At 42.1% G+C, this 144,179-nt stretch overlaps 4 protein-coding genes and 2 long non-coding RNA genes across 6 annotated transcripts in view; 2 read left to right on the top strand and 4 right to left on the bottom strand.

The window, feature by feature from the left end:
* Positions 1-2,729, top strand: part of LOC136302294 (interferon alpha-inducible protein 27-like protein 2) — a 4,228-nt gene extending 1,499 nt beyond the window's left edge. The window contains exons 2-3 of the mRNA XM_066205721.1: positions 1,521-1,667; positions 2,555-2,729. Of these exons, the coding sequence (XP_066061818.1) occupies positions 1,521-1,667; positions 2,555-2,583 (176 nt within the window). The 3' untranslated portion in view covers positions 2,584-2,729. The remainder of the gene's footprint in view (positions 1-1,520; positions 1,668-2,554) is intronic.
* A 12,849-nt stretch (positions 2,730-15,578) lies between these two features.
* LOC136302289 (uncharacterized) lies at positions 15,579-16,368 on the bottom strand. The gene is made up of 3 exons (XR_010724028.1): positions 16,328-16,368; positions 15,942-15,997; positions 15,579-15,842 (listed from the first exon to the last, which is right to left on the bottom strand). It is a non-coding gene; the product is annotated as an uncharacterized lncRNA (long non-coding RNA).
* Positions 16,369-25,222: 8,854 nt separating this feature from the next.
* Positions 25,223-49,513, bottom strand: GLIPR2 (GLI pathogenesis related 2). Its single transcript, XM_066184671.1, has 5 exons — positions 49,282-49,513; positions 37,215-37,323; positions 33,697-33,800; positions 26,717-26,794; positions 25,223-25,729 (listed from the first exon to the last, which is right to left on the bottom strand). The coding sequence occupies exons 1-5, from the start codon at positions 49,292-49,294 to the stop codon at positions 25,569-25,571; spliced, it is 465 nt and encodes a 154-aa protein (XP_066040768.1). The 5' UTR covers positions 49,295-49,513; the 3' UTR covers positions 25,223-25,568.
* An 11,465-nt stretch (positions 49,514-60,978) lies between these two features.
* BLOC1S4 (biogenesis of lysosomal organelles complex 1 subunit 4) lies at positions 60,979-67,993 on the bottom strand. The gene is made up of 5 exons (XM_066184669.1): positions 67,752-67,993; positions 67,358-67,429; positions 66,037-66,138; positions 65,223-65,357; positions 60,979-61,958 (listed from the first exon to the last, which is right to left on the bottom strand). The coding sequence occupies exons 1-5, from the start codon at positions 67,962-67,964 to the stop codon at positions 61,860-61,862; spliced, it is 621 nt and encodes a 206-aa protein (XP_066040766.1). The 5' UTR covers positions 67,965-67,993; the 3' UTR covers positions 60,979-61,859.
* A 983-nt stretch (positions 67,994-68,976) lies between these two features.
* PARD6G (par-6 family cell polarity regulator gamma) lies at positions 68,977-134,371 on the bottom strand. The gene is made up of 3 exons (XM_066184667.1): positions 134,268-134,371; positions 121,143-121,365; positions 68,977-71,712 (listed from the first exon to the last, which is right to left on the bottom strand). Exons 1-3 carry the CDS (start codon positions 134,337-134,339, stop codon positions 70,853-70,855), a joined length of 1,155 nt encoding a protein of 384 aa, XP_066040764.1. The 5' UTR covers positions 134,340-134,371; the 3' UTR covers positions 68,977-70,852.
* A 9,595-nt stretch (positions 134,372-143,966) lies between these two features.
* The window catches only part of LOC136302284 (uncharacterized), a 567-nt gene continuing 354 nt past the window's right edge, over positions 143,967-144,179 (top strand). The window contains exons 1-2 of the long non-coding RNA XR_010724027.1: positions 143,967-144,070; positions 144,173-144,179. The exon at positions 144,173-144,179 is cut by the window's right edge and continues 17 nt beyond it. This is a non-coding gene — a long non-coding RNA (uncharacterized lncRNA). The remainder of the gene's footprint in view (positions 144,071-144,172) is intronic.

Genomic DNA, 144,179 nt, shown 5'->3' with positions numbered 1-144,179 from the left:
TGCACTCCTGTGAGGCATTTTTTAAAATTTTCACTTTGTATGATTTGATCAGTGAGTTTAGGTTGCTGAATACAGTGTTTATTGAATATTCAGTAGGAAAGAGCTTAAGGGATAGTAGCATCCAAGGGACAGAATATGAGAGAAAGTCAGGAGAAGAGGGGGACAGAGTGAAAAGCAGAGAGGAGAGCTGCTCTCAGGCACCACACTGCCTTAGCAGCAGAAATCCTGGTATGCAGGAGATGCCAGTTGCTCACTTGTAGTCATATGTTAGTCAGCTGCACAAGCTGCCTTCTGTTACAGATCAGGGTGGTACAGCACACTCATAACCAGCGGCAAACTCTTCAGTGGAGATACCCTATAGAGAGCATGAAGCTGTCAGTTCTAAACTAAACACTGAAGATTTCTATCCCTCTGTGTGCTGAGAATTTTTCTAAGAAACAGAAGCAAAATGAGCATTTAACTACACCCAGTTTTATTCCTACAACCTCTGTGTTAACTAGGGATTTTTGTGAAAACCACCATTTTGGTGAAGTCTGCATGACTCAAGGAAACCTTTGCCATGCCGACAGGAGTTAGTCCAAAAGAGCTTTTATCCATGTGGAAAATGCTAGCTCTGTAACATTGCCAAGGCAGGTGTGAGCTTTGGCTCCCTGCAGCAGGAGAGCTTGCCACACATTCTTTGCCTGATTGAGAGCTAAAAGGGCCTGATTTCATTTCCGCAGGTGCTCACTGAAATCTCTCCAAACACATCTTCTTAACCTTTTCATTCAGACTGTAACCCTTCCTCCCCCCAGAACAAACATGCTCGAAGGAGCGGCTGATTCTGCAGTGGGGCATGAGTATTGTTCAGTGTCACTTTACAGAAGATGTTATAACAAGCTCATCACCAAAATATTTGAGCATCCTCCAGGAACGCTTTAAGCATTATCACTAACGTTTGTCGTCATTAATGTTTACTCTTCTCCCAGGAGAAGAAGAGTTTGCAGAAGAATGTTTTGCTTGGGGCTTATTTAGACTGAGTCCAAGATATGCATATAAATTTGCCACTGGCCACCACAACTTGTGGGACTTTATTTTACAGGTATCTATTACAGGTTTGTGTGAGAGAAAGTGAAGTGAAAGGAACACATTCACTACCTGGAACAGCAAATGCAACAATTCTAGTTTCTACAGAAGTTAGTTGCACAGTCCTCAGTCAGCTCCACAGAGAAGTGCAATTTCAGCGGAGGCAAATTGTGCTGAAACTATTTTGGAGATCCAGGTTTATTAAAAACAGTCTGTGCAAGAGCCATAGGATTACTTTGTGTTCTGAGAACTCCACAACATCACTGATAATATCCTTTCCCCAAGGTGGCAGCTAAAAAGCAGTACACTTACAGAACAAGTCAAGTAATCAGCAATCACCTTGTCTTTTGATACATTTGCTAGTCTTGAACTGTTTTAAAACACAGTAGTTTATAATTGTCCTGTAAGGTTCCTTCCTTTTTTTGTCAGTAACATATTCTTTGTAACTGTCCTAGGTGCCAGAGGCACAACCCACTCATCAGGTTATACCAGCAGTGGGATCTCTGGTGGATCCAGGGCCTCCAGCACGATGTCCCATGAGGCCACAGCTCACGGAGGTGGAGTTCCCAGAGGCGGCACCACTTCCACTGTCCAGTCCATTTGTAAGTGAGAATCCTCTCCATAAAGATGAATTAACAAATGACTTCTGAGCAGCCAGCAATATTTCAGCTTATTCTCTGTACATTTACTAGATGAAGGGATGCAAGTGACAGAAGTGGCTGCTTTGTACTTGAAGCAATCTTTCTACTGTTTGTTTCTTTAAACTTGGTGGGACGATGAAACTAGGGAATTAGTGGAAATAACTATGCCACAAACTTGCAAAGGTATAAGTGGACAGAAGAGGCAGGAATCTGAAACACAGTGACAGAAAAAAAAGCCTGATGGACTTTTAGATTATGCTTTCATCAGCACCACAGGGGCAGTTCAGTTGTTCTTTTTCAATTATAAATTTAGGATTAAACCACTCTTGAACATACAAGGCAGATATAGTGGGGAAAAAACAGTGAAACATGAGAATGGAGTTATCAGACTGACAGACAGGAATCTAGTCTACTTCTTGAGGCCTTTCAGAACAGTTTAGCTTTCTTTCTTTTAAAGGAAATTCATTGGGTCAAAACCACAGAAATCTGCCTGAATTTACCAGCTCAAAGCAGAGAACAACAGAAATCTGTCATCACTCTGCCAGGTTAATGCAACCCATACTCAGATAAAACAAATCAAATTATGAAAGAGCCTAGTCTATACTATTCATAGACTGAATGCATCAGTAAGGATGCTAATTGTGTTAGTAGGATCCTATGGGGTTAGGAGGAGCACTGGAGAGAGGATTGAAGTTCTTAATTTCAAAAAGTGTCTTTCAGATAGTAACAGAGACCTTTGATTTCTGACCTGGGAAGGCTTGTAGCCAATGCTTGTATAGTCTGTATATTTTCCTGTACTGCAACTCTGCTTTATATTGTCCTCACAATTTCTCTGTATTTCTCCTTAGCCATGGGTGGAAAGGGAGGAAGACGCTGAATAGAAGAAAAACATCCATCTAGAAATAAGCACTACAAGCACTTCACCCCTCACCATTGGCTTTGACAATTTCTCCCCTTCTATGATCTCCCTGTTATGAAAGGCAAAGCCTTCCACATGTACTAATAAAGTTTCTGTTGAAATTATGGATTCTTGCATTAAATTAATGGGGACAGAGATGAGGGGCGGTCCTTTCCTTGATTAAATATTCCCTGAAGCACAGACAAACACAAGCCAGTGGAAGTTAAGGTACTTGGGCTGCAAGGCTGTCTTAGAAAAATCCTGGGTTTAGCACCAGGCTTTTCAATTGCAAGTAGCTTGCTTTGTTTATTTTAAAAAAGTAATTACAGTGCTAAAGTCACCCTGTTGTAAGAGAGAAGCATAGAAACACTCAGTAAGGGGCAGCCAGCAGTTCCCTCTAGATGTACTTCTAATAGGCTATTAAATTAAATTCTACTTAATAAAGGAGACACATTAGCAAACCAAAACAGGTCCCAGGACTGATTGTTGTGTATGTGTAGAGTTTTTAAGGTCCCTTTCACGACAGTCCCTGTTCTAGTCCCCGTTTGCTTGCAGCAAGGTGTGAACTTTGTCCCAATCAGACTGAAATTTCTCCTGCAAACTTATGATAGGTGTGATTAGGTAAGGAAGAGAGCCCCTTTTCTCTGATACCAGTCTCACTGTTGAGGCTTTTTGCTGTTCCTTACATCTGACTACTTCATATATGCTCATACAATGGTATTTCCCCAAATACACATAACATTGTGCATTCCCAATGCAAAGTCCCACATACAAACTACACCACACTTTCATCTTCCTTTTGTTTTTCTGGATCCTCATCCTCCCTACTCTATCACCTACCTCCCTCTGTATTTCAAACAAAACCACACAGTACAGCTTCTTCCCTTTCTCCATTCCAAGATGGAGGGAGAGAATGTCACACCTTCAGGTCAAAAGTTAAGAGGTGCTGGATTTGGGAAGCTGCAGTCCAGGATCTTCTCCAGTGACTCCTGTCACCCTGCTCGAGCATTCCCATCTCAGCTGCATTTCTCCACAGCTGGGAGAAATGTGTTTGCTTTCATGCACTTCAAGCTGCCAGATACGGTCTTCTCCCTGCTGCCTGGGCACCTTCCAGAATGCACACGAGGAGTCAACGTTTACCTCCAGCTGAAGCAAAGTTGAATTATATGTTGAGTGGCAAAATGCTGGCATGGAGGAGAGGCTAATTAAGAGGAGAAGAAATGTATCTTCACTTGCTGTGCTATACAAAGCTTTAAAAGGCAGTTGAAAAACAAGGGCTTCATTTCATAGGCTAGAGCTGATGTCCTAACAAGGAGATATCTTGGGCAAATGTTTAAATGTAACCAGGACTTGAATTCATAAAATCATAGAAAGATTTAATTTCAAAGAGACCTTGGTGTGAGGAGAATGAGGGCAGTTGTCTAATCTAAACTTCTGTTAAAGAAGGGTTTACATTAAAGTTAGACTTGTTTGCTTAGGACTTTGTCCCATCAGATTTTGAAAATCTTCCAGGAGATCTTTCATAGAAGTCTTCCATACACTTTCCTTCCTGGGTCTAATACAGCAGCCTGGGACAACTAAAATACAGCTGTGATCTACTGACAGATCTTTTTTTCCCCTCTGTGCCCTTAGCAGCAGCATGATTTGAATCCAGAAGGTCTACCCTGGGTTTTTCCAATTCAGAAGTTTTTCTCCATTTGCAAATGGTCACAGAGAACAGCAAGGGCCTTGATCCCCACAAGCTGACATTCAAACAACTGCTTAGTACTGATGATGATGATGATGATGATGATATGATGATGAATGAGTCATAAGAATGAAAATAATGTAAGAATGACAAGAAATACTAGAAAAAGTCAAGTACATACGTAACTCATCAGACAAACTGAAGCTGCATTATCTGAGTAACAATATGTGATCATTTCATGGCAATTAAAGACCTTGTTTCTTATTCTTATTCAAAGGGGGGAGATTAAAAGTGGATTTCAACGTTAATGTTGTCATTACTTGACCTCAGGTAATTTTGTCTTCTTAAAAAATGACTCACATTAATGAGAGCTGAGAAAAGGTACTTATGCCTAAAAGAAGGAAACCAAAACAAGAATGTTTAATGACTTATCATTTCACTTTTCAGCTTTTGTGTAATTCTGGTCTTAAAAGTTTGAATTATTTTCCCATTTAGATCTTGTGTTGAGAACTAGCCTAGAAAGCTTTGCCAAAGCAGGGAGAATTCTCAGCTGCATTAGAAATCCCTTCACTGAGTCAGCTCTAATAGGTCCACGGGAGAACAAAGGTACAAGCATCCCCCTGGAAGCCTTCCTCACAGACGGCTTCAGCAAATTCATATGTACAGAACTGCAAATGAACTATTTACATATTTAACAGAATATAATTGGAAAGGTCAGGAAACAACAAATATTGCAATTTGAGTCCTTCATGTCTCTCAATCAATCTTTGCACAACAAATAGAAGGAAAGAGAGAGAAAGAAAAAGAGGCAGCAGCGTGTGATTACCAGAGCAATAGCGCTGGAGCAAGGCTTTGCAGAGAGCACATAGCTCTCTGCACAGAAATCAATTTCTCCCATGGGATGGGATCAATAGTCATCTGACAGGACACTATACAGGCAACTTAATAGCGTTTTATCTAAATGAATCTATTCCTCTCCCCAACTGGCCTCACAGTTCATAAGAAGTCTCTCTTAGTAAAATAGATTTATTTATTTTTTATAATACATCAGGAAAATATTTATCATTCTGAAGACACTGCCATTGTCTATTAAAAATCATTTATCCCTGTTAGTTACTAATTACCTACCACTCTATCCCAACATCTTTATTCTAATTAGCTAACTCATGGACACAGACCATAAAAATTACTTTCAGTTACTCTGGAAAAAATTTTCTTACCCCAAAACATTCTAAAGTATATATCAGCCTTTCAGGAAAGATAAGCCCACATAGCAGGTAAACTCAGTTAACTCTAAGGAGTATTGGTATCTGAAATGACATTTTTATGCAATAAAAAAGCTTATTTTTTGAGGAATTATTTATACACAGAAACTGATTGTCCAGTGTATCTATTTTAATAGTACTTAGTAAATAATAAATAATAAAGTCAATCTGATCTTATTAGTGGGTATCTGTGTGAAGTAAATGATAATGAATGAGAAACCCTAATAAGTATAATTCCAAGGATGGATCTTTGGCACTCTGGGAGTTTGGTATTGTGCCCCAAAGGCTCTTGTAAATCCAGCTGCAGTTCTTGCTCATCATTTAAAAGATTAGGGGCTGATAAGCAACAGTCAAGCCTTATTAGAACAGGCTAAGGCAACAGGAAACATTAATTGGGTAATTTAATGCACAAGGAGACATTAAATGCCTGCATTGTGGTTTAGATGCTGTTTCCTCTATTGATCTGTTCACATCTTGTTCTATGAAATCCTCACAAATTCTTGGTGGAGAGGGTGTAAGACAAAGCCTAAGTTTAAAAATACCAAAATACTTTTGTTATTCCCTAGGGCTTCCCTTGAGTCCTTGTGTTAATAAGGGGCTCATCAGCAGCCCTGCTCTTGCAAGCAAAAGAAAGAAGACTACTCCCTTGTCCAAGGGCTCTTGCAACAAAGGAAGGGAGAGATCCAAGGTGTAGTAGCTCTCTGCAATGAAATGCTGTCTCACCATCTCACTTGTTCCAGTTTTCTTCATGGTGTGTGCATAGAGCAGGAGCCCTGCAAATCTGGGAAGAAGCTCAGACACTCTTTTCCTCTAGAAATCCGGGAGCATTTAACAAAACCCTCTTCTCCTGCACTGTTCTGGAGGAGATGTAGAAATAGTTGCTAGACTGGTCTTCCTCTGGAAGTAAGGAAGACGAGAGGAAGGTCCTTACATAGATGTTTCTTCTCTGTCTAATGCCAGAATTAATTCACTTATGTGGGTGGATTTGCTCTGTTCCCTCAGTGGTGGATATTGGTGTCTGGAACACCAAAATCTCTCAGTGACATACTAGGTCCTGATTTGGGCCCCATTTTAAGACTTCCTTCCTGAGATATCTTTCCCACAGCTAAACAGAAATGATAAAAGGTAATCTGACAGAGTAAAAAATTCAAGATGAAAAGGGGACAGCCTTTCCTTTACCTCACTGACTCAGGCACTTTTTGTTTCTCATTTTCTAGTACTGCAGCTTGGGACATCAAGGGTGATAATTCATGGACACTGTATTTTAATAATTTACCTTTGCATCAATTTAAATATTAAAAAGCATTTTGAAGACAAGCAAGCCTCATTAATTTCAAATAAACATTGTACATTATGCTCTGTTTAACAGCATTCAATCCCATTTTTTGTAGCCACACTCTCCCTTTCACTGTGCAGCCTGGCACTGTTCCTGTGACCAGCAAGTTTCCCCATGTCCATGGCATGGCTGGGAGGCCACTGTGGGCACAGTACCCCTGCTCTTCCACCTTCCTCAGGCCTGTCACATTTGAAATTGGTGTCTTCTTCACACCTCCCCATGTTTTAAGGAAGAAAACAGCCTCTCTGACTTTATTTACCTTCCCTGAAGTCATGGAAACCATGGTAGAAGAGGCAGGGTTCACCTACAGCCTAGCACATCCCCTCCAGCACTGCATTATTTGGTGCTGTGGCTGTGCCCCTTGCATCTCCTCAAGGATTGACCCAAACACAGTGATCCAAGACGGAGCACTGGGCCAGAAACCTGGAACAAGACCAACACATTCCTTCCAAAGCAGCAATTGGGTACCCAGTGGCTGGGTTACACAGGTCAGTCCCTTTCCTCTTCAGGAGAGGAAGAGCCCCCAAAACTCTTTCTGTGGGCTCTCAGTCCACTGAAGTTTTTAGTGTTGTAACTGTTGTGAAAAGCAATAAAATTGTGCTGACTTCCCACAATGGTCTATTTCCTGAGAACCCCACGCATTAAAGAGACACAACTAATAATTCCCTCTTGATACACAATAATTTAAAAATCATCATTATTATTGTAGTAATTAACATTAAATCATTCCCAATCCTTCTCTGTATCTCTTTGGGATAATAGAGAGCATTGAAATATAACCTGGTTTAGCACTTATCTAATACAAGTAATATTTTATCCAAGTTATCTTCTTTTTATCCATTCTTCAGTGGGTTTTGGGTTTTGTTGTTTGTAGTGTTTTTTAAAGAATACCTGGATGTGAAAATAAATAAACACATGCATTTTCCTCAATGTAATAAAATTTCATAGAAAATTTGTTGCTAAAGAAATTATGTATGCCACAAAAACAGTTCTTAAAATTCAGATGTTGCTTTTTGCAGTCTTTTTCTATTGGAATTTCCACCCAGACAAGATTTTTACTGGCCAGTTTTAAGCTACCTCTGCAATTTATGTTTATACATAAACAGCTCTGATTTTAATTGCGATCAACTTCTTATACTTGATAGATGGTCTTAAACATTTTTTGCCTCCAGAGACTGCTTACTTTGCCAAGTATTGACACACTTTCAAGATTTATACTTCTCTTAGGAACAAAGTTTACAATAAAATGTAATGTATTCCGTGGCTGTGAATGGTAATGTTGCTAAACAGTCCAAAGATATTTCACAACTGATAGTTATTTTCCTCCCACATCCAATACTGCCTTCCTTTAATACTACTATAGATTTAGGCTTTTAAAGAAAAATCAGACCCCTAATTTGCCTAATTTAGTGTTTCAGAGATCCAATCTGACTGAATTTATGTTTCCTTCCACTAGAGCCATTATTAGACTAATGACTACACTTTCATTTTTTCCAATAATTATTTTAAGAGACTAACTCTTGTGGAAGGGATTCATTCACTTCTGGGATTGGAATAACCCCTTTCAGAGCTCAAATATCATACTGCAGCCAGAAAAGGGAGTGGTTACAGAACTGTAAATTACAATCTCAAACACACAAGTAGTTACTAATTATTGGGCAGAAAAAACTCAATAGATTATTGAAGTCACATCTAGATTTAAATATTTGGATTGGATCCAGTTTCCTGGTAGCAATCATGGGTCACAATGCCCAGAGAAACCCCAGAGGACAAGGAAGGGTTCTTAGAAATAATGCATCAATTTGTACCATCTCCATGAAACTGCTGTGACATTGCAGCAAAAGTAGCATCATCAAGCTCTAGCAGGAGCTCTTGTGAAATCAGCTGAAAAGATCTTCAGCACTGAAACAATTCACGGATGTTACTTTAGGACCAAGTGCACCTCTCAGCCTTCTAAGAGTACACTTTCAAGGGAGAAGGTTTCATTTTCTTGTTTTATTATTTTCCCTGCCATTGAATCTCCTTAAAGCAGTTCTTTTGTATTAATCCATTCTGTAAATAGGTCGCACAGCTCCTTTGCACAGGCAAGAGAAAGACATCTCTGAGTTGCTCGAAGGTGAGCAAATATCCTAGCCAGAAAAGGAAACACTCTCCAAGCCTTGCACCACCCAACATCCTCACTGACCAGGGAATGGAAAGGATGTGGTCCAAGAGGGTCTGTAATTTCCCTGAGATAAGTGATGATGCAGCTTGTACCAGATTAATGTCATGAAGTTTTGAATTTAAACATCCCAGGTCTGGGTGAAACACAATTCCACATGATTTGGCTTTTGTGCTCAAGATGAAGGAGAGATTCCCTACAATTTCTGTAAGAAATACTAAAAATTCTAGGAATAGTTATTTTTGTCAAAGTGACAATTTCTATAATTACACATTTCCTTGCCCTGGTTCTCCCCCTCCTACCCATCTTACAGGGATTTTTCTAGAGCAAAAAATAGTTTAAACTGCAGACAAAACAAAAACTGAGGAAAGTATAAGAATAGAAGTTTGCAGAGACAGAAACAAGCAGTTGCTTAAGTTTGTTAATAACCAGATCTAGCAACCATGAATGATAGTGATCAGAAAACAGAAGACACCAAAAAGGAAAATATTTTTTAAGATTTCAACCCTGTAAGAGAAAGCAATAGAAACAGAGACCAAATTTAGGATCTGATTCAAAAAGCATGTAAGTGCTGACTTACGCACTTATCATCTTACTTAAGCATTTATACACAAATGCTTAAGAAGTCCTTCATGTTCTGTCAGCAAGAAGTTAATTTTTACTTTGGCACAGTAGTCTGCGTTGCAAAGACTTTTTTGCAAAAGCATCAGTGAATTTTCAACAAAAAATTTATTAGAGTGTAAATTAACTCTAGAAACCTGTTTCAAGATATCAAACCAATAATTCTTCTGTAGTGCATTTTATTTACGCTTTTTAGTGCTAGGATATAAATCTGAGGGTAATTTTGTACCAGTCCAATAGAGGACTTATGAAAGACAGTGTATGAGATAATTCATTTCTGATTATTCACATTTATTTTGTCTTTAGCCTAAATAGATTATGAAAATAATCTTTTCCATGGCTGGTACTTTTTTGATGAATTTTAAATTATATGTGGAATATTCTTAAGTAGAAAGATACTGAAAATATAAATTTATTATTATTTTTACTCCTCTTGGCTCCTGTGCTTAAAAATTGTATATACACAAAGAGGTTAATGGCATTGTGATTTTCAGATAATCTGTTTTTAAACTCCTGACTTGGAAACTGTGAGATTAATAGCACTGAGAACATCTAAAGGTAATAGGATTACAATTTAATATTAACTAAGTGTTTCTTGAGGGTCTGCTGTAGCTGTGCCTCGTCTCTGGGATCCACTAGAGTAATTAGTCTGTAGTGGCATACAGTGGTGATGCACGATAACTGCAGCTTCTCCTGCTGCAGTTTGGATTTTCTGTTCACTGGCAAACAGTTTTTATTTGCAATATCTTCATAAACAGGCACAGAGCAAGCTTGCAATGCTTTTTCCCTAAGTTGATGCTGATTAGGGAGAGGACAGTTCTCAAAAAGTCGCACCTGAAGCACCAGTCACAGCTGAGCAGGGCAGTGAAGTGAGGGGTTTGGAGGCTTTCCTCTTGTTGCTAAAGGAGCAGGTTTTATCAGTAAACAGGGTAGCCAACGGTGGGCAAGCTTGTTAGCATTGAAGAAGGTGTTGTTTACATCAAGATCAGAAGTCTGATGCTTGAGTAAGGCTGAAGTGCAGCTGGGTTAGCTGAGGAGCTGCATGGAAGGATGGCAAAAAGGCACTCACTTTTTACCTGGGATCACTCTCCCTGCTCTCCCAACAGGAAGATGCGCCGTTATTGTAGGGATGCCCAAATCAGGAGACCAAAACAATGCACAGTAAACTAGTGCTTCTCATTTACAGGCTCAGAGGTTTAAACTAGAAATGCTCAGAAACAAAAGGTGATCTCACACTAATCCTTAGGAGCTCAGACAGACCCATTCAACAAAGTCCTCCATGACAACCAGGCCCTGCCAACCCCTAAAGTGCAGTGAGGACTCTGCAGCCAGAGCCCTTCATCCTCCAGGTCACACAGAGGGACCTCTGCCCACACTTTGAGGACATGTGCATCTCACTGCTTCTGTGCAGGTCTGAGTGAGCAAAATCTAGGAGAGCTTTGTATACTTGGTAGCAAAATGAAAACATTTAAGTTAGAAAAGTAGGCTAGCAAAAAACAAAAAAACCAAACAACAAACACCCACAACCATTTCAGGGGGGATATTTTAATGGTCTTAGTTTAAAGGATGTCCTCACAAATCATAAATCCTGAGAACTTTATGTACTTCAAGAGCTGCCTCCTGCAAAATGTTAGTAGAATTTAAATGCTGCTACTTGTGCATTTTAAAATCTGTTTCAGGTAATGAATAACCTTTGATTTTGATTACAAGGATCCATTCACCTAGAACATTCATATCTACAGAGGAGCTCATGTGCTGCTGCCTCCACATAAAAGTAATGTTATCAATCCCTCCCATACTTTCCTTCAGTTCAACTGTTTAGACTTCCGACTATTTTTACCAGTAATTTTTAATTCTCTTCCTGCTAGGGAATGTCTTTATACCAGTAGGAAAACTGTTAATCTTGGGAAAAATATAAAGAAATATAGATAGTGGAAACCAATAACAAACCCATCAATGTAATACACAGAGGATGAAATAAAAAAAAATAAAAAAAAAGAAAAAAAAAAAAAAAAAAAAAGAAAAAAACAAAACCAAAAAAACCCAGACAACCTCTAGTCATAATTTCTTTCAATTTCAAGACCTCTGAAGCTCGATGGATCCCATTAAGTTAGCAGATATGAACCTACCTTACACTCAAAAAACTCCTGCGAGGCAGAAAGTTTTATTTGGGAGGACCTGAGTACATGAGGAACCTGAAGAAACTCCACAGCTATTCAGCAGAGGAGGGACCTGGGATTTATCAGGTGGCACTAACAATTCACTCAAAGAATGTTTTCACAGAGGCTCAAAATTTAAAGTCATTAAGTCACATTCAAGTTAGTTAAAATGTCACCAAGATATGTTAAGTTGCTCACATGGCAAGAGCCACTAACTATCCCCACTTCTTGACCCTGTGCTCCCTCACTGATGTATCCCAGGGTTTGTAGGTGATCACTGCCAAAATCAGCTCAAACTGTTCTGCACTCACAGCACTTGAACAAGGCTTCCCTTGTTCGGAGTCCTTTGTTAGAAACTCAGTCCCACAGCATCAGAGACACCCAGAGGAAATGGAAAACAAATTGTACAATATCAGCGAAACATTCAGTAAAAATATGTGACCATCTGCCAAGAAACACCATCAGAGGTGAGAGGGAAGGTAAGATGTGTATTTACAAGAGAAAAAGCAATGGCATTGGACTTTTGGACTGAAGGGAAAATAATTCCTCAGCAAGGGGCAGTCAATAAGCATCTCCTTCTGAGAAAGTACAGCACCAGAGCACAGAGTTCTTGTAACCACATGTTAACCACACTGGGTCAGAGCAACGCTGGCCAGAAGGGACCTCTGAAGGTCATGTCTCACTCAAGGTGGAAGTTGATCATGTCAGTTTTCCCCAGTCAAGTCTTGAAAACTTCAAAGGACGGAGAGACCTCAAAATATTTTCATGTCATGGCCACTGATTTCAACGGAATTTAGAAATTCAGATGCATACAAAAATCTGTGTTTGAAACAGTAAGACTGAACAGTTCTTCCACTGTTGGTAAAAATAAATCACTGTTTTTTGAAGCTGTGATAAGTAAATCGGGGTAATCTGTATTACAGGATTATCACCACATCTTGTAGGGGCCAGTCAGCTCCTTCTGTCCTATGCCAGCCATAGAAGCTTCTGTAGGTGCACTTGTGCACCTTTCTTACCCCTTGAAAGCCGCAGCAGAGTAGTGACAGGGTGGCATCTATTACAGGACAAGGAGATGTACCTGCACTGCACAAAGAATGGTTTAATGGATCCCTTCTCATGATATTTACAAAAGCAGGCAGGCAGGCATTCTCTTCATGTGGAAGGAGAGCAGCATAGCCCACCCAGGAGTTGCTTTTGACCATTGCTAGTGATGGTTGCCTGCAGTGAGATAGCTAACAAAAGTATTAAACATTGATACATTTCAGTGTGCCAATTGACTGTGCATTTTTAATAGACTCTGGTATTCTCTCCTAGTGGAAAGATTTATTTTACTTTAAGAATATATAGGGCTGTGCTTTCAGTAATTTTTCTTTGTTTAACAAGCAGCTCTCTTGCTGAAAGCCCAGTAGACCACAAAACCAGTCAGGGGCTTTTATCCAGGATGTCTGACCCATCGCCTGACAATAATTAGTTCAGGTTAATTACAGCAAATCTGTAGATTTGCAGCCTGAAATCATCTCATCCCCTAAGCTGAACCCTCCAGAGGTTTCTTTTATGAGCTCTGCATCCTAAGGGTGGACTTAAAGTAATGAATTTGTCTCTAATAAGATTCATAGGTTTGTTCCCTAAGCAATGGTGTCAATTATAGAATCTAACTCTGATGGCTTATTTTGCTGAAAATAGAGAAATTGAGAGTTTTTAATGAAGCATGCAGGATTTTTAATGCTTTTGTTTAACTCTTTGCATTGTTGGAAAGTATAAAAATACAATTATGCGAAATACCGTACCACTTTCTAAGTATTTCTCTGTGTGCCAATAGCTAATTTCCTCCTGCTCTATAATGGAAAAGGTTAATGTAATGACTCTGAGATTTCATTTGGAGATGTTCCAGAGGAGTGTCTGAGTATTTGCTGCACTTAATGGCAGGAAGTAATAAGTGAGGTTATGTATTGGTGAAAAATATTTCATGTTCCGAGAAGATTAATACTGGAGAGAGGCACATGGGACACAAGCCTCAGGCTTCCTCCTCAATTCTGGCACAATATAATATGTCCATACTTGATACGTGCCCTTCTGTAGTTAGCTCTTAATCATTAACAAAGCAGACAGTAAATCTCTGGGGGATGTGGTATCAGGAGAAGAGAGGGAACCAGATGTAGGATTCTGCTCTCTCCTGCGGTGAGTGGCAGACACTTCCACCTGGGAATGCTGGACCAGATGGTACCGGTACCAGCAAGGTGTCTGCATGGCCAGATAATGCCATAAGAACCTTAAATGGTTTGACTCGATCCTGACTATTCCAATATCTACACAAATTTTTGGGCATCGCTATTGTGCTTGGGAAGATAAACCACCGTGTCACAGCTTCATTTCAGCATTTTATTTCACATGAGACTGCTTACTTATGAAAAATTTAACATCATTGCATATGAAAGATTTAGCCCTTTATGTCAAACTTTTAAAATTTACTTTTAATTGAGATCCTATTCCTGCTGTCTGAGTCAGTCCAAGTCACAAAACTAACATTTCAAGCTCATGAGAAACAGCTCCAGTCATTGATTTTACTAATTGTAATAATTAAATTATTATTTTGCTTTTAATTGTGACTTTTCAAAAGGGCATCTATTGATAGGACATGGGGGAATGGCTTTAAACTGAAAGAGGGTGGGTTAAGGTTAGAGTGATGAAACACTGGAACAGGCTGCTCAGAGAAGTTGTGGATTTCCCATCCCTGGAACTGTTCAGGTCCAGGCTGGATGGGGCTTTGAGCAAGCTGGTTTAGTTGAACATGGCCCTGCCCATGGCAGTGGAATTGGAACAATATATCTCTAAGGTCCCTTCCAACCCAAGCGATTTTGTGATTCTATTCCATGATTCTACGAAAGAACAAACAATGTTCAAGGGCTCTCTACACCACTGGAAAGATTTTTGAGGATGGAACTGGAAGGGGCTATACGTGGCAGCAGTCATCACTGGAAGGGTGGATATGTCTAAGAAACACAGTAACTGTTCACCTACAACAACTCCTAATACTTAAAGCACAATTTACTTCAGCAAGGTAAATTGCTGGAAAATTGAAGGTAACCCTCCACTGCTGGCAGACTGCCACGAGAGCTTGTTCTTCTTCCTTCCTGGTGTAACACCAGCAGGCCAATGCAAGCTACTTTTTCAGAAAGGCTTTTATATAAGCTGTGGTTTCTCTGCACTTTCAGCTGAGTTGGTCGAACTTAGAGACTGTTGGACCAGATAGGCTGCCATGGTCTTGCATCAGACTCCACAGGGAGTGGAGATTGAAGACTGTGTACCTCCTTGCCTTCCCCAAGTCCACAAGTCCACTGAATTCTCACATTTTGCCAAGTGCCATGCATAATGTTTCATTGATCTCCTCTCTGAAGGCTGCTTATCTAAAGAAGTCTATTTCAGTGCACATTTGAAGCAATAAAGGTATCCACTAGGAGGAATATAATTTAGAAAAGAAAAAAATGGCACTGGAGATAGAAGATTAGAAAGAAAGATTTCTCTAGGTTAAGCACTGATCAGATGCTTGCAGTGAAACACTTCTTTAGCTGGAAAAGGCTGGAGCACTGTATTGAATTTATATGTCAAGGTTCTGGATAGAATCATCTCTTCCTGTCCTTACCTTGACCTATAAGCTTTTTGTCCTATTTTCCCCTCTTTTTGTCCTATTTTCCCCTCACTGCCCTTCCTCAACAAGATCCTTGTCTTGCTGAGGAGGGGGAGCGAGAGAGCAGCTTGGTGGGCACCTGATATCCAGCCAAACTCAACCCACTGCAAGTACCCAGATCTAAACTTTTAATGGAAAAATTACTTGATCTCATCTTTTCCCAGCAAAGCCTGGGATGGTGTTTCTGGAGAAGGAAACTCTAGAAGAACAAACGGATTGATTGCTTGTCTCAAATGGCAATGCTTCAACATCAGCTGCTGTTCTCTGTTTCAGGGCAGGGATCTGAACCTACAGATCAGGTGTTGTGCATGGGTACCCACTCTGCTGGAGGGAAGAGAAGGTTTACATCAGCCTATCTGTAGACCATGCTGCCCTCTTATTCATGCATGCAAACAAATAAAGACAAGATATTGAAGGCTCTACCTGCAGCAAAAGTTCCAACGTTTGTCTTAAACACAGCTGGATCCTGGGACATATTACTGAGGGTGGGAGGATCATATTAGAAATTTTTCTTCTGATGCTGAATAAAATAAAATAACATACTGCAAACTCTCACAAGTGTCATAGAGCTAAAAAATTTGTTTTTCAGGTGGCCCTGTGGATTGACAAGTGGTATTAATTACTCAGAAGGCTGCTTTGGCCACCTCTGAAAACATTTTCATTACAAAGTTATCCAGCAGTGGTATAGGTAGGAGAAGCACAGAGTGTGCTCTCCTCTGTTAAACATGTTAACTCAACATCGCAATGTGTTTTGCCACGTAACAACCCTTCCCCTTAGAATGACCACAGGAAAGCTCAAGAGCACCGACTAGCCATTGTTAAATCCTGTGTTGCAGTCAGAACTCTCCTCACTTGGAACCTGTAACCTGTTAATTGCCTTACCCTCATTTATATGATAAGTGGTTCATTTCCTTTATTGTGATTGAATCCCCTCCCTATATTACAAGAAAACTGGAGCTGCAGAGAGTGCTTGATTGGATTTCGTTGCTGTAGGCCATTTCTTAAACAGGTTACAGGTTGACAAACATAGAAGAGGGATCAATATCCATCCTGTGCCTCATTGACAAGCTAATCTTTTCAGTAAACATTTCATCAGTACCTGCCATTTGTATACACACCTGCCTCATGAGGATGGAGAAAGCTCTGCTTTATAAGGTTTAGTTAACTAATAAATGAAAAGACAAGAATATAAATTGGGCAAATCATTAAGATAGAATTTTTAGGAAAATGGCCTTTCATTGCCTGCAGAATATAACCAAACACATTTCCAACCACTCTTAATTTTAATTAGGTTGCATTACACTCAGACCAGGTGTCAGCTCCTGTTTCTCTAACTCAGCTTGTACTGCTCTCTTGTAAAGGTCTGTCCCTCAGCCCAAAATCTCACACTTGCCAGAGCTGGAGATATTAAATGAGCTCAGGGGAACTAAACTGTCTCTTTTTCAGGCATGTGGCCTGCCCACTTTTTGTCTGCTTTTTCATTCCAGTGCAGATAAGAAGGGCTGCCACACTCAGTAAAGTGACATCCTCCTCTCTTTTCAGAGGTAACAGGGCTATTTTGAATGGGGATTGAAGTTGAGGCTCTACTAATCATTTAAAACACATGAGTCATACTCCAAAAGAAAGCAAGAGCGTTATGTTAAATGTGTTGGGAGACATTTTTTTTGTTTGCTTTTTTGTCACATGTTGAAGCCTCCTTCCCCCACAACGATGTGGGCTAGAAACTGGCATTGTCTCTGACATAAATAAGGGCCAAGAAAATCACTACATTTAGGCTTCTCTTAGAGTCCTGTGTATTAGAATTGCATGGCTGGATGACAAATGTTGCCAAAATTGGTGATGTTAGATTTCAGCCTAACCTAAGATGGAGCATGAACACATTCCCTGCAAGGTCTGGGGTGAAGGAAAACAGACAGCAAACATGAAACTTTGGCTTGACAAGAAAATTAAGTCACTCTGATGTGGATACTTTAGTAATAAGTTTATTATCTTCCTCCTGCCTTATTATTAACCAAAAAGTACATCTGCAAACAGGCTCTGAAGCATGGCAGGTAATTTAATTCTTTTACTAGCCCTTCCTCTGCTGCCAGGATCCAAAGCTGCTACTGGCTGTGCTAGAGGACTGCACTATTTCCTCTTGCACTTCTGAAGTACCACCAGCAGAAGGATGTACGCATGAAAAATTCTCCTTTCCAGCTAGAAAAGCCTCCCTTCACTGCTCACCAAGGCTAACAGAAGTGGGTCTGGTGCAACCTGGCCACTGGTGCATGTGCTGCTTTAGCTAAGCTGATTCTGATCACAGTTACAGAACTTGATGTTACTCCAGCTTTAGGTAGTGTTAAGGCTTCTGGGCCATCTCCACAGAGAACTGCCAGTGGATGCTAGGATGGGAGATACTGGTCCTCTGAAGTCATATAAATACAGGTAGGATACTGCACCAGCTCTGCTTATGGTGTTTGTTCCTCTGGACATTTCTAATTTGCCATCTCACAAAGCCCTGCAAACCAGAAAAAGTCCCCTGCAATAATTTCGGAGGCAAACTCTTTCTTCAGTTTCTCACTAACTTTCTTGTTTCCTTTCTTCTGTGACATAAAGAAACTCTACAAAGTCACACAATAACACTTTCCAGTCAAATACATTTTGCAGAGAGTAGAATCTATTAGAGGGGGAGATTTCCCCAGGTGTAACTTCACTGACACCACTTAAATAATACTAGAAATATTTGGTGCTGCATCTCGCTAGTGAAAAATGAGGTGATCACTACTCAGTGGCTGAGTCACTGAGTGTAAAGGCAGTGTAAAGGTCAGGGGAACACATACACAGTTCCTTTTCTCCCAAAAGGAGTATTTCAAGAAGTATTTTAAAACACATAGTAACTAAAAGCAACGCATCTTGGATGTCAGTTCTATCATCTACATAATATTAGGAACAACAAGCAGAAAGCAAGAGATCAGGTAATGTTCAGCACTCTGAGAAAGTATCCAATGTAACATTTTCCCAGCATACTGGATGCCCTCTTTTCTCATACCAAGCTGGTCCATGTCTGCCTGAGAACTTTTGTTTTCTAGACTCTTCAATTAGCAAAAGCAGTGTTAGGATGCATCTTTTATTTGATGTGAAGACTAGAACAGAAATGAAATAACAAAACAAAAAAAAAATCCCATACCCATAGGTTAATTGCTAGCAAATGTTGTTCAAGCGGTCCTGGGTATGTTGATTAATGGCCTCAGTGAGCAGCTGAAAAATAGCTGGGCTGCTGAAAAGATCATTAGCAATTTTAACTCCTCAGCTATTGTGATGGGCATAGAGAAACAATTGCTGACATATATAATACATTTTTCTGAGTACAGTGGCACACTGAAACCGGTTATAGCAAGGGAGAAACAATCACTGAGTTGTTATTGAAATCAATTTTATAGAAGTTTACAAGACAGAGAAAGAAAAGAATTTTTTCTTGTTTTTCTAAGCTTTTGGACACCTCCTTGATAAATGCATGGGAGGTTTTATGTGTAAACACAAATACTCAGTTCTGCTCATTAGATCCTATTATTTGAAGGAGGAGAGGGGCAGAGATCCTGTGTGAAAGGTATCATGGCAGCAAGCAGACCCTGTTTTCTCTTGTAAAGCATAGCAATATTAAGCAGAACTTCGTGACAGCACAAAGCTGTCAGTCCAGGGCCTGAGGAAAAGAATTATGATCTTTCAAGCTGCCTCTGATCTTTGAAAGCTCTGAATACCACTGACTCCAGGAGATGGTGATCCTTTTGGGAATTCATGACAGTACCTCTCCTTACCCAGAGTGGCTGCAGACCCTGAGGGTGCCACAGTGCACCCTCGGGGAGGAAATCTCTCAGCAATCAGAAGACGGGAATTCAATGCCCTTACAGACCACTCCTGGCCATTTACACCACATAAAACCAGGGCAAGGATCCCAACATCCTTCTTTGGATAGATGCCTAGCTCCACAAACACAGTCATAAATTGCCGTTTTCTACCTACATCCTCAGAAAAGAGGGAAACATCATCTTTAGGCTGACTCTTCCTACTGAGGCCTCTGCAGGCTAGAGCATGACCCCACAAAGACCTGAAGCACCGCATGCAGGAGGCTGAGAAAGCAGGCAGCTAAGAAGAAAGCTCATAGAAACACACAGTACTGCTTTGCTCAGGAATAAGGCCTCCAGAAATTATGATCAGGTTCCTTAAAAAGATGTACCTTTCAGCTGACTGTGTGGTAGGCAGGTTGTGTTGGTACACAGATCTGTCTAAACCAGCTCCGTGTTGCTGAATGGTCTTTCCAGCCCTAAGAGTCCTCGACTCACTTCAGACACAGCTGGGGCATCTCCTCTGTCTGCTCTGCTGCATGAACCAGACGTGCACAGAAGGAACCTCTGAAGTCCTGCTGACATTTCTGTCAATCCTCCCATATTCTTTGAGCCACCTGCCACCTTAGCCCCAGGAATTTCACAGTGACCTCTGCTCACCAGATCATGTCTTTACTGAAGAGTAGCATAAGGGTGATACACTCTCATGAACAGTCATTGCAGTCTCCTGGACTATCCTTTGGTAAGCCCTGGTCTAAGATATAGGCACCATATAAACCCTTTAATGAAGCATCCCTACTGCTCAGAGCCCTCTCTTCCTGACATTTTTCTGTGCTAACCCAGACAAACTTGTGACACCGACTGTCAGAGACTCCATGATCCATATTAGCACTCAAATCCCAGGAGGGGAAAATAAAACAATCCTGAACGACAAGAGAAAAAGGGTGGCAAGAAGCTGAAGGCTATAACTGGCTGATAATTAGACAAGTTCAATTGTAGCAGGCTCCTGGAAAGCTCATCAGGAGCAATCCCTCACATGGTTTCAAAAAATATGCAACAGGAAATTACAGCCTGAAGGCACTGTGTTCACTAGCAATTCCCAACCAAGGAAAAGAGAGACAACACAAACCAAAATAATTGCATAAGACTCTTTGAGCTTTACATGCAAGCTCTGCACTTGTCAAGGGAAGTGGGCAAGCAGCCAAAAGTTATTATCAAATATAGGAGAGAAATAGCCAGCCTGTTGGAGAAACAATTCATAGAAACAGAGAAACATACGATGTTTCCATATTTTATGATGGAAAAGACCTTTAAGACTATCAAATCCAGCCATGAATCCAGCACCGCCAATTCCAGCACTAAACCACGTCCCGAAACTCTTAATCTTTTAAATATCTCTAGGGATGGTGACTCGACATGTTTCCCACTATTTAACTCTGTCTGGAGCAAGGTATTTGGTAAGGTAACTGTGATGGAAGGGCAGAGGGAAATCCCTTCATGCTCCGTACAGTTGGCACAGCTTTTGTATTGAGGCTTCTAAGAGGAAACTGAGCTGGTGCACAGCATGGACACAAAGCATGCCAGGCACTCTAAGCTATTTGCTTTGGATAAGAAACATACGGGATAGGTATTTTGTGCGGGAGTTTCCCACTGTCATAAGTCAAACGAGCCCTCGGCAATCCCACAAAAAGCCAATTATCTGTTGCAGGGGGTTTCTTCTCTGTTTTGCAGAGAGACTAACTAAAGGGGGGGGGGGGGGGGGGGGGACGAAGAAAAGTGAGAAAAGCGGAGGCAGGAGGAGTAGGGAAGCCATCTACATCCCCTATTGCAGCCTGGGAGGACCTTGCTTTCCCTCAGATGGGAGGAAGCACTACAGGTCCAGCCAAGCTGCTCTGAAGCAGCATTCCCGGCAGTGATTCCCTCCTCTGTGTTCTGCCATTCCCAAGGCATCCACGGACTCCCATCAATACACAGTATCCAGCACCTCCTTCTCCCTGTGCCTGAGGCCAGAGACGACGTTTAGATACTGAGTCGGGACTACAAAACAACACTGAGAACTGTGTCAGCCAGCACACTTTAATAAACGCAAGCCTTTCGTGAATTTCTATATTGTTGTTTTGTTTTCTGGCAGCTTAACGTGAATTTTGGATGCGGGTGTGGGTGGACCTGCAGCCCCCGGGCCATAGCTACAGGTACAGACACCGGGCTCACCAAAACAGGACAGGATATAAATCCACTCCCCGTTCCCATCATTTTATCTCACTGCATATTTGGGCGGGCTCAGTTAAACCGCTTCCACCTCGCATTTTCAGTCAAATCCGTGCAGCAGAACCCCAAACCCCAGCCTGAGTTATTCCACCGGGTGCCCTGGGATTAAGGATCCTCGGCCGAGGCTGTAGCGCCGCCGGAGGGGCGGCGGGGCCGGGCGGGGCCGGGCGGGATGCGCGGGGCTCGGCTTCCCCCTGCGGGCCGCGCCGGGAACGGCGCTCCGGGAACCCGCCGGGACGCGGCCGGAGCGCCGGGCAAGGCTATGCTCCAGCGGGACCGGAGTGGTGGGGAGAGAAGGCAAGAGGTCAGAAACTGCAAACTACGTGCTAGACGAAGGGGATATCTGATCACAGAATCACAGAACGGGTCGGGCTGGGAGGAACCTTAGAAATCATCTAGTTACAATCCTTGCCAGCCCTATCCAGACTGGCTTTCAACACTTCCAGGTATGGGGGTATACAAAGTTTTTCTGGACAGCCTGTTCCAGTGCCTCACCACCCCCACACAGTGAGGAATCTCTTCCTAATATCTAATCTACACCTAGCTTCTTTAAAGTCAGTTTCAAGCCATTCCCCACATCAGTAAGTTTACTTGTAGGTAATCCCTCTCCAGCTCTCATGCAGGTCCCTTTTACACACTGGAAGAATGCTACAAAGTCTTCCAGGAACTTTCCCTTTTCCAGGCTGATCAGCCCCATCTCTCCTTCAGCCTGTCTTCATAGGAGGAGAGGTGCTCCAGCCCCTTGATCATCTTCATGACCTCCTCTGGACTCAGTCCAACAGGCCCATACCAGGGGCCCCAGATGCTCCAGGGTTGCAGCACTATGGCAGCAGGGAGAGGGTCCCACCAGAGTAGAGCAGAGGGGCAGAATCCCCTCCCTTGCCCTGCTGGCCGTGCTGCTTTTGAAGCAGACCAGGACACTGGTGGCTTTCTGGATTGCAAGTGCACATTGTCGGGTCACGATGAACTCCTAGTCAACCAGCAGCCTCATGTCTCCTCAGGAAAGGGTCATGTCCTCTTGGGAAGGTGAAGGAGGGAAGCTGGCAGTTGAAAATGCTTAATGCAGACTTCCTTTTACAGCAGCTTTAAAGATCAATCCTAGTTCTTCCCCAAATGCTCCATTATTATTTAACCCAGAGGACTAGAAATTAAGCCTCAGACCAACAAGTATTCCTACTCTTCCTCCTCCCCTTTCTCCTTCTCCTGCTTAGAAATCATCTGCAGGCCTCTAAAAATTGGCATTTTTCTCAGTTTAGCCTATTCTTTGTTTCCAGGGAAAATGTTTCTTCTACCTCTAAAACTCTGTCTGAGGAACATCTTGTTTTGCTCTAACCTGACAGGAAATAAGCTTTCTTTGCCACCTCCCAATCTCCACAACTCTCCAAGATGTGGTAGAGTTGGACAAATACACCAACACAGAGTACTGGTGTATTCAATACTGATGGCTGGCAAGTCAAGGTTCAGTGTACAGTTCCCAAAAATCATGTGGCTTTTGAGTGAGTCACATTGGCAACATTACCCTTCCCTTTGCATTTGGACTCCTACATACACCATGGTTTGCTGCACAGCCAGACTCCATTTGCAGAAGATTTAATCATCATAATCTTGGGTCAGGAAGAAGTAAATTAACAGTTTGGGGTTTTTTAATTGTTAGTCATACTTGCATGGACTCTCTGTGGAGTGCATGAAGCAAGCACTGAGGCAATCTGAGGGGCTTTGTGGTTCTTCCACGTCCAGTCACTTCTGATGCCCCTTCAAAATGGTCTGTCTAAACACCTCCAGAAGTTCACTTGCCATTATCAATTTAAATAAAGATAAGCAAGGCTTTGTTTTAGTTTGTCCTCTCTTTACCTACCTTCCCAGTTCTCTCTGAACTTAAAATAAAACCTAGGTGGCAACAGAGATAGATTCTGACTTGACTCACTCAACTACAATATGTACAGTTTTCATAAATCATAAATCATTCAAGGAAACATAGGGCCAATAGCATGAAAGTCATCAGGAAAAAAACAGAGTGTTTTAGTTCTGCCAATTTCTTTAACATCAGCTTTTAACTTTACGTCAGTTGCAGCAAGCCAGTTATTTATTTTAGAAAGTCCTCTTTCCATTACCATCTTTTTTGTCAGCTGAGGGCAGGAAGGCCCCAAGGCTGCAGTTCTTGAAACACACACACACACACACACACACACACACACACACACACCTGAGTGGGAGTCGAGTGGGTTTTCTTTACTGACAACACGTCAGCTGAGAGAGGGAGCAGCAGAATGAAACAAGGTACAGAGCAGGAGTTCAGGAGACAAAGAGGAGAGCCTCTTCAGCTTTGACTCTTTGCTCCGTCCTCGTGTGAAGTGAGGATTTATGATCTGCTGTATGATTTAGCCTCTCTCAAAAGGTCTCTTCTTTCTTTCCCGAACTAGAGCAGTTGCTGCTTTTATTTCCCCCCAATGTTACAAAAGTAATAATGTCATATGTTAATGTCCTGGAAATAAAATCTGAATATTATTCAATCAAGAATCAGGTAACAGCAAAGGCTTGAGTAGTTCATATTCAAAAATATTTATTTTTCAGTTGTTCATGACACATGTCAAATTCTTGGTTACAGCAAAAAATTGTAACAACCAGCATCACCGTGACATATAATCAAGCCATAAGAGTGCAGTTTATTACAACTGTGTAAACAAAAAGAAGTTTTTCTGTAATGGCACTGTCCATGTACCAGATTATGGCATACAGAATCTCAGCAAAAGTCAAGAGAAACTTTTACAAAGAAAACAAACCCCCAAATTGAAGCACAGTATATGAACGTGGCCAAAATGGCCCAATCCACATTTAATCAGAGAAAAAAGGGTCCCCAGAATTTTTGCTTGGCTTGCTCTTAAGGAAATTAAATCTTCATTGTTTTCAAGGCATCAATACAGCATGTGAAATAGTACTATTATTGAATAATATGAATAAAGAGCAAACATCCCTTAATTATGGCAATGTGAATACCCCTACTGTTATTATTAAAGGAGATGAGATGATTTGGGAATGTTATCACCTGTATAGTGACACCTTTATGACAACTTTAAAAGATATTCCTTAGGAAATAAAAATAAGTTACTGAGAATAAAATCAAAAGTGCACCGTCAAAGAAACTTTTTTGTGCATAAATACCAAAAAAGTAGAATCTTTATTTTCTGCAATGGAATTAAACAATTTGATTATAATACAAGGTACATGCTGTAAACTGTAGGATGCACTTTGAACTTAAAAGACACTCATTTCAAACACATTTTTTATATCAGCATCTAAAATGGGATTAAAAAATTTTAGGGGTTTTTTTAGAACATGCATCAGCTTGCTTGATGGCTACAGTTTTGCCAGCAGCCTTTTAGTGTTCTACAAGATCCTCTCAATAAAAACACACAGGTCTGAATTCCACTACATTTTACACATATACCTTTCATACAGGAAGCTTTGCATTTGTTCCATCTGCAGAGAGCAGGTCCCACAACAGCAGGGAGAGCAACAGAGGTACAGTTATTTAAAAGTACTGGACAGCTGGGAGTACATAATACACTTACAAGCTGGTATCTTCAGTTTACAGAAAGCTATACATTTGTTTGTTAAAAAAAAAAAAAAAAAAAAAAAAAAGATAGACATCCAACATGTGCTTACTCACATGCTGACACAGAGTTCACGCAAACAATTTAGAAAAAATCTTACCCATTTTATTCTTCAGAAATGCTGCATATAGTTCATCCTCAAATAAATCGAGGTCCCCTCAGAAACAACAGGGATTTTCCTGATGTGCAGATTGACTCTAGCAACATGTAATTGCTTCCTCCACACTGAGACATGAATAGCAGTATGAAACAGGAGATTTCATTGAATTGGGTTTCATTTCAAACATTGTTAGGTCCAAACCCTGGTTCACTTGTCATTAAGCAATAAGACTACCTTAAAAAAAATAAAGTTATTTTCTTGGAGGAAGTACATTTTCTTCATAGTAGCCTGGATTTACTACATTTCCAGCTGGATCATATCTAGCCACCACAAAGGTTGAGCCATCACTAGCAGATGCCTTTCCAACTCCCATCTTTTTTGTGTTCTTCCAAACCATTGCTGTAAAGTGACCTGAAGAAAAAGAGAGAAACATAAACATTCCCTTTAGATACTAAATCTGTAACGTCCCCTTTAACATGTGAGGTGCTGGGGGAAAAAAAGAACAATACACAGCTGCTTCTTTGTCTAACATGAGAACAAGCTAAGGACATGAAAACAAACCCTACCTCTAGTATTTTGCCTTGAAAACCCCTAATCTGATCTGTGGTCATACTGCTATTCCCATTTCCATGTCCTATATCCAAATGAGAATATGTAGCAGGAGAATCCTAAAAGTAGTTTGGTAAGTGATCTGACTTAAAATTTGACAAAGACATCACAGTCTTGACTCCCTGCAGGGTGAACAGCAGATCTGAGAGTGACTATTATTCATTTGCTTTAACCACCTCATACTCCCCCATGTGTTTGGATGTGCAGTTCTTCAAAAACCCCACTGTTTCTGTGGTTTCTTCTGTCTAGTTTAATAGCCACCCCTACATTGTTGTTCCCACTATGCATAGGCAAATCCCCAAATCAGGGAGAAAAGCGTGATTTTTTTTAACCTGAAACAAGGTTAAGAAATCCTCTTACTTGAGCATGATTTGAGGAACAATGTTCTCAAATTTATTTTGCACTAGATTGTCAATATGCAGCCAATGACCTGTTCCCAACCTCCAAATTTTAGCTGAAGTAATCTCTGTGAGTGGAGTGATATAATTCAGCAGAAGTCACATGTCAATGTAAACAACAGCACAGTATAATTAGTAAGACTCCTATATGATTCCAATTTAGTATTTCTTAAATATCTTAAGAAATACTATTTCTTAAGTATTTCTTATTTATCTTAAAAATAAGTTGCCTATTCAACACTTTGAAGTTGGAGGAAAAATGCAGTTCTAAAAAAACCTCTACAAACTTTACTTAGCTTCTGATTTCTCAGGCTTTTTTAGACTTTTGTCAGTTTTTAGCATAATAGTAGAAGTTTTGTTTTTGAAGAGACAGTTCCCAGTCTGAACTTACCTGTCCTGGAAGAAAACCCTGGATTTTGAAAGCTGTAATTTTTTATTTCACTGTACCATCTGTCAGCCACATCTTTTCCTGAAAGACAAAAGAAACGTGCTGCAGAATCATGGCATAAACACAAAAGTGTAGCTCACTTACAGCTTGGCCAGTAAGATCTTCTGTAACTTTCAGCTTTGCAGGTAATGAAGAAATATCTCCCTCATCTTGCATAAGTGCTCCTGTCATCAGGCTTATATGTACAGCTTTCACCAGCTTCTTCCTCTTGAAATGTGCTTGAAAATGTCTATGTGCCACATTTTCTAAACAAAAGGCCACACCTGTGGATGTTTACCCCTTCCAGCTCCAGGTAAACTAAAGAAAAATTAAATTTCTGATGTCTTTTATTTTCCCATTTTCTCGCCAGCATTGAATATTTCAGATTTCTAAGTGCGTTTATTTTTAGTGGTTTCCACAAAGCACTAAAGCCATTACAAAGGTGCATTTTGAGGCACTATAATCTGGGGTACTACAGAAACCTCAAATATTCATTCTTAGGAGCTGCTTCTGTGTGGAAGTCTGTGTGTCTGGCCCTGTCTTGTCCCATCCAAGGCTCTCCCTGACAACAGCTGCATAAGGACTATGACTATGGGCAGGGATGGAGCTCAGACCAGAATCTGCAGATGCTAAGCAGACAAATGCCAAATGTTTCTTGTTTTCCATTACTGGTTGTTAGGGAAATTCTTGTGTCAAACACCGGGGGGACGAGAGGGGTCAGGTTTTTCCCCGAGCAACCTCGATAGTGAAGTTTCTGCTTAGCATTCCAGGATGCATCACCAAGGCAAGGCCAGGAGATTTCAAAGCAAGCTGCCAAAGCTGTTAAGCCTGCCGTCATGAAGAATGCTGGTCCCTGGTGGACTGTTGGCTGCAGAAGAGCAATGACTCATGCTTTGCTATTTTGCAGCAAGAAGTCTTAAACTTGCGCACTTCTAGAAGTCAGACACTGCGTTTGTTTCTTTAAACTTCAGTTTGTTATGACTGAAGTCAGCTAAAAGGATGATGCTGTTAGCCTGGCAAGCTGGTTGTCAGAGCCCCAGCTGATAAGCAAATATTTAGTGAAATGCCATCCCTAGAGAGGCTTATGAAGTGGAAGTACTATGAACTTATGTGCCACACTGCTTGTTAAGAATAGCGCTTAGTAGAGGAAATTATTTTCTCTACATAAAAAGGTAACAAAACATCTCTTGCCTCCCAAAGTAAATGTTTCAGGAATACCAACTGGTTTCTTCTTTTCCTGCTCTCCTTATGCCAAAAAAACCAAACCCAGTAGACCTGTATTATGGTTGAAAAATGTAGCACATACTTGCTTGTTCGTTTCTTACGCACACTAAAGCTAAAATGAAGACTAAAAGAAAGTGGAAATAGTGACCTTTATGCAATACAAAGGGAAAAGAAAAAGCACATAGCAAAAACCACACAACAAACCATGCAGATCATCCTGTCCCACTCTAGATTTCACAGCTATGAAGGATTTAGATGGGTTTGTGGTAAGGTGGGTGTAACAGAAGTACAGAATGTGACTGCTGACATATCAGGCCTTATGAAGCCCATGTATTTTATGTGTACAAGTGCTGAAGTGACTATACTGCATAAGTAGGATTTTAGCAGATGTAGGACTACATTCACACTGCTGCCAGCTTTTTATTCCCTCTGTTAATGTATCAGTGTGATGTAGTATAAACAGTATTTAAAAAGAAAGTCACCCCCACTCTGTTTACTGTAGCACTGAGAAGTGTGCCTAGGCTGAACATGACAGAACTTAAAATCTCCATAATGCAAGTATTGCAGGGCACATGGAAGTTTTGACAAACACTATCTCTTCATAATTAATTTGCTTTTAATTTAAAGAATACTATCATTTGAAAATTTGTTTGCTTCCTAATTCAAGGGAGATAGCAATGGCATCAGGTAAGACTGCCCCAATCCTGTACCTGAAAGAAACTGAACATAGTTGGGAAGCACAGTCTATCATGTTTTAATTCCCAGATTTCAAGGATGAAAGCTTTTAACTGACTGAGGCCAGGCAGCTTAAGCCAAGAAGCTGATCACTATTCTCCACACATAGGAGAAGTTTTCTCACACACAGGATCAAGTTTTCATTACATAGCGTCGCTGTCATCATCCTTGAATTAAGAGTCATGGCCTCATAAGCTGTGAGAAAATAAAGACTGACTTTTTTCCAGCAAAAGAGAAGGTCACCAAAGGACTCGGCAACTTTTGACAAACTCTGTCTTGAAGTCATGTTAAAGAAGTGTCCTGTAAGTGAAGGGAATTAATTGTATCTGTCACATGGCACAGGAACTGAGGGGGAGTCCAATGTGGAAGTTATCACCACGTGAGAAGACAGGTAGGTACCTAGTGATAAAACAGTCTCTTTTTCCTCTGAAATACTTTTCTTCTGATTCTTTGCCCTTTGTGGAACAGTAAACAATGCCCTGGTGGGACACAAGCCAAACCAGTGTTGAAAGTGGCAGCTGGCACACAGGGGACTAAGGAAAACCCCAGTTTTGAACCCAATGACACCCAGGCTTGCAGAGAGAAAACAGCACAAGGGTCAGGAGTGCACTGAGCCTACCTGCTTTAGCAGCAACTTGCATCCTCAAACTTACTGGTTCAGAAAACTGACCACAGTATTTCCATTTAAATGTATTATGGAATAAATTATGCAGTCATATTTAGGGTCTGTTTTGATTGCTTTTCAATGTTTCATTGAAAATAGCTCCACCTGCTCCCAAAGCTCCCCCAAAACAGAGGAAGTTGGTTGCTGTTCCAAATGCTTTTGAGTCAGAAGGAAAAAAAAAACCCACAAAAAAGAAATTGCTCACATCCCTCATTCCTGATCAAAGCAGAAATGATAAAGTTAACTCCTTTCAAAAAGCACATGGATCTGCCCTGCAGTCAGAGCTGCAGTTTCTCTTCTGTTGCTCTGTTTGTGGAACTGATTCATAAACATTCTGCTGGGCTTTTTTATCACCCTTCTTTGCAACTCAGAAAGTTTCAACACTTTCACTATGGAAACACAGTTTGACTCCACCCTTCTCCCAGTGAGAGAGCTCACTGATGACCTGCTCAGCTAAGCTTACTAGATGTTCATTTCAGAACAGGCTGAATCTCACTCTAACGTGTGTCAAGCACGATGGACAATCTTCCTCACACGAAAACTTGGTGCCACAACCCTTGAACTAGTGTCCAAGTATAGTTTAGCCCAAGACTAGGACCAGAACCAGCATAGTGATTTGATTTCATTTACACAAGCTGCATGCTTGCAATGTGGCCACACTGACTGTGCCTCAAGCTTCCTCAGAGGGTCAGAGGAGTGACCATGTGGGCTCAGTCCATGTAGGACTAACAGTCTAAATTATGTCCCCCCCATTATCACGGGGCCACTGCATGCAAGCAGGTGCCATTACTCTTGCCTGGCCATGCTCTGCATCTCATCAATAGTGCTGTTATGCTTTTAAATGTCATTTCCAGCTATTCTCCTAGGTGAGGAGCTCCATTCTGTGTGGATGTTGAGGGTGTGAGTGCCAACAACTCACCAGACCAAGGCTTGCAGGGACCTCTGTGTCTGTGGTGCCAGCAGCTGCAGCACCAGCAAAGCACAAGAGGGACCTGCTGGTGAGCAGGTGAAGTGCTCTGGGAGGAGGTGCTACAGAAGTGTATGGCCACTGCAGGGTGGGTTCTGGTCAGCAGCCAGGGACCTGTGTGTGTGAGATGCACTGTACTGGCAACTGGAGTGGAACTCCAGCCTCAGGAATTGGTATGTCCACGTGCAAGCTACTGGTGAGATTGGGATCCAGGGACAGCTACTGGGCAGACTGACTGTCTGAGCTTAGTTACTGCTGAGATCCACACTGGAATTCTATTTTTATTATATATATATATATATATGTAATTTAACACTATGAAATATGCATTGTATCTACCTTTACATCATTTACTGAGAAATAGATATTTGTATTTTTATATCCTATATTAATTTACTTATGTATACTCTAGTAACATATATTGGAATCAGCTGGAAAAGAGAAGAGGAAGCAGCCACTGGTGCTGTTTATTTTAATACACACTGCATCTGTTTGTGGTGATCTGCACATAAACACATCCGTGCTACATGTGTGTTTGTGTGTGTAAGGCTGGAAACACATTCCCAGCCTCACCCTTGGGAACACTGGGAATGCTGTGGCAGCCCTATTCCTGTTTTCAGCTCCCCTTAACATTTAATTTCTCTGGGCCCAATCTTACTGTTTCTCCTCATACCAAAGAATGTTTAAATCCTTAAGTAATCCCATTAAGTTGATAAAAAACATTCTAATAGAATCACATAGACCATATTTCTCTGAAAATGGGCAGCACCTTGGTGATCTACTTAAAAACTAAGTTTTCACAACATTCCTTCCATTAGTCTTAGGGGGAAAAGGGTAGATTTAACATTGCCTTCGAAATAAAATATCTACCTAGACTGAAGTCATACCAATGGCTCTTGAAAGTATTTCTCTACTTTCAACGTCCCTCATGAAGGTCCTAATTTTATTTCACTTTATTTAACAGTATTGTATGAGCCTGATGTTAGACAGCAAGAGATGTATCAAGGCAGGCCTTCAGTCAGAGCACACTCCTCCAGGATTTTGACAGACAAGTGCTTGTGCTGTTCTGCACACTAGTCCCAACCTTAGGAGACCCAGATTCCTCCCATGACTTGGGATTTGGGGGATAGCTGACCTTGGATTTCTCTTATGAGCTCTCTAGAGAGTTCATAAGCCGCAGTGTTTCCACCAGCAACAGGGCATGTTCTTCTCAGCCACACCAGCCATCCCAAAGAGAATTCACACATCCAGTGCTTGCCTTCAGCCTCCCAACACACGAGAAATGAGATGAGGCTTCCTGAGAAGGCTGACATAGCACAGCTGCCAAGGCAGACTACAGTCTCTCGCATTAGTGGCAGATGACAGCTCACTTATTTGAACACAGACAAAGAAAAGTCTGCCACAGAGCAGTTCCTGCAGGACTGGAGGGAGGAAACAGCTGTCAACTATTTCTTGGATTACAGGGATAAACATATTTCTAGCAACAGCTTTAGGCTATGTAACTCTAAAATCCTGAATAGAATTCAAGGTATTCTCGTACCAGGACAGGAGTCATATTAGAAGGCTTTATAGTTGAAAGCTTAAATCTTCCCTGAAACAAGAAATGCATCTTCTGGCATTATTACAGAACTCAGTAAGGGCCAAAATAAACAACAGCATCACTTTTTGAGAGAGAATACAGAGTATGCTAGAGGTTTATTGAGTCTTGCTTTATCTGGGAAAGAAACCAGAAGACACTGCCTGCCTTTGTTAAGCCCCTGAATGGATGTCTTAATCCAGATTTCAGCCTCATTGAGCAGGGTACAAATTAACTATCCAGAGGGAACTATATGAGAAAAAGAGGAAGAATGAACCAACTTCACAGAGGTGAAGACTAAGCCTAGATAAGAAAATAGCTTCCTTTGAAGAACTAACTTTCTCATTCTGGTACTTTGGGTGATCCTGCTGCATTGGAAATGTAGAAATGTTTCTCAGAACAAAAGAGGATGTAGCTTAATTTTCTCATCATGGCATTTAATCCTGTGGAAAAAAACAGCAAAACTTCTCAAAATTGGAAAGTTATGTATGGAAATTGTAATGAAGAAAACAGACTGGATCCAGAGAAAAGACAGACATTATGTAGAAGGATTTGTGTGTCTTGTTTCCAGCTCTCTAAATGGGAATTCTGTGGCTTTAACCTCGAGGGAAGGAGCACAGGCCATTAACACAAACAAGAAGAAAGAACTAAGCTCAGTCAGTGAGTCATGGCCACTATGTAAACTCTGCCATATATCTGTGTTTTCCCATGCTGCTCCAAACCCTTTCCTCATACCCTTGCAGAGGACAGGATGCCAAATATGAGCAGATAAAATTGTATTTTTCCTCCATGGCTTTCTTTTTCAACATGAAAATGTACCCACTGGGGACTAGAGTTGGCACTTGAAGAGAAACCAAAGAGCATCCCTGGGACTAAAATTCACTGACATTTCCAGGTCCTTCAAACAGAGCCTCCAGCCTGCAGAAATGAGCTCCTCTTTCTTTGGGGCTGTGCTGGAAATTCCAGGGGTAGATTGGAATAAAGAAGGCAAGTGGTCACTTTTAATACATCCCACCTGCTGTCCCAGCAGGTTGAGGCATGAGCCCTGCTCTCTGGAAGGAGGCAAGAGCCTGCTGAATCTCTCATCAGCTGAGGCCTCACTGCAGGCTATCAGCCTGACCACAATTCAGCTCCTGGGGCATCCAAACCAAAAACTCCCAGTTACATATTACATTTACAATCAGAAAATACGTGGAGTAAAATAGTCTTCAAAAATGTAATAATGGAAAAGGGTTTGAAGCCCATTTGCTGACAGAGTGGGTGATATTAGTGGAAGAAAATAAGCCACTGTCACTTGCTTTTGCCCCCACAAACAGAAGCTGCTGTGCAGTGTGCAAGAGACATTTTTCCAGTTCCCTCACCACAACTGGGCTGTGGGCAGACCTCTCTTTGGCTGAGACAAACTAAGTACAAAGGTGAAGTAGGGGGCATTGTCAGCTTCCTTCTCTCCTGCCATGGACACACAAGTACCACCAAAGACATCTCTACAGCAGGGACATACAGAGCAGCCTAGCTGCCAAGTCCTGCCTCCAAAGGGACACAACACACCACCACAACCCCTTACTCCCTCTGTGCCCACATATGCTTCCTGCTCTCAGGACACATAGGTGACTACAAACCACCAGCCTGTCCCCAAGGAGCCTGAGCTGGGCTGTGCTGGACAGATTTTTGAAGTAAAGGAAACTCCAGCACTCTTGCTACCAGATACTCTGAGCCCAAAGTACTTGAGATAAGGCATTTACCAGGTGCCTGTGAGACAACAAGAGAAGAGAGCTCACCTGATTGGTCATAGGATGCCCATGCTAGGTTTTCTCCACAATTCCCATTAGCAGACTCAGAGCTGTGCTTGAGGACCCTCGTGGTAGCCAGTTCTTCTGCATACCTAGCAAAGGAATCCACACATTGGGTCAGGGACCACAGCTGCAATGAGCAGAAAGGAGGAGGAACAGGAGGAAGAGAAGGATATGCAAGCAAGGAATTGTGCTGTAAGATGACGGGTTTAAGTCAAGTTGCAAAGCCCTGAAGCCACAGATGCTTTAAGGTTACATAGGTCTATGAGTTAGGCAAAGGAAAACCACATCGTTCCATGTCTTTATGAGCATCTATATATACTCTGAGAAGGGCCTAGAAGAAATCAAAGAGCAGATCCCCTTGCACCACATTTTAACCAGCACCTGGAAATCCACTGGCCATCCTTAGCCACAGCTGCTGGTGGAAATGGAAGTACCTGCAGCAATTGCTACAGGTGTCACCTCCTGGTATTTCTAGGTCCCTCACAGGAGTAAATTAACAGTGAGACTAGAAAAAAAAAAAAAAAAAAAAAAAAAAAAAACAGAAGTGGGGATTCAGTCAAAGCAACTGTAAACCCCCTACATTTAAAAATGAAAGAAAAAGTCAAATGCAAAAAAAAGAGCAATGTACCCCAGGCAACAAGATGGAAGAGAAGGGGATCACATGAATACTCTGAGGCAACAACTGTGTAAACCAACACAGGGATAAGCAGCACTGTTTCTATAGAATTTGACATGTGTGCAAGTGTGGGATGTATTTTATTTTCTTAGAACAATAGGGTTAAGAATAACATAATGGGTAAAACAATTACTCTCTTTATTCAAAATTGGAAAGGCTTCAGTACAGAGACAGGGAAATTGGAAAGACAATTTGTTATTTCTTATAGTGGCAACACAGAGAGTCATAAGGTTGTAGGTTTAAAATTCAAGTGAGACAAAGCACTGCTTCCACACTGCAGCAGAAGTCATTGCCACAGGACAGTGCAGACACCAAAGCACATGTGAGTTTGAAAAAGAGAGAGAGGCAAATTCACAGTTTATGGATGTGGGGAGGAATCTTCAGAGCATATTAAACAACAGCAACAAATAAATAAGGATACAACTTACTGCTTAGGAAAACCATAATTTCCAGGATAAGTCTGTAATTTCCAGGAGAAGAGAATGGAGGAAGGATCACATTTGTTTTGTCCTCTTACTCCTTCCCTAATCATGAGTTTCTGGCATCTGCCTGAGACTTTAATTTTGTCCAGCTGAACATTTTGACCCAAGCTAGTACTCCAGTCATTAGGTTCAAATTTCCTTCTGCCCTAATCCTCCCACCAAAACAAACAAAAAAAAAAGAGTATTTAGCTACATCCATTAATTTAGAAATAATGAAAACTTGTCAGTTGTCAGTTCGCTAGATCCTAGATTAGAGGATCTTTAGATGCTATCTCTACAGTCCTGTAATTTTTCTCAGGATCCTCATATCTCAAGTTAGAGGCAGGACTGGGACAAAGTACTCATTGCAGATGGATCAAGCTGCCAGGGATTTGAGACAGAGGGTAATTAATCCACTCCAGCTCATGCAGTTGAAAGCATGAGATTTTCATCTGAGATCATCACCCTATGCTTCATTGCAGTCAGAGATAGACACCTGCTGAGGCTGACTCATCTCATGTTAAAGCAGGGATCCAATAGTCAGTTCACCTGCCACAATAACTGGACCTGAAAATAGTAGGAAACATTTTCAACACAGGTAGAGAAGCACAGAAAAGTACCCAGAGATACACTAAATACATAACAAAAAAGGTGTATATATATAGGATATACCCAAAGAAAAGGTGAAGTTCTTCTTTTGATTTAAGAATATGCAAAATCTGTCTTGACAAATATGAGATTTCTTAAATTTCATGTCTTTTATTCAGACCAAAACACTCATTGTTCTTGTTATCAACCAGTTTTAGCAGTCTCTGAACATGTATTTTAATTTTTACAAGTTAAGTTACAGACCTCAACCAAAGAGAGGTTTCCTATTGCTGTTCATCACAGCAGGGCATCAGCTGAGACCAAAGATGGCTGTGAGGAATTTCTGAAGGATCTAAAAATACTCAGGAAGGGCAACAGCACACTTAGAGATAAATGTGGAACAATGCATATTTGATAGAATAATCTGAACTATTCATACAAGCCGACTTGTTCAAACCAAGTGTTGCACTTGTGAGACCCAACAAGTGCTATTGACAAGTCAATGAAATCTCTTCCTCACTGTGAGCATGATAAACAGAAACAACAACAACAAAAAAATCCCTTAGAAGTACAGAAGGAAAGCCCCAGCAGATTACAAGGTTGGTGAATGAGTCATTGACATTCCATGTCTTAGGAATACTGTATCCAATTATAATAGTGTGTCAGGAGGGAAAGAAAAAAAAAAATAAAAAAAGAAAAAAAAAAGTGAAGACACCAAGATTTTTCTTGCTCTCAGAGGTCATAGCCACAAGCCATTTACATAGTGTGTTGTACAGCCCAACACCTGGGAGAAATCTAGGAGCCAGGAGCCATCTCATCTGCATGATATCTGTGTCCCATCATGCTCTGGAAAGACTGAAAGACTACAGCATCTCTGTCTCCCAGTCATCCAGCACAGAGAAATCTGCATGGTTATGGTAGAAAGCTAATGGGAGGAGATCTTATGTCTAGAGTAAGGATCAAACTGCCCACCATTTAGTATAATTTATCTTCTGAACAGTTTAATCAGCATTTACTCCTTCAGTTACCTGCTTTGTACTGTGAGGATCACATTAAATAATTGAAAATTTTTAAATCTACTTTTTGTAAAAGACTGCTGTAAAGAGAAGGGAATTAATCTGGTTACTGTAACTACAGTAAGGAAGATAAACAGTATTGGACTCAAATTTCTGTAAGACTCAAGTAAGAAAGCAGAAAGATGGATCCTTTGCATATTAGACTGAGAAGTTGTGCAGTCTTCAACACTGGGGAAGAGGCAAGATATTTCCTTCCTGACAGAAGAGAGAACATATAATACTTTTACTTTTGGGGCTGGGAGACAGATAATTTAATCTGAAATTACTTGCTCCTGATTCCACTGATCTTAGACCAGTCACCAATTCTCACCATGAAAAAATTCTTTTCTCACTATTTCAGCAAGAGTAGATATTCTCCTGCAGATGACAATTCCTCGTCTGACAGAAGTGGTGGTGAAGCAGGTTTTAGGCTACTGCCCTCTGCAGAGGACACCTACCAGTGCAGACAGATGAAGTCTACATCTGGAAAAGGATCCAAGAAAGATTTAAACACTTGTGACCACAAAAGTGTCCATGTGATCAGCTACTGCTATGTGAGGGAAAAAGAGGGGATAAAAGAGTTGAGTCTCTCACTTTCTACTCAGTAAATCTTCTCTGGTTATCAGCATGTCAAAAGGCAAATATCTTTGCAGTAAACACAGTCAAACCTAACAGACAAAAGTGTCACAAATCTCATTAGAGAAAAGAAAGGATTGAACTCACTGTTGAGCTCCTCTGTTTAACTTCTTGCAGAGTTTTAAGGGGGGGACTCCATGTTTCTTCCTGTAGTCATTGTGTACTTTCAAGACTTCTTCAGCAAATTGTTTGGAAGCTGAAATCACATTTTAAAAAATCAGAAAGGTCTGTCAAATACATACATTAGTGAAGACAGAAAAAGCATACTCTGTACTTAAGCCACTGGTGCAGGCTGGACAGGAGAACACAAGAGTACCACCCTCATTACCTGGCAGCAGGATGAAATGAACCACTAATGACTTCCATCCAGAAACAAACTCTAACAGACACTCCCATTGGGAAGCTACAAACTCACCAAAGGTTGAGGAAAATTGTGATCTTTACTGCTTTCCTCAATAGCAAGTTGATTTAAGGTTAGTCAATCAGTTTGTCAGTTTAAAACTGAAATCAGTGTGACTGACTTATATTTCCTTTGAGGAGATGCATTAAAAAGGCAAATGATTGTCCCCTCTATGCAAGAATTTTCTGTATTAGTCAGGGCACCAGGTAAAGAGAATGAAGACACTAAAATATTTAGATATCTGCAAGTACTTTGAAACATGCACCATTCTTCTAATTTATTTTATAGTACAAATTCATAGAAATCTCAAAATGCACCTTTATTTGGCTCAAAGACAAATGTTCACAAACAGCAAGTGGTAAGGAAAGAAACAACTCCTGTGGCATGGGTTTTTATATTTATTAATGACTCATCAGCTTCATTTCTGAATATCCCAATTAGCATGACTACCATAATTTTCCTCGTAAGGCACTTCAGAAACCCAAGCAGATCCTATGACTAGAAAGTGTTTCCTGTAATTAACCTTAAATTTCTCAACTTCCTCTCACTAGTTGATCCTAACAACTAAAATCAATCATTCTCTGCTGCATTAGCATTATGCTCTTCTGCTGTTTGTAATGATGCACTTTCCCCACAATAGAGCTGTCAGTTTGCACACACTGCTCTCAGAACATTTTCCTAAGGTGAATATCCAGCTCACTCTCATGCTTTAGGCTGTTCTTGGAGTTCTCTCCAGTTTCCTCAATAGCACTGGGATAATATAGCAGCCTAAAATAATCTCAGTACTCAATGCACAAAAGAAAGCCATTACAGTTCTCATGCAGTACTTTAAATCTTTTGAACTCTGTCTGAAGCTGGGTTGACTCTTTCCTGACCAAAGTGTCATTGTGGACATATATCTAATATATTCTCCCATAACATGCTTTCAGGCTCATTTTTTTGCTATTTTGTTGGTGTAGGTCAGCAGCCCTGTTGAGCAGGGTGACACCTTTCTCCTCTTCAGTTCTCCCTCAATTTTGTGTATCATAAGTTGTACATCATCAAAAAAACAGATAAATTTTTTTTTTTTTTTTTTTTTTTTTTTTTTTTTTTTTTTTTTTTTTTTTGTTCCTCCATTCTGGTACTCAAGCATACGAATTGCTTTTTGCTAATGAACTTGTCCCATCACTCTTGTTACCACTGCTCACAGCTCACTGATTCTATCAGGCCAAAGTCCTAAACCTCTCATCTGCTCTGTTATAGAGGTAGCCAATTTCTACAGCATCTGTCAGAAGTCACTGAGGAAACTAAGCCTACATCCAATTCATCCCCTTCCCTCATGCAGAGGGTCCAACTTTCCAGCAAGGAAATGTTAAAACAACCTACAAATTAAAGACATTGAAAACATAGCTATGAAAGTTGCATCACATACTCCAGACTAATTTTTTTGCTTGAGACCATGCTAAACTTGTGGCTGTTAACACCTAGACTTAACATCTCACTCACTCAGCACTGAATAGTAGATAAACAATCTGACCTGCAAGTACAGAAGTTTCTATCCAAATCATTTGGTCTCAATGACAACCTCAAACTGAAATTCTAATTAAAAAAATAAGTCAATTGAAATACAGATTTTGTCAGTGCTCAGTCCATACATTAACAGAAATAACTGCATAATGTAGCTCTGTACTAACTTTCTGACTCACAAAGAGTAACAAGTCATGGACAAAACTGAGTTGCTTCTAGCTACAGCAGGCACTTCTATGCTGTCCCTGGAGAACCTCCATCCTCCCCTTCCTCAAAGGTGGCTGCTATAGAAATGCTTATCTTCTGTGACTCAAGCTCATGTGCTAACCACCTCCCTCTGTACAGCTTCTCCCGTGCCTGATGATGTGTGGAGAGGGACGCCCAAGTGCCGGATATATTTCAGATTTGTTTCAGAATGCATGTTAAGTTTTTCCATTTCAACAGTGTTCCATACACTGAGAAGCCAGGCATTAAAAGTTAGAGTTAACGGGAGTTTTCAGGCTCCCACCCAAATGGGAACAGCTTCCCAAACATCTGCAGAGACATACTTCTTTCCCTTCATGTAAGCTGCTTGAAAAAAATCATTTTCTACTGCCAGAGAGTTAAGTTTGGTCGTGAATCATTACACAGTTTAATAAGTAAAACAACTGAAGGTATTAGATACAGTTGCTTGCTTCTCAATTTTCAATTATTTGCCCCTGTCTCTTATTCTTCTGGACCATTGGCTAAGATAATGGCAGCATGTGATGATGAATTTCTAGGTTATGATGTGGTACAGAGCATACCTTAGAACTGTTATGCTCTTGGACTTCCAGTTTCATTGATCAACTTAGTGTGACAGGGTAAAATACGCAGAGGAATTTAAGTTGCCTTTTCCCATCAGATTTGTTTTTCAGAGAATTGTATTTCTCTATTCTTACTGTCTCTAAACAGTGCCAATCTACTCAATCTTTCTTGCATGAAGAGCTCTTCATGCCTGAATCCATTTGGCCTCTTCTTAGAGACATCTTCTCCTGCCATTTCTGCCTTAGTTTGGGCATCAAAACAGAGGTGAGCTACCAAATGTGTTCCACAACACAAGCTGCCCTGCAACACTGTTATCACAAGTTGATAACAGTGAATTGTTCCACAGAGCACCAAATCCCTACACAGCAGGAATGCTGTGGGTAGCCTTTACCTCAGCACTCAGGACACACATTATAGCAGGCACACAGATGACTAGCAAAGCAGGCATATATTTTTACGCCTGAGTATCCACCCTGGTGACTCAAAAATGAGCCCTGTATCAATCTCTAGAGGTATTGTTTCTTCTCTGTGCTTTTTGTCCTATTGTTTATGGATTAACCTTCACTGGTAATGTTTTACTTTCTATAAATACTGATTTTTTCAATTTAGCCTTCAAATAATTAATATATAATGCTATCTGCAAGAGAGAGTTGGAACTCTTCAGTCTAGAGAGGACAAAGCTTTGGGGAGACCTTATTGTGGCCTCTGCTTAAAGGGGGCTTTTAAGAAAGACAGAGGCAGACAATTTATTAGGGCTTGTAGTGCTAGGACAAGGAGTAATAGGTTTAAAATAATAGAAAGCAGACTCAGGCTAGATGTATGGAAGAATTTTTTTATGATGAGGGTGATGAAACACTGGCACAGGTTGCCCAGAGAGGTGGTGAAGAACCCATCCCTGGAAACATTTGAGGTCAGGTTGGATGGGGCTCTGAGCAGCCTGATGTAGTTGAAGATATACCTGCTCTGGCGGTTGTATTAGGGGACCTTCAACAGTCTCTTACAACCCAAATTGCCCTATGTTACTATGAAACAAACCTCATTCAGAAACCTATACAGAAGGGTACCATTATGTCTGTCTCAATCTCTCTTTCAGCCATGACAGAGATCTCAAACTCTCCAATGTGTGCATTAGAGATAAATTGAGATAATGATCCCACTTCTCAATCTTCCCCAAAAAGTAAATAACTAGAAAAGTGCTCTTATTATAACAGGACACTGCATGTTACTTCAATGTTACCCTTTTGGGCCCAGAACCTGGACAGAAAGGAACTGTCCTGCCTCCAGCCAGGCCAGGGCTAATTTTTGCAGTAGCCAGGAGAGAGCACAGCTAGGACCTGGGGATTATTCTATACCACCTCTCATCATTTTCCAGGAATGGGGGAAGGGGTCTCTTCCATGTCAAGGTAGTGTGGCATGATCTGGTATTTTAGGCTCCGGGTGGTAGTGAGCATTTGCATCTGAATTCCTCAACTGTTTTGTACATTTTTCTACTAATATTGTTGCTGTTACTCTTTGTTTTCTTCCTGTTTCTAGTAAATTGTTTCTCAGTGCTGTTTCCAGTAAATTGTTCTTATCTCAACACATCTTTCCTTTTTGTTTCTCTAATTCTCCTCTCCAGACACCCATGGGTAGGGAGAGAGGGGATTGAGAGAGCAGTGCATCATTTGGGGTGGTTTCAGTGGGAACGCTAAATTGGAGAATACCATTCCTAAACCACAACAGAAGCCAAGTGTCAGAATACATGGAGAAGACACATGCAAAGTAGATAGAAAACACATAAAAGGTAATCAAGTAACTGTTTAAACACTGAGTTTAAAGCCCTGTGTTAAAACTGAAATACCTTCAGTTTCCCTTGATTCTGCAAAATTGCTCTACTCTACCCTAGAAGCAGAAGTGGGTTATGGAATAAGGATGCAGCAAATACAGCTATAAGTATGCCCAACAGGTTTGTGGAAAAAAAAAAATTAGAAGCTTTAGGGAACTGTAAAGTAATTACATTAAAAAGTCCTTTGTTCCTGTCCCAGGTAACTGATACTTTTATTATGACAAACTTCTCAAAGTATATTCACCGACTGGAAAAAAAAAATTCTCAAGTAAAACAGATCCCAGCTTCTAAAGACCACATTTGCATCTAGACTTTTCTAAGAGAACTGACATTTATTAATCTTTATCCACACTTGAAACGTAACTCTCTGGAAACTATCCCTAGCTGAATCTTCCACACTCTGAGAATAGCATTCCTTCTATGGAGAAGTGATGGATGTCTAACTGATATGAGAAATTTTATGAAGACAGTCATGTTCTACTACACTTTGACTCAGCTCTTTGGTTTGAAGCCACAAATGCTTCAGGGTGGTCTCATGCTGGCTGGTATCTGCAGCAACAAAGGGAGTGAATGTTCCTTTCTCCACGTATTTAACTACATTTTCTTGCCCCCCATCTGGGACTGTAACATCTTCCAAGACTGCCCCTTAATGCTATATGTCAGTTGGAAAAATGGATCTGACAATCCAATTCATAAATTATTTCCAGCCATAAAAACTGATCTCCTCCAGTGTAAAACTCTCTTTTTCTCTAGCATAACTGGCTGATTACCTGGAAATATACAGAAGAAGTGAAACCATGTATAAATCTCAGAGGAAATGAAAGATAAAATCATACTATGTTTAGAAAGTATTGTATCCTGGGTGGGGTTTCCTTGTCTCCTTTTACACAATCAAGAATTCAATACAGGGGCAAGGTCTCCATGCTATAAAATAGGCATTTATGAGAGATATTGTAATTGTAGTACATGATTTCCCTTCCAACCTGAATTATCCTGTAACCTTACTAAAAGCTAGAAGAGAAAGTATTGCTTATGGAAATGAAAGGATTTGGGAGTTATAATTAGATACTAGTTTAAATGGGAGTCGTTTCCTGGAACATTCTTATGTTTGCTGCTCAAAATAGCTTTCGCTTCAGCTCAGGAGATCCTTCTTCAGGGAGGAGTTTCTGTTATGTTTCTCAGCCTCCAGTTTTGCCTGAACTTTGCTCACACACCTGCTTATCACTACAGAGAGCTCCAGGACAACAGTGAGATGTCTGAGTTAAATGAATGTGATGGACAAGGACCCCACTTATTTTAGTATCTCGGCTTGCTTTAATAACCTTGCGTTATTACCTGTGCCACATGATGTAACAGTCTTTCCTCCCATACCCAATATGGGGCATGTGGCCTGAGAATATGAAGCTGCTGATGCAATAATGTTTCGATGACATTAGTCATGTCACTATTTGATTGAAAATCCTATTCTTGCTGTAATAGACAGTGCTGATTATTTCCTCACTTAAGGCCTTTTATAAACAGTAAGGCAATTGACTGCCCTGATTAAAAAGGAACACCTGGTAAACTGGAGGCTGCACAGCTCTGAGAGGCAGCAGAGCCTTCCTTGATAAGGGCATTTAAAAAACAAGCAGCACTTATCAGCAGTCTTGAGGCCTTGAGCACTCACAGAACCAAGTTTTCACTTTCACTGGAGGCAAGGGTGTGAGGAGAAGTCCTTGGCTTGTAGCCCCTGTCTCCTCCAAACTGACCAACAATCAGAACAGCAAGCAGTCACTTCCATGGAGTGTTCATCTTACATAAGTTTGGAACCGACTGTTCATCATCTCCAGAGTGACCATTCCTGGCTTTGCATGGAAGACAATCAAAAGCGTCGTTTTGATTACTATTCTGCCAGGAAAGACACCTGAATGTCTCCAGAGTTCCAACACCTGAATATTGTAATCATGCCACACACCCACAGAGACAATATTTGTAGGCAGCTAATTTGTATACTGCTGTCCCTTTTAAAAAAACTAAGAAGACCTTCCCATCAGAAAGACCTTCTATTCTTAAGTCCAACTGCCAAAGAATTCCTAGGGCACATGCACTTCCAAATACAAAGCCACAAGTGACCTGCATGTGTCAGAATCACACTATACAGAAGTAATTCATGTAATCTTCTCCATCTCTTCTTTCCCCAACACTTTTCCCCAACACTGTATCTGCTTAGATTTTATAATTACAGAAATTTATTAAAGAAAATAAGGCACAACTATATTCATTAATGAGTAACAACGGAAATCAGTTGTTCTGAGTAATTGAAAACAAGTAATTGAAGTGGAATATTTTTTTTTCTGGTCACTTATTCATATTTTGGATGCTGCATATTCTTATGCTCTGTGGATGGACAGCAACAGACAGAACCTGGTTTTTACCCAATGCCAAGTTCATTTTACATAGCACTGCTAGCTGTGTGGTGCCAACCAAAGTCTTTGGAAAGTGGAGAATTTTGCAAACAAGAACCAAAGAGAGATAGAACTATCCCATGTCTCCTGGGATATGCTCCTTCATTTTACACCTCTACCATTCATGTTCTAGCATGTTTTGGGGTAGGCATACCTGAACTAGCTTTAGTCTCACCAGTTCCAATATCCTCCCACCTTGCTTTTCTGCCAAGGACATCCAAGATAGCTGTGGCAATGCACAAAGTATGTTCACTAAAGCACTTCCCTGAGGCATGGAAATGTGACTATGCACATTTCTTCTAAGCATTGATGTGTGTGAACTCACCTATCCAGTAGCCAAAGTCAGGCAGAGAGGGACAGAAATCTTTATTTACTCACATTTAGTATCAATTACATCATTTACTATCAATTACATCACATATATTTTCATCCCTCTGCTCAACAGGTTTAGCTCCAGTTCTCACAATTCAAAATCTTTTGAAAAAGGTATTTATTTCATAGAATCACAGAATAATGGAATGGTTTGGATTGAAAAGGATGAAGGTCATCTAGTCCAATCCTCCTGCAATGAGCAGGGACACCCTCGACTACACCAGGTTGCTCAGAGCCTCACCTGACCTGACCTTGGACATTTCCAGGTATACATTAAATGATGTTTACAGAGGCCTAAACAGGCCCATACTGTTTTCCTACACAACACCCCAGACTCCTACCACCTCCTCGCATCTACTTGCATAGGAGCCAGTTCTGCACCAGGGAGATTGGGCATCCCCCTCTGCAGGGCCACTCAGCTCAGCTCTGGCTGCTATTCAGACCTTCGCAGACTGGGCAGAACTTGCCTACATCTGCCTGTAAAAACGGAACAGAGATAGGCTCCAACTTATCTTTCAGAGAACAGCACAGCCTCTACCTAAAGAGAGATCTGACATAGCCTTCTGGCCTGTTGAGATAAATAATAAACAACAAAACAGTTAAAATCAAAATACTTGTTTTCTCATACTTTTTGTTCCTGCACTTAGAGCAGCCACAGAAGTAAATTCAAACCCAGACAAGACAGATACACTGTACTGAGAGAAAATGCAGGGTTTGCATGTTTCCAGTAATAAAAGCTTTCTTCATGCTCAAGGGTTTGGGTTTTTTTGTTTGTTTGTTTTTAGTTTCTTTGTTTTTTAATGTACAACACAGTAGCATGGGAAGCCTTGGTAGGTATCTCAGTTACTACAGACCATCACATTCGATCTTATTCCTGAGTCCTTCTCACTTGTTTTGGTATTTATCTGCCTCGAACATGAGGAGCTAAGGGTATAATCTAACAGTTGACAGGAGCAACCACTGTTGCATGGGGTGGTTGCTGCATTCTCCACCCCCACCAAAACCCTGATGGTTCAACAAACAGGTAAAAATTGGGCCCAGAATACTGCCAAAGCCTGACACATTCCTGGAAGACTATTTTAATCTGCTATTTACTGAACTTGAACCCAGCAATCAATGTCCTCTGCACACAAAAACTGGAGATGCAGGGCTATGAATTGAATTAACTTTGGGTTTGACACATCATTTTCCCACCACACCTCCAGTTCAGTTCTGGTATTAAAAAAAAAAAAAAAAAAAAAAAAAAAAAAAAAAAAAAAAAGACAGTAACTTACGCTAGCAAGTTCTGCAAATGTCTCAATATTACCAAATGCAGAAATTCAAGTTTCTGGCAGCTCAGAACAATCCATCCTCCCTATTCCGATCAGTCCTGCAAAACCGGCCAGCACAACTCTTTGTCATTTTGGCAGCTTGGGAGCATTTCATTTCTCAGAAAGCAAACAGGTCACTTGTCTAGTATGCCCGTACTTTTGTCATGACCTGCCACAGCTGCCTCTTACCAAGATGCTGGAGTACAAGTCAGCATTTCAGCTGAAGATGTAACTCATTCTGCAGAACAGTCCTTTTTACTGTACTCTGAAGATGCATCTTAAGAGTTAAAAACTAGCACGTGCTTCTAAATGAGATTAAAACCAGCATGGAAAACTGCACTGAGTCTGGTTCCTGTCTCTTTTCCTTTAGTCAAAACTCTCTCAGCCCCTCTTTGTTTTTTTGTAGTGACTCAACACGCAGAGCAGTGTGTAAGTCCCAGCCCTTTCTCTGGAGTCCCACCCCATTTGCAAAAGGGGGAAAAAAAGGAAAAACAGCAGAAACATAAAAGCAAACTATAAAAAGAAAACAAAACACTATAAAATGATAGCAGTATTTACTGAGCCTGACCTTGACTTTGACACCTCTGCACCCACTTGCCAGAATAAAGAGGGCTATTCCCCTGTAGGGAGCAAGCAGGGCAAGATCCTTTTCCCCACCGGGGACAAGTGGGAGAAACAAGACTTTTAGCAGCCTTTCCTACCACCATCCCAGCCTTTTCAGAGACTCCCACTGCTCAGCAGAAATCCACGTGCTCCAGAGCGGAGGAGTGGAGCTTGCAGCCAGCTGCTTTCCTGAGCATCGCCTGCAGCTGCTGGCAGGGATGGATATCCCCTGTGGGGCGGGGGCTGCCCGCAGGACCCCAGCCTCCGGCACAGCTGCAGCGGGGTCACAGCCCTGCCAGCACGGCAGTCTCAGCAACAGGGCAACGAAGAGCTGCCAGCTCACCATCCCCTCCTTTCCTGCAGAAATACTTTTCCCCGTCTTTTTGGTTAGGGCTCCCTGGGATCTGTGGGGACGGCTGCCTGCACCCCCCAATTAACCCAAATGGTGTCTGAAAAGAGAAGACCTGGGGGAGGGCAGAGGGGGTCTCCGTGTTTGGTTTAAGTATTTGCAGGAGTTATGACCACGACAGGCATTTTTCTAACCCTGACAAGGAAGTTTCAGTATGAGTTTGGTTTCATCAGCCTGCATCTTCCAGGGAAGAAAGCTGAGTCAGAGGTGCCGATGCTTTCAAAACTCAGCTCTACCCAATGAAACTCGGCAATGCTAAGTCTCTGGCTCTGACACTTGGAATGAACATTGCTTCAAATGTAATCTAACAACCAGTAATACAACAACATTGGAGAGTTTTTATCAAATAACTGAGATTTCCAATGGCAGGTTATCTTTGCGCGGGGATACTTAGACGTCAAGACAGATTTACCAAAACCAAAAAGTTAAAGAAACTGCTCATTTATATTAAAGTAGTGGCCCTGCTTGCCATGAATTAGAGCATCCTTAAATTAAACCTTCAGATAATCTCTCCCTCAATCTTTCTGACCCAGGAGAGGAGCAAGGAGTCTGTTTTGAGGTCAGACAGAGCTGTCATGCAACCTGTTACATGTTCATGTACCCTAGTATAGAGAAATTTGTCTGCATCATACCGTAAGAGTATTAGAGCAGGAACTCATCCTGTATTTCACACAAAACACAGAGGAAGCAGTGCTCTGACAAACAGCTGCTCTCCCCATCCGAAGGCAAACCACACTGAATGATCTCAGACAGGAATTTGAAGACTTCAGTGAACTCTAAAGGGCAGATGGGATTTAATCAATGAACCAATTGTCAGGACAGGATCTCAGTTTTATGATTCATCTAAAAATATTGCACACCGCCCAAAGACAATAACCTGGACCCAGTTTAACATTGGTTTGAAAAGTGTGACACAAGTGACAAAACATTTTTAACATGTACCTAGATCTCAAGCTCTATTTGTATAACCACTTAGGGATGCAAACATTACCCAAGCCTTGGCAAAGGGAGTTTCTGGTCTGTCATTGTTCTTAAGTTTGTAAAAATCAACTAATGCACAGCAATAAATGTGCAGGAAAAAAAATGAAGATGGTTAATGCCTTGTGACTGTTTTAGCAATTTGCATGTATTAGAACAAAAGAAGATTTTTATTCCTTTGCGGATAAAAAAAATTATTTTTATTGGATTGGGAGGCGCACAGTGGAGTATCTCTACTGCTTTTGCCCAATGTGCTCTGCTAATGTAATGTACCGGCACTACACTGATTTGATACTTGTACTTCTTATTCTGTTAGCATGGGAAGTGCTGAACTTGATACTACACAGCAACTACACTTATTTAAGTTGTTTTATGGTTATTTATCCCAATCTAGCTGCCAGGATATGAGGCCAAACCCACATACTAGCAGCTGGACTTGCCAAAAAAAGGCAGGTGGTTTGTCTGGACTGGATGTCATACCAGTAAGCCCTCCATAGTCACATTTGCAGAAAGTTCTGATCTCATCTAGCAAGCTGACCTTTAAAAATAAAGGGAAAAAACCCTCAATACACCCATGCTGAGGCCCTTTAAAGTGTTACTCACACAAAGATTTTCCTTAAGTTTCTCTAAAGAGGCCTATAGTTTTGAGTTAATCGAGTACTAGGTTTTGCTGAGCATGTCCCCATATGTGCTGCTCACACATAGGACAGACAGACAACATGCCACCAGGCTCTGATTTGTCACAGAAACAATGCCCTAGGAACAAGAACAGAAAGTCCCATTCAGTTTCACAGCTGTTTTAGTAATTCAGGACAGTTTTTCACTCACAGCCTTAACAGGACAAACATGGAGAAAACCCAGGGCAGTGAGAACTCCCTTCTTAAAGTCTCTGTCTCCTTGGCAGCTTTGGAGAAGTCTCTTCCAGCCCAAACCGAGCAGGGCACACAGGCAGCCAGCAGCAGTGGGGAAAGAAACGACAGCACAGGGAGCAGCAGCAGCGGGGAAAGGCTTAAAGAATATTTGCACAGCTGGGGAGAGACTTAGGAGCTGAGCAAGGCTGTCCTCAGTTAAATGGTAATCAAATCTTACACTGAAATCCTTCCGAAAGGAAGGGTGATGAAACTTACCCCCCTCGAAGCATCCTGCTGTTTATCTGGAAGGCTAGTAAGTTTTGTCAGACAGCAAGACACAAAATAACTTTAAAGCTGCAGGATTCATAGTCATTTTTTATAGCAAAGCAAAAGCACTTTAGGTTACAAAATACAAACTCTATATGAAATACAACTACCTCTACACCGTGCAGGCTGGGGGGGGGGGGGGGGGGTGTCCCTTTTATTTTCGTTTTTTTTTCAATCCAACCCTTTGTCAGAGAGAAAGCTCCTCCCAGGCTGTACCATGCACAAATGAAAGCAGCCTTCTCCGAGGAAAGCCACTGAGAGCTTTAGCAACGCTTTCCAAGCACTAAACCAGGCACGGACTTTGTGCGAACACACAGCCAACTGCACGAAGGCGTTTGCTCACCTGATTTCCCCATGACCAAGTGGGTTTTTTGGTTTTTAGTTTGTTTTTTTAAAATTTCACCTGCTTCCTCCTCTCTTGACTGAGTTTTGCCGCTAAGTGCCGGATGAAGCGCTCGCAGTTTCAGCTCAACTTCTTCATTCGCCTGCGACCGCCGCTGGAAAAAAAAAACTCAGCAGCACGAACCCGCTACCGCCCCTTCTTGAGCGCTGGAATAAGCCTGCCCATGCCTTTATAAGGCATAGGGGCACTGCTCTTTTTTCGTGAAAAGATCCTGGTTAGGGTCAGGAGCTATTTATCCTCCACAGTAACCAAGCAGTTCCAAAACACCATATGTTTTCACATACCATTTTAGCTTAGTAATCGCATCTGTCTTCTGATAAGAGTAGGCTGTGAGAAGAAATTCTGCTGACAAATAGTTCTGCTGCCACAGTTGGCATAGCCCATGGGGTTAATTCATACATCTAAACGCTGTTGAAGTTTTACCCACTTGCTGTACATAAAGTTGAAGCAGAAAAGCGATAGAGCACTTTGAAGTATAACTACATTTGTATGTCTAAAATGAATCACTTCCTGCACTGTTACAACATAATCTGTAGAAGGTATTAGTAAAATAAGATTTTGCAGGTTAAAGAGGAACTGTGCTGATGGTGTGTTTCTGTGAAAAGCATTGGATGTGAGTATGTCTCATTTTATCTGTGTAAGCACGCTGTGCCACTGTTATCTTCACGTTACATCGAAATGCCTCAAGCTAATCTGACAAATATTAACTACTTTAACTACAGCAACATGATACTTTGATTTCATTTCAGAAGTGCTGCATATCTACAAACAATAATTCAGTTACGCGTTTCAAACTTTCATCTTCTCATCATCACAAAAATCATCTGAGGTTAATGCTTCCCAATTTTTTACAATGGCTTTCAATATTTCAAGGTTCTTCTTGGTTTTGTGCCAAGTCTGCTGGCTCAGCAGTATTTAATTATCCTTTGTCCACCTTTGTAGGCTTGTCTTCATGGTAAGAAAAGAAAGAAAAAAAAAAAAAAGATGCAAGGGTTGGGTTTTTTTCTTCTTGTGCAAGTAGCAGCAGCAGCTGGGGAAAGGCAACATCCCCTCACCAACACACTGCTCCTCCACTCCTTGTTTCACTGGAAGGGCTGAAACACAGGTTTAGGGAGTGTCACTGACACCTGATGGGCTCACTGAGGAGGGGCATGAGGGCAACTGATCACCACCCAGAGGAGGAAACCACAGGGTGTGAGACCACATTCATCTTCACAGCTGCCTTTTTTCTTCGCTGGCAGCAAGGCAGGCAGCAGAACAGGAGAAGGAAGTTCAGAGAAGGTACAGAAGGAAATATCTTCCCAGTCTCTCTGCTGCAAGTGGCAGTAGTTGGCTGAGGAGGAGGGTGGAGAGCTGGAGCTGGCACTATCAAAGCCTGATCAGGAAAAAGCTGCTGTTTCACTTGCTTGCAGGAGTGAACAAACCATGGACCAGTCTGAATGAACGAGATCCCTAGGCTCTGAAAATGCTCTGCTAAACTTGAAATACTGGGCTGTACTACTCCAAAGACATAAATCAATGCTCAGCAACAGCCAGTGCCACCCTATGGCTGAGACAAGGAGTAAAAGAGATTATATACTTGTATAGTTGGGAGTCTCTGATATTTGAAATGTTCATTTATATTCTCATACTTGATTGTTATATTTTACACTGTTTATGTTTTAGATCTTTATAATATTCAGCTGAATTATAAAATAACATGTCTTCACGACCTGGACTGCTGTAGGAAACACCATCAAGCATTTTGTCATGCCATTGACACAACATCCTGTGAAATCACAACTTGGAAAAGACCGTTTCTCTGATCTGACAAAAATCCAGTGATACCTACAGGGAAAAAACTGTGCTTTTTCTGATCAGAAAACAAGGAAACCAAAATCAATGCTCTGGCCTGAAATGTAAAAGTATCAGTACAAAGTAAATGCAATGACTCATCAAAGACAGAAGAGCAGTGTAAGCTGAGACATACAAAAGCAAAGAGGAAGGAGGGACTGGACTTATTATTTCAACATCCCTTGCTGAAAGTTCCACACTAAAGAACATTACTGAAGAATATTATCAGATGGAAATTTAGAGGAGGTATATACACTAATAATTAAGAATGCAAACAAGCCTTTGAAAACAGTAAGAGTGATTAAATAAAAGCCACTGCTAGTGTTAATGTTCAAGCTGTAAGCCTTTAATATCCTTTTACCAGTTTCAGGCAGTATCAAACCAATGTGAATGGCAAACAAACAAATGTGAACAAACAGGATTTTCCTGTTTGTGAACAAACAGAATTTTCCATTTGCTTTATAGTGTGTCAAAGCACATCCAGAAGCATGATTCCTTTACACAGAGAAAATATTAGGCTGACAGTGGTATTATCTAATAGTGGACTTTGGAAACTACATTACAGCTACAGAAATGCCCTGTGCAGTTAGAGGAGTTCAGTATTCTGCCTCCTATGGCCACACCTACTAAATGTTTCTGGCAAAGGAGAAAAAAAGGTACAGTGTGGACTGACTAATTTTTAATTGTTTCATCTTCCTGTTAAAAGGAAAGCAGAACAGAAACAGCTGGCTAAGAAAAGTAACACTTACCTAGTAAAGACTGGTGCAATACATACTAGAAATGGGCTCTAGAGCACATGAGAAGGAAAAATGGAATTTGAAAGGAAGTGCATGAATCATTACAATCAGGGAGTTATTACTAACTCATCCGCAATAGAGCTATTTCATCTGCATCCTGAAAATCTGTGGCTAAAATTTTGGTGTCAAACTGACTGGGCCATTCAGATGACAGAACATTCCTCCTTCTATCCTATCTCCCCTTTTCTCCTAACAAAGCAAATTCATTTCATCTGCTCACATCAGCCACTTCTCTTTACCTTGATGTGACTGACTCTAATGCATAGTCTGATAACCTCCTCTGGTGCCACCAGATACTTCTTTGTTTTCCTGTCTCTTCTGGAAGCTTCCTGAACCTCTCTCTCTTTCTCCTGTGTCCCAGCCTGCCCCATGTGACCTGCTACATGCATTGTGACCAGCCCTGGGTAGCCACAGGCATCCTGAGGTGCCCCATAGGTTGCCAGAGCTGTGGACCTGGCAAGGCCAGTGGTGGAAGTGGCAGTGTGGATTTCTGGGCTCAGATGGGATTATGCTGCAGCTGCTGCCTGTTGTCTCATCCAGCTCAGTCTTCAGAGCCGTGTACCATCAGCCTTCCATATTCCTCCAGAACCCTCCACCAGCCAGCCATATATGGCCAAATCTGTAAAAACTCAGGATTAAACAGATGGCTTTTGATAAAGCAAGAAGCCCCAGGCAGATCCCAATTTACCTGTTGTCTTCCCAGAGGTCTGCCTGCACACAGCAAAATAGTCCCTTCCATCTGGCAAGGGCACTCCCCTAAGCAGGGCTCCCCAGCAGCTGTGTGCCCGTTGCAAGGGCCCTGGTAGCATCATGGATTTCAGCCTGCACATTTCTGTTCCAGGAGCAGTGCAAGTAAGGAAGTAACAGCCAGCCAGCTGCTGTCTGTGCAGATCCCCAACTGCTGGCAGGCAGGTTCAGACAGATACAAGGAAGCCTGAGATGAACCTTTCCGCATATGCATACTCTGACAGGTCCAGTTGATGCGAATGCCTGTCATCATCAATGTTTTGAGTCATTAATTCATTCCATCAGTTGGCATCTATCAGGTACAATTAGGTGTCTACACAGACTGGGACAGACATATGACAACACTGTCACACACAGGCCCTGCCAGGGAGGTGTGAATGCATCCCATCCTGCTTTTAAATACAACACTGAGCAAGTGTTTGTCCACAAGTCAAACCAAGCAGACAACGGGTTTGTGAGCAATTCTAAATGTAACAAATCTTTATTTCCCAGACACCCTTAACAAGCAACACTAAGGACCAACAGTATTTAAAGAAAACCATCACACAGGAATAACATCACACACAGTTACAAGAACCATGAGTAAACTGTAAACTTATGAACAAAGCTATACCAGTCAACCAGAAAACTGCTTATTTTTAAAATGCAAAAGGAAAATGGAGCAAAAAATGATGGTAGAATATTTGAGAATATTCCTTCTCTTACAGTTATGCCAGGCTTTGTTTCTGGGCTCCATATAAACAAATCTAACACCCAAGATTGGTATTGCCATTTCACCTGTGAATTAAGACAGGTTGTGTAGCAGATCACAAAAAGTCAACTTGAACAGAGTTGGAGGTGTTAATTTTCCTTGCAAGACAAGATACTGCTTTTTAGAAACTGCTTTTCAGTTTGACCATAATGCTCAGTTGCTGAAGAAAATGAAAAGAATTGATCTGAAAAGAGGAAGAGTGCAAAAGCAAGGCTATACCTCTTTTCTCAGCACTGTGCTGTTATGAGATGGCTACATCCACAAAACCCTCACACAGAAAACAGCAGACTGTGATTGCAGAATAGTCATTGACTTCAACTTCTTCCTACACACAGCAAGATAAAAGCAGCGCGTGATTAATCATCATCATAGAATTACAGAACGCGTTGGGTTGGAAGGGACCTTAAAGATCATCTAGTTCCAATCCCCCTGCGATGGTGGAGGCTGGAACCAACAATGGTCTCAAGGACTGGGTTCCAAGCAAAGGTCTGGGGAACAAAATGTGTGAGTATTGCTGTCCAAAGGAGTGTAGCACAAGCACTGCTGTTCTCTCAAGAGGCCCAGCTGACATTCTTCAGGATCATCTAAATGTCTGAGAGTAACAGCGCACTAATCTCACCAGAGCAGGGCGGTGAAATGCCCACTTTGGACTTGGGATGTTCCTCAACATGGCTTGAACTACAGGGGTTCTTGCTTCACAAAAGAATCAGAGTAAAACTCTAGTTGCTCTCAACTAGCTCAAAGCAGGAGCCTCCATAGGAAATGCCACTTCCCATCTGTCCAGATGCTGAGTGCTTTCCCTCCACCCTACCAGGGAGAAAAGGGGCTCTGTTAGAGGCAGAGGAGAAGAAGGTACCCTGGACAGATTTGTGAGACAAAGAAGGATTTGAGAGCACTGAAAAGAAAGAGAGTTCTGCTGTTTCCTCAAGGTGTTACCTGTCTCCTCCAAGGCTGCAGTGAGCTAAACGGTATCTGGAGCATGTTTCATGGGCTCTCTGCTTCAGCACAGTACCTCAGGACCATTTTACCAGGACCACTGCTCTGTAGCTATTATAAGAAAAGGTTAATGACAGCCCAGGTGAGCACAAATACACAAAGGGGTCAGTCCAGTTGCTGACCTCTAGTAGTGGTGAATCCACATAAACACACTGACAAATGCAGCACCTGTATTTTACCACCTTCTGCATTGCCTCACAATCTACTACTATTTATATCTGATCCACATAACCTATGTTTTAGCAAAACCTCATCCTACTGATTGGAAGTAGCTCCTGCTTAACAGCCACAGATTTAGCTATTACATTAAAATATCCTTGTACATGAACCACATTATGAGTCAGAAAGTAAATTTGAGCAGTTACTCATAAATGAGATCACACAACTCTGGTAGGTCCTGGAAACCATCAGTTTAAACATTCAGAACACGACAAGAAAGCACATCTGATACAGGGGAATAACTAGAGAAGAAACAGGAAAAAGGCAGGTTGTTTAAACCTCTGATTTGCTTCTGCCTTAAATTACATGGCTAGTCCTAGTTTTCTGATCTCAAACAGGATACAGCAGAAATGGGAAAGGTTTTGAGAAAGGCAGCAAGGATATGTAAGCTTCATACACAAAATGACAGGGCTTTAAACAGCCTGTTCTAGAGGAGGGTATCCCTGCCCATGGTGAGGGGTGGAACCAGATGTTCTTTAAGGGCCCTTCAAATCCAGGCCATTCTATGATTCTTTAGCCAGCGGAAGAGATCATGGAAAAGGAAATAACAGACATTACTACAAGAGGATGAGCAACACAGATGGCTCATGACTGTTGACTGTGTCCTCCAATACAAGAATTAGGGGATATTAAAAGAAGTTTGTGGGAACTGGGTTCAAAAATATGAATGTGGGATGCAACAGCGAAGGTGCTTTGGCAAGGAGATTTTATTTTTGTGCACACTGCCTCTTGTCCTACCAGTGGGCACTGCTGAGAAGTTCTTATCTCCCTCTCCTCCACTCCCTCACTTCAGGTATTTATACAGATCAATGAGATCACCTTTGAGTCTTCTTCAGGATGAATCACCTCGGTTCTCTCAGAGACTTCTCACAGGACATGTTCCAGTCCCTTAATTGTCTTTGTGGACCTGAACTGAACTTACCTCAGTTGGAAGATCTGTATCTATCCCTCCATCATCTCCTCTCCAGCAGCAGCTTTCCTGACATTTATATCAGGCTTTTCACAATTCCCACAATGTCCATATTCAAGCACCATCACATCTGCATTCATCCCAGAACTTTGGTTCAGTCTTTTTACCCCTGCAGAGTGCTGTTTGCCACCCTGGGGCTATGACTGAGCTAGCAAGTACTTCAGCACAGTAGTTCAGGCAGATTTGTAGCTTAATATTTCATTGAGTTTCATCTTGGCCTAAAACTAGTGCATGGCCAGCGGCATGGAATGAATACCCAACAGCAGTTGCAGCAAGTCAGCTAAACCCCTGAGCAAGTCTCTGGCTGTATTCAATCCCAAAAGAATCCATTTTTTCACCCACAGGCGGTCCCTATAGTGCAAATTAATGAGACTCAGAATGGTATTCAAGATGGGCACTAGTATCTCATACAACCCTGCTTTCACTGACATCTTTCTATTATTGACTCTGTGTCCTCATAATTTCATCCAACTCACTTAGCAGAATCTTGACTTATCTCATGGTACGTGTAATGAGTTTGCAATGGCACTGCTCATCTACCTTGTTAGCTAGCATCACCATACTTGATTTTCCTTAGGCAAGATTCCTCTGGCATTACTGCTTTGTGTTGTCCTTCAACTACAGAAACACAATTAAATTCAGGAGAAGGCAAGCTAATAAATCCAGAAAGAAAATACAATTTTTGTTCAATTATATTGTTTAGTATTTTTTCTCCCAAATAGTTTTTTGCTTAATAATACACAGGATTTTAGATGCAACAGGCACGCACACTTCCGAGAAAGTTCCAGCAACCTCTGACACCAAGAATAAGGGCACTGCTTATCACTAGCAGATAAACCATCACATTTTAGTTGATAAAATGTTGCCGGAAGCAGGCATCTGAACACACAGACATCTCTAATGACAAGAAGAATGCTATTCCCAATACCTTGTTTCTTTCCTGTTCTTCTTTCCCTCTGTGTTTCCAAACAAATTGCAAAGCCATCCCTGTAGAGAAAAGGGCTAATCAAAGAAACATGAAGGAAACAGATGCTAATTCCATAGCAGCCATCTCCCCAGCTGTACATGGGGAGACACTGCCAGGGTAAGTGCTTTGCTTGCCTTCTCAGGGGGATGGCTGGGAGTAGAGGAGTGTCACCCCTCACCCTTGTGCCAGGACATCAGTGCTGGGGCTAGACTCTTTGGCTTGGCAGGACTGATTTTTAGCCAGAACAGTCCAATGACCTGCAAGTCCTACTGCTTTTGAGAAAGAGGCAGTAACCAGGGGCAGTAACAGCAGCCTGGTCCAGACACACACACTAGAACTGGTCCACAGTAGTAGTATGTTACAGCCCCTCCTAAAAAAATGTACTTGGGAATAGCACACACTGGAGGGGAAAAAAAAAAGCTCCTAAACTGTGAAAAAATAACATCACATATATATGTCATGTCTGTTGTGGATCTCCATTCATACCTCCCAGTTCAGGGATTTTGCCCTCGTCTGTTGATGCTACTCACAGCTCTGTCACCATGAGTTCACACCTCGGCATGTGCCCTGGCTTATCTCCTGGCTATGCTATTTTCTGCCTCTTCCATTCCTGCATTAGGCTCTTACCATTCCTTTTTTTTTTTTTTTTTTTTTTTTAATGAATCAATCAGAACCAGCTTTATTGCCAGTCTGCAGTTCTCAGGTGCTTCTGTCATATTTAGTGACAGCCCTCAGTTTTAACATCCTAGGATTATGGAAATTTCTGCTTTTGTTTTTCTTAAACATTGCTTTCTAGGCCTCTCATTTGTAAAGAAACTCCTGACAGTGTGACCTGTACGGAACAGATGGCAATTAATTTATTTTTAAATATTGTAGGCAATGAGCTATTCTCATGAAACCCACCGCTTCTGAAACAGTGGGAGATGAGAAATTGAATCATATATTTATCCTTTTCTCAATGACTGCACTCCCCCCCATGAATTCTGTCCCTTTGCCTTTTCACTCAGAACTCTCTGATTAAATCCTTGCTAACATTCAGTTAAATTTCTTAAGTCTGTCAGCACATTTATTTATCTCTTTTTTCAATATACCTTTTAAATATACTATTTAAGATCCCATATAGGTAGCACACTGGAATGATTATTAATGCAATTTTAATGTATTTTTTATTACTTTAATAGTCCACCAAAGAACGTACAGCTAATATTAAAGTCGACAAAAATGAAATATCATTTTGAGTCTTCCATGTAGATTTTTTACACAGGATATTTCAGTTTACCTACCATACCCTTTAGTCTGACATAATCCCAAAGGCATTATTGCAATTTTTCCTTTTCACACACTGTATCTATAGGTGATTGCATTCTGTCTCCCTGGCATTGCACTGTACTGCCCATGAGCAACACCTTCTGTCCCCCTTTTTTGCCTTTTCCTTAGCACTTTTAAGACATCATGCACCATTCACATACCCCTTACATTTTTTCAAAATCATAAAAAATGGCTAGCATTGAAAGAGATTGTGAGTAAATAATATCAAGCAAGAAAGTCAAGAAAACTTCCAAAATCTCTGGGAGGTTTTCTGGAGTCTGTACTACCATCTTTAGGTTATACCACCACCCATTGGCTTGAAGCAGAATCAACAAAAGCAGCTGAATGGACAAAGCCTCTGCTCTGCCGCTGCAGCACAGCCTGCCAGCAGCTCAGCTCCTACAGAAATGTGAATTCCCAGCAGCTGGAAACTCCTCATCCCTGATGGATTTAGCTGCAGTGGCTAGAAAGGTACCAACTCCTGTTATGGTCCTCTTTGACCATAGCTGTATCTGATAGGAATTTTGGCTTTTCAAGGATTTTCTTGGTAGCTGGTCCAAGACTAGATTTCTTTTCTACGAAATGAAGAAGTTTAAAAAAGTAATCGCTTGATTTTTTTTTTCTTTTTTATTTTTTTTTAAATGGGAACATTATTTACCAATTTCAAATATTAAGTTCTTTTCACAGACAAATGTGCAAGCTATCTTGCTCTTCTTTCTCATTCTGGGAGATCTTTCACACAGGATCACTCTTCACAGCTTAAGCTTGCTACTTAATTCTTAGTATTGCAGGTAAAACTACTTAATCTTGAAGGTTATTGTCAGCAGAAGTAATGAAATGCCACAGGTTTTGATGTCAATGTAATCCAGTGCATCTTTAAGTAATTTATCTTATTTGAACAGATAAACAATCAAACCTGTTTCTTTTCATTTCAGTCATCTGCACCCTTCTGTAATTTCTCTGGACTTTACTGCAGTTGCAGCAGCACTGCTTGATAGAACAAAATCTGCTGGTCCAAAAAATAATTAAATACAAATATCAATCTTTTTGCACCAACTTCAGGCATAGTTCACCATATATCTAAACATTTATGTAAGACAGATCATGCTGATTTTTGTCCAGGAGCTATGAAGAGTGGAGACCTCTAACATTCAGCCCAACCTGACTGTGATATAACCTCACTGTGAATATCTTGTGAATGCAGCTCCTGTGACATATTGACATACACTGTACAGCAAACAGGTAATTTTTAGAAAGCTGTAGCATTAGTTTCAATTAGCATTAGGCTAATGTTAATTAACACTGGCCTTAAATGTACATAACTCTAAGAATACAAAATCCTTTAGCATTACTTTTGCTAGAATTGCTTTAAAATGTTTGCTTAATGACATAGAAGTAAGATTTGTATGCAGACTCCTTTGTTGATATTAAGCATTAGCTCATTTCATGTGCCTGATACCCAACCTTTAGAGCCATTCTAGATGAAGAGCTCTTCATGTTAAAAACAGGTGATGTAGCCCCACAGTTGCTGGCTTGTATCTTGGAACTCAGGCAAGAGGACAAATGTTGTGTAGGGAAAAATAGAAGTACAGCCTTCTGGGGCTGTGAACATTGGTTTCAGCAGATTTTGAGATTCAAATTTTGTTTACAGCTTGCAAACCCAGGAAATATTGAACCTAATTCGTAATATAGTTATTACTGGTTTTACACTAATCCAAGGTAACAGCAGACAGAATAAAAGAATATTCTGAGTCTTTCTTTACCAAGGGTGAACATTTGGGATGTTTTCTACGCTATTCCTGTGTCATGAGACTGATCACGAATAAGGAGACAGCCAAAGTGCAAACAAACCAACAGCAGAGTCCATTTTGTCAGTATTATGAGATGGCCATTATTTCATAACCATGAGCTTAATTTCCTAACAGATGAACTGTGAGCTTGGTATTTTGTACCATGTATATTTAAAAGTGATAACTTATTTATTGTCTGTACTTTTATAGCATTTCCTAAAAAAAATTTCTGTGTATTGTCCATTATTTTCAGTAATAAAAATATTTTTGAGAATTTCCAACTATACTAATTACAGGAACTGTCTGATTTTTGTGGTGTGCCTTGAAGATACAGCTCTTTTTTTTTTCCATAGACCAGTTTAACAAAAATGCCCACTTCAGAATATATGAATTTTCACTCTTATTAATATGAACAATATTGTGTGAAAAATACTCAGCTGTATAAACTTGCTGAAATCTTTATTAATATCTCAAACAACATCTGATTAAAAGAAACGGCATTTTGGCTCCACACAGCAGAGGGCAAAGTTATTTGAGAAGGTGATACACTTAATTAGAATGTTCTTCTAAAGGTAACTTTTTTTTTCGGTACCAGTGTTATGTTTAAGAGTATTTGACTGTAGCCTTATGTTGCTACACTAAGTATGCAGTTTCATTAGATGTCACTGTGAAGGGATAAACCTTCAAGCACTATTCATGCATAGACTGAAAGGCACCACACCTTTCAGAAATGCAACTGTTGCTCCGGTGGAACATCTGAATAATGAATTATTTATGAAAACAAGGAAAATGGGAGGGGAGCCCTTCTTCAAAGTCATGTCTGTTACTTTCTGCCAGTTTATATGTGATTATTTTTCTAGAGACTTGATGTTAAACTTCAGGTAAGTTTTACATCATAACAACTTTTGAAGCCTACTAACTTTGACTCGAAAATTTTTGTTTTAATTTTTAATAAATATTGCTTCAGATACTGAAGATGTTTGGAACCCAATCCCTGCTGGTCTTTGGAGACAGGATCTATTAGTATACAATCTCTGCTCTGCTATTCCATACCTGTTTTGTGCATTCAACATGAAATCTAGAGAAATACTGTTTCTCTAAAGCATTCCTCCCAGACTTGAATTTTGAGTATTTCTAATGAGTTACACTGGCAATAGAGCAGCAGAGGGAAAACTTGTTCAGAGGAATACATCAATTTATGATTATCACCTGCTAGGTGGGTCAATACTGTCCGGGGAAATGCAAGACCACAACAGGGGTTAGCCAGCTATTAGTTTATTGATAACATAAATTGCAAACAGCATGGGAAGCCTCAGTAACCACAGAAAGTTGTGAAGGAAAAGCAATCTGGTCAGGTACCTGATCGAGGTTCAGTCCAGAGTCATCCCTCCCTCAACTTAGATACTTGTTCTTTTTGACAGCAGGTTTTTAAACATCCATCTCTCTCTATATATATGTATAAATCTATTTCATGCCCACCCGGTTACACATCAAACAATACAAAGATGCAATAATTAAAAGCTTGGGCCACTATGACCTGAGGATCACCAGTGGAGGCAGGATGTTTCCTTTGTGAACTGGGACTACATCACACGCATTGAGCCATGTCCTTGATGATCTTCCAAGTCCTGCTCCTGCAACAAGTACATCCCAATGTGGTGCATTTCTCTTTACAAACAGTAGGGACCAGGCTTAAAACCTTGGAATAGATGATTTTATGCATAGTTTTTCTTTCACCTCAATCAGCACATTATGAAAAAAGACAAATAAACCCCCATCCTTGTGGTATAGCTACTTACACTTGCAGCAGCACAGATATTTACGTGTTAAAAAACTTATATATACAATAGTATGTTTCCTATTATTTCCATATTAAAAAAAATGTAATGCAAAAATATTCTTAAATTCCTTCCCCAAAATAATCTGGAGACTTATATGGTGTTTTAGGAAGGCTTTTGAAATAATGTGCACGAACAAAGATTACCTGAAAATATTGCCAGAAGGAAGACAATGAGAATCAGAATGGCAATATGCCATCAACAGTGCTTAGAAAATGCAGCTGTTCTGAGGTTAGCATTCCTTTTGTTCACCTGGCTCTCTCTCTTCCAGCTGGTTCATATCAATCCCAAAGCAAAAATCATCAATAAGGTGCTTCATTGAGACATGGAAAATAGTCTTCAGTCTTGAAGACGACTGGAGGTTCATATAGGGTCTGCTGTTGTCGTGAGGAAGACGATTTCTGCAAATTAGATAAAGTTTATTTTTTGCCTTTTTCATAAAGCATTTTAAAACAAAGCCGGCAGAGCTAAAAGGCAAAACAAGGGAAGTTTCTAAGGGGTATCCCCTTAGTTGAATAAATTCTTAATCACAGCTCAGATGAGTCTGGCATATTCCTATGCCAGTCCTGGAACATGTATGACATGCCAGCACTGCAAGAGCCGAACTGTACCATCCAGCAGATGGGAGAGACATTGTAAACCTTCATCCTTTCCAAGCCACACACCTTTACCTTTGCTGCTCCAGCCTTCAAATTCTCCTCAGCTGCTTCTTTTGAGTCAACTCTGGGCCTGGCTTCCCATTTAGTTACCCAAAAAGTCCTCCTATGGAAACACACCTAGCAAATGATTCTTTCAAGAAGGTTGCTGCTCCTGCTGAGCCTCTTCATATGACACATTGTTAAAAATAATCTGCAGTGGACTGGAAAAGAGCTGTTACACTGTTTTTTCAGGAAATATGTACATGTTTCTTTTAAAAATTAACTGTACATTGTTTTGCTGTATCAAATGGTTCATTGAAAGAGACAACATCAAGGACCACTAGGGACTACTGTGTCAGCCTTGCTGCTGTGTAAATAATGCTGCAACACAACACTGACACAGGGTATGTTTTCAATACTTGACATTAAATAGAATGCTTAAAATCAAGATTTCATTCATTAGAAGTTCTTTTCAACCAATAAAAAGATTTTGATGATCTATTTTGTAGGGCCCTGTCAGTTTGGAATGAGGAAATTAGCCTTCCCCAATAATAAAGTTAAAAGTATACCAAGTATCATTGGTAGCCTTGGAGTTTAGAATGGTTTTACAGCACCAAAATAAAAATGTAAGTAACCATACCTACAAAACAAAGTGGAAATTTCTCAATATTCAGTTGAGCTGTATACTTGTATTCCATATGAAGTAAGGACATATTTTCCTCCTATATACAAAATCACTGATATGTTAATTTATGTCTTTAACTTTATAATGCCATTAATTTCTCTAAGTTTGTTTTGCCATTCAAGTTGCAATGAAATTAAAAAACATAAACAAAGATCTGATCTATAAACAGCGTATATTATGAGTGTTCTTTGTATCACAAATTTTGCCAAACGTAAAAGCAACCTTGAAAATCAAAGTTCTGGTTTTTAAAATAATTTCCTACCCGACACAGTCCTATCAGATAACAACCTGCAAGCATGGGAAACTAAGGTCACAGGTTTTCTGCAACTCCTGACATGGATTTAAGAGGATTTGTATTTGCCTCTGTGCAAGAAGGGGGTAATTTCAATCCAGTGAGGAAATTTATAAGCAGGCACAATACCCACAATTGCCTAAGCACACATTTATGGTTAGTTATTTTGCAGCTGCTTAGTAGACATTTTTACTTTTTGAGAGTATACATTCTTAGTGACATTAGAAGTCTCATAGTACTGTTCTTTACACAGCCTGATATTCAAAAGGGAAGAACTTTGGGCAAAATCTGAAAGGGAGATTATAAATACACAACTGGAGAAATAGAAAATACAGCCTTTATGAACAGAAACAGATACATTTAAATGGGAAGAGAATGAGGGGACCTGAGTAAATTAAAACTAGCAGTAAAATGTGAACTACAGTTAAAGTGAAAATCATGGCACCAGATTAACCTTCTTTTCCAAACCATGTATTTTACCACTGATGTATTGAGCTAGTTAAATATCAGGCATGTGGAGAAATCCCTATAGGCATTTTCATCCACATGATGCTTGCGTTTACTACTGAAAGCAGGTATTTCACTATGCAATACCAAGAACCACCGTGGAACAGTAACTTGCCTTTTAGTGAATCAAATAATGCCAGTAAGTTCTGAGTGTTATTTTATTGCTATCCATAATCAAACTAAGAAACCACTGGAGATGCCAGGTTCACCTTCATGACACTTTCAAAGATTTTATACCTTTTAAATTGTGGAAAAAGTGCTAATTTGGCAAAGTGTTCCCATACAACACTAAGCAAAGTACTTTCTTAGAACTATCAAACTTTTCAAGTGAAAATTGTAATTCCTTGGTTGATAACTGCTTATAGAAAAAAATTTGAAAATATTGTTGAATATTCTTCAAGGCAACTTGTGCAGTTTTTTGGTTTTGTAACTATGCCATAAAGTGCAGCTTTGTGTTGTTTTTAGGGGTTTTTTTAAGAAAAAATGTCAGAACTCTAAACTTAAACACCAAGGAAAATGAAGGAATAAGATGAGAAATTAACTAACTTAAAGACTGCACAGTGAATAACAAGTTCCTTGAACTGAGCCTCAACAAGACAACACATGTTCTTTTTATATGTATTTTTCTCTGCTGCCATACATGCTTGGAAGGTGTAGGAACAAAAATATCTTCAAGAGCCACAACCTTCTTCCTATCCTCCTCTACAAAGCTATTCTTTTTCATCATTCTTACCAGAATACAGAAACCTAAGTTAGTACAGGATGAATATATGAAAAGATAAAACAACCTGTGAGCTGACAAGATGCAAAAGAGTAGAACTTATAAATGGTGTACTGACAGGTGATGTCAAGAAGCATCAGGTATTCAGCTGATTTTGTTTGAACCAAAAGGTTATTTTAAACCCAAGGCATAATGACAGCTCAGTGTTAGATAAGGCATCTCTGAAAGATACCAGAGAGAGCACTTCAAGTGTTTTGTAAGGGAACAGTCCACAAGGAAAAACAGAGAAAACTGCATCCTTAGAAAGCTTACCAAGGTAGTAGGTAACATGATTATGAAACTGTGTGGATTGAATATAAACACGACTTTTATTTTAAAAGTACTGTGCCAATTAGCTTTCATTTTCTTTTTTGTTAATATTTGCACAGTGATGTTATCAATGTAGAAGGATCCTTTAACAGTGTTGCCTGTACAGGCTCTTCCTAATTGCTTTGCATACCACCAGAGATGAGGGGTGCTTTAGTATAAAGGCTTGTGTATTATGTGCTTGTTTGTGTCCTTCACATTCATTTCTTTGTGTGCTCAACCTTCTTTTACAACATTACACAAATCCTTGTAAGAAATTAATTTTTTAAGTTTGGTTGTTTCCTTTTTTTTTTTTTTTTAAGAAGCCTGAGAACTCTGTAAAAATCCTAATAAAGTATATAAAAAAATGTACAGCTACATTCAGATACATGTGTAATAAAATTATTATTATTTTAATCATCTGCTCTAGTATGCAGAGCAGCTAAGCTGGTCACATGGCAGCAAAACTTTACTTACATTAAGGAAGGATGGCATGCTGATTGTGTGCAAGATTTTCTTGAATGTGCTCGGGAAAGCTCCAAGGTCTGTTTCTGCCTTAGTGACCCGTTCTTCCAGTCCAGCCACGCTATTCGCAATCATTTTCACAAAAGCCTGGTGTGAAAAAAATCCCAACAAAATAAATATGACATTTTCACTAAAAAAATAAAACAGGATTATGTGTTGCAAAACAGTAGTGAAAGATTCACTGCTTAAATAAGGAGTCAAAAACTTCATGCTCTATTTCCCTTTTGCCTACAAGTCTGTTTTGATGCTAGAAATTACTTGAGATACTTAAAAGGCTGAAAACCAGGTTAAATCTAATAAAATAATCTTCCTTTTCCAGTTTACCTTTCAAATAACTAATTTGGAGTTTTCAGAACCCAGACTTCTACCTGCCTTTCTAAACCAAAAAGAAAAACCAAGGATCTGAACCACAGTTTTGAAGCTTTATTGGGGAACAAAACATCTCTCATTCTATTTGTTTCTGAAACTTTGAAAACTGACACAAAAAACTGCCTTGCTTCAAACAGTCAATTAACTTTTTTTTTTTTTTTAATATGTTAAAAAAAAAGATCTAAAATATGTCTGGAATTCCCACAGTCCCCAGAAATTCTTCATAAATGTAGTCCTCTTTATTAACCCTGAAGTACTGAACCCAGTGGAGACATGGAGAGCATAACTCACCTGAGCTCACTCCACATGTGTGCACACACACACACACAAACATGCAGACATTGGTTTTTCCCTCCGTTGGGAAACAAAATGCATCCAGAAGACAGCAAATACATACCTCTAGTTTGTCAATCTTCCTATATATCTGCCTCATTTCTGTAGCTTTTGTGTAAATTTGAGGTATACTTTCATTGACAACTTGAGAGGAATCACTTCGAATCTAAAGACGATACAAGGAAATAATACAAAAATCAATGAATGAAACAAAATGTTTGGTAGATTTTATTCTGGAAACTAGAACTGTGTTCCAATGAACAGACTATAATTTAGAGTTTAAAAATACCTGAAAAATTAGTATAGAAACACTAAATTGAAATAAATACACTATAGCTTTTTTGTGTAGTTTCTAAGTAACTTTGAAGAGAATGTATTTTGCAGAGACTAATGTTTACCTTTATACTTAAATTAAAAATAGGCTAATACAATCTCTTCTGAACTGAGATGGAACATTTTCTAAGACACACTAGAGAATTATATATATTTAGCTAAAATTTTGTCTTAAGTTTTACGACCTGTACTTTTCCTCAGGTTTGCTGAAAAAGTCCAAAATCTTGAAAAGCAAAAATCTTACTTTACTGGTATTAAAAAAACCCAACCCAAACCTACAATAGAATGATGCAGGAGAACCGTATGTGCTACACTTTAAAAAACAGCCTATCTACCAATGTCAGCTTACATGAACTTTCCATTCAGTTCCCCCATTTAACCCTATGAAAAAACTGAAAACAAAGTTGCCTTTCTGAAAAGAGGGTCCCCTAAAGACAAATCTAGCTTTGGTGGTTTGGAAACTCTGATGAGATACTTTCATTATGAAACCAACAAAGGATGTCTTTATGTATATTAAAGGATAAGCAAAATATCATACTGTTCTTTAAAACCTCTGTCACTGCACCATTCAAAATGGGATTCTGTGCATATACATAGACAAGAATACAAATACAACTACACAGATATGCAGCTAGGAAAAATTTCTTTACTGAAAGGGCTGTCAAGCATTGAAGTAGACTGCCCAGGGAAGTGGTTGAGTCACCATCCCTGGAGGTATTTAGAAGATGTGGAGCTCTGGGACATGGCTTAGGGGTGAATATGGTAGTGCCAGGTTAATGGTTGGATTTGATGATCTTAGAGGTCTTTTCCAACCTAAGTTCTATATGACTCTATAGCTATACAGACACATTTTGGTCTGACGTGAAAGCTTGGTAGTTTCCATCCATGAGTTACCCGATTACCAAAATAAGTCCTCTGATTATCAACTGTGTTTTCATAGTGGAACATGCCTAGACTAAAGGCTTCCTTCTCTCTGTGTCTTACTTACAAACACCGATTAAACTGTGTTTAATCTGACTCCGAAAACACAACCTCGTGCAAGTTATACGTACCATGTCCAGCATTCCCACGAATTCATCCACCCTGGTCAGTAAGTCCTCTAGACTCTTGTCTAAGCTTTCTATCTGCAAAACAGAGATCACTTAAAGTGCTTGAAAGCGCACACACACACACACACACACACACACACATTCACAAAACCCCAGCCGGTCGCACAAACACGACCACCGAGTACAGACACCGGTCAGACTACAGCCAGCCCCACAGGAATCCCACGGCTTTTCCCTCTCTCGGCTTCGTTCAGCGCAAGGGACGCGAGCCCCGGTAGGTCCTGTCCTGCACAGCCCCAGCCCGGGAGCGTGTCCGGCTCCAGGGGGCTGCGCTCCCAAGAGACCCCTTCCCTGTGCCGGGGGCTGTGCGGGAGCCCCGGCCCGGCCCCTCGCCCACCTGCTCGCTGAAGAGGCTGCGGTCGGCGAGCAGGTACGCGGAGTAGGCGGCGGCGGTGGCGCTGAGCGACGCCTCCGAGGCGTCCTCTTCGTCCGCCTCCCCGAGGCCGGAGGCTCTGCTTTGGCTCTGGGACACGTTCCCGCTGTCCGCGCCGGGGCCGGCGTCCGGCAGCTCGGCTGCAGCCCGACCTCCCCCACCGGCGGCCGCCGCCATGGCACAGCCCGCTCCGCCGGGACGAGCCGCCCCTCACATGACCGGGCGGGCCGGCGCAGCCGCGCTCCCGGCAGGCGGGGCGGGAGCGGGCGGAGCGCACGCCGGGGCAGGGAATGGCGCCTGGCTGGAGGAAACTCAGGCTCCGCCGCCTCCGAGCCGCCCCTGCTGTGCGCCGGGAAAGGAAGGCGGCTCCGTCTGCAGGAGGGTTTGTGGGGGATGTGGCCTTTAGCAAGGGTTGGCCTGCCGCTGCTCCCTCAGCCACGCACCCTCAGAGCCCCACAATTAAATGTGACAATCCCACTCCCGAAGGGGCCCCGGCGTGTGAAACCCGAGCGGCTCAGCCGCCTTTCCACGCTGATTCCTCCCGTTACGGCCTGAGTTGGGAAGAGAGCTCACTGTGAGTGGACACTGTACAGCATAGCTTCGCTTCTGGCTATGGGGCACTCAGAATAGAAGCTGGGTTGTGTGTGTGTGTGTTTATTTTCCCCGCGAAGATGCTGCACAAAATGTCTGCAAGCCTTAAAAGTTACTTCACGAAGTACTGGATCCAAGGCTGACACATCAACGGCTATCTGTTCTCAGCTTGTAATTTGTACATGTGTGTGAAACAACGTAGGCTTCCTTCTTCTTGCGATGAATGGGGTGGAAAAGTTTGGAGAGATTGTACTAGAATGCTTTCTATGGACAGCGAGAGCCAGCAGGCTCTGGGCAAAGGGTTGCAGAGTGGCCATCAGAGGTATCCAGATATATCCTATGTATTTTCACAGGATCCAGAATTACCCCTCAAAGGCCAAAGGTCTGCAGCAGGCCATGCTATGAGAAGGGTAGGAAGCGACTTGGTTCCCAAGGAAATCAGAATAACAGGAACCTTTAGTAAAAGCAGCACTGAGTAAAAACATGGCACTAAAATGGTTGCATAGTTGAAGAGCCACCCAAACCGGATACCTTGTTTTCATAGGGAGGGGAGATATTTCCACATAAAATGCTTGAGGCACTGGGAAGAAATACAGAGTAGAAGTAAGACAGTGAACATTTTATTGCAGACAAGGTCACATTTTCATCAGTTAACCAAGGTAAAATGAGTAACTTCAGCCAGACAAATCCACTTATTCATAAAAGTAGTCTTATTTAAGGTGTAACAAATTTTTCCAGATAAGGTGGTCTGATTGACTGAAGCATATCCAGCTATTCATTTATTTTACTGCACCAATAATCAGTTTGGGGTTTTTTTTAATGAAAACCTTTGGTAAAGTACAAACACAGTTTTAAGACGAATAGGATCAATGTTCTATTCTTACTGTGCTGGGAAAAGTAAGTACAGCTCTATAGCTGCTTTGATACCTAGAAAAGTTTTAATTAGAGTAAGTGAAAAACTTTTAAAATAATCTCTTAAAGCAAATCTAAAAGAAATAAACTAAGTTCAGTGTCCCAAAGATATTTAACCATGAGCAGAAGACTGGTTGTTCCACAGGTATTCTAAATTAGCGACAATTAATTAGTCCACACATCCTTTTTCCAGCCATTGCAGATTCCAAAACGGAATGTAATTTTTCCAAACCAAGACTCCTGAATTTTCATATTCATATTCATAAAATATTTAAGAAATGTCTATTCCGCCATATAAAAAAAGCTTTAATGTACTACAAAGTTAAAAACAAAGAGCAAATGACACAAGCTAAAAGTAGAAAAATACATTTTAAAACATTTATATTTTGTTCCTTACACTGATCAAGATATAACAAAATATTTTAGATTAGACCACTTTCATAAAACTCATGGTGTTTCCAGAAGCAGACAGGTACTGACTCAACAGTCACTGGTCACTCACTAGCCACCTGGCCACCCAGCAAAGGTGTCTGACCTTCACAAATATCCAGTATCTTTTAACTTTCTAGAAGTCCTGTGTAGACATTAAGCTTTATTACTGGAGGAGCCAAAAAATAACAGAACTATTCTAAGTTAGGCTTGAGAGTCAGTCAGCACCCCTCCCCTCCGTAGGGCAATCTCTTGTCACGGAAAGACCTTGGGTTGCCCCAAAGGTACAGCAAGGACCTGTGTCAGCTCTGAGGCTTGCACGCCTAAAACTCACACGAACAATGATTTTGAAAAAACAGAGATGATGCGGAGAGGGGAAAAACAACAAAAACAACAACAACGAAAAGGAGGTATTATCTAATAAATATGGTAAGAGAATACAAGGCGGCAGCGGCGCTGCCCCCGCCGGCCGGCAGGTGGCGCCCAAGGCCCGGGAAACACGCGGGTTTACGTGGATAGAGATTTCTATCGTTTCCTTTGGAAAATGTGTCTGCAGCGTCTCCCGAACGCTGTTACTACCGGAATAGGAAACGGCTGCTTTTACAGAGCTCGACTGGATTAGACATAACGCTGAGAAGATGGTGTAAACAAGTCGGCAGAAGGGCTGTATGTAACAGAAGAAGACGGGATGGCTTTTAAGAAGCACTCTCTCCCTAGCTGGTATTAGAAGAAAACCAGGTTCCACTTCAAATAGACACATCTGTTACTATTAAAATCTAATTCGTATACATGCATGTATAAATACATCTACCCATGCTTTCAAACCCGAGTATGTAACACTGCCATGGGTAGCCTGTAAGACTGCTTAGGTTTATTCCAACTAAAACAAATTTGTGTTCTCACTCCAGGGCTGGGACATAAACCAGGTTTTGCAGTCTGGCTTTCTCCTGACAAATTTTGCAGTGCATGACAGTTTTATGTCTAACTCCAGATGCCACGTTTCCTAGAAAGCAACAATTTTCTGCACCCGTGAGGTCTGTGAGAATATCAGCTTCCTGTTTTGTGCATGTGTTGCACGAGTCAATTGTCCCAATTGGCACTTAAGACTGTAAGAAGAATTGCAGAAATTGCTACTAAAGTGTAATGACTGTTCCGTCCTCCTCAATACCTCCTCTGGGGATAACCAGACTGTGTCGGGGATCAGTTTTTAAGGAACTGAGTAATTTGTGGATGTTGCCGTTGCTTTCTCGGCCAGAGTTGTTGTTGAGCACCAGGTCCCTTTGAAGTCTGTGGCTAAGGCTGCTGCCATTGATTCGAGAGAGGCTACTGGAAGTAAGGCTGTGCAGTTTAGGAATGTGTTGTGGCTCCAGACCACCCTCGATGACAATGTCAGCCTCTTCGTCGCTCTCCATTTCATCAGGATGGAAGTTCTGCAGCACGTGGGATGTAGACAAGCTATGGTGACTCGCAGTGCTGTCTGTAGACTGGCCTGAGCTACCAGACATCCTACTGCTCCGAATAATATTGTTCCTCTGGTTTGCTGGCTTGACCGTGATAATGAGATTATGGCTGTTGGCTATCATCATGTCTGTGACTTGGTCAAGAGTCTTTCCTGCTACTTCAATGCCATTAACTTCCAGGACTTCGTCATTCACAGCCAGCAAGCCTGTGCTCTCTGCCAAGCCACCAGGAACCATACGGGAGATGAAGATACCGGGTACTTTTTCCAGTCCGTGGGGAGTCACTCTTACGCTCGTGCCGTCGCGGATGTAAAACCCCAAGGGTTTCTCACAGCCGTGCCGATACAGCCTCACTCTGCGGTGTGTTTCGGGGAGAATGTCCACATCAATGATGGAAGACACTGGTCTGAAATCATGAGGCATACTGATGTTGATGTGGGGACGCCGGCGGAGGTTGTCATTGCGCAGTGTCACCAGAGCCTTCTTTTTCCTCGACAGCGTGTTGGTCCCGAAATTGCTGTAGTCCACTTCATCTGAAAGAGAAACAGTACCAATGTATCAAACAGAGTAATGCAATCTGCAGGGCATTTTCCTCCTCCAGTTGGTTCAGTGAAAGCAGTAATAGTAATACGGAAATAATAATAATATGAAAAAAGTAATACTAATATGGGAAAAATTGAATTAATTCTTCATCTACTCTAATCTTTGTTTCATTTTATGTCCAACAGCACAACATTCAGAATGAATTAATTGTTTACAATGACTCCCCATACATCTTCCATGTTTTGGAGAAAAGAGACTTCTGATTCTCAACTCTCATCAACTGTGCAGAAGGCAATCTCTTGCTGCAAGCGTGATGCACCATCTTGGATGTGAGACTGTATTTTCAGAGCTGGATTATAATTTTACACATTCCTTACCTAAAAGTCTGAATTGGGGAGTATTTTAATACCCAATACACTGCCTTAACCTTAGGTACAAACATGAAAGAAAGAGTGCAAGAGAGTAGTTTTTCAGCCTAGGCTTTTCTAGTAAGGGAGTTTTGTTAATAAGCATCTCTTGGTACATCACTTTTCTCTCTTGAGGATTTTACTTCAGTTCAGCTGAACTTGACAGCAATAAAAAGTGCTAAAAGTGACAGATAACGAAAGGTACTGTGTAAGCAAGCAGCCTGGTAAAAAGAGAAGCGGGTAGAAAGAAAATCCTCTGCTTAGTCTGTATGCTAAGGATCACAGAATGGACCTGGATTCACACATACACTCCTGCCTTTGAGAGCAAGATTCACAGGAAAATGCCTTTCTGGGGTCTGCAGCTAAAGGAATTGTTTAAATATTTCAATCTCTGTAGCAGTTATCTCAAGGGTATGTGAAAAGTGATCACCTTAAATTCATCCAAGTAAACTAAGTTATTCCACATAAGAAGTTTGTGTTGTGCTTTGCATAAAAAATGCTTAAGTCATGAAGCTGTTAGTGTTCAAATTGTGTCACTGCATCTCACAATAAAAATACTGTGCATATTTTACACATGGACCGTGCACTAGCTGGAAAGTTATTTCACCAGGAGTTTCAGCATGCTTTTCAGATAAACCAACAGACTTTCAGTTTATTCTCCTGTTGAAGACGAGCAATACCGTACAAAGTACAATTACAGAACTGCCACTAAGAAAATTACTTCTCTGACTAATTAACCTTGCATAGCAATGTTTGAGAGAGTAAGACAATAACTCTACCTGATAAAGGTTGGAGGGGCAAAAAGGGTGTTAGTAAAAAAAAGCTTATAATTGCATTTGTATTTCTTGCAAGGTTTAATTTTCAAGCCCACTTTCAAGACATATTATTGACAGACTTCAATTAAATGACATCAAGTTACACCAATTAAAGGACACTAAAAAAAGTGGTCAGTAGATCTGATCAGTGGTCAGATCAACCTGATCTGAGCCTCCTCGGAGCAGAGTGTTAGACTAGCTGATCCCCTCTGATCTAAGTTATACAGTGATCCTACATAGTCCTTTGGGCTGGAAGAAAATCGTTTTAAAACTTCAGAAAGATTATTTCTGCATTTTCCTTTTAACTTGTTTACACTGACTATAGTAACCCTGAGGAGACCACAAGACATCTGGAAGGTCATCCTGAAGAAAGTTTCTGTGAAATAAAGATATTCCTTGGATGAATCTGTTGTGTTTAACCTCACATTCACCTCTTCTCTCTCCCCCCAGGATGTTCAGAGCTGCACCAGCTGCACAGGCCCTATTGTGTTATTTATACCTGTGAGGCACAGGATTGGAAGTCCTTAAAATCACCCAAACACAAGAAGCTCTCAGCTGGTTTCTGGAAGGGTATTCACAGCCAAAACAGTGACTGTGGAGAGATTGGCATCTCCTCAAATCCACCTGGTGAACAGTCAGTGCAGTGACTACTCTTCTGAGTACAGCAGCCAATTACTGCAGCCAAAGCCAGGTATTATTCCTCTTCTTCCATCTACAGGATCACCATCTACATTCAGCTACTTTTGATGGATGATTTCCAAGGGTTCACAACAAATTTTTTTCCTTGTAAAATATGGGTGTGCAAGAGAGATCTTCCATCACCACAGTCTCTAACACTGTGCCCAGCTTACCCCCACAATTCACTAATAAATTTCTGTGACAGTCCTATGAAAACAACTTGGGGCTTCAGATCTAGAATCCAAATTCTTTCTTACTTGAAATACAGTTCTGCAGAACAGTAATGCTGTGCTTTAAGGTCCAAGAGAACCTTTATAACAAGTTTTCAGTTTAAGATGCCAATTAAAATTACACATAGGTTTATGCATTTAAGACAGTCTCTAGGAGTACTGTCAAAAAAGGTTAAAACAAAACCTGCATTCCTTAAAGACTCAGAAAATTAGGCAGGTCAGTACAGTTCATTGCACTGCAAGTAAAATGCAACACATGCCCTGGTTAGCCATCTATCCCCTGGAAGCATGCAGGTAGCTGTTATCTCCCTGTCTCTCTGTTAGTATATTAATACTTAATTACTTTAGGGCAAACTTGCAGAAGCTTTACCAGATAATTAATCTGCCAATATTTGTTGACAAAACTGTTTTCTTTCCCTTAAATTAGCAACAACTTAGAGTTAATTCTCACAAGATGCAAGTTTGTGACGATAAAGTAGCAAAGTCACAGAAGTATGATGGCCCTCCTAACACACATAAGTACTTTCTGAAGCACCTCCCTTGAGCGGAACCACCAGCAGGGCATTGGCACAAAAGAAGTGGTTGTTTTGTGCCTGTGACCTCCTCACCTGTGCTCAGACCACTAACCAGTCTCCCCAGATGATTGCCAGCATTCCTAACCTCTAAACAGCTTCAAAAACAACCACCTCCTTTAATAACAAAAAGCCCATCTCACCACAGAAATGCTAACTTTTTCCTCCAAACACAAACCAGGCATGAGCGGAGATCACATTACAAGTGATGCAGGTTTCCTTCAGCGTGGGACCACTGACTGTTCTAGGATTTAGTATTACGGGGCTGGACCGTGTTAAAAAATGAAGTCCATGTCCTGCTGATGACTGGAATTTTGTTTTTAAAACAGTGCCAAGCAGCATTCCCAACTCTGCCTATAAATGGGATCCTCTGTGAGGAAGATGAAATCTAATTGTAACAGGTAAAAACTGTTACAAGCTATTACAGGTTTGAGAAATGAGAGCTAATCTGAAGAGTTTTTTAAAAAAAATACTAACTTCATTTTCTAGAAAAGATCTGAAGTTCAGAATACATGCTCTTTGACAGTACAGGGATTATTACATTACTTGAATTCAAGATAACCCGCTCTTTAGCAGTTACATTCGCTTAAGAAATCACCTTAAAATAATTTTTTAAAATAGTAAAACAAAACAAAAAGCAAAAATCCTGTAGAACAAAACACCTACACCCTCAGTGTTATTTAGAACCACTGCTCTTGCTGAATGAATAAAGCAAAGTATCTCAACTGAAGTTTAACATCAGCTGTTGCTGTGGCAGCAGAAAGTCATCAATCTCCACCACAATGAAAACAAAATTTCCTTCTTCACAAGGGAACTGGGAGAAGTAAGCCAGCATCATTCACTTTTATCAACGACAGGGTGGTCACACAATGGTGCACTACCCCTTTCCAGTACTGCTCAGGTGGCATGTGTTAGGCTGAAATGAAACTGTATCAGTGCATAATTTATGATGACACACATTTAATGAAGGTCAGCAGCTTGTTAGGTTTTGAGTTTCTCACCATACAGGATTTCAAGCAGGAATGCCACTTCAGCTAAAGAAATGGGTTGTGCTTGATGCCAGGTCTCAGGCAAGAGCAGAATGTACCATATGGAACCAGACAGAGCTCATTTTTCATTTTTTATTTGTTGCAATATCAAATTCCCCTTTTGCTCTGCAAAAAGGGTATACAGAACTCTGCATGTACACCAGCATGAGAAGTGTCATCAAATGGCACATCTGAACAATGCTTAAAGCACTGAATCTTACAGGGTGTCATATTTTCTTATGTCTCAAAGGAGGCCAGAGTTAAATGTCACTTACGTACAGGTGAGAGAGGGAGAATTAGTCTTTTAGGCCTTGAATATGTCTCTCATTTCTCAGAATATGCCAGATTATACAGATCATTTTAATCTACAAGATACAGTGCTTTCAGATAAGATGTACTACGAACTGGATGGATAATCCTGGATAACAACTAAACTTTCAAAGACTTAAACTGAATTTTACTTGTGCCCATAATCTGCTTCTGACTGAAAATAGTGTTCCTGTGAAAAGAGACGAGGAAATTAATTTACCACAGTTGGAGAACTCCTGACCTTTTCAATTCTCTCTTACTTGAATCTGCAACCCAAAGCTACACAAAAATACTTCAAACTCTTCTGTAGGCACTAAATAGCCACTCTTTCCCCCAAAAGCTTCAGCTTTTGTATGTTTGAAGAAACATTTTCTCTATTAATGGGTTACACAAAACCTGAATTATTTTGGCTGAATCTTTTCCATTACTATGTGTTTGGTTGGTGGGGTGTTTTGGGTTTTGGGGGTTTTTCTAATACCATTGTCACTATCTACTTACCCATAGTGACCTTTCTGTTAGAGTAGATAACATGTACATATCTCTTCATGCAGAGATGGAGACTGTGCTCACTTTCTTGACAATGGTGATGATGGTTAAAAACACACCTGTATAATCTGCAAGTTTGAGGTGCTCTTCTAACAATTCTGTAGTCAGCCTGTGGACTTTACAGAACATCTTACACCTTCCTAGTGGGCATCACGAATCCCATCCCCAAGTCACACAGGACATAACAGCAGAGCATGCTAAAGGGCTATTTTTAAGGCTAAGAAAACTGCTTAGAGCATTTGGTTGTAGCCAAGAGAGTATTGTATTTCTGTAATTTACATGAAACAAAAAATTATAGACTTTCTGAAAAAACCACCAGGAGCACCACTCCCACTGCTTGGACAGCTGCTTTTCATAGGAACTGCCTGCCAGATAAAATACCAAAGCTTAGCCAGATAAGATTGTATAAACAAGCTGAATTCCACAGAGAAGCAGACTGCCAGGCTCCTATAAGAACAGATCGTTTCAGACTCTACATTTTCAGTGTACATGCACTCATGGCTTATTATTTCCTCTGGGAACTGTGGAACATTAGTTGACAGCTCTGGAAAGTACTTCAAAGACAAAATTACTTCCACTAGGGAGAGCGGCACTTCAGGCAGCTTGGGAAGGAGGCCAATGAGTCATTAATAGTGAAGGGTAACCCCTCCATCCAACAGATCTCTATTACTGAGCATTCAAATTAGCAGCAGTCATAAAGCCACTTCAAGGGAACGTGTCATGTTTAGCCCTTCTACCTTTCTGTGTCCTGGCTACAAAACACTGTCCATGTTTGACAGAAACTGCAATCACTTTCTATTTTCTCAGAAAGATCAACAGCAGAAGCATTTGTGAAAGCAATCAGACAGCAAACAAGCTGGCAGTCTCTCATTTATGACCTGTAAGGCTGACTGCATGCAAAGGGATTTAAGAGGAAACAGATATGAAATGAACTATGACTTGGGGGGAGGACCGGTGCCAATACTGCTCATCAAGGAGTATTTAATGGCGGGAAAAGGAAGGTTATCTGAATGCTAACATTGCATTGTATGTGTTGCAGGAATATTAAAAAAATCCAGCCATATAGCTGCCAGCAACCTCTGGGTGAACCAAACCAAAAAAACACGCTGTAGGTAAAGCAGTTGTAGCTGCTATTCTGTCAAAAATCAAGTAATGTATCCCACACATGCACAGACCCACACACAGATACCCACTCCTCTCTCTCCCTTCATATCGCTGTATCAGGAGAAACTGGACATGATCTCATCAACATTGAGAAGACCACCTAAATGTTATAGATTATCATTAACATTCAACAGGACTTTTGAAGCAGGAACTATGCCTAATAAACTGAAGCTTTGCAAATGGCAATCTTCTTTCTCCAGTGATTCAGTCAGTACTAGAGAGATAAATCTGCCTGCCTACTAAGGAAGTGTTCATTAGTAAGGCAGAATTAAAATCTAACACAGATGTATAATACAAATGTACCTCTACTTCCAACATGTTTATAAACTTGTAATATCCTACATTCTTTCAAGAAAGCAAAAGTTATTTTGTTTTTTGGTTTAGAACATTACAGCACTCAAAACTAGGATTGCATAAATGTCAGTCTCTTTACAGTGTCAAACATGTACCAAAAAACCCATTTTTAAGCTGATTGCCTTGAGGATGGAGACAATCAATTCCTTGGGACTTCAGCCTGTGCCACTGGTGTGGCCTCCTGCACTTCTCACTGCTTGTCATCAGAGGCCACTGTTCCCTTGCTGAATCTCTTCCCTTCCCAGCAGAAGGCCCTTGGTTTTGACTCCCAGCCCTGCTCCAATGGAGCAAAAGCACGCCCCGTGAAAGAAGTGAGGTCTTTGGAAGTGACAGGTGCTACCAAATATAAGTAAGCCCCCAGGCATGTACCTCCCAAAGTTATCCTTGTCCTCAGAAACATCAAAACCCAGCTCTCCAAACGGTCCCATAAGCCAACTCTAGGACTCTACATTTTACAGTGAAAGTGCAGATAGTGATTACTAGGATTGTCAGGGTTTTCTTCCTCTAAGTTTGGTATGTGACTTCTCTTCAATCCTAAAACATGCCAGAAACAACAGCCTTTCTCCCCTTGCTGCTTTCCACAAACCACATTATGCCAAGATTACGTTATTGCAGCACTAGAAAATTGTGGGGTTTGAGCTTTGGCTTCATTGCTGGGTTTTTTAAAATATTAATTAATCTTTCCCACTTCCTGCAGGGGGTCAGTCGGAAGTTGGGAGGAGTAATGTTTCTGCTGCACTTCTCAGACATCAATCATTATTATGTTCATCCCAGGTCACAGGTGCTGCCCGGGAGGTTTTGATGGTGAGATGGCTTCTCAGGACAGGCAGTGAGCACTTGATCGATGATGTATGCAGAGAGCAACAGCATCACCTGTAAACAGCTCTCCTGCTGGCCTGGCAAAAGAAGCCTATCACCGTGTGTCCAACAACTCCCAGCAACCATCGACAACTATATTCACTCAGCTGATGGTATCGAAATGGGAGGGCTGTCAAGCCTATTCAAAGATGTTTGGGGGGACAAAAAAAAAAATCACCCTCAAACCCACCCTCTCCAACTGATAATTTCACGCAATCTATTCAGCAAGTCATCATTATAAACTTCAAGATTTAAAGTTATTAAAAAGCAACCTTTAATTATTCCATTTCAACTACTCCGTTTTTCACCTGCAAACACTGTCCTATTCATTCAGATCAGGCAATTGAAGGGAGCACTATTTGCTCCCTTAAACACGCACTAAAGGAATCACTTTTTCCAACAGAAAATGTGTATGTGTTATGCAAAACAAAATGAGAGGTGAAACCGCAGTAACTCCTATTAGCCAGTGCAGATACTATTAAAGTCTCATTAATGACACAAAAAGTGGTAAATTCTATCAAGTGAATATTGAATATAACAGTTTCCCAGCTGGTAGTAGAAAATATTACTTCTTGCATAAGTCTGAAGTGTGGAAGGCACAAAATATTTACAGATTGAGCCAAAGAGCAAATTCAGGAGAATATAATTCTATTTTTCATAGCTGCAATATTTGGAGAAACCACAAGTGATAAAAAAAATTCACCTCAGGATCACATGAATTCAGAATACGAATTTTATATCTGAAAAGAAACAAAATTTTTGTCTCATTCTAGTCTCAGGAGAAGCTTCAAATGTAGCTTGGAAAGACAGCACAAAATAAAGGCGGTGTATTTGCATGACGAGACTATTTACACAGCCATAGGTGAAAGGAAACTATTTTTATGGGCTGCAATACTGAACCTGATCAGAACCATCATCCTGCAGACAAAAATATTAAAACACAGCCTTTTTCTCTTTTCAGAGGTAACTTGATCAGCATCAAAGATCATTTCAACAGCCAACAGAGGCGAGCCATGCCAGGAAGGCAAGATCTCTATTACCCAGCAGACACAGCTGGTGGCTCACCCGAGGGAACCCAAATCCAGAAGTTCACACTCTCTTCTGCTTCTGTCTGCCACTTATGCACGCCTTCTCTGCCAGGTGCTCTCTTCCTCCCCAGTCTAAGGTGATCCTCCCTCCGTAGCTAAAAGCAAAACTGATAGCGATCAAGGTTCTTTTATTACCCCGTGCTCAGCTAACTGCTGCTAATCACGTAGAATGCAAGCAGTTTTTCTTCTTGGAAGGAAAAGATATCCCAGAACTGGGAGCACTTATTCAGTAGTGGCAATAGAGACATTCAATTGCTGCAAACATTAAATCTGTGACATACTACTAAAAAGACTGTTTTCTGTTCTGAAGTAATTCTTTCTCACGCATTCTTTTGCTGAGTAACACCATATTCATCCCAAGCTAGTTCAGGCAGGCAAGCTAGGAGGTGCCTTTTCACTTATTCTTCTACATTCCCAGTAAAAATAATTTTTAAAAAACCCACCTGTGGAGAAGTTCATATTTAATGAAAATATAAGTCTCAAAGAAATAAAGGGCAATCTCTTTTCACACTCTTTATCCTGGAGTGTGCTGAAGTTGCTACCAGATTTTCTTACAGAAAGATGTGGTTTTATGCGTTTAGTTTTTTTTTTTTTAAGTTTGTGTTTTCTCTCTTCAAAAAAAAAGACACAATAATGCTTTTATAGCTTCACTGTTGTGGTGTGATAATACCACATACATCCTGCAAAGGAGGGAGGAAGAGAGAGAAAAACATTTGCAGTGCTTCACAAAGCACTTCTCTGGTTCCTGCCTCCAACCCAGGGAATTGTAAATGAAGTCCAGATTCTGCCTCTTATCGTGGAATTAAAAAGGCTTCAAAACAAGCGTGGCATAAGAAATTAATTACAACACTTGTCTTTCAAGTCACGACCTCTGGGAGTCTCCCAAACTTTGCTGGCTGGAGCCAGGTTAGTCACAAGATAAACACCGGTCGTGGCCAGCCCCGACAGCTGCGCTCTCCTCAGCCGCTGCCCCGGATGGCCCGGGCCCTAAGGGCGCTGGCAGGCTCCCGCCTCCACCTGTGACCGCCCGGATGCACCGGGACGCCCTCCTGGCTGCTGGGACTGTGGGAATCCCAGACAGCTTATCTCCTGTGTGCTGGTGGGGCAGGAACAGGCGGCACTGCCCCTGCAGAGACACGTTTTCCAGCCCCCTGTTCCCCAGGCTGGAGCAGGCCGGGGCAGGCAGGAGCGAGCCCGCGGGCAGCAGGAGAAGGAGCGGCACCGAGCCCTGGCAGAGGCAGGTCTGAGCCAGTCACCAGCCATGCCAAGGAGTCCGGCCACAGCAACCTGCGCGTCCCACACGGAGATGACGGCACTGAGAAGGAGCATCAGCAAGTGAAGCAAAATCATGGGCTCCTCAGGTGGTGGGGGACAAGGGAGGAGCAACTTCAAAGTCCTGCTGCTGCTGCAAAGCAGAAAAGTTGCAAATGCCTGCTATATAAATATATTTAATGTTCAGTTTTCTAATGCAGAGGAGAAGCAAGGTCAAGAGCCCAGTCTATTACAATTCAAACTGCACCTGTAACACTTCCCCAGGCTGCCGGCACTCTTCCCCCTTCAGAGGACAATAGCTGCTCCCCTCACAAATGGAAGTCATCTTCTTCCCGGTTATAAACAAAGCAAAAGCCAGGAAGCCTTCTTTCCTGATGACAGGTTGCAAAGGAGTAAAATGTGCCTGCAGCGTGCAAAGTCAGAATTTTCCTGAATGATCATGAGGGCAGAAGCAAAGGAGACCTTTCTCTAGAGCTCAGTCGCTCCTGCAGAGGCCCAGCCGTGTGCCAGCCGGTGCAGAGCCGATCTGCTCTACAGAGAGAGCCTGGGAAGAGCTCCCCACTTGGGAAACAACTGCCAACCCCGTCCCCAGTGCACAGCTCCCCCAGCTGAACACTGCTGCTGGTGTACCCTGTGCCCTTGCCCACAAGCTAAGGAAGGGATGAAAAAAAAGTCAGTCCGAGGAGGGCCACCTGTCTTTGCCCCATGTACAGCCTCTCTACAGAGCCAATGACTTCTTGGGGCCATCTTGGTGAAAGGAGAGGCTCCACAATAGTTTTCTTTTCCCCCAGTACAACAGTAGATACTTAAAGAAAAAAGCTTTATCTCATTGGTTCTCAGTCTGATATTTATCATAATCCCTGTGGTCTTCACACTCCTACACATATATGGCACCTTACTATGTGGCTCCCATAACCCCTGCTGCAATTGTGGCCCCTACCTGGCCTACAACCACATGTCACCTTCTTGTTTCCTTTGCTGCCTTAATTCCATGAAGAAAGAGGGTTACAGCAATGTCCCCACCCCTCTTCCTCAAAACAGAAATGAAGCCTTGCCTAACATACAAGAACCATGGCTTCCACTGCTTAAAACAAAATCAGCTTGTTACTTTTAATGTTACATTAGCAATAACCTTTCCTGGCCATCATCAGAAAGCGAGAGGCCCTTAATTCTCATCCCCAATTCTGTCAGTAAAAACTGCATGTTTTACTTAGAAGCAGCTTAAAGGATCATGGTGATTCAGGCAGAAGGATCAGCTGTGTAGAGTTATTGGCTAAGTGATTTCCGTGACATTTTCATAATGCTGTATTCCTTTCTCCATCACTGGCTACAGCTCCATATGCAATTATGTACACAAAATAATTAAAGTTGCAGCTTGGCCAAGCTTTGCACCTGAGGAGACTCCCCAAGATCTGCTGACACTCAGAGCACCTGCATATTAGAGGGGCTTAATCCCACAGATGACCACTAACTGGACTGTGAAGTTTCTCTTTTCCTAAAACATTAAGCACTGATCTGCAACAATACAGGAGAAAAAAAATCCCAAGTACACCACCTTTGTTTATACTGCTTAAAACCTGGCTTCTTTCTTCCAACTATGGAGATGCTCCATCATTATGAGTGTAGTAAGCTCGTGGCTGGTGCACTTTTTCCTTTAAAAATGTGCTTCTTCCTATGAGCACATGATACAAACAAGGGAGTGGCAGACAGGAAGCGATTATTCAGAAATTAAAGAATTAGATCAGGTTCCACGATATCAGAACAAAACATGACACATGGCAAGTGAAGCTGACATTTACTGGCTCAAACGTAAGAAAACTTTTCTTTATTTACTAAATATAATTCAGGCCTCATGCAAGCATTTTGCCTCCTTAATGAGTATCAGTGTTGGCAGCTGTGAGCATCGACATGTCTCCTAGGAGCGCCGGTTATTCCACGTATTTCACCAGCAAAGTTACACCAAACACAGAAATATAGACCTACAGCTTCTACCCAAACAAGTTGTTTTGAAAGAGAGCATAACTCTGCCAGTAGCAGCAGCAAGTGATGGCACTACTGCTCATGGTTTGACTGGCACGGCTGCTCCAGGTATGCTAAACAGACATTGTTCAAGTTCAGCCCTCATCTCTGTTGCTAACAATCTCCTGTCACAAAGAACGGAGGTTCCCAATGCCACGGGTACACCCAGTATTCATGCCACTGGGAATTCCCTTAATGATCTCAGTTTTCCTGTTACACAAGAGATAACAACACTGAGTCATCACCACGTTTGCCTGTTAATTGTTGGGGGGTAGGGGCAGACATCTACCCGACAGAACATGCAGCCTTCACAGCCTGATCCCTGCTCTAAGTGCACAAACTATGTTAGGACATGAATTTTACTGTAGCTGGAAAATTAAGTTGTGGCCAGACTATTGCTGTGCAGTTCCTCAGTGTGGAATCGCTCCTCCTGATTTACTACCATTTCAAGTTCCAGAAAAGACACCTTAAAGAAAAGCACCCCACACTAGAGAACTAATTACATAAAGTCCTTTTCATCTGTGAATCCTGAAGTGCTAAAAATAAAGGTTTACTGTTCACGGGAGACTAAGCTCCCATTAAAATGGTTAAACTAAAAACCCGGAGAATTCATCAAGAGGTTACGCAAAGCCCAGCAGCTTTAAAGGAAAGAGGAGGGATTTGCTGGGTTCAAAGGCAGGAAAGAACAGATGAGGTATGTTAGGACTTATTTTCACTACACTGCATAGTTTGTTTCCAAGAATGCTTTCAACAGCAGCATCCTCTCCATACAAGAGGCAAGTGCTTGTTAAGCTGACAAGCTTCGACACAAGCTGTGTCCCAGCCCAGAGACAGTGAGCTGCTACCAGTAACCTCGGCTCAGTACTTCTTGTGTCTGCTTGTGAGACCTTTCTCCACCTTCAGTCCCCCGGGGGCTCTACTGTGAGCAGCCAGATCACATCTTTGCCTCCCGTACGAAACAAGAATGAATTAAAAACACCTTCTGCTTTTCTTTAGACAAAAGCCCAGTGTCCCTTTTCTGTCTTTCCTCACCTCACTTAAATTGCTAGACAGCATCAGGAATTGGCAAGATCTTTAATAATAAGATCAGGCAGTATTACTAAATCCATACTAAATTCTCACAACAGGAGCCAAATGGTGACCAAGACAAGAATTTTTATTCAATGATGTGTTACATCTTCAGAAGAAAAATGTTCCAAAGACGTGAAAAGTGAAGACAAATAGCTATATAAAACAAAACAATGGCTCAGAGGTTGATGTGATTAAAATGCCTTCTTGCTAAGATGCTCTTGGGGGGGATACAAACGCTCACCACTAATCTGTGCCATATTTTAACGTGTACTCATTAACACACTAGCTAATGGAACATCTTATTTACAGTCCTACCAGCTTGACAAAGTTTTGCAGCTGCAGTGCAGAGATCAACATTAAGAACCAACAACTCACTCTCAGGGTTAAGGAAGTTTTCTTTGTGCTTAAGTTAAGTGTTATGGACATGTTTAAAGGTGGCCAAGAACCAAAGTGCGGCGCCTTTTTGTTCTGTACAAGCATCAGTGGAGGGCATCTCCTGCAGAAACTGGGGAGATCCAACAGCTTCCTCCCATGCTGAAGGACAGATAGAGAGCATCAAAGAGACAGGTTAAACAAGTTCCAAAGTTAACGACACCTGTCCTTAGCTTAGCAGCTAACACCATATTAATTCAGGGAGCTGCAGTGAGAAAAAAGTAAAACTAAACAGAGAAGTAATTTTTTTTTTCTGGGCTTCTTTTCCTTACCCAGGCAGATTGTATTTATCTGCTCCACTCCAGTTTTTCCTTCTGCATGGATGCAATTTAACAACCACATCACTATGCTAAAATTCTACACAAGACAGCTCATCTTGCCATTGTCTTTATCAACTCATTTCACACAAGTCAGGCCTTCAACCATGGCAAATCAAATGATATGTTAGTTGAAAGGAATCCACTTGAACTCTTAGTCTCCACTTTTTAATACACAGATACAGTCCTGAAAGTTTAAGAAAGAAAATTGGGAAACGGGCTGTGGCTATGAATTGCCTGTTTGTCTGCGGGAAAAAAAAAAATCTGGAAAATCCTGATACTAAGACTACCTGAAGTATAGTGAAAGAGTGGCAAGGCATTCAAGACCAGCTACGCATCATAGAGATCAAAAAACCAGTCAATAGAAGGGAGAATCTCATTTGTTACACATATTTCTCCTGGGAAAGCACCACTGTCCTGTTTGGTTTTATGCCTCTCATGTCAGATCAGTCAAAGGCCGATGTAAACTTAACATGCCAGATTTCACATTGCCCAAACAGCTGGGAAAAAACTGTTTTAGCTGAGCTCTGCTCTTTTGCTCGCTTCAGATTGTTGTGTTAATTAAAAAGTCTTGCTCTCGTGTTACACAGCCCACAGGAAGTGAGGAGGAGATGCCTAACTTCATAATCACGTTAGCCAATAGCTCCCAGCGCTCCTCTCCCCGCTGCTCCGCAGAGCGTTGTGCTCTCGGGCCGGCAGCCTGTGGGAGGATGCTGCGTAGGAGACTCCTCACGTTATGCAGCGTCAGCCCCAGCTCCTTCACAATGGGAGCTTTCTGCCAAAGAGCAACTAAAAATCCTCCCTAAAACTACAAGCCTGTCAGAGCAAATTTTCCAAACAGAAAGCCAGCCTCACAAAAACCCACTCAGTAGGCAAAAGTTGCTAGCTGGGGAGTTACTGGATATGGATGTGTCCCCTTTGGGCTCACCCCTAGCCTAACAAGTAAAAAATATTACTATTGTCACCTCCAGACTTAGACTTTAGAATTTCCATCTTGGAAACACTACAAGGAGTGAGTCACTCTATATACCTTGGCAGTGACTTGCAGGCCAACAGGGAATATCCAGAAGGAAATAATATCACCAGTTGGTGAGGCAGCAGCTATGTTTATCAGCCTAAACAAGCTCGTGTCTCAGTACTTTTAGGTGAGTGTCGCCAGCAGTGAATCTCCAATTCACAGGTCATAAAACTTCCAGTTCAGAAGTAATTTACAATTTAATATGTCTGAAAATTAGAGATCTTCAAAAGTTATCCCAATCACTGAAGAATACTAGATATTAGAGTCACACCAAGCGGTGAATTCTTTTGAATACCATATTGTCTGTTCTTGCCTGATCTCTGCAAGGCCTTTAGCAGAACAGGAGGTTTGGACACTGGAAATGCAGAATGTCCGAGTGGCTGCCACCTTGTCCTATCTCCAGGAAGCAGGAGGAAGCCTTCACCAACAGGAGCCAGGTGTGGTGGCACAGGGCACCCAGAGGGCAGCAACCACAGCAGCTCAGCACGGACAGGAGCGTGGTAGGGAGATGTCAACCTGATTGATTTTGACAGCCTGAGGAAGGTTTAGGCATTTCAGCAGCTGCAGTTAACCATCATCAAGAATTTGCAAGGTGTCACCAAGTTAGTTAGGAAAAAACACAAACAAGGCCCCCACCCCAAGCCATTCTGTACTGGTCAAACTGAGTTTTGAGGGAGATAACAATAACAAGGCACTGAATAATTAAGATAACTGCTTATGTGTCCAATGAGATGGCTAATACTGTACAAGGTAGCACTTATTTACTAGCTAAGGCTAAGAATAAACTGGGGAATTAAGGGCTCTCAACACCCCAGTTTACTCCATAAGCTCTAGCAATATACACCCGTGCTACCTGATGAGCAGTGCTAAGACACTCAGCAGTGCACTTAAGGAAGTGCTTTCTTTCGTACTTCATGAGAAATATACTCTGCACATGACTTACATCTTGAGCTAAAAGTTTACTTTTGAAAAGGGCTAATGGAGATGCATTGACTGCACCTTTGAAGCAGACAGTGAGAGAGCAGCACAGAGCCAAGTTTATGGCATGGTGAGAGTTAGGATGAATGTCACACCAAAGGCTGGCTAGGAAGCCGTGAGAATACCACTAAGCAGCCACTTGAGAGAAAGTGTATTAATGGAGCAAGACCCTTAAGCTGGTTTTTGTCGACTTCTAACAGATCTATTACCCTCAGAGGATTTATTCTTTCCAAAGCATACCAACTGCCTTCATTACCAGCAATGCTTTATAAAAAGCTGGACACTTGTATGAGCAAGTATCACATGCAACAACAATTGCACGTTTTCAAAATGGTCTGCAAAAAATGAGGATGCAAACCCCTTCCACTACACTGATTCAGAAATCAGGAGGCATATCTTGTCACGTTTGCCCCACCCTAAGAAGTTTTAAAACTGACTATTAATAGACTACATACACATCCTTTCAAGCCTTTTTATTTGTGTGTATTATTGCAAGTCCCTAGGATGCTTTTCCTTAAGGCCACAAATGGAAGAAAGTAACTATGAGTACAAACTCTTCCCTATTCCCCTCTTGAATTTATAGATGCCTTACGTAAGACTTAAAGTAAGACACAATAATTCGACCAAAATGCTTAAATCCCCACGTTTTATCTCCTTCACTGTGTATACTCTGTGCCCTATCAGCTGCCAACAGTTAACAGGCAGAAACAAAGGTGTCATAGGCTTTTAATACTGTAACCCCAAACCCACAAAATAAAGCCTTGCAAGGACCTCATTTTCTTTTAATAAAATACTAAGTTTTTGATGGCCACTTGTGAGGGCAGTTCAAACATCCTTATTTTCTAAGCTAACAGAAACTGTGTCTTAGCAAACTCAAGGAAGGTAGCCTTACAAGACCCGTGTTAATTTCTTCTCATGAGGAAACAGTTTTCTGAAATTCACTTTCAGATTTCCATTTTTGAGATATCAGCACATGAGGCAGCAGCACACTCGAAGTGTCCCTAATTGGCATTTGCAGTTATTGCAGGCTGAATGCTCATTAATTGCTCATGCAGATATTAATTGTCAGCACACACTTATCACCGACCATAATTATTTGCAGACTCTTCAAGAGAAAGCCTGCCTTTCTATAATAGTGTTCTCACTACACCCATTTCAAGAAATCACTCACATTACAACTCAGGTAAACAAATGAAAGTGACCATCTTGATAAAGCATTTACAATTGGAGTAGCATGTAAAGTCTGAGAATTCAGTTTAGGCAGAATGTTTGCACAGCAAGTTTTCTTTAGATGACTAAGCTGTCATTGAAACTGGCTGAAACTCTGAACCACAATTCCTCTCACAGGGGGCTTTGCCAGCTCTGCTGCCTACTGCCAGTTTTCATCAGTTCAGCAGCAGCCGGCACCGCCACCTGACAAAACTGCTTCCAAATTCAACTTTGCTATCAAGCCTTGCAGCCTAGGGGCAAGGTAAGGCAGCCAAGCACGGCAAGAAAATTCAGACTTCTTACACTGTGGCGCTTGATTCAGAATGAGGGAGAAGTTCTTTCATTTCTAGGAATTTACACAAGATCAATACTGATATATTTCTCTCTATTGCTCTAGGAGGGAAAGCCACATGAAAAAAAGAGAGACTACTGTATCAGACTTCTTCCCTCCTCCAATCTTTTTATTTTCCCCCTTCACATGTCTAATGAAGCATGAAAGCTGTTGCTCTGTCCCCTCTGCTGTCTCTCTCTACCAGCAATTCAGCCAAGAGATTCTACCTTTAAAACCGACAGACTATTATAACCAGTCGGCACCTCTAATATAAAAAAATATGCTAAATCACATCCTTCAGATTTCATCAGAAGAAGTCATGCTGTCAGTGGGGTGCAGAAAGTGGAGGAATTCCTGTTTACTGTTAGACTTGAAAATTTACTGGGAAAGGATTTCCAATTACAAGCTAATACCTGAAACACCACAGCAATTTCTGTGTCATTAGCACAGATGTTTATCTAGAAGACCAACCTAATGTTTGTGGATGAAGAATCATTGCAGAAGGGCGACCAGCAACTAACATGAGATGAATGGGACATGCAGAAAAACATTCCTCAATGCCTGTTAGGGTAGGAAGTGATACCAGAGGAGAGACGTGGCCCCGTCCTGAGGACAACCGTGCAAAAGGAGGTGTACTCTGTGTCATGGTACTGCACTCCCAAATGTCATTGTCAGGGCTCAGACTGCTGTATGGATTCTGACACTGAACTGCCAGGCATGCACAGACTTCAACTTCCAAAAGCTACGATTTGTCATTTCATTTTAGGACAGGCTTGACTTTGTGATGTTTTATTTTAGACGCTGTATTACTTTTACAGGTCCCTTAGAGGTTAAGCCATGAGCTGTTAGCTGGAGTTGGCTCGCTAAAAGGTACCTTAGACTTGAAACGCAAACCTGACCACAAAATGCAGACAAAGAGTCACTATTATCCAAATGTGAGAGTCAAATAAAGCTGGCACAGCTGGGACTGCCACTGCAAGGAGAACATACTAACATCCTGCAGCATGCACAAGTGGATGCCACCTGCTCCAGCCAGGGCTGAGCACGGCTCTGTCCTACTCTTACTCAGTTAATCACTGCAATATGGGGAGAAGAGAAGTAGACACACTGTGGGTCATCTCATGAAAGCTCACAACCCAAATAAAGGCCAGATTCCTGCCCCGTGTTGGGAAAGAACACACCTGCTCAGGATATCGCCACATCTCTCCTGAGTAAGGGCAGTGAGGCTCTCAGAACACAAGCTGGCTCATTACTGAGCTGTAGGCAGACAGATCTCATTTCTGCCTTTTCACAGGTGGCTGATTCCTACCAATAGTGCAGCTCTGCCAAACCCACCCAACAGGCCCAGTCTAAAACCTCCAGTGCTGCCAGCTTCCCATGGACAAACCTGATCTCTGCTAACTAAACTCCACCCTCAGCTCTTTCATCCTGACGAGAGACTAGGTTGTCCAGGATGCTCCTGGCAGATAAGCAAACTCTTTTTGATTACTGCTGGTTATACTAATACAGGCAACACTCTAGCAACTGGCTCTACACAACAGAAAGGTTGAGGAGACAAAAACCCAATCACCACACCAATAAAAAACAGGGCCATTGACAGATGAACCACTTGGAAAAGCAAATAATATGCTCGCCATTGGCCTGCTTCACTCTGACCATGCAGCAACTCTGTCTAGTCTCTCCTGACAGACTTCTTTCAGGGCAGGGACTGGGTCCACATTTTTGGTACACTGAGTCTTCAAATTCTAAACACAATACTGAAATCATTGAAGCCTGCTGTGGAAGAGAAAATGCAAGCAGACAAAGCACTGGTTTGTAAACAATCTACGAAATCTTCCTTTAAAAAGAATGCAATGTCTTTCTCATATATATATATATGAAAACTATGTTCATACATGCATATGAACAAGCATTTCACAATTTTCAATCACACATTTTCATTTGCTTTGGCCCACTGCTGTCTGGAAGACAGCCACACTGTATTGAACATTCCACAGCTTCCAAGTTTAGACAGAACAGGCCTGAAGACAATCTGGATTCAACACAAAAAGCAATTTTGCCTCAATTGAACTTTATTGGCAATTCTGCTTGTGAAGAGGCAACCTAAGAGAAGGGAAGGCTTATGTCAGTGTTCATTCCATTTCAGTCACAGAGACACTTTCAGTGTGAAAGTTTTTCTCTGTTTACACCATGAAAAGTAAAAAGCAATACAGAAAACACATTTGAAAGGCAGTAGGAAAAAAGTATTGATACTGTTAAGTTCTGAAGAAAGGCTATGAACAGACCTATGAGTAACAAGGACCACATCCAGCCTGTTGGTAGTTTTGCAGAAAGGACAGATTCAATCCATGAGCAATTCCAGCATGCCTCCATGGTTCAAGGCTGCAAGTTTAGGTCTCACTGAGAATTTTAAATGCCCACTGTACTTAAGCTTGAATTTGGGTTGACTTCTTGCCTGCACTTCCATCTAGCTTTTGTGGCTAATCCAATTGGTCCCTGCCTCTATCTTCTCAGGCTGCTGTAAGCCATGCAGTATGACTGTAGCCTGATCTCAGGATTGCTACAGCAAGTCAAACCCACTGTTCCATCTTTCTCTATTTTCCCAGGACAGCGGGTTTTGTGGCCAGGTAAGAGCATTTCCTTCCTGACAGTCTCCAAGCCATCAGGAGGAAATCGCTGCTAGTTCCTGCAGATAACCAGCTACGACTTTTAGTCTCTCCCCATGGGAAACTAGAAGTTTAGGATTCATCAGGTTAATGAAGTAGCAGTAATGCTGCCAGCAGTGTCACAGACCAGTATTAACAAGACGACTTTTATTTTAACCTTTTCTTGACAGCGGGATGTCTAGTGCATTAACTGTTTCTTCTGAGTCCTCCTAGCTAAACAACGAGATGTTTCCAGGCCAAGTCAATTCACCCAGCTCTCTCCTAAAATTTCTACCATAATGAGAAAGTTTTCACTTCATTGCTCTCTTGCTCCCTTTCTAAGAAGTTCCCAGGATGACAAAAAAAAAAAAAAAAATCACATACATTTTCTCGGAGTACAGAATTATTTAATGCGGCTTATGTGCAAGTTTGTAGAAAAAGACTACCAATTCAGGGTCTGTAAGTTATATCACACGTTGAAAACATTGGTTCTTAGAGATAAATGTTTCCCATGTTGTCTTAGCTCAAAAGCCTAAGCCTTGCCTGCTCTTTGATTTGCAGACTTTGCTTTGGAAAGGATTCTTTTCAAGTCAAGAGAGGCCTGTTAAAGTCAAATACATATGATAGTTCTGTATCAGCTATTTCTGGATGCCTTTATAGCAGTAATCAGCAATCTTATGCATGTTATCAACTGACTATACAGACACCACCTCTGAAGCAGCTACTGAGGAAAGCAGGCAGGAAGTAAAGTCATGACTTCTGCTTTGGAGATAAAGGAAACACTTGAAGGACTATTAACAAAAACCATAAAGATAGCAAGCCAGTAACTGGCTATTCATGTGTCCTGGCTTCAGAATAAATCCTTGAAATTTGTCTGTCAATCCTCGAGCAGTCCCAGGATCAAAAGGACAGTGAAGAACCTCTGCCCTCATCAAGCTCCTTCTGGAACAAAGATGTACGTGCACACAAGCGCTGGAGCACAGATGATGACAAGCACTGCAGAGCTAGGCCATGTGGCCAACATCACAGGGGTGATAAACTCTGTGTGAATATATCTGCATAGAAAAGACCTTTAAAGTCAGATTGCTGACTGCGGGATGTGCTGCTCCTACTGTTACCAGCCAACAACTTGCTCCAAAAGGATGACTGCTGTCTGTATGGCTGCTCATTGCCTTGCAGTGCAAAAGAGAAGCTGACGTGTGGATTTACCACTCATGAATGTAACCCCAAGTTCCTAAACACAGGGCCATAACCCAGATTCTGTTCTAACTGTCAGACATCCTTCCAATCCAATCTGCAGAAAACTGACAGCAAATTACTTCAGTATGAGCAGAGGAACCCAGAGAAGGGACAGTGCCACGGCTCACTTTGACAATCTAGTTAAATTATGAAGGAGTATCTAAGGAAAGGAAAGGTTTGCATCTGATGTTGAGTGAGATTTGGAGCAAGAGCAGATAAAAAACAGGGTTGTTTGTCCTCGGAGGTTCTGACAGGATCTTAAAGCAATACTTAGGGTCTGGTCAGCATCACTAACAAAGGCCAGCAAAGCTGAGGTGATATGCCAGCAGATGGAAAGCAGTGTTAAGTGCTACTGTAGCAGGAACAAAAAGCATCTGACCATCTGCTGAGCTCACTGAAACAGTGGCTACTTAAGCAAAGAAATTAACATCCAGAAAAACAAAAGCAAGCACAGCTTGTTCTTCAGACAGTCAGCTTTATAGATATCTACTCTAAGAATCTGGATTTTACAGCAGAGGCATACAAGACAGTAGCCCAGCGTACACACAGAGAGCCAAAGGCTGTCATGGCCACTCAGTTACAGAGATATTTAGAGGAGCACAATGGAGAAAGAGAAATAATAAAAATGAAGAGGAACAGAGGAGAGAGGAAGAAATGGGGGGTGTGGAAGGGGCTAGTGCTGAGCTGATGACTACATTACAAGGAACACGTATCATGGAGAAGAAGCACTGAGAGCATTTACAAGAGTCAAAGTCTGTATAGTCTTAGAAGGCTGGCCACAGGGAAAGAAGATAAGAAAAATAGAGGGTAAGGCATTAGCTCAGGAAATAGAGCACTGTGGCCAACACTGTGAGAGGAGAGGATGGAACCCAAACCAGTGGTATAGACTGAAAGGATTTCTGTTAATAGACCTACATACACTTCCTCAAACACCTCACTTCACTCTGAGATATGCTCTTCTTAATGCAGATTCCAGGAGGCATATGAAGAAAAAGTTTAGAATTCACCCCATCTAGATACAAAGTGCTGATTTATTTGTATCCTCCTTTCTTTCCACTGAAGACAGTATACAGACAGAAAACCCTATTCCAAACTCACATTAAAATCTTTCATTTTTACCTCTAGAAGAAGAAAGCTGTAGCTTTTATTGTCAAATGAAACATTAAGAACTCTACATTGTCAGTCCTCCATGTGGTGTGACTATATTTACAGGGCTGCATCATCAGCTGTCATGTATCACTATCACTCCACTGAAATCAGTGGAGCTGCAGCTGAATCTGCTTCATGAACTTCACTATTTAAACATCAGCCTGACATGCTGTCAAGTTGCAGAAAAAAACAGTATCTTTCAGAGATGTATGTATTTTCCAACAAGACAGTGAATCTTGAGTTCTGTTTTTCGTCAAGTTTTCAAGGTCTGGGCCTAGTCTTCTGGAGGCCATCAAAGCCAGCACCTGCCTCAACTGTTCAGAACTTGGCACCAACATTTGCAGCCTAACAGTCCCGAGATGTCCTCTGAAGACTTACTCCTGCCAACATGCAGATAAGTGGATTGCATTGTCCAAAGTCTATACAGGTGTTCAATGAAGAGTGCTTTATAAGCTCCTTAGCCTACAGGGATAGATCTATCACACCATGTCATGGTGACTTCTCTATGAAGGCTATGGTTAACTTGCAAGTGGGCAGAAGCAACGTGATTCCACTTCAGTGCTGCACAAAGCAGGACCATTGCTTAAAACTAGGAAAAGACGTGTCATTTCCAAACCAGCAACATATAATGCAAAATAAATTTTGACCCTACCCCAAAGTATTTTTATGCATATTCCCCACGCTTCTCCTCTCGGCCACTGAAGCAGTCGAGTTGTACAGCTCCACTGCTACAGCAGAGCACAAAAACAGAACTAAGGGCAGAGGATACAGGAGGTTGAGTCAGCTGCTGCACTGCACTCAGCAGAGAATTCTTGTTCCCTGAACTGATGAGGCCACACAAAAATCTCTCACTGCTGCAACTCTGTTCTCTCGAGTAATGAATCCTAGGTGCTGGGAGGGATAAGGGTGGTGGATGGAGGTGGTGGTAAGAGATGATCTCACACAGCTATCAAGAAAAACAGGAGAGAGGGAGAGGAAAGAAAGCACACCTGACAGACATGTTAAGAGATGTCTGAACAAGAACAGGGCTGGCCCAAAACCACACCAGTCTCTTGGGAGTTGTAGAAGTAAAAGCAGTTCTGCAACTAAAGGCTTATCAATCACTTGTGTGCATACGCACTACAGAACTCCTGAGGAATAAATAATGGGAATTGAAGGACGAGATGACTCCAACAGGCTCTCGACAGGAAGAGAAGAGCAGATATGGGAAGAGGGGAGAGCATAAGAAGCAGCACAAACATTATGTTTGGGAAAAGCCAAGACATACAAAATGCCCATGCTGTGCTATATATCTGGAACAATTCCTATCTCACCTCCTTTAAATAACCAGTGGCACATTGCTGACTTCCTTCATATTCCCACTTACATCAGACTCTCCCAAAACATCATTTCGTTTTCAGGAGTGGTGACTGCTATGCTGCAACCCATGAAACAAACAGTTGCTGAAGGAAGGATGCAGTGAGTTTTCAGTCGACTTACTAGTCGTGCAACTCTGTCAGAAGAGAATAATCATTCACAGAACCATTCTGTGGAACAGGATGATGAGAATTAGATACTGAATACCACCGTTAGTTTACTAAGCATGCCTGTCCACAACTTTAGCAGTCCAGAAGAATTGGTCAGCTTGCTTCCTAGGGAAAAAAAAAAAAAGCAAGCGGGATAACACCAGGTTACAGACTTAATCCCACAAAACATGACACCGCCTTGCGAAAACACATTCCAGCCTAAGCTTGTTTAGGTAATTAAAACAAAAGATCTTCCACCCTACCTTTGCTATAAAGGTATTCCAGTACAACTGTACCCAGCACTTAGCCTGAAAACATGCCCATTCACGTTTGGATACTGGATTCAACCCACTTAAAAATTCTTCTGCATAACTTGAAAAACTGAGCATAAACTTCCTTAACAGCTGGATGATTAGTGTTAATCAGCCATTTCACTCCTCTCTCACTGTCACCAAAGGCTGAAAGGATTCACTATAAAAGCCACTCAATTTATAAAGCTTTGTCACATGATAAATATGGTCATGACTTAAGATTATCACCAAGCCTTTCCTGAGCCAGCACCACCTGACTGACCCATCTCCTGCAATGAGTGTCTGTACAGTGCAGCCACATTACTCCAGGACTACACACTCCAACTCTTATTTCTGGCAAAATGGCTCCATCCTCACCAGAGCAGGTTTTAACATGGATTTTAAGTCCAAAAAGATGCAGCTATAGCTGTATGCCAGTATTTAGTGCTGCCAGATCACTACATTGATTTGGTGTTTGTCATAGCTCATTCCTGTTTGAATATATAGTTCTCTAACAACTCTCCAGACTCGCACAGCACATTCACTAGCACCACAAGCCTCCCTCATAATACAGCTCCTCCTCAACCCAGAAACAAGAGCCCTAGAAGGGCAGAGTAAGGTATTTGTAAGCTTTCAGGTTTGGAGGAATTTCATAGAGCACATGTGTCCAATCCTTCACCATCCCACTTGGTTTCATAGAGTGGTCTCCTGAAGCCAGTTGGATGCTTTTTTTTTCATTTTGTGTCATGGGAAGGCTTTCTGAAATCACAAGCTTCATTGATTAGACACCATTTGAGCTGCAGCACAGGTGTATTTCTATCAGTTCACAAGCATTTATTTTCATGCCAAAACAAGCCTTCAGCTTCTTCACCTCCTTTCCCTTCCCCAGTTCCACCCATCAGTGCTTCATATATTGACATGTGTAAAACTTCTCCTTACATGATTCTCTGACCAGGAGCAGTGACCTTTGGATTGGTATACCCAGGTCTTTGCCATCTAATGAGCTCCCAGTTTCTATCTTTCTAGTTCTGAATGACCTGAAGGCATCTGCCTGCAAGGGCCTGGACTGCAAGCAGAAGTATTTCAGAGCTGCTGCTCCATTATTTCACCTATGACAAAATCAGGAGTTTACAAGAACAGAATAAGAATAGGCATGTTAGGTTTGACAAGCTGGGGCTTGAAAATAGGAGCATGAGGGCATGTCAAGTAAAAAAAAAAATAGCACAGTTCTCAGAGTTTTATGAGAAAGTTATTGAGAAAACATCCATGGTTTTTGCCTATATTTAAACTTCGCCCATCACTTCCACCAGAGTTAACAGAAGATGATTAAGTCCTTTGTTTACTGCATTTGCTTATGTTGCCTTTTTTTTTTTTTTTGGGGGGGGGGGGAGGTGTAATCCAGACTTTGTCATCTATTTCTCTCCCGTTAGCTCCCCTGACATTCTATATCACACTAGACCTGATCATGAAAGACTCCAACAAATTGCTTGAACATTTTCAAGTATGTCAAATCAGCATTACCACTCCTCACACAATCTGCCCTCCCACACCCCAGGTAAGGCTACTCATTGTAAAAGCATCACTTGCTGAAAGAGCAGACATCACACCACTGACATGCTTTCATAAGGTAGTGAGACACCTCCAGCCACCCATTTCCTGTGGATCCCCAGCAAGGATGGTCTGCTGATACTCGAGGCATGAAAGAAAAAACCAAAGAAACCCAAAATAACAAAGTCCCAGTTTCACTCAGCAAAACGCAATGCTGCTTCTGCAGCAAGTATTGTGGAGAAGACATTTCCCAGTATCTGCTACTTGCCTCCTCCAGATTCCAACAATTCTAGTCTTTCTAGTCAGCAAAAGTTCCTTTCTTCACAGAAGCAAGGGGATAAGAAGTCAGCTGTGCCATACAGCCGTGGTGCTGTGAGACTGCTGTTACAGTCAGCTTGAATCCTGCCAGCACAGACATATTTGTGAAGAAATTAAAACAGCTTTAACAACACACTGCACGACCACCTACGCATCTTGTGAAGTCACAGCTTGGCTCATGTGATGAAGAGACCTATGGAATGCTGGCAAGCAGAAACAGTTGCCAAAACCAGCAAACCAAAGTGGCATCAGCATCGGCGGGAAACCAGTGGTTAACACCTGCTGCTCTAAGTCAGACCTGCAAGCAAGCAAGGTTCCGGAGAGCAGTTCTTCAAAGCCATATGCAAGATTTAACCAACTCCTGCAGCAAGGATAGAAAACCGTGCATCTTGGATGCATCAAGCACAAAAACACGTCCATTTCTTCTCCTCCATCAGACAGTAAAGGCATTTTCAGTGAAGCCAGAAATAGGATAAAGCCAAAAAATTAGTTCTCCCTTCATACATAGCAGGACAAGGGAAAAGTGCATTTCTCATTCAGCAGAGGCAGCTGCTGAAGGAAGGCAGAGGATGGAAGGAGCAGTATTGCCAGAATCAGCAAGACAAACATCAGGACAACTTCAGCATCTCATCCCCTGCCTGCTGGCAAAGCAGATGCCCTTCTACCAAGGCACAGGGGAAGGTCAGCCATCATAGAAGAAACTGAAACACTGGGGATAGATTTCCTCGAAGAGTCTCATTAGCAGATCAACTAGAGCCTGATCTCCTCCCTCTTTACTATAAAAACATCAAAACATATTCTTTATTAAACTCCACTTGCAAGTGATTTCAGAGAGACTAAGAGAAGGGCACATTTAATAACAAAACATGACTGGAAGGGCTAGACCTGATTTAAAAAGTCAATAAAGCGTGTGTTTTCATTTAAGAAACAAAACTTAACTGTGGTTTTATTAAAAATCCAACCCTTATTTGTTTTGGAGGAGGAGAAGGGAGATCAGTGTGCTGCTCCTCTTGCCTCCTCAATTTTGAATCCATCTCACCGCTCATGGCAACAACAAACAAAATTCAGCTCACCCCTACAAGAGGTCTGCTCCTAAATCAAGTGGAAAACCCAGGCATGTGCTGGGTGGATAGAGGAAAACCACTTGGAGATTCTTGCATTGCTTCAAAGATTAATCTAACATTTTAATTTTAGACCAGGAGCAGCACAGCAAGATAGGGATTTTGTTTTTAAAGGGCAATTAGAGTCTTCCTCCTCCATTTGTTCTTTCTTTAGAAGAAATATCTCTATTGTCTTGACATTTTGGAAAGGAAAAGTCCCACTGTGATTGTTTCACAGCAGTTATGAAATGCAGCAGCCACACAATATGCAGCCCTAGGTTTGTGTTTTTGGTTCTCATTTAGGTGGCCAGTCGGGGTGTGCAGGCATGAAATCATCTGCCTGACAGCTCAGCTACTGGTCACTTATCTAAGGAGAAAATCACTGATGACTGCAAACCAAGATAAACACCCAATGTGCACAATGGAAGAACTCCGAAAAACAATATACTCTTTCAAAGAGAGCCCACACATTAATGACCCATTGCTTTTCCACCTTAGCCACTACCTCTGCCAGACTCCTATCTTACTATCAGCCTATTCAAACTCAGATATAAAAATATTTGGTTTACAGAGCACACACAGACTTAAGAACAAGTTACCCTGGAAGGCACCCTGTCAAATTTATAGTCTGAAAACATCAGGACAAACAACCATCTACTGAAATGGCATCTGAAGAGCCATCTTAAAAGTCCTTTAATCTCTTATCTCAGAAGACTGGCCAGTACCAAAAGAATCGCAGTCATGTAGCCTGCTAGCTAAGTTCAAGAGTTCTGCAACACTGTGCTATATGATTTTATCAGGCATGAGAAATGCAGAACTCCCCACATGTGCCAGCAGCCACCCCACAACACTTGGAATGAGTGAATTTTCTCACTGTAAGCAGTTCCCTGGGGACATCTCAGATTCTTCAAAATTTTGCCGTTTATGAGGTGCTTGCTTTTAGCCCTGCAAGACTGCAGCTTTGTTTCAGAGTCTAAAGGAGGAAATTTTGGGAAGCTTTGGTCAAGACACAGCAGGACAGAAGCCCACAGCATAAAGGCCAGGTCCTTATTTATCCCATACAGCAGTCATCAAAAACAAAACCAAGAATTCCCAGGATTTTCACCTCAGTTTAGGGCTGGAGGAGGTAGGGGGAAGTGTCTGGTATTTGATTCCAGATTTCCCACAGTGATTAATGCATTTTAAAAAAGTTCCCCAGTCAGACACAAGAGCTGTAGTGATCCAATCGATTTCACGCCATGACACTGACAGTAAGACGCCTTCCTGCCAACAGCTGGCTCTTACTAATCCTCCCATTCAACCTGCTGGAACACGATTTTGCACCCAAGGCCACATGTAAAAGCTTCTGGCTCAGGAGGAGAAAAAGAGATGCTGTTAAGCAGGAGGAGTTCCACACCTTCCTTTTTTTCTATCCCCACCAATGAACACAAACAATGTTTGATGCCAGATTGCACAGGCCCCGAGATGGAGGCTGCAGCCAGGAAATGCTTCTTTAGAAATGGGGGCAGAAGCATATGCTATAAATTAGGTACAGGCCTGTGCAGATGGCCTCAAGGTTGTAACGTAATGCAAACTTAATTATAGATTGAATTAATTCTGAGTCCAGAGGTTCATTGTACATCAATGAAGTCTCTTCAACTTACTAAATAGCAAGAGACCAAGCAGTCAAGAGTCTGCTGTGAACTCCTTTCATCTTACAATTGCCAACTTACATAGGAAGATCAAGGAGGTGAACAGCAGCTTCCAACATATGTGAATTCCAGCAGAGACCATTTTAAGAAGTTAACAGAAACAGGGCTGGACAGTAAAATGCCTAAACCTAAGCAGGTTCAAGGCACTCCAGCTCTTTCCTGCTATAAAATGCCATGTTTTAATGGAATCAAGTTTTTATGCCTTGATCCAGGGAGGATTTCCTTTTCTAGGACAGAATAGCATACCATTTCCTTTCCTCATATAAAAGCAGCAAAACTAGGTCTTCTGAACTTAACTTGATCCAGCAATGCTGGCATTGAATGCTGATCAAACAACAAGGCAGAAATTATTAAAAAAAAATAATTAACATAATAGTTCACCCAGAGACTGTCTTTGCACTAAGACTCCGGAAATGGATGGCAGAAGTTTTATTATAACTAGAGGGGGAACATTTTTCTTTAATAATCTCCACAACTGAAGTTGCTCAGGTGTGTCTCCAGCAGACCTAGTCTGAGACACATTGCATAGTCAGAAGATGAAGTCATAGCCAGGGCAAAAACCAGTTTAGCCACCAAAGACAAAGGCTTTTCTCACAGTCAGCTACTTACAGCAAGCATCTGGTGCACCTGAACAGGGCAGAGCATGGCCAAAATCACAGCAAGCAGCAAGTTCCCCAAGAAGAGGCAAGACACAGAGCACAAGCTACAAATTCAGTAATGGAGAGCCCTGTGAAGGACCAAGTTGCTAAGCTGTGGAACTGCTCTGTGTTACTGATGAGGGTTTAGGAACACTGACATATATCTGCCTTGGAGTCTCAAAACAAGACAGCTGGAGAGCCTTTAATGCATCTCTCTCTCCTGTGTCAGGAGCATGTCCCAACCGTCCAGTCGCAGAGCAATTAATGCTGGTCAATCATTAGAACTGCTTCCTGAGCTGGCCAAATTTAAACATACAGCATAATGAGCTTATGCAAGGTGTGTGCCATTTAGGACACAGCATCCTTCATTCAGATTATGTTTTATTTATTTACTATTTATGCCAGTCAATAATGTTCCCTCCTCTACCATCTTAGGCAATTTGAAATGCTGGGGGAAAAAGGGAGAGGGAAAGAAGGAAGAGGAAGCAAAATCATAAAATCATAGAATAGCCTGAGTTGGAAGGGACCTTTAAAGATTATCCAGTTCCAATCCCCATACCATGGGCAGAGACACTTCCCACTAGACCAGGCTGCTCAGAGCTCCATCCAGCTTGGCCTGAAATATTTCCAGGGATGGGGCATCCCCAGCTTCTCTGCGCAGTCTGTTCCAGTGTTTCCCGTGAGGAAAGGTGGTACATTGCTTCTAGTGGGACCAATCTTTCTTATGTCACCTTTTGTAACCCTCTTCTGGGGAAAAGCATGGCTTTGCTTCTCCCACTTTGTGTTTGATTTTTGTCTTATTCACTCTCCTAATCATCATTGCAATCTGGGCAAAATATGCTAAGACTGCAACATCATCATATGCTTCTAGTGAAAGGCACACAGACATCTCTAAATATCTCTGCAGGAGCACGCAGCAGCCAAGGAAAACTCCTACCACATACCACCTGTTTGGTATGCAGGGACTGAGAAAGCTCCTCAAGAGCCCATTTAGTGCAATTGTCTACAGCAAGAAAAAAAATCAATTCTTTCCCAGGAAGGGAAAATAGCAAGATGATGAAAAAAGGGCTTCTGACAACTTTAAATGACAGCATGAAAGGCAGCTATTAAAAAAAAAAAAAAAAAAAACAAAAACAAAAACCCCAACACAACAACAACAAAAACAAACACAAAAAAACCCCACCCACCCAAAAATGTAAATCCACTGAAAGGGAGAACAAAAAATGTGCCACTCATTTCCACTGGAAGAAGGGGATCTGCAGCCACAGTAAGTCAATGTTCACTATTTCCAGCCTTGCCTCTGGGCATTCTGTCCTTGCCGCCACACTAGAGCTGGCTCTGCAGTTCCAAATAGCTTGGCCCACTTGAAGCAACCTATAAACAATTATATAGAAGGTCTCAACAGCCTGATTATTAAAAGTCTATGAGGCTTTTATTTCATACCAGGTCTCATGCCACTGATCAAATACCCAGCACATCAGGCGAGCCAGGTGGGCTTTGAGAATGCAGCCTCTGGATTTGTTTTGGGTAGAAGGAATCCAGTTTGCATCTCCTGATGCCACTCAGCAATGCCAGCCAGCACACAGGGCAATAGAGGGGGGAAGTCAAGAGCTTCACTTCAGAAGTGCCTTCCTCGTCCAAATCAAGATATAAAAGGCAAGCATACCCAACTTCCAATGCCTTTACCCCATACCAGTATCATACACTTGTTCTCCCCTCTCAGTTCACCTGCTCACTCTGGGAAACAAGAGAAGGAAAAAGTTTCCTATGCCTCTTTGCCTTCTTGCTGCATACCTCTGGACCCTTCTTTCATAAGACGAAGGGTTAATAGTAAAAAAGGGCAGAGCACATTAAATAGAGGCTCCCCCTGTGCCAAACTGCTCCTCAGTTGCCAGTGTGCTGATTTTATTGATGAATGCAATCTTTGCAGCATGTTTTTATTTTCCCATTGCCATTGACAACACTGGGTGAAACCACTGACTTAAAGAACAGCTTTTACAACTGTTTTTGAAAAGCTCCCCCACCACTTGCAGCATTGCTTACAAAATGGCTCAAGGCTGGGAGCAGTGAGGGAAGAAGAAGACACTGCACTGACAAGTCCATTGGATGGGCCAGGTGCTGGGCTGCTGCAGGAGTAGGGAGGGATGGGAAACAGCAGCCAGGACAAGGACCTTGGTCCAGCTGAAAGCACTTACTGGTGGAGTGGCTTATCAGCAGCCACTCTGAACTTGAAAGTACCTTGGCTGAGGAACCTTCCCCAGAAAATGGGCATTACCACCAGTTGCACTAGGCTTAAGGGACAAGAAAAGATGGATTCTTTGCTAGGCTGCAGTCTGAAAGGACAGCTTGGTCCTATGTAATCATCTCCCTTCTAAAAAGAGACTGTCACTTGTGAGAAGCTTTTGCAGAGAACACAAATTACGCACAAACACACACATACACACATCCTTACATGCCTTGAAGAGCTTCAAGCAACACTCAAAACACCCCCAAGACTTCCAGTTGCTATCTCAGCTTAATTGTTTAATACCGGACCATATACTTTTCCCTCTTACCACCTGAATGTCTTCCCCAGGTTTCCAGAGATCCACTGTTGGCCACGTGAAGATAGACAGGGATTACACTTCTGGCAGCTGAGGGAACAAAGCTGCATGATCTACACAGCAGATCTACAGCAACTTCTCACGGAACGAAAGAGTGCTTGAGATAGGGAAGAGGAAAGCACACAGGGAACAGTGTGCTTTTCTCCAGCTAGGAGATACCAAGTGGGAATGTTTTTGTTTATTTCAAGGGAAAAGAAACAATAAATTCTTATTAGTATGCATACTATAATTTAAAGTCTTGTGAGCTTCTGTGCAATAATGATCTGAAAGACACTGCCAGGCCCAGAACTGCTGTATGGCAGAAAACCGAGTATAAGTGGAAAGACTGCATCAAATAAGTTTTCCTCCTCTTCCAAAGGAGTTTTACATCAATACACTGGCATCTAATTCCTCCCTCCACTGCCACAGTCACTGATGCTCTTGAGGCTGACAGCACTTGTCTGCATCCCTCTCCCAAGCTGATTCAGAAAGCTATGACCAGGGTAGCTCAGTGCAGGCAAAGGGGGGGGGATTCAAATCAAGCTAGGAAACAGTGTGAGTAGCAAAGCCAGACCCCTGTGCTTTCAGGAGCAGGCCTGCTTCTCTTCCCTCAAACAGCAGCCTCCTTCAGTCCCACTCCTCACTGAGGCCACCTTTCCTTCTAGTCTCCATTGCTGTGAGTCACCATCAAAGGACTGAGGTTAGCCTCTGGAAACCACCAATCTTCTTCCTGTAATGCGTGGTGATACAGACCATACAAACTTTTCAGTAAAAATCTGCCCCTGAGGGCATGCATTTGTTCACTGTCACCCAGTGACCCTTTCTGGCTGCACAGGTACTAACTTTAATGCTAGTAAAGAACTGATCATACCACTTATGCTACAAAAATTGAGGTGCAGTAGAGAAAATACCTGTTTATAGTATAGTGAACAACTGGTTTGAGCCCCACATTGTAAATTCCCCTCCTCCATTTCCTCACCCAGAAAGAGAGCAGAGCACAGCGAAAATAAAACAAATACACATAGTTCTGTTAATTCAGCCACAAAGGGCCAAGGCCAAGGGCATTGCTCTCCTGTCCACAGTGGATGGCTGCTCTCCCAGCCCACTCCAGACACCAGGCACAGGAGTATGAGCTTGGCACCACACTAACCCAGCTATGTGGCTTCTGGAGCAAAACCAGGTCATGTTCAGCCAAGAAAGCAGAGCAGCCAAAATGCAGCTGCCTGTACCACTATGCCCTTAGATACTTGTACTGCTTGTGTTTTCAGGTCAAATTCCTTTTTCCTTGGTAACTATGAAAAACAGACAGCTTTAAGAAGTGTCTCGGAAGTTGACCACAGACTCTAGAATGCAAGGGCTTTGCAAATAAAAACACCCTGCACTGTCAGAACTAAATAAAGCAGCTGAAGTTTACCTAGCTAAGAGTATGTTATCTATAACACACTTTCTTGGAAGTCACTGTTTCGTTCTTTGAAACCACAAGCAACAGCCTGCACTGCAGTGCTGCCTCCCTAGCCTGCATGGAGGATATAGTCTGCTACTTCAATTTTCTACTCCTTGAATTTTTCCTTGGAAGTCTCCACCCCCTACACCACATTCCCATCTAGCCACCCCCAAGCACTTGGACCAAATTAAGCCAAAAAACCAAAGCCGGCTGATTATTTATTAAACAAACAGGACACATTTCGTCTTTGGTAGAATGGAGCACTCCTGGTTAGCTGAAGACTTTAAACTTCATGTTGGGGGGGGGGGGGGTGGCGGATGGAAAGGAAGGAAGCAGTGTTTCACTTTAGGAGAGCACACTGAGAACTCGTTATTTGACTTAAAAGCCATTTGCCTACAAAATGAATCTGTATACATATGCAAGACTTAACAAGCTGTAAGCAAGCATCAATAGCGACAATCATATATCAGTGATAATAGCCTTTGATCACATTCCTTTAGGATAACCCTCCCCTTCAAATAATTTTCAATTCTCAACTCCTGTCAAGCCCATTTCCCATATCTCCCAATTAAAAGAAGAAGCAGAAATTGAAATTAATGGAAGTACAGGGAGCAAGCCAGTGTGCTTTGTTTGTGTGTCAAAAACTTTACCAGGATGCAGAGAGGTCCCTGACAAACAGGGGCCAGCAACACGTGCACATGAAAAAAAGCCAGTTATGTACATGGAAAGGCATTCCTAAATTTTTCCAGACAAATTCTGAATACTTTGTTTCCTGCGAGAAAATAAGCATTTGACTAGAGATCTCCTAATCAGGAAACAGACACGTCAGGTATTTCTAGAATGCTAATGAATGTACAGCACAGGGCAGGGATTATCTGCTGCCTGCCTCAGCTGACACCAGGGACTCTCAGTATCTGAACTCCCTCCTGTTTTTATTCAAGCCACAGTTTGCAGAAAGATCTTTTGCTTGAAAAGAAAAACAATATGTGAAGTCAGTTCCCAAACGGATACAGAGAGCTACATGTGGAGCTACAGGAAGACAGAGCTTAGAAGCCACTTGCATCAGGGATTGTTTTCTTCTTCTGGTTAGGGAAAAAAGAGAAAACATATCCAAGACAAGAATGTGCAATAAAATCAGATTAAGGAATGTTAGTCACTCCTGGCTTCCCCTCAAAACAGAAGTCAAAAAGTTTCCTCCATTTATTCACAAGATGTCTAAACAGTGAGTGTTGCTGAAAGAACAGGAAAAAAAAAAACAAGAAAAACAAAAAGAGAAAAGTGAAAGGAAAGAAAGAATATTGCTCTTCTCAACCTACTAATAAGCTCCTGAAGTATTCTTCCTTCCTCCATCCAAAGCAATCCCTGCAGCATCAGCAGGCACTGTGGTCAGTGCTGGGTTCCAGCCAGCAAATACAATATTAAATGCATTCATACTTTCCCACTGAGATAAAACCTGAATAGTCCAACAACTGCTCCATCCTCTGTGCTCCCTCTTCCCAGCTAAGCTCCTGATATTGCTCCTAAATACAGATGTCCCTGACTGTTTCCATCTATGTTTACACAAGGAAGAGGCTGAGGGTCACAGGGTGGAACAGCTGAGAAGAGCAGGCACATTGCTGCAAACGTGTCCACTCTTCTTCAGATTTGGCTCTGGTACTCAATGGCTTTGCTGTTGCTGTTCAGCATCCCTTTACACAAACACCAGTGTGGTTCTTGGAGAAACGAGGATTGTAATTGAAACCACCAAAAATAACCACTGGCATACAACACTTGTTATTTAGCACAGACCCCCTTCAGCAGTTTTCATGGTCATGATTCAGCAGACACAGTGGCAGCACTCCAAAATAAGGTCTCTTTCTCCTTTTTCTGCAAAAGAACCATGGAGCTGCACAAGCAGCCTAGGAGAGGACCTCATGCCCCAAGCTTAACCAATTTACCACCACACTGCATTCCAGCCACAAGAGAAAACACAGACTAAATGCAGTTGCAGGCAGAGAATTGTGCTAAGCCGTCACAAAGCCTCTCCCATGGAGCCCCGTTTCCCCATGAGCAAAATGAACCTGGGCTATTCCCAGTAGCTGATGAGTCAAATAACTTCATTATGAAACGCTTGCTTAAGACCAGAGTTGTTATTTACGGAGCCGGTATCTCACCTGCCTCTCAGAGATAATACAGGAACACGAGACAACACACCCACAGCACAGCTCCTCTCCCTACCTATAGAAGTGATGTGCTCTGAAGCAGCTTTTGACTGCTTGAAATGTGTCACGCTAGCACAGGAGTTGTTTACCCAACTTATGCTGAGGTAATAAAACTGGACATGTAACACCTCCCAGCAGTTGCAGAAGGTAGTCAACGTACAAAATAAAAAACCAACCACTGTTAGGTCTGGTTGGTTGGGGTTTGTTTCTTTTTTAATACTGAAAATTCCTCATTTCAAAGAGGGCCTGGCAGAAAAAGTTACTGAATGGATGTATGAAGTGATGTTTCTCTCCAATTTCTGCCACACAAAGATCACAGGGAGTAACATGCCCAAGACTTCTTGCAAATATATTTCAATACAAAAACGATTCTACCACACAGTTTCAAAACAGTTGAAATAAAACTCCCTTCCTTCCTGTAAATCTGTACTTAAACTACAGGCATAACATACCATATTTAGCAATTCCAGAGGAATGCACACAGAGATGACCATGAGGAAGATGACTGTGGTTGCAGACTTCCCTTTAAACTCCATCTTTTGCTTTGAAAACATACAAACATGCCTCGTCTGAAGAGAAGAAGCTGTTTAACAGCCCTCAATTTACACACCTGCTGGGCCAGAGAGTTCCCACAGACATAAGAGATTTTGTCTTGCATTGGTCACATCAGACCCTCTGGTCGGTCAGACACAACCATCTTCAAATATGAGGAGTCAGAATCTTCTAACCCAATCTGGAGGAACAACTCTTCTCCTTGGAGTCTTTATAGGGCTTTAATTGAATCTGGCCCATCAGCTTTGAACCTCACCATCCTCCAAAGGTCCTGGGTTGCTGCCTATTCAGATTGCTAATGGTCATTGCCCCCTTGGGAGGGCTGGGAATCAGAGTACAAATAAAGAGCAGCAGAGTGTAGCAGTGGTATCATGCTGGTGTTTGCAGAGACATGGAGAAAATGACAGACAGGAAACACGTGGTTTTTTTTAATTGTGGAGTTGTGCATTTGACAGTTCTTTTAATCGAAGTAAACCACTCAGAAATGTATACATGCGTATACAGCAGATTACTCATCATAACCATTTTAAAACTATTAGCTGGCAATTACTTCCCAGCTGACGTAGATTCCCAGTTGAAGGTGCACTAGACAACAGACCTAAACTCCTTAGTTTTTTCCCCCATCGTTAAAAACAACTAAGTTGCACGGGACCTAAGTCCCATGATTGTTGTCCTCAATAAAATCTTATCAAACCAGTGCAAAAGCTGTTCACCCAGCTCCTACTGGGATGATAAAGAGGTATACAACTTATACATCACAAGAGGAGAAAAAAGAAGCGTACCCACCTCCGGCTGTTGGGAAAGCAGGATTCTGCAAGTTGCAAAAGCTCATGTGCTTTATCATGGAAATGATTACATTATTCAGGAGTGGCTGGTGGCAGTGACTGTGCCACCACCCTGGCAGACACACCACTTGTGTGAACTGGCAGCTTGGCAATCATCCGTCACCCACCCTCGGTTTCCAAAAGAAGCACCACTGAAGAGCAAAAAAGAAAGCTCTGTACAGAAGCTCTACACTGCAAGCAACTTCAGGGGCTGTGTTTCAGGAGCTCTACTCTTCCACACCTCCTTACAAAAGAACTTTATTTTACTGACATTCAAGCTGCCAAAGACTGATTTGAGATTTAGATACAAACAACAAGTGTAGCCAATTATTACAACCACTCTGTTCCTTCCAAATGCCAATATTTTCAGTGCCACTGACACTGATAAAATGCTTGAACTGTACACTGTACTTTACTACCCAAATTCAACATCCAGCCTCCTTGTGATGTCCTCCTTGATAGGGCTTCTCCAAAGCCATTCTAGACAGATTGGGGGATATCAGCTACCTAAGCCTCTCAAATTGCTGTTCAGAGCAGCTACTGTTTCTACACTTGTATTTTCAAGCCAGTTGGTTGAGAATGCTCAGTACTGTAGAGTTAAGATGATTATTTGTTTTGAATTTATTCATGTTTTAACTACATTAAGAAAAAGTCTTTAGGCAAAAGATCTAGGAAGCAAAGTTTTGCAGATAAAATACGTGAATTTGGAACAGAAGTTTTTATTTTTAAAACCAATGAGGTTCTGCCTTTTGTTTTTTCCTCCAGTTTTCTTCCCCTCATCTTTCCCATAGATATTTCCTGTGTGTTCTCTCTTCCCCTGCACTTTGAATTTCACTAGAACTTTGTGTTTGTGGGAGGTGGGTTCTGGAGGACATCTGAAACATGAAGACAGCAATCTCAGAACCATCAGACTTCCCACAAACTAACGAAGCAGCCAAGTGCACAGCTGGAAGCTAGTTGCCATGTGAGCCCAAAGAGACCCAGACTGCTCCTGAACAGGGACAAGACTTCCCCTTTGATCCTGAACTCTGCCCTTAGCTCTGCACCAAAGTGCACCAACCCCTGGATCAGCTCACAGAGCCCATCCACGTGTGCTGTAGTCAAACACCCTGTCCAACAGGACAGGGTTCACTGCATGCAATAACAAGCATTCCTGATTTATTTTAGGCTGCATGAAAGCTAATAACATAAGCAAATCTTATGTTTGCCTTGAAACAGTACAAACACTAAGAGCCAGGGAACAATGTCTCAGCAAGACAGCAGGAACCAAATGTGAGTAATCACAGAGTAGTTTGGGTTGGAAGGTAGCTTTAAAGGTCATCTAGTCCAACCCCCCTGCAATGAGCAGGGACAGAGACCCCATAACTGCATGGCAGAGTTGACACAGCCCTATCATGCAGGAGGGAGGCAAGGCCATGCCAGAGCCTTTGTGGACCTTACAGACACAGGACTGTAGCAAGACACCTTCTCAGATCTTTGGATCTCAGCACAACCCCTGAAATACTTCCAGCAGCTTGCCCTCCACAGTGATCCCTCCTGAGCAGGGATGCAACCTCTGCTTGTTACTTCCACGTGCAAGCAGCTATCCAGCAATTTATGTTACTGACACTGATGTGCCTGGTAGTGCCAGGAGGTCTCTAAGGCAGGGAGACCTGTTTTGCTGGAATTGTTCAGTTCCCACCAGTTGTGAGAGCCACCATGGAAAGGTACCATTCAGCAAGATGCTGGCAAGCAGCCTGGCTAACCCGGGTTACACTAGCAGGTTCTCTCACTGCTGCTGCTGATGCACATACATAAGCATCTTCATCACACGGATCTCTTTCAGTTCTCTTGGGACATCTACATGGAACTGAAGTGGTCTGAAACAGAGGCAATAACATTTCTGAAGACAGATGGTGCTAGGAATTTCAATTTTCCAAGAAAAGCACACACCCATAAACCAGACCAACAAGACTCAGGAGCGTGCTACCCACACACTGTATGACACCCATCATGGTAGAAAGGCACCTGGACCACACTCTGCAGCTCCAGAACTTCCTCATGATGCAATACAGCTCTGGGATGTCAGGATGCAACTGGTGAGAGGAAGGGTGTGGGACATTGCTGTCACTTACCAGCTGAACTGGGACTGAATGAGGTACAGTGCTAAAAAAATCCACCCAGGGAAATTATTATTCCAGGCATCCAGAGGCAGGACAAACTAGCTGCAGGGATGCTCTGCACATGGTCTGGTGATCAACACTGGTGAAGTCCACTGTAAGATAGGGCTTGGCACACACTTCCAACAATATCCTTTCTCTTGCTCACCACCACTGTGCACTTGCCAGAGTTGATGCAGATGACACGTACCCTTGCTGAGGGGTCATCTGAGCAAAGGAAGATGAGTCTGTTGTGGCAAGCTGTTTCCTGTGATCTGCACCCTGTAAGCTGGCTCCTGTGGCCAGCTGCTTCTGGGAATGTTTCAGAGACTGGAGATGGGTTCTGAGGTACTGCCAAGCCACTCTGCCCACAGCAGAACATGTTAAATCACAACAAGATATCCAGTCTGCAGCTTCTCCCAGAGCTCCCCCTCTCTCTTCTCTCCAACCCTTCTAGGTGGCATGGCGTGTCTGTGAGATGAGCTTAAAGAGGAGCACCCCAGAGTGCCCAGCAGCGCCTGTACAACAGAGAGCAGTGTACAGCAAAGAACAGCCTCCAGCACAGACCCTCTATTACACCCAAAGGCACCACACTCCTTCTTACTCAGCATGTCCCCTGCCAGGAGACTGGAAACTGCGTGGAAGTGCTATAGTATGGTAGCCAAGTACATCAAGGAAGGAGAAGTTAAATCCCACTTTAAGCAAAATACAGTACAGGGAACAAGTGTTCTTCTAGGGGACAGGTTGGGACCCTCAGGACAGCCTGCAGACAGCTATTCAATTCCCCTCCTTCAGGGCAAGAAATGTTAACTCTACACATGGGTGACAAAAGCTGCCAGGTAATGCTGTCACGTTGCTTTTGAAGTCAGCCAAAAAAACAGGGAAGGGGAAATTCCACAATACTATCAACAGCACCTTTGCATCCACAAGCAAAAGGCAAGAGACCCGAGCAGAAGACTAAGTTAAACAAAAAAGTTTCCTGTTTTTCAGAGTCAGAGCCCATTACAAGCACAGATACCTTGATGAGGTCAGAAAGGCACCAGCCACACAACTACTGAAATCAACTAAAAAAAAGTAATCTGATGTGCCTTTGGGCTTGGTCTATTTACACAAGAAGTGTTAGCCAGATCTAGTGAAAATCACGACCAGTATTAGCATTTGCAGTCACCCATGCACATGTTAAGCTCACTAGCAGATCGTTGTCAGCACTGTTGGCCCTCTATTATTTTCTACCCAGGGCAAACATTTGGGATACTTTTGGGTACAAGCTGATAAATGGAGACATCACGTGGTTAGCCATACAGAAAAGTAACTCCCTCATTAGAGAACCTCATGGATGAAGAAGCAACTTTTGAACCATAGCACTGTATGACCCAAGTTCAGTTTAACACTGGAAACAAGCACCTCACGTTTTGTAAGCAGTACAGATAAGTCCTTTACCAGGATTCGATGGACAAATGTTGACTCTCCGACCTCCCTGAGACTCCCTTCTCCTCTCCAACACGCAGGGATTTTAAAATGCAATGAGTACGTTGCACCAGTGCTCAGTACACTTTTAAGTGACTGAAGAATAATGCAGACACAAACACCCCTCCCGCTATTGATATTCTTTGTTTCAGCTAAGAACCGTTCTGAAACAAAATTTTTAACATGTCTTTGTTGCATGCTGTACTCCAAATGTCTTATACTTCCCCCCCCCCACCCCCTCAACAAAGGATAAGGCATGTTAGAATCATGCTGCTTCAAGGAATAAAAGCTTAGGAGGCTCCATTTTTAATTTTTATTAGCCTCAAAGGCACTACCCTAGGAGATATTTATGGGCTCTATTATAAAGCATTAATTGATTCACTCAGAGTCAGAAAGAATTTCTCCTTTCCTGAAAGCTGCAAGAAACTTCATGGTTTTCTGATTAACACAATGTGTTTTGTTAATGCAACGGGTTTTCCTCCCCTTTACTCATGTCAGCTGCATTTCAAACTAGACCTTAGTAAGCACACAAGAGCAAAAACGTAGAGATTACATTATTTTGTATACAAAATCACTGCATCATACTATTAAAACTACCAAATTGCTTGGCAGAATGAAAACAAAGCCATAACAAACCAGGCTAATAAAGTGAAAAAATGGGTTGCCACCAGTGTCCATCCTGAGGCCATAACTAACAGAACTCCTCCTAGGACACCTTCAAGGCGTCTAGGGACGAGGGAAACAGCTTTAGCCCTTCTTATAAATTATAGCCCTTTTCAAATCCCAGCTGGTAACTCAGCTTTGAAGGAAGCAGTTGTGTTCACCTAGAGCAGCTGAAGAGGCGGAAAGGCTGGCTCACAGCTCGCCACTACCAGCAGCTGGGCAGCCTTGCATTGCCCTTGCAGACGGAGCTTTTCCCCAACTCCACTGAATTCCAGGTGATTTCCAAAGACATCAGGCAGTACAGGATTTTTTGTTTCTAAATCAATTCCAATTAAATAATACTTTTTCTTCAAAACTTTACAGCTTCATTTTTTAAAAAAATTCTCAAGTAATCTGTTATTTCTAATGCAAAGGGATAATCAGAGAAGAAAACGAACTGGTTCAAGACTCGTAGCAGAAGGCCAATTCTCCTCGCTATTACTTCCACACCTGTTCTGTCACTGCCGTCCAAGTCTCTTTTCTAGTGCTGGGAGTAAAGCAACACCAGCACCTGTGCGCTTCCACCTAACACATTCTCCTGCCCAGGGAGCACCAGCATCACAGAGCAATTAAAAAGTTGAGGCAAGGAGTAGAAAGCCAACAGCTGAGAGGAAGCAAAGGCAAAAACAGGGGAGAAAAAAGCAGAAGAGAAAAACTACAAGAAAATTCGGGGTGGCAGGGGAGATAAGTGGTGCGGACGTTATTCATGTGGAGCTTTTAGAGGTTACTTAATATCAGCATATGGCAGGGGCCTGAAGAGCAAGAACAACAGTGAAGTTTTCTAGGTTAATAGTTTCCTTAATATTCCCACAGGATTCTTTACTACTCTAAACATAGCGCAGAGGAAAAAATAAGATCCAAGGAGATCATCATCAGGGGCAGGTTCAAGAAAGGGTTCTTTCAACTTCCCCCAAACTGCTTTCTCTCTTGAAGCTGAAAAATACCCAGAGTTCTTATGCAGTATTAACACTGACCCATTCTAATTTGAAACAACACAGGCAGACTGAAGACAAGAGGTTTCATTCACTTAAAAAAATAGTTTGAGTGGAGTTATATTTGTTGAACTATATTTGAAGTTAATTTTTTAATGCTTACCAAAACCACCTAGCAGAAATATCCTTCACTGCATGCTTGTTTTCAGTGCAAGAGTCTACCAGTTAAGTTGTCCTAAGATCTTTAATGTACTTAAGGGTTTAGAACACTCAAAACTTCAGCAGAAAACCTATTCCTGAAAGCCTGAATCTTGAGTTAATATTTGTATTTGCACTGTGCTATCTACCTTCATGTGCTACGTGAAAGCTACTTCAAGCTTGTGAGGTCTTGTCAGGTAAAATCCAGCGTCAAAGAAGAGACTGTCCACTCTTTATTATTATCTGCACATTGTACTTGTTCCCATCACTCACGGAAAGGAAATGACAATTAGGCCCAACAGGAAAAAACCTGAGCCATGAGCAGGAAACAGAATCTCTTGTTTTGACTACTAAGGTAAGAAAAGGTAAATAGTGGAAAATTCCCCTCATACAGGGACCATAACAGAGGTGGGTCATTTGACAAGTCTTCCTCACCAAGCCACCTGTCAGAGTAGCTTCACTATCTTAAAGAAAAAGCATCAAACCAAGGAAGGAAACAAGAAATACCATTACTTGAGACTATCTGTGAGAATACCTAATTGGGAAGTTCTTTTATTTTGTTTCTTTTAACTACTTTTAGGGCAGCAATCCACAACTATAACACAACAAACAGAAGTTTGGAGGGACAGAAGAGTGTTTATTTGCTCATTCTTACGTGGGTTAGGAACTGAAGCTAGGCATGGAGTTGAGGAGAGGCTTCTACTAAAGGCTGCATGAGTTCCCACTGTAAACAAGTTTCTTTAGCCTAAATTCAGCACAGTGCGTGGTGCTGGTATTAGCTTGATGCAATTTTTCAGACTGTGAAAGTCTAGTTTTATTCTTAATATAGTTGGTTATGTGCAGTTATTATTAAGTTATTAAACTTGGAAACTGAAAACAAATGCCATGTAGCTTTAACACGGAAGTGCAATGACTGTTTGCTGTTTTTGCCAGGCTTCTGTTCTGTGATTACTGTACACTGCAACTACAAATATTTATGCAGCACATATTTCTGCAACAGTTCCCACTATCAGCTATCGACCAACTCCACAAAGCCTGGCTGTAGGGTATGCTATTTCCATCCCTCTTTCACTGAAATGCTTCCTTAGCAGCTGTTCTGGTTGCAATTGAAAGTAACTGATGATGAAAATCAAATATTCTCATACTCTACAAATGGAGTTTTTGAGGAGAGGGAAAGAAGCAGCCACACACTGGCTCTGCTCAGCCACCAGGTATCACTAACCAAGCAAGCAACAAAATCCAAGCCCATTTTTTGTTTATGTCTGACAAGCCAGATTAAAAACTTTATGTTTTTAAAGTTGCTTAATAAACCAGTAGAATGATTACTCAGTCTCATCATTTGCACATGAAAGGTGGAACAGAGAAGTTACAGTAATTTGTTGCCAGACTTCACTGGAACAAACAGCTGCATTTTACTTATCTTCAAATATCAAAGTACTCGAGTAGGACAAAGATTACTTGGCTTGACAAGCTTTCAAAGACCCCTCCAAGCTCAAAACCAGAAATGTTTCTGAAGAAAGTCATGAAAGGATTTCATATAAGCCTAACAGCAATTCCTATATACTAGCACGAAATTTGCCACCATCCTCTAATCTTGTCAAAGCAAAGACAAGATGCTTTGCCTCCTTTCCAAATCCAGTGGAACTGCACACCTCCAAAGGCTAGAAGCAGACAAGTTCTTCCGGCCAGGAAACACAGACTTCATGGCAGTGTTCAGCTGCTTTAAATCAGCCTATCCAATGCTAGCTCCCCACTGAAGCAACTTGTTTTCTGCCAAAGAGCTGGCTCAGGGAGCTCAGCCACTGGTCACTTTAAGTGCCAGAGCAGAGGACACAGGGAAGCAGCCTTGGGACAGACAGACCAACAGCAGAGCCACATCCTCCAGTGCACCCATGAGCTACACCGAGTGTCAGCAGAGTTTCTTCTTCACCCTCCCACCCTCCTTTGGGGCAGATAAACTGAAGACCTCAAGTCACCTTCTCTCCACTTCAATAAAATTTATTCTATTCCCTCAGACTCCTAAAAGACCAGTGTGAAAATGTGCTCAGCTCAACCAAAAGGAAGACCAGAAGGAGTTCAGTATTTTCCCTTAATATGTGCTGCAACCTGCTGTGTTATTTAATATATCAAATACCTTTGACAAATCACATTGTTCTTGTTTAGAACTACAACATTTTGAGAAAACAAAGTCAATGTCTGTGCTGCAAAACAAACAGGACAGTTACTGAAGAACCAAAAAGAAGATGTGAAATAATTGAACTCAAACTTTTCCAACTGTACCCACTCTAGAAGGCTGAGTAGACAGTTAAAAGTTTTAGGTAGCTGGAAATAGCTGCTGCCTGAAAGCCAGATTTTGTGTTTAACACATGTGGTTAGACAGCCAGCAACCATTCCTGGGGATTATCTGCTCAGAGTATGAAAGACAATAAAACAACCCACCACCGGTTTTTCAGGCAGACCTGGGCATGATTCCCATTAGCACATTTTTATTTTAAAACAGAGTGTGATTGCTCTGATTTTATAATAAAAGAAAGCCAAGCACAGATGCTGGTACTTAGAGCTGCACAAAACTTTGCCAGGTAAATAACAAATTGCAGAGTTATGAACTGCTTCTGAACATGCACAAATATATTGCATGGCACAGCAGTTTAAATACATTAGTCACTGTATGCAGTTGGAGAAAAACAGCATCTTCCAATCTTTACAGTAAAACAAGCCAAATCCAAAACCCAACCAGGTAAACGCACATTTTTCCCCTGTTGGTTTTGGATCAAGCTTTTAGTGAGAACTGATGGTAGACAGCAGTTCTAACCACTGAAGGAGGAAAGCAATGACTGGTGTTCAGTACTGGTTTACTGTAACAGTAATGCATTATTAAAAAATATAACTACAAAAGAAAATACACTTATATCAAATTTCTGAAGGTGCTACTTGATGGCTTTTTACACACTATCAGTTTTCCAGGTTGCAAAATGCAAGACAACACAGGTATCAGAAGTCATCAGCCTTCTCTAACTTCCATCCATGTCAATTAACAGCTGCAGTTAATTACTAATTTATGATGTAAGGCCCTACTCCATTTTGCTGTGGAGTGTAATTTAGTGTATTGGCTATTAGAATGCTTTTCAGCTTGCTCAGATTCTTTTTGCCTTTCATTTTTCTGCAAGTGTAACACTTGACAAACTTAACCTGAGATACAAATTTGTCACCTGACCCTTCAGTGCTTCATCTGTCTCCTGCTTGCAGGACCCTTATAATGAAACCATTTAAACCTTCAGAAAGTTTTAAAAATAACTTTACTGATGGAAAGATTGTGAATTTCATCTAGAATTTGCTTTAGGATTGACAAAGTGCCCCCACATTAATTAATTTTTTGTTATTTTTATGGAATCAGAACATACCTCCTGTTGTGGACAAAACAGAAAGGCTTCTCAGGTCAGTTCATTTGACCTCAGTCTGGCATCAGGATGAGACCAGATAGGCTGTGCACCACCTCTCCCACCTCCTTTGCAACTTGAGCTACAGCAGACTTTCTGTTACTGCCCATGCAAACACTAAAAACCCTGCTGACCCTGTAGGAAGTGATGGTCTGGTCATCAGCAGCCTTCACCAGTTCTCCAAGTATCAGAATCAGAATCATTAGCCTGGATTTACAGTGGTGTGCTCAGTTAACCACTCTGCTCACTTTGCTTGCTATACTTGGACCTAGACACAACACTTGGAAAAAAAGAAACCTTGGAAAACCAGCACTGCACAGAGTACTTACAGGGTGATCAGCTTGCTCATTTTGCTGAGTTTCAGAACTTTCAGAACTCAACTTCCTTGAGTTTCTGAACTTTCTAGGGTGAACACACCCCAAGAGGTAAAAGAAAAATTCTCAAATCTCTTTTGCTTGGTAGACGTCCACAAACATCCTTATATCCCCCCTTCCACACAAAGGAGTCATTTGAGGCAGATTTACAATGAAGAATTCATTATAATTCTGCTATTTATTCCATTCTATTTAAGGTGCTCCAATACAGATCAGTTTGAACACATACTGTGCCTCTGTGAGACAGGCATTACAGCAAGATTTGATAATAATTTCATTTCATTTAATCATACAAGAAATAATGTAATGCATTCACAGTACGCAATACTAACTCCTTTCAGTCTTTCTGGTTTATGTTTCTGCTTGAATTCATAGTTTACACTTAAATATTTCTGCAGTATACAAGAGATTGTTTCAAGTGCTGTAGTTTAAGTCAGACCCAGACCAAACAGTCTTGGAAAACATGATCAGCATCATCAGATAAGCTTTTCCTTGATGCAGGTCTTGGCTAAAATGCAGAAGTTATTATGGAGCAAGCCAAATACATCCTGAAGTTTCTGCGTTGTTCTAAGGTCTTTGAGACATCTATCCCTTCCACAGCAGCAGGCACCTTCCACAGGGAGTTCTGTGTATGTCTGGTATCAGTTACAGCTGACTGAACAAATCCTCATGCTCAAAGCATCAGTTGATGTAAATCACTACTGTACTAATGAAGCCAAAAGAGCCACGTCAGTTTACAACATGGGACATGACCCATACTTGCAGCCTGGGAAAGCAAGTCAAAGGAAAACTGCTTTTTCTTTTTATAGCCTGGTTCTCTAATTAGGATTTTTGTCCACACTGTAATTTGGTATTGGAGAAAAAAGCAAAAAAAGAGCACCATATACTTTAAGCAGACAAATCACTATGAGCTATAAAAACTTTCTATAGCTCACTTTACTCAAACATAACCTGCAAATGTCCCAGATTCTTCAAGACCCAAAACCTATGAACAGCAATTGTTGCAGGCACACTGAAAACACCAATTGTAGTCCTTATTAAAATGGCTGGCTAATAAGCACTAACATTCCCTGTGTGGGACTACTGTGATCCTGAAAAATTTGGGGCTCAGGAGATCTGAACCAAAAAAAAAAAAAAAAAAAAGAGAGAGCAAGGGGAATAAAACAGCCATGCCATACCTGGACACCAACCTGGCATGAAGAGTCCAAGCAATGAGCACAGTGTTTGCCTCTGGGGACAAGTGAGAGAAAGGCTTTTGAACTGAAAAAGCACAAAACTATGCTCAGACACCTAGGCAAACAAAAACATCAAACTAGGAAACTGTTGCTTGATTATCGTTCACAGACTAAGTTACCTATTTGCCACTCTGAGAATGTTTTAAGTGTTTTAACATGACTGTGAAATTGACCTGACAAGAGAAAGGGTAACTCAGCTATAAACTGGGAAAACAGACAGGATGACTAATCATGCAGTTGATAAACAGTTTGCTATGCTAGAAAAAGAGACCTGACCTTCAACTATTCAGTGCTTCTATGCCTGCATACTTCTGCCCTGTTCCCTGGAACTCCCCCTACTCTACAGCACTGCGAGAACAACCTCTGGCAGCCAGCTCCCAGGACTACTCCCACTAAAAAGCAGTGATCCCTGATCCAACAGCCTAGAGACCCCATGCTCTGCAGTCTCCTTTGAAGTGCCAGGAGAGCACAGCTCACATATTTTACTAGCATCCCTGTCACGCTAATTTCCTGCCTCTGAAGTCAGAATTTAGGGTGCAGGCACACCACATTCACCTGAATGGCACAATGATTTCTTGCTGCTAGTCACCTTGCTCTCTTGTGCAGGTCTCCAACAGAAGGATCAGCACTGCTCTATCCCCCCAGCAGAGCAAAGGAAAAAGAGATGAAGATTTCACCTTCATTCTTGAAGGGAGAAATTTTCTAAAGGCTTTGTCTAAGCAAAGGAGATAAGCATGACTGATAGGGACCATCCACAAGTATGAATCTCAAATGTTAACCTCAGGAGTCCCTTATGAAAGTTAGCACTAGGCAAAGAGATAGGCCAGAATTTACCATTCCCTTCAGCTTTACAGAGGGAGAAGGTGTGTTGGGAAAGATTTCAGGCTTTGCCACACGTGAGGAAGAACAGGCCTCTCTTCCTTTATTTGTCAGCATGATTCTTCTCACTGAACAACAGGTAAAATCAAAGCTTTTTAAAAAGGAAGCATTGCCTTTTTCCATTAAGATTAAAAGTTAGAAACCTTGATAACACTTCTAGAAGAAGAGGGAGAATTTTTTCTGTATGTAGGCAACAGTTCTCTGATTTGCCTACTTCTGTGATCAGCATTTCAGGGGCAAACCCCTCCCAATGCAGGGTTAGGTCAGTGGTTTCAGCAGTCTGCCCAGAGCACAGACAACTGTGTTCTGAACAGGACTGATTCAGAGACATGAACAAACTTAAACTGAAGTAGGCATGACAGTCATGCAAGGGATTTCTCATGACTTTACCCATCATGAACACTCACAAGCCCTAACAGGCATTGCAAGAAGACCTAATCGGATTTGTGATCACATTTGCATTTTCTGCACAAGAAGGAGGAGCAAGTTTTCTCCCACAGACATTTCCACGCACCTAATAGACAGACCAACTAAACAAACTGCTCCAAATCCTCTTCTCAGCTGGCTCCTTGAGCACCTAAAAATCATGTCTAAAAGGTGGCAGACAATATGCTCTGAACAGACAGGAGCCACACAGCCCTGGATGTATTTGATGGCACCAAATCAAACCACACACTACACCAGCTCACACCAATGAGCAGGTTGGAGCCTCCTGCTAAATCCTTATCAGTACACAGCAAGAGTCCAGGCCAAAAAAAGCTACATGACTGCTCCAAGTCTCAAATCAAGTCTTGTTTCTGAATCTGTTGCTGACGAGATTTTAATTCCAAAAGCCCTGTGCTATAAATCACTACATGGCTGAAAAAAAACCCATGGAGGAAGTGCTAACACAGTGTTAGGCTGCCCTGGGATTTAAGGAGCTCTATGAGAAGACACCTTGTTATAAAAGCCAGTCATCTCCTGAAGCGACTGCCAAACACGGTCCTTACTGAGAACAACACACAGGCCACTTAAACATGATGTCATCTTGGCATTCAGGCAATTCTGCCCAAGGTTTGCTTCATGATTCAAAATGGGAAGAATCAGTATTCCTTAGTGTAAAGACAGAAGGGAAGAAAAATCATCATTTGCCTGTTTACCAGGTTAATATGGTCAAGCAAGATGTCATTTGTGACAATTTTTTTTTTCCTTTCAGCACTACACATCTGTGTGCATTCACACACAGGCATCAATAACTTGGGTATGACACTAACTATCAAGATGGATAGGTAAGATCTCTAAATGTGAAGTAGTAGTACTAAGATCCCCTCCCTCCACCAAGTGGAATGGTGCACTTGGCAGGCTCAGGAGATGACACAGTACCAGCAGCACAACGTACGTTTGCCTCAGACAACAAAGGGGCTCATGGCGATTCTCAGCATGGTACCCTTCAAACATCTTACAGGCAGCAGTGCAGTCCCTCTACATGCCACGAAGCCATGCCATTCCTGCCAGCTGCAATGAAGTGCCTGTGAGGAAGAGCAAGACGGCTCCTAGATGCCTCTTACATAATTTCAGCCTTTAAATGGGTGCCATAAATCCACTCTTCCCCCTGCCACAGCACACTTTGAGGCACTGAAACAAAACTGCATCTTACCTTGTCTTTGGATAAAAACCCTGAGCAGTGGATGAGCACTTGAAACAGCCTTGAAGAAGTTGTCATCGTTATTAATAGGGAGAAGGTCTCCATGCACATCAGCATATCCAATCATCACTTCCAGGTTGGCTATGTGATGAATGTGAAGAATTAGTTTGTAGAAGTCTTCAAACTTTCCTGGCTTGTAGCGATCCAGAGAGAACCTTCTGAACTCTGCCCCAAACTGCAAGAGAAAGCAAACAGAGCATCAGGAGATGTGCCACCACAGGCCAATGCTCCAGTTTGGCACTTGAATGTGGAATACATCACCTCTCTTTTCACAGAATTAGAGAGGCACAGGATCAGTCAGGTTAGAAAAGACTTCGGAGATCAAAGAGTCCAACTTCTACTATTCAAACCTATTCTGTGCTGAATACAGTCACATGTTGGTGCTTACAAGTCTACTAATGGCCTTTTAGGTCCTCCCATCAGAACATAACCATGGCTACCAAGGCATCACAAGTACAGTCAAGTGTTCCATCTTAAAAGAAATCCCATTTTTAAAACATTAAGTTTTCATTAAATCCTCTAGATGATAACTGCATTTGTAGGACTTAACTTCGAAGGTCTGTCAGTCATTATCATCATCTCAGGCATCCACAGAACCATTCTTCTCCAAAACAGAAATATTCACTCTACTGCTTTCAAAAGAGGTTACTCAGCTATTCAAACAACCTTATAAAAATTCTGTGCATGTTTCCCATCAATACCACTGGGATCCCAACCACAAGACCTTTAAAAAAGCATGGCATGTGAGCACACGGCTTGTTATTAGAAAATACACTCACTCTACATGACCCCTGAATTTCCTGGCAATCCATACAGCAGAAGGAAAGCTAGTTTTCATGGCTTTAATTTTTCTGTCACTCCACTGGTTTTTATTTTTAAAGCTTTATAGACCATTAAGTGATTGTCAAAAAAAAAAAAAATAAAATAGCAAGAGTAGGAGGGTGTGATTTGGCACAAAACAATAGAAAATGTTATAAATCCATGAAGCTGTTTTAAGTAAGTCAAAGTGACTGAGGAGAAGATTTTAATGGTCCTTATTTCTGATATTAGAAAAAAAAATAGGTTGTTAAGAACAGGAGGGAAAAATTTGATCCTCTATTTAGGGAAATTAAAATAAATTAAAACAGGCATCTAGTTAGATTGCACAGCTTAAATCTCCTTTCTGGTACATTTAATGAAATATTTCAGATTATATAGTATGAGTAAACTACTGTTCATCAACCAAACGTCAAAAACTATCCTAACTCATCCTTGAACACATGGAACCACAGCCACAGATCCAAGAACAAGTAAGGCTGTAACTGGGACCTCATGGAAGTTCTTATTTGCAAAGTCGGCCAATACCAGGGCTAGAAACCAGAGACACAAAACTAACAAGCACGTAAAATAAAAAGGGGGAGAATCTTCTCTAGACAGATTCTTCCTCAAAATGGAGAATGACTGGCTTAGAGGTTCTCAGCTGTTAAATCAACTATCCATGCAAGCCACTCTTTTGCTGAGACTAAAAGTACGAATCATCACCATAATCATCTTCAAACAAAAAGGATAAAAAGAAGTCAACATAACCCAACTGGCTTTGGGCACAAGCATGTTCTCAAATTACTTCCGCAGTTATGAAAATCCCACTCTTGAGCATCAAAGCCTAGTTGTGATCATCTGAAAGCTTGTTTAGTCAAATTACGCTGCTTGTTTGCAATATTAACTGCTAGTTCCAGTTTGGATTTCAGAGTGCCCATCTAAATGCACAAAATGCCAACAAACCACAGCTGGTTCCAATGGAGGAAAAAACAGTTCTCCTTTGTCCTTCACCCCTGCTCCTCTCCAGAAAAATCCACTTACTTCTGTGGACACACTTCAAACCGAAAAGAAAAAGCTTAAGTCTTTTTAAATAAAAAAGTATCCTAAAGTCTTCTGTTTCTTAGATTCAAGCCAGAAAAAGCCATCTCCAAGTGTCAAGTTTAACACCTATCTACATGAGAAAACTAAAGGGGCAGGAACAAGGTCTTTGTATGTTTTTCTTAGAGCTGCATCTACTGTTCTGCACACCTGAACAGGAGCCCAGGATTTCTTGGGATTCCATTAGCCAAAATGCCCGGGCACTCAGACGCCAATCCCAGTAACCATTTGTTTACTGGACAGCTTGTTTAGGACCATTAGCATGCATGGTACTTTGGAGGAAGCAGCTGCTGTGCAGTTGTACCCCAGGCAGCACAACACTCACCCTACACAGCCCCCTGAAACCCATGGCCAGATGGTTTGAGGGAACACATCTGACCTTCTCTGCCCAACACAGCCGAGGCAGAGCTCAGGTCCTGGGCAGGGACATTGCACCCAGCAGGAAAGTGACATGGAAAAGGACAGAGGAGAGAACTAAGGATAGTTACTTGCACTTGGCTGGTATGACCCAAAGCTCAGCTTAAGTTGCCATATGAGAAGACAGCTGGCAGAAGGGCCAAGCCTCCCAGCCTAGCCCCTGCAGGCACACTGGAAACTACTGGATCAGTGGAGCCTGACGTGTGGGAATGCCACTGCAGGCTTGGGGCACTGAGGTCTGACAGGAATGCTGTACAGTCAAATTGACTTGTTCACATGTTCAGCCTTAGGAAAGCCCAAGAGTCAATTTCATTTGCCTGGGAATAGCACAGTAGTAAACAAATGCAAAATATTTCACTTGTGCTTTCTGCGTGACCCAGCTTTTTAAGGCAAGGGAGCTAGAAGGTGATTCTGTAGAGAAGGGAAGAGCTGATAGTGAGACTGACTTTCTTTTTGTTTAAAGGTTAGTATTACTATAGTAATAGTTTAGCTGATTTATTCACCCTGTGCATATACAAAGACAGCAACCATTGTCAGCAGGTCTTTTCAGAAGAGGGGAAAAAACTGCTTCAGCTCATTCATCATCCCTAATGAGGCTGATAGAGAGTATCACAGCAATAATGGGGTTTGCAGTACCACTCAGCTTGGAGACTGGGCACTCTGCATTGTATTCAGCCAGGATTTCAAGATAACATCCACCGTGTATCTTACAGAAACTACAAATTCTGATAGCCAAAACAACTGATCTGCTTCTCTAAGTCACAAAGTCCATCTTATCATATCCCTTCACAGAAAGATACACAAGGACTGGTGTCTGCCAGCAAAGTTTCTGCTGGAACAATACTGTATTACACTGTTTGATAAAGTAACAGCTTTAACAAGCAGATTAGTTTTCCATAATGAAGTAAATCACTCAGACCTATTTAACTAATGCAAATACTGCATCCAGTATTGCAGAAGTCAGAGGACAGGAGGAATGCAGGGAACTTAAAAAGAATTTAGTGTGACAGAGCTTATTATGACTGAAAAAAAACCAACTTAGAAAGAACAGTACATTTTGTTTCACAAAAAAACCCCTCCATCCCAAGATCCTCAAAGTATCAGCCAATCACTGTATTTGTTGTCTGCAGTTTGATGACAAAAAGCACACAACAAAATGCAACACATCAGGCAGGAACCCCGAATAAAAACAGATGCCCAGAAAAGTGTTTTGATAAAAGTTGTGTTAAAGAAGGAAGACACAGCTAGCTTAAAAAGACACAGCTGATCAAAACTTACACAGGCTGATCAAGAGCAATCAACTGCTTTCTGTGGCTTTTTTTCTGGCTAGAGGACACAAGAGGTCAGAGGAGATGAGGGAGCAGGATTTTGAGGTTTGTTTTCTTAGAGAGCTGTTATTTTGTGAAATGAAGGAGTTATTTGCGAGCAAAAGAGAGCAACTCTTTTTTTTTTTCTTTAAATTTTAAGTTTCAAGATGTTTACAGGGCCAAAAATGAAGCCCTATGTTTATGAGGTGCCATCCCTCTAGTTTATTACTGGCTTTGAAATCAGACTATTGTAATAAGAAGACATCAAAGAACAACATTTAGCAATAAACATTAATTACATTAGCCACCTACTACTCTCATGAAGTAAAAAAAAATCAAGAACAGAAGGAAAACTAAACACTTTCATCCTTGCATAGACTGCAATTTCTGCTTACATGTGAGATTTTCAAAACTGGGAAGACCTAATCAGGGATGCCTTATCAGAGAGAATGAGTAGAGGGCAAGAGGAGGAGGGAAGACAGCGTAAATGGTTTTGTGCTTGCTGACTTCACCTGGGACTTCAGAGCCTCTGCAGTCACATTCATGTCTGTTTCTCTGTTCCCTTTTTCTCCCCCAGTTACATCTTCCGCCGCTCACACAGAATTCTCTGGCTCTGTTCCCAGTCTCAGAGTGGTTGTCACTGGTGGCAAGAAGCCACCAAGCACGCAGATGTTCTCTGCAACAAGTTCCCTCTTCAATGGTTTGCTCCAGAGCGGCTCTGCTTCACTGAAATGATGGAGCTAGTGGAAAGTGTGAGATTTCATGTTCTGCTCAGTCTCCTGCTCATACCTTGCTATTTCTTCCAAGAGAGAGTCACAAGAGCCAGACAGCCTCTCTTCTATTTGCCCTTCATAGGAATCCCATCAGGGACACAATTTCACTATCTTCTCCCCCAAACTTTTTTCCTGCTTCATATCATGCCATACTTCTAACCCTTCTTCCTTCTGTTCCCTCCTTTTACTCTCCCAGAAAAACAGCCATGCTTTAGTATCTTAAATGTTTAGAATAGCTCCTCTAACCAAAGAAAATCAGAGGTTCCCCTTCTTTTTCCTGCTTCTTTGACACAATGTTTCACATCTCTGCTTTTCCTTTTACGAACAACCGTTGTAACTCCTTCAACTCTCTCCAGGGGTCTGTAAGGCTCAGCTCAGGACAACCTTTTCTCTCCTCTGCATCTACTTGGAAGAGAAATTCTTCCTTCTCTGTTCCCATAAGCCTCAGGTCACCTTCTGCTCATGAGATGCACCTCCCATTCAGTCTCACAGATCTCTTCACAGATGCTTGGATGTCAGCTCAAGGGAAACTTAAAGCCAAGGTTACCCTTTCCTCTGCCTCACCTACCTTACTTCACAATTTTTGGGAACTAGACCACTACACTGCTTATTTTGCCCCACTCCCACATGGCAGTCTGTGAAAATAGTTATCCACAAAAACAGTTTTATCAGCCTGTTTGTTTGGAACCATCATCCCTTTCTTTGCCAGCCTTGCTCCAGTAGTGCCTCTCCTATCAGGTCACCCATGTAGCTGCTTTTTCCCTTCCATCTCTGTCACACTGCCTCCAAGCACTGCCAGCCTTCCTCACTGCCTCACCTCCTGACATTTAAACCCCTAGTGTTGTTCTCCTTCAAGAAACAATTGTTTGCAGGAAAGCAAGGCCTTTAAAATAAATCTGTGATTTAAGTGTCAAGTCTACCTTTCCAAAAGCAAATGCCTTCCTTTCTTTATTCCAGTCCCCTGCATCTCTGGAAAAAAACCAAAGTCTGTTTGCAAATGACTTACACCGAGATGCTCCCATATTTTTTATGCCACGCACCCTCTATCCCACCACAGAGCTTAAGCACAAATACAGCACAGGATGCACACATCCATGGCATGTCACCATCAGCATGAGGGAGAAGAAGAAGATTTAGCACCTTGCCGCCCAGAGGGACAAAGCAATCAGGTCTGGTCAACACTGTGATAAGCCCATGAGCCTAGCTTCCTGCAGAAAGACAGCCCGGCCCTAACTAAAGGTCTCCAGAGACAGCAGACCACTTTCGGAACATTTACTGAGAGGTATCTACAAGAAACCTGTAACCAGTAAGGGCTCTGGCTGGTTGCAAACTCATTTAAGACCCTTTTAGCTGCCGCCAGAGGTTTCCCCATGAGCTCAGTGCCAGCAACAGCTGCAGAGAAGTAATTTGATGCAGATGCACGAACACCCCTGGCCAGACCTGAAGGGCGACTGGGAACAGCTGTGCAGGGCGGAAGCAGGAGGAATGGCACAAGGCTGGGTGGCCCAGGGGCTGGTGCACCACACCCTTCCCCAGACATTTCTGCTTGAACGATCTTCAGGCATTTCCAATGGGAACGAGAATACCTCTGTACCAGGAGATTTTGCCTTCACTTACAGGGAGGCAATGTCTCCCAAGGTGCAGTTCATCTTTTAACTCCTGGCCTGCCGTTGTAAAGGTAATTAGAGGCAAGCAGTGAATCCTTGGAAAACCTTTTTTGGTTCCTAAAACCTCACATTAAGTGCACACAAAGCCTCTCACAAAGGGAATGATAAAGGACTTCAGGGGAAGGCACTATTAACTGCACCTCTCAAGAACTCCTTGGAGGTGGCTAGTCCTTGAGCCTGTTAGACAGAGCCTCCCCAGGTATTTTAACCTCACACGGGAGACATTCCTTTCTGACTTGGCTGTAAACAACATTTAATTTTCTGAGGTGCTCTTTAAAGTTGAAAGGTCCATTGTTTTAGTGTCCTTTAGGACGGTTTCAGTGTGGCGAGACTAAATTTGAGAAGACTACTCACATAAGACAGACTGGCTGGATGAAGTTTTAAGCAAATCAGAAATTCCCAAGTTACTAGACTAAGAAGTATTACAAACAGGAGAGAAGCTGGAGGCAGGATCAAGAATGGGAAAGCATGGGAATGCTGAAACACAAGATAGCAGCCTTCTGCTCAGTGCCAACCATCCAGTTAGCACAGCTCGTACCCAAGGCCCATACCAATGTACTTGCTTCAGGAACACTGTTGGAGGAACTACCATCTTTCTGTGGTAAGGCAAACCTGAGACTACATCAAACCTGAGCACCAGAGCATATCCTCCACCACGCCATGCTCCGTGACAGCAGCTAGCTCAAAGCAATGTTCCAGCCTTCCCTGTATCTCCTAGGGGCACTACTGCTCCCAACAGTGCCAGCGTACAGTCAGAGAAGAGAGTTACACTATGCTGGTGCTTATTGCAGCTGTCACCTGAAGAGAACTGTTCACAGACACTCGTCAGCTGAAAGGTTTGGCCTCTCGTCTGTGAAGGGCAGCAAGCAGGCACAGGATCCACTGTTGTGGCTCAGCTAAAAGCTGTGGTCACTTTCTCTCATGTCACCTAGCAGTCAGACCTAAGGTTACTAGGTATGACCACTTCAGAAAGCTATCCTACTATGAGAAACAAAGATTGGGTTGTAATGAAAGAGGAACCAAGAATTTAGTAGGTGCTATTTAGCACATCAGAATAAGAACAATACCTGCTGTGAGAAGCCCAGCAAACTGGGAGGGAAAGGAACAGAGGCAACACCTCTTAAGAGATTAATGTTTACAGTCTCTTTCTCTTGATATGTTTTGCAACAATCCAGACCGTCTCAAGTTGCTATTACTGTGGCACACTGTCTTCATTTGAGAGGGGGAAGCACTGCGGTTTTCTGAGTCCGTGCCACATTTGGTTTGCATATAATCGAATATGTTTTCAAGCTCAAAAACAGAAGTTAAATCAGATGGTTACGAGGCTTTTTACTGCACTTATTTTAGTTTTATGCCAGGTATGACAAGTATGACCTTAACTTGGAAGAATCTAAAGTACTGCTTAAAAACTTTGAGCAGACTTAAAGTCTGTTTTAACATTCTGTAGCGTTTAAAAAGAGCACTGCTTTTTTGATCTATTTTGAAGTGTGCTACACATGGAAAACTTTTCTTAAAACTTCAGAAGGCCTGTACAGCTTCAGGGTTAGAGTGAAATCAAAGTACACAAGGTTGGAAAACGCAATTTGTAGAGCTCTCTTAGTTAACACCAGACAGTGCAGAACGAGACCTTTAAAATCTCTTTAGAGGGAGCTATTAAAAGTAAGCTTGCTCTTACTGCTATTGCAGCAGTTTTAACACTGCTTGATGTTACACTTTATACGTTTCAAATACACAATGTGTGTACATATACTGCCACAGCTGAACAGTCATGTGGATATGCAATATCAGCAACTTTGGCAGGGGAGAAGATACAGAAGGTTTAAACCACTGATCTTTATGTAACAGCACAGGCACACTTCTTCTAAGAAGGGGGGACAACAACACGTGAGCAGGACAAAGCACCACAAGCTCTTTGAATGCTACATCTATGGCAGCTGGGCAGGCTTGCTAAAGCCCTGACTGCTACATGTGGCTCAGATCAAAACAGTCTTTCAGCTGCTAGTGACTTTGTGAGAGCACAGCTGATCCCAAACATGCTTTTTGTCTTTGAACACCATAACAGTATCCTGTCTACTCAGGACACATCAGAAAACGATTAAAAAGTTATTAATGATCCATTTGCAGCACCCATCTAAACACCAACAGTTAATGAGATTCAAAACAGGATAGGAGAAGAGAGTATTAAAAATATGGTTATAATTAACTGATTCTATTTATCTTAATGGGTTTGTTTATAGTAGTAGGATGTTAGTCACATTATTGTTAATTTGTAAATCAGTTTGCAATGCAAGAAAACATGACACTATTAATAAGGCAGAAATGTCACAGTCAGCACGTGAGTCAGGTACCTGTGTTTTTACAATCCCCAGCCACTATCAAAAGTTCCATTGTCCCAGAGGGTTCATCAACAACAAAGGGTTCTTTTGCAAAGCACTTTTTTCAGGGAACAATGACTACATTTAGCCATCTTTGAAATCATGAAAATTAATTCTTACTAGTACATACTAGTACATACACAGGAATTCATATAGTAGTAACAGAGAAACAGTACTCTGCTGCTTTTAAGCCAGAAACATAGACCTGTCACTTTCAAAGTGAAAAAAAAAAAATCCAACACACACTTTCACAAGGAATTCAAGTGTTATCATTTAAAGGCCCAGGGCAATCTTATACTCCTACTATTCCAAAATCTCTAAGAGATTGGGAAAAAAAATTACACATTTAGGTTGATAGTTACCCCCTGTTTGAAAAACTGTGTATAATATTCAAGGGAACAAAAAAAAAATCTCTTTTCACTTAGAGCAAGACAAAAGAAAAATTGGCTACATGGAGTCATAATTCAAGAGAAGTTCCATGTATGTATTCCACTACTATAGGAATTTCTATTTCAAAAGCATTTGTTCTTCTGTAGGCTTATATTCATGGGCAAAGAAGCTTGTAACCTCTCTGTAAAGCTAAAGACAGAAAATGAGAAATAGGTTAAGAACTCTGCCTGTGGCCACAAGATCCCAAACAAAACAAACACAAAAAGCCCCACACATTGCAGGCACTGGAGCTCTTGGCAAAAGGGAGAAAAGGGGAAAGAAAGGGTCATCTGGAAACCTTTTTCAGAGATTAGAGGCAGTTTTTTGAGAGGGGACAGATACTTCACTTGTCACCCAACAGAGGAAAGGAGCCAGTGAGTACTAGACACATGAGAATACACAGTTGTTCTAAGCCAGCAAGATAATGTGTTTTCAGATCCTGTCTAAAAGGGCTGAAACATTAATCCTGAGCTACAGAGACAACACCTAGATAAGAACTGAGCTTCTAATTTATTTTGTCATGAAAGAGGAGAGAAAAGAGCTAAGGTGTGATTACAATTCAATTAATATTTTCTTAAGACATGTGGCAACTTCTAAGCAGGTTTCTCTTTACCCTTCCTCTTTTCTATCTAGCAATAAGCTTTTAAGTGTTTTGATTTTAAGGCCAGCTCTCTGAGGATGAGGCAGAGGAAGGGAGAAAGCAGGGAGCCAGACAGAAGGGGACTTCTTAAAGCAGAAGACTACAGCAATTTCCACCACCAGCATGTCTGAAAACAGAGGTGTGCATAGATGGCAGAGGGTTTTCCCTTCAGTATTTGCTGCAGCACAGAGATCCATGAAGCTTTTGTGGCACCTTAGTCACACGGAAAAAAGTGACCTGACATACACCAAAAGGTACAACACAGTGTACACAAAGCTCATCCTTCTGCAATGACATAGCCAGAGAATATACCACTGCCAGTCTCCCCACCACGTAGTCCCAGACATGAAAAATCCAGACACAAGAATCGTGAGCTGAAGCATGCTTTGGGCCACGTTCCCAGCAGGGGTGATGGGTCAGGCTAGGTTCAGACCCGCTGAAATCCAATCATCCACAAACCTCACATGCCTACTGGACAAAAAAAAAAAAAAAAAGATGAATACTGCCTGCAGGTTTTGGCCCTCTGGCACAAGAAGGATGTTGAAAACTGGAATGAGTTCAGCCATCAAGAACTTCCCTCCTTGTCCTCCTCCTCCCCCCGCCCCTGCCAACACAGAGATACATACACACAAACCCTGCTTTAACAACCTTCTGGCACACATCAAAAATCTTATAACTTAAGGATACTTGGGGATTTCCAGAGAAGTGTAGTACTTAACACTGACAAACTCTCCCCTTCCAATAATCAAGGGCATAAACTGGCTTCCAAGAACTTGGTTTTGTGGAGAAAAGGAAAGAAATTCAGAAAATCCAGAAAAATCAGATTTCACAGGAGCCATTTCTGAATTGTGACTAATGCAAGACACCAGCAGGATGCTGGTTTATCCTTAAGGAAGGAACCACCTGGTAATCATAACAGAAGCAGGGATATCAAAACCCCAGCATCTGCAAACTATCTCCCTTCCAACTCCCCACAACCATTTTTTTCCAGAGCTCCTTCTGATCAAACTCAGTCTTCAGAGGAGAAAAGCTATTTCACACCACTGTGTAAAAGCAGCGCTCTCTCACACTCAGCTCCTCTGCTAAAAGGGATTCCACCTGCCCACGGACTGCCACTTCCCCAGCCTTTGAAAAGCCACCAAGAATCCCTTGATCCCCGGCCAGCAGCATGCCCCGGCGCAGAGGCTGAGCTGCACCCACCTCCGCTCACCTGGCAGCCTGCGCTCTCAGGCGATAGCTGCAAAATCATGAGTTCTCAGACTCAACTTTCAAGTTCTCAGGCAAGCCCAGACAGGCCTCATACTTACAAAACACAAGCAACTAAGTGTTTAAAAGGTTGACTACATAGGACTACCAAAAGTAGCATTACTGAACCCTTTTTGTTCCCCCAGCCTTAGATAGTCCATGCAAGCAAAAAAAATCTCAACGCTCTGTATCTCTAGATGATTACAGCACAACAACACAGTGACCCACAGGGACAAGGCTGCCACCCTACAAGAGCACCGTGTTTGTGTAAGAGGTGTAAGGTTTTTTTACAGCACCTTGCCAGGTACCATTGGCCAGAGTTTTTCACTGGACCTCCTTCATATCACTGAAGAGTAACTCTGTGAGAGGGAACCTATGAGCTTTGCAGGCAAAATAAAACTATCTAGCAACGTCAGCACCAACAGCCTGCTACATCAACAGACTAGCTGTTATTGTGCCCAAGTCATGCTAACAGTAAAACTCACCAGCACCAGGAAATTCAACAGCACAGCTCCCACTGACATATGCTGCAGGTTCACAGATCATTGCTGGGTGTAGGCCCTCAACAGGGTATTTTGAATTTAGCCTCTATTTTAAGTTTTCTGCCAATGCAATAGAGTTCTCCATACTATCATCTGGGCCATCAGTAGTGACAACGGTGAGCTACAGAAGGCCTTCAGTAAACCTGTCCCACTCATACAAGTTTATTTTCCTTCCCTCCAAAAATCCTTCCTAGGCTTACGATCTCCCTGTACATCACTCTGTGTCTATAGAACCAGGCAGAATCCACTTAGAGAATTCCTGCAGCAGTAAGGGAAGCTACGAGTTCTTTACTATAAAGTTGCTTTCTAATTGTTAATAGAACAAACTCAAGCTATAGCAATGTTGAAGTAGAAGAGAGAGGATGAACTTAAAAATTCTCATACGCGGTCAAGGCTTTAGTTCAACACTCATAGAATGTAAGGGGTATAATTCAGAAGACAGGATCTGGAGCATTTGGGAGCCACAAGGAATGTTGTGGGTGGGTTACATCTTAGAACCAGTACAAGCCGAACCAAAACTTTCCAGCTGTGGAAGCAGAATGGAACTTTCTAGGCCAGTTGAGCCCTTTCAAGTGGCAACAGGAGGTTAGGAAATAAGGGGCTGAACCCACATTTCAGGTGCCATGTTTAGAAATGACTGGAGCCTCCCTTGAACACAAGGTACTTCTTCCACTGAAGCCATTTCTGCTCTATGTGTTGCTCAAGGCCATTTGATCTGAATGCAGATTTTAACAGCAAAAATGGACAAAAATGAGCAGCACTAAGTAGAGTCCCAAAGACATCACCTTCAAACACCATCTCAGCAGGTGATCAGGAACTCCCGCAGAGGTTTAAGTTATCCGTACTCTTTTAAACTTACGCATTACCTACACCTTGCCTGTAATTATATGTGTATAACGCACAAGCTTTCGGGGGGATTTCTCAGTTTTGCTTAAATGCAAAGTTATTTTTGCCTTCAGAAGCACAGGCAAGATTTTGATGCGCTGGTTCAACCGAGAGCGACCAAAGCCTCTTGACGAGAGCTCAGCAAGACCAACGCCAGGCACAGCCACCCGACACCGTCCCTTGGGGCGGCCAGCTCCGGCAGCCCTGCCGATCTCGGCTCCTTCCCCGGCACCACCAGCGTGCACAGGCTGATGCCAGTATCCCGGCACAGCCGCCGCCGAAGCGGGGGAAGCTTCCCGCAGGTCTCTCTCTGGCTCCTGCGGCTCGGACCTTCGGCAGGACCGCGGCGCCGCCAGCACCGGCGGGGGGACCCGGCTCTTCTCCCTCCCAGTCCTCCTCTCCTCTCCTCAGAACGGGTCGGGGCACCCATCCCGCCCACCGGGAGCCGGTCGGAGCACCGGGGGGGCAGAAACGTCCCGGGCTGGGGCGGGAGCGGCACCGCCGCCGCGCCGCCCGGTGCCCCCGGGCCGAGCCCCAGCCCGCCCGCCAGGCGAGGCCGGCGGCGCTTCCCGAGCCGCCCCACGAAGTCACCGCCGGAGTCCCCGCGGCGAAACAAAAGACGGAGCAGGAGCGGCGGGCGCCGCGCCGGGGGCGGGCGGGGAAGGGTCGCGCCGCCGCCTCCGCCGGGCAGGGGCGGCTCGCCGGGAGCTGCGCCCGGAGCGGTGATCCCGCCTCTCCGCCAGCCCGTCACCGCTCTGCGGGCTGAGCCTGGGACACGGCTCCGGCCGCACCGGGCGGGGAGGGGAGACACGGGGGAAGCGGGGAGGGGGTCTTCATTCATTTTCGGGAGCACCACGGGGCAGGGGCGCTCCCGGCCGAGGCCGCGCCGCGGTCTGCTCACCTTACTCTTCACTTCCACCGCGCTGCACTCCAGATACCGCAGAGTCTGAGATTTGTTGAAACTCCGGTTCATCTTCCCGGCCCCGCTGCCTCCCCTTCCCGCGCCGCCGCCGCCGCCGCCGCCTCCCTCCCGCCCGCCCGCCGCGGGCTGCGCGCCCCCGGGCCGCCCGCACGCGCCGCCGGCCCCGCTCGCGCCGCGCTCCGCTCCCGCGGCCACTTTGTTCCCGGCGCGCGCGCGCCAAAGACAGCGGCGGCGGCCGCAGGATCCGCGCGGGGCTCGCGCTCCGGCTGGGCCGGCGGCGGGCGGGCGCCTTGGGCCAGAGGGACACGCCCCCGACACGCCCCCCGCGCGGCCCGGACACGCCCCGGACACGCCCCGGACACGCCCCTCAGCGGCCGCGGGGCTCCGGCGATCCCGGCGGCGCTCAGCGGGAATTGCTGCGGGAAGCGGCGGCCGGCGGGCCTCGCTGCTGCAGCCGCGCACGGAGCTCGAAGCGCTCCCGCGGCACCGCCGGGCCGTGGCTCCCCGGGTGTCCCCCAGCGCTCGGAGGTGCCCGTTGTGCGCCACAAAAGAGACCCGCACAAACTTTTCCAGACAGCGCTGATTGTTCTTGAAAGAGGGTTGGGATCTGAAAAGTGCTGCGAGTCGTTAATTTGAGACCACAGATCACCGGGTTTGGGAGGAGAGTTTCCACCACGCCCTCCTTGAAATAAATCGGTGGACTGCCTCCCTCTGCTAGAAGCTCGTACTAATTAGGTAGGTTATTAATTTGAGAATCTCGAAGGGACTTAACTTCTTTACGTCTTCTGACGAGGATCTTTTTAACAGACCTTTTTCCTTCAGTCAGCATCTTTTAGTCACTGAGAGCCTTTGAAAGTGGTATTTTTTTCCTACACAATCCTGCCCAAAACATTAAGTTGTGATGTACAGAAGCTCAGGACACGGCACAGACCTGTGCAACCAGTTTTCTGCTGCTCGACATCTCCTAGGATCGTCTGCCCTTCTAAGCAAGGGGCACAGAGTGCTAACAGACATTGCAAGCCACCCATCTCCTCTCCAGGCTTGCTGGGCAGGTGTCAATGGCAGTGATGGGAATACCCACGAATTTAGAGGCAAAAAGCAAGAACTGAGTTGACTTTTCATGTGACTCCATGTAGGAGGATCAAAGCACATACCCCAAATACAAACCAACTCCATCTTACTGAAAAATGGACCTGAAATGAACATTTGCCACATGTTCTGGGCTTGCACTGTGTTTGGAAGGCTTGCTGTAAGTTAAACTGGAAAAATAAAGTCTAGAGAGCTGAGAAAGGAAATGTTTGTATGAACTTGATCTTTTCCTCTTTTCATCTTAGCATGAGCTATGCAGCAGCTTTGCTTTCCTGCTGTGATGGCCAAGGCCAAGCTGTGGAGATACAGCATCCCCAGGGTGCTCAGAGGCTCAACAGCCCTGTTGGGATGTTTCAATGTAAAGATGGGTCTTGAAATCCAGCAGCTGGACCTGTATGGTTTAGTGCTGCAACATCTGGAGCAACAAGGCCACTTCACTGGCATGAAGTTAATCAGTAGCTGAAGGACTGGTCTTCAGCCCAGTTTTTTGAAGTTTTTTGTTTCAGTTTCTTTGGTCTGCTTTTGTTCTTGTTTTTTTAAGAAACATAGGCAGAAACCAGCAAACAATTTTAGTCTTAATTTTAAATTTGTTACTTGTTCTATTTGTGATGCCCATTTGAGAAGTACAGATTAAGCTTGTTTGTCTTTTATGCTTGCTTCAGGGAGCGCAAATGTTTAATTACCATCTCTTTTATATTAATAAAGACTCTTCAAACTAATATTGCCTACCAAGTTGTGTGTAACCAGAATGAGAATTCAGTGACAATGAATTAAATATATATATATATATATATATATATATATATATATATATATATATATATATATATATATATATATATATATATATATATATATATATATATTTGGGTGAGATAAAAGCTGGTAAGCCACATGAAATAATAAAGAATGAAAGAATGAAGCTATATGTTTCAAAGCATAAAACAGGGGTTTATTTACCAGAAGAGCTAAAGGGATTTTCACTCTTCCTTCCCCAGCCATTGCAGATCCTGTTCATATTTCCACCACCACATGAATAGACAAGCCTCTTTTTCTCATCTACCCTGTCTTTGAAGCTAACAGGTATATTGAGGACAAAAATTACTTTGAGGAATGGAGCTAATATATTTTTCTATTTTTTATATCCTACAAGAATTTAGAAATGGTAGATTACTGTCTCTTTTTTTGTTTGTTTGTTTGGGTTTTTTTTGTTCACCTGTAAGAAAAGCTGCTTTTTGACTTTTCCATTCCTTCCCCATTTTTTGAACCTTGCATTAAACACTTATTATAGAAACAAGGTGAATACACTAACATGAGGAAATATGCTTTTTATACCTCCAAAGAGGCTACTGCTAGCAAAGGTTCCTTTCAAATTACTTCAACAAAATCTGATTTCTGCTGTTTTGTCTCAATCTGAGTTAAATATCCATCCTTTTGTAGGTCAGTGTAGACACTTTTAACCCACACTGATCTGAGAAATGACCAGTTTCTGGACAGCTTATTAATTAGGCTAAAATAGGGGGTCACAGTATAAGAAACTGGCTGTATTGTTTTTTTAGTAGAAAAATAGAATATTACATATTTTTATAAATTATGTATGATTTATCAATATTATTTCTTAATAGTACCTAATAATTTATTAAAAGTGAATGCTTCTCAAGCTTCCCTGAAATCCAATTCAGTCCATTCTTGTAAATTCTCTAAGATACACTTTTCCCTGTTTCCAAATTAGTTGCAGCTTTAGCCCCTTTCCTCCAGGGCAGAGCTGAGGCACGACTGGGAGAGCTTGAGAGAAAAGCCTCTCCTTTCCATGCCCGTGCTGTGCTGTGCCGAGCAGTGACTTTGGCTCCCTGCACCAGCAGGATCCAAAGCACTGGGGGTGCTCCCAGGCCGCCCCAGCCCGAGCTGCACGAGGCTCTGCAGCCCCTGCCAGCTGTTTTCCTCCTCAGACTCGGTCACCAAGATGGTTTTAATTTAACTGCTTTTGCTCAGCCACCTTTCAGGGTTGGTTTGTTTTTTTTTTTTTTCTCATCGCTTGCCAAGGGCACAGCATTCCTTTGACAATTTCTATAAATCTTCATCTGTTTTAGTAATCTGTGGTTACTTTGCCCTGTTTCTGACCTGCAGAGCTTTTAAATCACTGTTTCTTCCTGCGTGCCCGTCTCTCAGCCCTTTCTTGCAGCCCTGTTCCCAGATGCATGTGGAACGTGGGGGGCACATTTGTTGTCACCCAGCCTCTTCCTGCATGCAGCCGTTCACCAGATACTCTTGTTTCTTGCCCTAAACTGGGCAGGGAAGTCACAGTGCAGGGATCCTTACAGGCCATTTAAAAAATATTCATATTTTCCTGTTTTCACTGCTTTTTATTTACCAGACCAACAAAAACTGCTGTAACACGTGCCAGACTCACATTCCTGCAATGCTGGCTCTCAGCTTGCGAGGGGCTTCCCTCTGACTTGCTGTGTGCCTCATCAGTATTAACAAGTCATCTACATGCTCTGAGAGGAAAAATTACCCCAGACTCACATCCAAGGAATTATTTTTCTAACTCTGCACCCTGCATTGAACTTGCAAGAGTTACAAATAGCACATCCGAAGGGCTTGGGGAAACTGCTGAAACGACAGACTGGTTTTGGTTTCTTTAAATGTAAACCAAAATGAAGCATAGCACGAAGAAGGGAAGAGGAAGCATGACAACTTTTGTTTTGCTTGTAGCAAGCAGTGTTCCTGCCACAGTGAAGATGGTTTCTGCTTCATCAAACTCGAAGTACAATGCCAGGGAACATCCATTGCCCTAGTGCAGGAGCTACCTAGAGGGGAACAAGAAGAATAATGCCACCAGCCACAGCAGTAATGGATGCTCCAGGACCAGAGACCAGCTGCTTCAATGGTTTTCCATTGTTTCATCCCTTGTGGCAGTGAAATATCTTCTTTTCCTTTCCTTTTAAGAGCTTTTGCCTTCAGGCCTACAAGAGATGTATGTGCATTTAAGAGGAGAAAAAGTAGAGACAGGGGAGGGTTATTCTCAAGGTCTGGGAAACTTGATGCTTCTTTTCTACCAAGGATAAGCATTTGAGGGAACCTCTTGTGTGACTTTACTACAAAACACTTGAAGAGGAGAGACCAGAGCAGTAGTTGAGGGAATGGTACCTGCTGAGCTGCATGCAGAGCTCAAAAGCAAGCATGAGGATGAGCACTTGCTGTTGCAGCTCCCAGTATTGATCCAGAGAGATGTGCCAGGGAGAGTGGATGGAGGTGCCCAAGATGTCTGCACACAGGTACTCTGTCTTCAGCAGATCAAACCAACATGCTCTTGTGTCAGCTGAAAATTATCCCATTTGTCTTTACTGGTGAATATTATATAACCAGTTAGGCTTTGACATGTATCAGTGTGAAAATAAGTCAGGAACCAAAGCTGCTGGGATACCACAATCACAGCAGCCAAACTCTGAGCACCACGAGAGAGGGAGTAAGGTGCATTATGAGATCCTTTTTCCAAATTGCACCTCAATTTGGATTAACATCAGTAGTGCTTTACAAGGATGGGAAAGGTGAGTTTTGTTGCCAGAGATGAGTTTTGAATTGGAAGGATGGAAGAGAGAGGATCGTGCTCCTTATTCTGCATCTAAAGTATGCTTTAACTACGTGACTCGCCAGGATTCGACATTACCCATGAAATATAAAAATATTCAAACTTTATTTGTTCTGTACATGAATCTGCTGAATTTAATGATCTTTAATTTCCTTTCAATTGCTTTGATTCTTAGTTTCCTGTTCTTTACCAAGGAGAAAAACAGGAAAAGCAATAACATTTCCCAGGTGTCATTCACTGCAGCAGAGAAATAGATACAATCCCCTCCCAGTGTCCAGAAGTAGGTCCTTCTACTTCCACCTAGGTTAAAAACTTTGTTTACAATGTGCTGCTCTGCAGATAGCAGCTACTCATGATGTTGGAATGATTACTGCAAATGCTTTTTAAATATTATTGATGTAAAGGCAGTACTGCTGATCACAGGCCTAGCGTGTCCAAGGGTCTGCCTGGTTCTCTTCTACCTTTGTTGTTGGTCCTACTTCTACAGGAAACTGAAGCATAATTGGAAGCTGGCAAGTGCAGCATACATCTTCTAATTAGCCCAATGCTATCAAATAATTTATGCAGATGGCATCATCTTTATCTTCCCAGGCACTTTTTCTATGTGAAACTATGAATATTGAAATACACTATGACATTGGAATATTTTTTCTGCAGTAGTTATCAAATTTTCTAATGTAGTTAAGCTGACCAGATCTGGAAAGAAAATTAGTGTTGTTAATTTTCAAAGTTAATGTCTTTTGGAGAAAATTACTATCATGAAGATATAATCACACCTTCCTTTGAAGTGCTTATCTGACTTGCTAAGTAAACAGAGAATCCTGCCTGTGGAACCTTTCTGCCATTCTCCTCAATCACAAACTGGCTTTAATCTCTTTTGGGTAGCAATTTAACTCATCTGAATGCCATCTACCATCTTTGTTTTCTGGCAGCTGAAGTGTAGGGTCTGGTAACAGGGTAAAAGAGTATGAATTTTGCCCAGACTGGCTCACTCCGTCACCAAGAGCACAGAGAGGTTTTAAGCTTTGTGTGGAATGCAATTAACTGCAAGGAGCAACCAGAATGTTCGTGAGAATATAATTTATTGAGAACTTCCACTTGGGAAGTGACTAAATGTCACCTTAAATAAACAACCTCAATATTCCTGAATTGCAGCTTTAGGCAATTTGTAAGGCACTATGTCTACCTAGTAAGTCAAGCTCTCTCACACGTGGTGGTTTGTGGTCTCACCTGCTAATAAAGGAAATAATAAGAAACTGTCCTAGCCATGCAAGTCATACAACAAACAAATCTTGTCTGTTTGCTTACTGACAGGAATTCCTAAAAAATGTAACAGGCTGCAGCTGAAAGCTTCTTAGTAAAAAACAGATAAAAAATTGTCAGATGACTTTTAAGTCTGCTCTTCGCAAAATTTCTTTGGCAGATCTGCTAGACCAGCGGCAGTGTTAAGATAAAGATAGATTCAAAGATGTCATTCCTGATTAAAAATAATAACAAAAAAAGGTTAGAGGGAAAGGTCACATATTCACATAGCAAACTCCATCTGATGTTTACTGCACATAACTGTACCAGGCTGAAATCACCTGATCCTGTCAGAACTACTGAAGCAAACTCCTGTATGGAAAGGCACTGTGAAGCTCTAATTGGCTGGGACTGGACATAATCTCTTCTTCACCCACCTGATTTGCAAAGAGATTTGCCAAGAAGCGGCTTACTGCATTGGAGATGTCCTTCAGCATGCCTTTGTGCCCTGTAAACACTGTAATTTAAATCATTTGTGCACAATCAATCCTTTCCAGAGCTTTCAGTGAAGGCAAACAGCCCCATGTGAGGCTTGAAGAAGTCCTTCAGAGCAGCTGTTTAGAAATGCATGAAGCATGAGGCACATTATATTCTCTTCCCACAGGCTGAGGGCCAGATGTTCAGTGGGTGTAAAGCAACAGAGCCTCAGTGTGGCTTTTTTGGGGGGCCATAATGATTTATACCAGTCTAGAATCTGGCCCTTTGTGTTTTAGCCAATTGACTTCCCCAACCTCTGCTGCTGAAGAGCATGGTTTTGTGAGGTGAGAAGGGATGGAAAGTGTTCAGGATTACTGGCCGAAGGTGCTGAAAAGGGAAATGTCTCAGAAGATTCCTGACACCACTTCTCTAGGCCAGATTGCTGAAGTGAGCACAGGTTTTCGGTTGGGATGCATTTACATATTTTCCTTCCTGTGTTTCTGCTGCTAGCAATGTAGGTAGATTTCTTATATCTGTTTACTCCCAAAGCAAGTTCACTTTTCCATCCTCTCAAGATCAGGAAATGAGAATATTTCTAAGTAGAGCTGATATTCCTGTATTTTTGTTTCCTTCATAACTTACACTTTCCTGAAATATGAACGAGAATTACTCATGGGAATATGGATTTCAAAATCAGATCTTTTGGTCATTTTGACAGTGTCATGGGAGGAAAAAACTGTTTCCCAGAACCAAACAATTTTATTGCATTCCAGAATCATGTGCAAAACAGGGATCCCATCTGTTCAACAGCATTCCCACTAAGTACAGTTCTGCCTGTCGCTCACCAGAATAAGCAGCTCAACAAAGGAGCCTCAGCTTTCAATGATAATGTTTTCTTCAAAATACAAGACAGCAGTAGAAAAGGCTTCTAATAATTTGCACATTTGCCAAGGGGTATTTTCTTAAATACTGTTTTGACTGCTTAGGACATTGCAGAGTAGTAGAGCACTAGGGCACTCACTCATAAAATAAGTTTCTCTGTGATCAGTTTTGCCAGTTCTTCCAAATCCACAATAAATTATTAAAAAACCACATTAATCTCAGAACTGATGGATTAAAACTAGGCTATAATAGACTTCTTTTTTTTTTTCCTTGACAGTTTGAAGAGTTTTGAATAAAGGGTACCTGATTGCAGCACTCTAGGTTTAGGCTAGTTTATTAGAACAATTCTGCAATAAAATGATTATGAAAAAAAGAGAGAGAATTTAATTTGTGGGATTCCACTAACTGAGGACTGGTGCCTGGGATTTTTATCATCACCATGAACATGAGCAAATTTTGCTTAGCAAGTGCAGTGAAGAGCTTACAGAAACTCCAGGTTATATATGAGTTTTATAGTTGCTTAATTCCATATATCTCCATTTCTAAGTGTCTGCTTTGAGTTACTTCAAAGTCCTCTCACAGTTGCTCCATCTGACTGAGATTCCCTTGCCAGCTCTGCTTGTGCTTTTCCTTAAAGAATCTGATCTGAAAAAATGAAAAGCAATTTCAGTGCTTGCCTGTGGAAGGGGATTGTTGTTGGCCTGGGCAGCCAGCCTTGCTGGTACACACACTTTGCTTGTGGATAAAGAGTGATGCCCACCAAGCCCAGTTTGCCCCAAACTCCCTTGTTTCCAGGCTGGAGGAGCCTGGAAATACCAGCTCATGGATAGCAAGAGGGCTGCAAGGGAGATGAATTTCAATACAGAGGCTGAAGTTGTTTTCTGCTTTCCTGTAAAAGTTCAGAGGGAGGGCAGGATATCTATCAAATCTATTTCCACTCTTTTTGCCCAAAATCCACCTGAGTATGTCTGGTGCACCAGCATGGCTCTGCAGCAGAGCCACCTCTCTCCTGCAGTCGTCCTATACACACAGCTCTGGGATGCATCACCAGAGGGTGTCAGCATCCTGATCTCCCAGGAGGTTTCTCATAAGACATAGGTACTACAGCTGCCACCACCCATTGCACAGGTTTTCATGCTGGCTGGCTTTTACCACGATGCAGGCGTGAGTGAATTGTAGGGTGCAATGGAGATATGTCCGGCTTTCATTTCTTGGATTCAGCTGTAGGTGTCATGAGGGCCACATGCCGGGAATGACCGAGAGGTACAACCCATGGACAATTAAGAGTCATCCCTCACCTGCCTAATGATTCATATGGGTATGGGTGTCTTCAGGAGTGATCTCCCAGGTTTTTGAAAGAGGGGAAGCACCTCCTGGGCAGTGACGAAGGGAGAATAACAAATATTGAAATTCTTTATGATTTTCATCTTTGTAAGAAAATTTTATCAGGATTTTGCAGGGACACTGAACGTAGTCTGTTAATTTTATCAACAACAGGTCAAAACGTTTTGATGATCTGCCAGGTGGGAGTGCAGCCAGTGGCTGAAGTGGAGAGGCCAGTAGAGGGCTTGGGGTTTAGGACTGAGTTGCAGGTATAAGCTGGTCCATCATCTTCTTCATCTGTTAATCAGAATGAAGAGAAATAGCTGTAACTCTGCATCACAGGCTTAGCACGAGGCTTAATTAACTTGTGTTTATGACACCCTGCCAAAAGGGTGTTAAGATAATTAGAAATGTTACTCTTACATCTGTTCAGGACTGCTCCGCTGGGGTCACAACCCATGATAAAGATTTCTCGCAGGTGCCACAATGCAAATGGTGATGACTTGGGAGTACAGTAACGAGGAGCACGAGCAGCCCTCCTCCCTATGAGGGCAGCTACACTCACACCATCACTGCTGCCCCCACACCCTTGTGTTGGGTGAGGTCCCTTCAAGGGATGCAGCCCCACACTACGGTGCTGCTCAGCTCCATGTCCAGGGGGAAAGGGAGACTATGCTGAAAAATGGTGTTTTATGATAACCATGCAGCCTCTGCAAAGCAGATTAATCTGTTGCATGGCTTCTACCCTCCCTGCAGGCAACTGCAGAGAGAGGCACTTGTTATTGGAAAGCATGCTTTACTGACAGTATTAGGGAACAGAGTGACATCACTTAAATTTTTTGGAACAATGGCCTTTTTCCCACAACTGCCTTGGCTTTTGTTCCCTTTGCACTGGCGCCATGCAGCTGGCTAGGATCTGACATTATTCCCCTGAGTGCAAGGAAAAAGCAGTCCTTGGAGAGTGGGTGTTTGGGAGGAGTCAGCATAGTGTTGATGGGCCTCAGGTGATTTTCAGGGGGAAGTGATGATATTTGGTTTTAGCATGCTCCATGCTTCAAACCTGAAATTTGTTAGAAAAAATGCCTGTCTGCAGAGTAGAGATCCAGTCTATTGGTGCCTGTGGTGCTTGATGTAGTGGCATACATGGACAGGAGGGAGATGAAGGTACCAACACTGGGTAAGGGCTGGGAGCTCAGTGGTCTGGATCCAGGTGGGAGAGTAGAGATAAAACAGGATCCTGTAAATAACAACTGCCCTCATTACTCTCCTTCCTCTCCAGGGCAAGC

This window comes from Chamaea fasciata, unplaced genomic scaffold (assembly GCF_029207755.1).
Source record: "Chamaea fasciata isolate MVZ Bird 193981 ecotype frontalis unplaced genomic scaffold, bChaFas1.0.hap1 SCAF_1, whole genome shotgun sequence".
Lineage (NCBI taxonomy): Eukaryota > Metazoa > Chordata > Aves > Passeriformes > Sylviidae > Chamaea > Chamaea fasciata.
Note: the sequence above shows the minus strand (reverse complement) of the source record. Positions and strands in the feature narration are given on the sequence as shown.

What these genes read in the sequence shown, in the direction of transcription:
- GLIPR2 (XM_066184671.1), bottom strand. An exon ending in GGCATCCTATGACCAATCAG is followed by an intron (nt 26,795 to 33,696) that starts GTGAGCTCTCTT and finishes TTTGTCTTTCAG; the next exon opens with GAAAAGATGTGGCTGACAGA. An exon ending in AGGGTTTTCTTCCAGGACAG is followed by an intron (nt 25,730 to 26,716) that starts GTAAGTTCAGAC and finishes CTTTTTCTTCAG; the next exon opens with GTCACTTTACAGCAATGGTT.
- BLOC1S4 (XM_066184669.1), bottom strand. Translation starts at nt 67,964, where the DNA reads ATGGCGGCGGCCGCCGGTGGGGGAGGTCGGGCTGCAGCCGAGCTGCCG. An exon ending in TCGTGGGAATGCTGGACATG is followed by an intron (nt 66,139 to 67,357) that starts GTACGTATAACT and finishes TATCGTCTTTAG; the next exon opens with ATTCGAAGTGATTCCTCTCA. An exon ending in GGAAGATTGACAAACTAGAG is followed by an intron (nt 65,358 to 66,036) that starts GTATGTATTTGC and finishes TTTTCACACCAG; the next exon opens with GCTTTTGTGAAAATGATTGC.
- PARD6G (XM_066184667.1), bottom strand. Translation starts at nt 134,339, where the DNA reads ATGAACCGGAGTTTCAACAAATCTCAGACTCTGCGGTATCTGGAGTGC. An exon ending in CGGTGGAAGTGAAGAGTAAG is followed by an intron (nt 121,366 to 134,267) that starts GTGAGCAGACCG and finishes TTTCTCTTGCAG; the next exon opens with TTTGGGGCAGAGTTCAGAAG. An exon ending in GGTTTTTATCCAAAGACAAG is followed by an intron (nt 71,713 to 121,142) that starts GTAAGATGCAGT and finishes TTTCTCTTTCAG; the next exon opens with ATGAAGTGGACTACAGCAAT.